This window comes from Ochotona princeps, chromosome 8 (assembly GCF_030435755.1).
Source record: "Ochotona princeps isolate mOchPri1 chromosome 8, mOchPri1.hap1, whole genome shotgun sequence".
Lineage (NCBI taxonomy): Eukaryota > Metazoa > Chordata > Mammalia > Lagomorpha > Ochotonidae > Ochotona > Ochotona princeps.
In genome coordinates this window covers 77,312,144-77,434,039 of record NC_080839.1, presented here as the reverse complement: position 1 = coordinate 77,434,039, position 121,896 = coordinate 77,312,144, and the positions used below count along the sequence as shown (strand labels likewise).

The window sequence follows — 121,896 nt, the reverse complement described above, 5'->3', positions numbered from 1 at the left end:
ACGGGCAGGCCCCTCGCAGGACATGGTGGGCCCCTCGTCGCAGGCCATGGGCAGGGACAGGCAGGCCACAGGCGGGGACATGGGCCCCACGTCTCAGAGGACGGGCAGGCCCCTCGTCGCAGGCCACCGGTGGGGACGGGCAGGGACATGGCAGGCTCTTCGCTGGCCAACGGTGGGGACGTGGTGGGCCCCTCGTCGCAGGCCACGGGCGGGGACGGGCCGGCCGGCCTCCAGCAGGGCCCACGCAGCCTGGGCCCCGTGCAAGGCGCGGTCGTCCTGGCCACACCCGCTTTGGAGCCCCAGCCGTCCACTGTCCACGGGCCCTGGTCGCTGCTGACGCCCACGTGCCGCGGACAGCGGCAGGCCTCACGTGACCGCCGCCGGCTCCGTCACGTGGCCCGGAGCCCCGCCCCGCCCCGCGGCGCCGGAAGCCCGGCCTGGGGACCATGGCGCTCCGGGAAGCGGCGTCCTCGGGGAGCTCGCTGCTGTGGCCGCGCCTGGTGCTCTTTGGGGACTCCATCACCCAGGTGCCCGGGGCGTGGCGGGGGGCGGACGGGGTCCCCGGGGGAGGGAGCGCCGGCCGCCCTGAGCGCTCCAGCCCCGCGCCTTCCTCCGCAGTTTTCCTTCCAGCCGGGCGGATGGGGAGCGGCGCTGGCTGACCGGCTGGTCAGGTGAGAGAAGTTTCTAGATGGACGCTTGAAAATGTTCCGGGGGTAGAGTTTGTCCGGGAAGCAGCTTTGCTGCAGAGGAAGTAGTGGAGGGCGTTGGGGCGCAGGCGCGGGGACCAGAGTGGCCTTGCCTTGAGGGGGGAGGGCCGCGCGGCCCTGGGCCTTGGGCGCCGGCGGTGCGTGGCCTCCCTGCCCGGTGCGCGGCCTCCCTGCCCGGTGTGTGCACCTGAGCCCGCCCCGGGGGCCTTAGGGCACAGCTGTGTCCTGCCTCCCGCTGCCCACCAGTGGGTTCCGTGTCCGCAGTGAGGTTTCATGTACCCGCCACGCAAGTGGCTGGAAAAGCTTCGTGCGGTGTTCCTGGGGCCCCCGGGTTGGGCTGAGCTGCCAGTGTGTCGGGTCTGGAGTTTTCTTTGCTTTCTCTACAGAGGTAAGAGATTTGGGACTTGGAATTCAGTGTACAGCTGGTGATATCAAGTTTTGGGCTTTAAACAAGACCTTACTATTCTCAGCTACGAAAAGCACTTTAGCAAATGTTATTTAACGTCCGTTTTTAAAAATGACTTAATTGAAAGCGTGGCAGAGGAAGAGCACTCCCCAGGTGGCCGCAGTAGCCGGGGAGTCGGCCGTGGAACCCTGGGCCGTGCTGCTGCTTCCCCAGGCCACTGCAGGGCGGCTGGGCTGCTCGTGGGTTCCTCCCCGCCGGCCCAGCTGGCTGCCTCACTACCGCCTCATCCAGGAGGCCTGTGACCATCTGCTTTTCATTGTATTTCTTGGGGACCCTTAGTGGCTGCCCGACCTTGATTTTCCACTAACTTGCGTCCTAACATTCGTCCGTGACGGCTGGGGCTAACTCTGTGCCGTCAGGGGCAGGAGAGCTCCTGCTGGCCGGCCCCGGGGGCCTGGCCTCCGCCCCGGCCCCTCTGCTGAGCTCCCTCGGACAGTGTGTCAGCTGCTGCTAAGTCTTCAACACAGCTGCTTTCCATCAGAACTCTGATTCTGATTTGGAAGTGTGGTTCCAGCTTTTCCGTGTTTTCCTTTCACACACTTAAAAGGCCGGGCAGTGGAGAGGGGCTCCCATCCCGACTGTGTCCCCAGCACCCACATCAGGAGCTGGCCAGGCGGAGGCAGAGCCGGGACCCCTCTGGGTGTCCCATGTGGATCTCGACACTCCGGCTGTCTCCTGCGGCCTTGCAGGATGCACCGACTGGCAGCTGCTGTAGCTGTCACTGACCCCGGGCACCATGGCGTGGAACAGGCCCGGGACAGTTTGCCACAGTGCTCCTGGACTTTTGAACTGCCTTAAGGGCTTTCACAGTATAGCTGTTAACAGGAGCCCCCTCTGCTGCCTGGCATGATGCCCTTACAGTTATTTCCTGGTGCCCCAGCTTCTCAGCTTAGCTGCTTAGTGGAGGGATGTGAGGGGCCAGTGCGGGGGTGGAGCACCCCCGTCGCACCAGCATCCATGGCACCTGCTCACGTCCCGGCCACTCCACTTCCAGTCCAGTTCACGGTCATGCCCCTGAGCAGGCAGGAGATGGCCCCGGGGTGTGGGGGCCCAGCCACTTGAGGAGTGAACCAAGGCATGGAACCTCTCTTACTCTGCCTTTCAAGTGAATAATAGTGAAGTGAGTCATATGTGCTAATCATAAGCTGAAACCCAGATTTTTTTTTTAATTAAAAACAATTACGGCTGATACTAGCTTTCTACAAAAAAGTCTAGTGAGCCCCTCCTCCCCCCCAACCTGGATTGCCATGAAGTAAAGCCCAGGTCCTGTCCTTGGGCCTCTCCCGAGGCTGGCCTGCAGGGTCGCCAGTGCACTGGGCCCTGGTCCTCTGCGCCGGCACACCTGTGGGCAGTTGCTCCAGCCACACGCCTTCCTGCCCACATACAGCCCTGCCTGTGCGTCTACCTTTTAAAGAAGAGTTGGAAACTGCCTGGTAACAGGCTGGGCTAAGCGGAAAGGGCTGTTTCCTCAGATCACAGAAGTAAAGTGAAAATCTGAGGAATTTTCTACCCTCCAGCCCTGCTGAGCCGTTGCTGGGTCTCAGGCGCGGGGAAGGGTCTGGGTCACGTTGCTGGCCCCACGTACAGACTGTGTGTCTGCTGTGAGGGCTGGGTGGGGGCAAGGGACAGATCGGCATGCCTGGGGGAGGATCTGGTTATTCAGGAGGAGCCAGGGCTGTACCAGCACGGTCCTGGGGACCTCGACACCCAGACACACCTGCCCAAGAGCTGACCACTGAGAGCTACCCACGGGTCTTGGCTCAGTACTCATCTGTGAATACTTTTTCATTGCAGAAAATGTGATGTCCTGAATCGTGGATTTTCAGGTTACAATACCAGATGGGCCAAAATTATCCTTCCAAGTTTACTCAGGAAGGAGAGCGGTTTCGACAGCCCAGTAGCAGTTACAATTTTCTTTGGTGCCAATGACAGTGCCCTGAAAGGTGACGTCATTTCCGTTTTCTTGGCTCGGTTTACTGTTTTGGTACAAACTCCTTTCCTGTCACATGCTCCAGCTCTTTACCTCCTAGTAGTAAGAGGTTTTTGCCACCCTTACGAGTTTTGTGTTTCTCTAAAATAGAGGCTTTTACTCCCAACCCAGGTCTGCCCACATTGGATGTAAGCAGGCCTGCAACTGAAGGCACTTGTGGAGTTTTCTAGAACATGCTGGGGCCATTTTTGAGGTTCTCAACAGCCACAGTGGGCAGCAGAGGACCCTCTGAGAGTGCAGGCCGCGGCACTGCTGAGCCGAGCCTGGGTTGGGGTTACGTCCTGGAGTAGCTGTACCGGCACGTCCCTACTGTCTTCTGGACACGTGCTGCTGGCCCTGGGCTCACACTGGCCACATGCCAGCATCTTCCTTCTCTCGCCCGCCCACTGAGCGGTCCAGGGCGAGGCAGCAGCCCTTCAGTAGGGCGAACGGTCAGCCTCAGGCCTGCCGTGTGCGGGCCCCTGCGGGGCAGTGCGTGGTGGAGAGGGCCAGGTGCAGGAGGAAGACAACGCATGCCACCGTCACAGCAGACTGAAAGCTCCGCGGGGAATTTCTGTCCAATCTGGGACCAGGAAAAATCCCTTAAAAACTGTGGAGGAAGTTGGCAAGGAAGGATCCCAAAAAGGTGTAAAAAAAGAAGCGGGAAGCACACCTGGAGCACACGGCAGCTTAGCGGGATCGTCTAACGTGGAAATCCCTCAGAGAAATGGGCAGGAAGCGCTTGTTGACACAAAGAACATTAACAGCCCACTCGTGTCTGGAAATGTGTGAAAAACCAAAACAAGGCCTTCAGCAGGAGACCAGTTTCAGACAGACTAGGAGCTGCCCGTAGCAGAGCAGGACGGGAAGCATTACTGGGGGCAACTGGGGCCAGGCGGCCTGCCGCACCGCGGGCTTAGGGGCACGGGGCTGTGATGCTGCCAGGTGGGAAGTCCTGGTCCCCCTCCTGCTCACAGAAGTGCTCAAGTGTCAGGCAGGGACAAACAACCTGAGGTGTCGACATGGGACAGCAGGAGTCCCCAGGTGCTGGCCACGGAGAGAATGGCCCACGGAGACCCCTTGCAGGGTCAGCACCCTGACCCCATGTGGGCACCAGTTTGTGCCTTGAAGGATGGCCACCTGCCTCTGGCACTGTCACAATGGCACGAGGAGGCAGACTCGGTTTCTCTCGTTCTCCTGGGCCAGTGTCCGGTCCTGTGATGGCGAAGCCACGGTTGGGACTGGGGCTGGCGCTGTGGGTGGAAGTGCTCTTCCCTCCCTCCCTGCCTCTCCCATCTCCCAACTGGGGCTGGGTTTTAATTCTGCTCCAACCTCGTGGGCCTGAGTGGGAGAGGCCAAAGTGCCAGCCGCCCCGACACAGGCTGTGGACGGGTGTCTCGGGCACCCTTGTTCTGAGGCATGGCGTGGGGCCTTGTGGGCCAGCACTGTGAGTGGGCGGGGGACACGTGGCACTTAGCAGGTGCGCATGGGGGGTGAGGTGTCTGTTCTCGCTTTGAGCAGAAGAGAACGTCAAGCAACATGTGCCCCTAGACGAGTTCGGGGCGAACCTGGAGAGCATGGTGCGGTACCTGCAGTCCGTGGGCGTCCCTGCAGAGCGGGTTGTGCTCATCACACCGCCCCCGCTCTGGGAAGCAGCCTGGGAAAGGGAGTGCCTCGCCAAAGGTAAGCAGTGCCTGCCCACGCAGGTCCCCACCAGGGGGCTCATCTTGGTGCAGGGGGGCGTCTAGAAGCCCCTGTCATACAACGTCAGTTGTGGCACACACGAGCCTTGGGGCCACATGTGGGGTCCCCCATCCCCTGGCCCTCCATTTCCCAGCTAGCTGCTGGCTCAGGGCATCCTTGCCTGCGTGGTGGGCCCTTGCCACCCTGGGAGAGACCCGATGAAATTCCGGGCGCCTGGCTTCCGCTGTTGGGAAGCAGCCAATGGGGAGGGAGAGAATCAGCAGGTGGAAGGTTGTCTCTCTCTGCCTTTCAAGTGGCTGAAAATTTTAAAAATAAAAAGGGAGCGAGTTCCGAGTAAGCTTTTGTGGTTGCCATGTCTGCCCAGAGTGCCAGGCGGAGCAGCAGGTGGCATCTGGGCATGACCCTGTGAGTGGCAGGTGCATGTCTGGGGTGCTAGCTGTTCTGCCATGGAAGGCACCGTTTCCTTCACCTGGTCCCACTTGGTGGGCGTTCCCGTCTCTGCCTGGTCTGATGTGGAGGGAATGTCATCTTGCGTTCATTCGGACACTGTTAAAAGGGACATCATGGAGCTGTCCTACTTGCCTCAAATGCAAGAACAGGTCATCCTAAGCCTGCTTTATTTTATTTTTAAAGATTCGTTCATTTTTATTGGAAAGTCAGATTTACGATCAGGAGAGACAAAGATTTTCTTTTTTTTTTCTTTTGTTAAAGATTTGTTTATTTTATTACAAAGTCAGATATACAGAGAGGAGGAGAGACAGAGAGGAAGATCTTCCATCCGATGATTCTCTCCCCAAGTGAGCCGCAACGGGCCGGTGCGTGCCGATCCAAAGCCGGGAACCTGGAACCTCTTCCAGGTCTCCCACGCGGGTGCAGTGTCCCAAAGCATTGGGCCGTCCTCGACTGCCTTCCCAGGCCACAAGCAGGGAGCTGGATGGGAAGTGGAGCTGCCGGGACCAGAACCGGTGCCCATATGGGATCCCGGGGCTTTCAAGGCGAGGACTTTAGCCGCTAGGCTACGCCCCCGGGCCCGAGACAAAGATTTTCCATCCACAGGTTCTCTCCACAGTGGCTGCATTGGCCAGAGCTGAGCCAGTCCGAAGCCAGGAGCAGCTTCTGTGTCTCCCACATGGGTGTTGGGCCCCAAGCCTTTGGGCCATCCTCTGCATTTTCCCAGGCCACAGGCAGGGAGCTGAATGGGAAGTGGAGTAGCTGGGACTTGAACCAGAGCCCATGTGGGATGCCATGGTGAGGTTTAGCATGCTGTGACACCACGCCAGCCCCCAATCTGGGTGAAGTTGATAAACAAGAAGTGATTGATCCTGTGGATGAACTGGAACCAGGGAAGAATTTCTTTCCCTCCCTCAGACATGCAGGTCGGGCTGGCATGGGCCCTTCTTTGTTCCCACATCTGTTTTATTTTTAAAAAAGTTTTATTTATTACTTGAACTTCAGAGAGGCAGAGAGATCATCCATCTCTTTGCTCACTTCCCATATGATTGCAATGGCTGAAGCTGAGCCATTCAGAAGCCAGGAGCCAGGAACTTCCCCCAGGTCTCCCACACGGGTGCAGGGTCCCAAGGCTTCAGGCCATCCCCTGCTGCTTTCCCAGGCCACAAGCAGGGAGCTGGATGGGAAGCAGAGCAGCTGGGACTCAAACCACTAACCATGTGCTGCTGACACCACACACAGAGGCTTAGACTACTACGCCACAGTGCTGGCATTGCTCTAGTAGCACTTCCAGATTTTACAGAGGGAGACAGGAGAGAAGTCCTCATCCACTGGTTCTCTCCCCAAATGGCTGCAATGGCTGGGGTTGAGCTGATCTGAAGGCAGGAGCCAGGAGCTTATCCCAGCCTCCCAGGCAAGTGCAGTGTCCCAAGGATTGGGCCATCCTCTGCTGCTTTTCCAGGCCATAACATGGAGTTAGATAGGAAGTGGAGCAGCTGAGATTAGAACCAGTGCCCATAAGGGATGCTGGCACTTACAGGCAGAGGATTAGCCTGTTGAACCATTGTGCTAGCCCCGATACATGAAAAGTTGAATTTGAACTCCCCCATTCAGCAGAACCTGCAATGGCAACCAGAGTTTGAGTCAATTGCTGCATGGATTCCTTCTCCCACAGGTTGCAGGTTAAACCGCCGGAACACAGTTGTTGGTGAATACGCCAGCGCATGTGTACGCGTGGCTCAGGACTGTGGCGCTGATGTCCTTGACCTGTGGGCGCTGATGCAAAAGGACGGACAGGTGAGCGCCTTGCTCTGTCCTGTTGGGAGCGAGACTCGGGCACACCCACGTCAGGGCCGCCACCGGCAGTTCCCTGACCCTGTGGGCACTAGTTTGCTTCCCAGCTCCTCTCCTGTTCCCGCTCCCCGCAAGGGGCCGAGTTAGGGTCACTTGCAGAGCGAACCACCAGATGCAAGGTCATCTGTCTCGTGTTTCTGCCTTTCAAACTTCACACACACACCTGCACCAAAAACAGCCAGCCAGGAAGGCGGCAGCAGAGGGCTGGTGTGGCCTGGCCCCGGTGCGCTCAGATTTAATGGCCTGCGTATCATGGATGTTTTTTCAGTGTATGGGATGGGGGAAGATTCCAACAAGAAGTTTAAGGAAAATACTGTCAGCTAACACAATTGAGACTTAGAGTTCTAATAGAGTTTTGTTTCAAAGCCTAAAAGCTGATCCCTGTGGATCTGCCAGCCTCTCAGAAAGGCAGATTTACAGAGGAGAAAGAGAAAGATCTTCCACCCCCTGGGTCACTTCCCAAGTGGCTGCAACAGCCGGAGCTGAGCCGATCCAAAACCAGGAGCCAGGAGCTGCTTCTGGGTCTCCCACATGGATGCAGGGTCCCAAGGCTTTGGGCCGTGCTCGACTGCTCTCCCAGGCCACAAGCAGGGAGCTGGATGGGAAGCGAAGCAGCCAGGACATGAACACCCGTAAGAGAGCCCAGCACCTCAAGGGGGAGATTAGTCAGTTGAGCCATTGCATGGGGCCTGCCCAGCAGGATGGCTGAGTGGCTAATTCCTTGCCTTGCGTGCATCAGGATCCCATATGGGCACCGGTTCGTATCCTGGCTACTCCACTTCCCATCCAGCTCCCGCCTGGGAAAGTAGTAGAGGCCGGCCCAAGGCCTTGGGACCCTGACCCGACGTGGGAGACCCACAGGACGCTCCTCACTGTAGACTGGCTCAGCTTTGCTGTTGCACCCACTTGTGGAATGAGCTAGCAGACAATAGATCTGTCTCCTTTCTCTGTAAAATCTGACTTTCCAATAAAAACAAATCACATACAACCTGTACGTTTATTTGAAAGGCATAGTTACAGAGGCAGAGACTGGTTCACGCACCAAATGGCCAAAATGGACAGAGCCAGTGAGAAGCCAGAGTGTGTTCCGATTTTCCCCCATGGGTGCAGGGCCCGGTACTTTAGCCCCCTTATGCTCACCCAGGCAGCTTAGCACGGAGCTGGGAGCAGGAATTCCCAGCTAACACACGTGTGGCCTTTACCCCGTGAGCTGTGGCACCGGCCCCTGGTGCTTTCTTTGGTGAGGATACTTTTAAGTGCAAAATGAAATCTCTGCATTGTGGGTCTTCAAAAAGTTCATGGAAAATCCATACTGTACACATGTGTTATGCCTGGATTTCTAAACTGTTTGACCAAAAGAAGCAAGAAGTTTTTGAAGCACCCTCATAAGAACAAGCTGATCCCGGGCCCCTGCAGCCCACGAGGAAGGCTCACAGTCCCCAGCTGGTCTTTGTCTTGGCTGTTCCAGTTCTTAAGCCACACCACTCCATCCATCAACAGTCCAGTGGTGTTGATGCACAGCTGCTGATGGAGAGGCTGACCCAGGTGGACACTCGGAGGGGCCATCTGTAGGTTCTAGCTTCGGGGCCAGTTCTGCCACGAGCTCTGCGTGAGTAAGCCTGGAGCTGCAGTCTAGAACTTCTGTAACTAGAACTTCAGGTAGTGACGAGGGCAGCTTGCTTGAGCTATGGCAGATCTATAGCCAGAATTCAGCACCCCGTCAGGATGGCACCTGAACTGGGCTGAGAAAATGCTGCTGCTCAAGGAAGGGAAATCAGGCTGGTTTTGCTCACAAACCCTTCTAAGATCCCAGAGTTCCGAGAATTTTCCTTGGGCATCAATTCTATCTAGATGAGCAAACCAAGGGCTGGGGACAGGGTCCAGTCGGAATCGCTCCCTGGCCTGCACTGGTCCCGAGTGTGTGGCCAGCCGGCACCGAGCAGCTCAGCTCGGGGAGCCACTTACCCGGGAGAGGAGTGGCGTTGCGGCGAGTGTTCTGGAGTTCAGGGCTGAACAATGCCAAGGTCTCGTGCCTATGCACTTGCACGTCCAAGTCAAACGATGTGCTCAGCTCTTTAATACAAAATTTCATTTTTGTGAATGGACCATAATCCCCGCAGAGGGCCCTGGGGAAGCTTCTCAGACTGTCCACACCTGTGACCTGTGCGCTCTCCCACGCAGGACTTCTCAGCCTACCTGTCAGATGGCCTGCATCTGTCTCCGAAGGGGAACGCCTTTGTGTTCTCCCACCTCTGGCCGCTGCTGGAGAGGAAGGTCGCCCCTCTGCCCTGGCTGCTTCCATACTGGCAGGACGTGGCTGAAGCCAAGCCAGAGCTCAGCCTGCTGGGTGCTGGCGAGCACTAGATGCTGCAGCCAGCCCAGGAAACGAGCCCAAGAGACTGCCATCTGCCTCCGAGTGCCACGCTATGGTCCCAGTCATGGCGTTCAGTGACACGGGCATCATGGGTGCCACAGGTACAGAACATTCCCTAAGCAGCTTGCTGAGTTATGAATGGGCAAGACAATGTTGTTCTTTAAAAAGTCAATTTTATACAAAAAGTTTACATTCTGCTGAGAACGGCTTCATTCATGCGTCCACCCACACACCCCACTCGCTCTGCTGCCTCTGGAAGTGGAACTACAATGTAAGGATATAGTGACTGGTTAAAGATAGCCAATACCGCAAGGCACAAGTTCAAGTATTAGTGTAACAAGTATCTGCTGTAACACACGTCCTTTGGGGACGTGCGGCTCGTCACAGGTTTGGTTAATTACCCTTAACACTCATGGCTGATGAGCACACTTTAGTTTTAATCATTTTATAGAAACTGGAATTCAGACTAATGGCTTGGAGCCTCACACAGTAAATACGGACCTTCCTGAATCCCAGCACACTCCAGGAGTAACGCAGGTGCCCACTGTGAGGCAGGCAGAAAGGAAGGGGCGTTCTGGGCTAGGCCCTCCAGGCGGGCCCATGAGCCCTGAGCCTGGGCAGAAGCACCTTCTCGAAGGGCAGGGAGCCCCTCACTGCTGCCGATGCACCGCTCTGGGAGACAGCGTGCTCCCTCAGCGCAGCGGTGCTTGCTACATACAGCATCTGCAAATTCAACTGTAACTATTTTCAGTCTAGACAGTGCCAGCCTTAATTAGGTTTATGCAAAGCCACATTAACCCAGATTATCCAGAGTTGAGATGTCTGCTGACAGCATGAAAGGAGAGACCTCATTCTGGAGGTCACATCGAGAACTTGAGGGCCTTTGTCTTGACGTGAAGGCAAAACAATAAATACCTGTTCCAGTTGTCCTCACAGATAGGCAAATGCCTCACTCAGTGGTCACTACAGTGTATAAAAAAAATCAGGTCATCTTTCTAATCAGTGCTGTTATCAATATAAAAGGTTAATTTACAAAAATGTAAATATTCAAACCTCATCCAGCTGTATTTTCTGCTTTGGTACCACAGGTCAAGGGACACTTTAAAGATCAAGAAGTTAAACCTGAAAGCCTCAAAATAAGCTAGATTTACCTTACCTCTTCAACAGGAAAAGGGCCAACCCACGCAACTGGTTAACCAAAAGGAAGTTCAAACACATGACCAGCATCTGCCATTAAGTCACTTCCTTCTTCTCCCAAATCTTCACAAAATAGAGGCTATGGTTCCAGGTCAATTCGATAAAAATCCTCTGCATACCTCAGTCCCAGCACCCACCACGTGGCCCCGCGCTAACACTCGGTTTCCTTGCTGTCAACGCGATGTTGCCGCTGCAGCTTGAAGGAGGCAGCCTTCTCGCTCCTGGTCACGGGGTGGTCCGTGAGGTCCTCAAAGGACTTGGCAGCTGCGCTGCTGTTGGGAAAGGGGTCCTTCTCAAAGCCATCCTCCTCCACGTGCGAGTCTGTGCTGGGGTCTTCCTGGATGGTGGCCATTCTCTGGTGGTCGAGCTTGGGCGCCACAGGCACGGGTGGCATCAGGGGGACAGGCTGTAGGGGGCCTGGCGTGGGGAGCGCGGGAAAGGGCTTGATGACTCGCACAGAGGCCGAGTCCATGCTGCTCAACATTTCCACATTCTGGAAAGACAGGAGGGGCACTGAGGAGGAGGAAGGGCGCAGCACCCGACTCCCGCTGTTGGCTCAGGGGCGTGACCACCCTCCACGGGGTGGGGCCATCACTGAGCATGGCCCAGCCAAGACAGCCACAGGAGAACTCAGAATCCAGGAACTGTCTAGCAGTCTGGTCTTCAAGCTAGGCAGGAAAGGCTCCACCCGGCCCCCCTCCTGTTTCAGAAGCGGGGTGCTCAATACAACTGGGAATACAACTGTCATCCAGAACCATGCGGTACTCACACTGGGGTGAAACAGCGACAGGGACTCGTACTGCTTATCCAGCTTCTTGTCCTAGAAAGAGCAAGAGAAGAGCTCACTCCTACACAGAATCCAACCTGCAAGTCCTCCCAGGGCCGTGTCGGGAGGAAGTGCAGTGGGCTTCCGGCAGGTGTCAGCCTCTGATGGCTTTGGGCACTGGCAAAGCAGCAGCTGCGTGTAAGGCTACTTGCCTAGCTACCTCTGTGCGCCCCCCCAGGCTGCGCTGCCTCAGGGGACTCCACCCAGAGCCCCAGGCACTTTTTAGCCCTTCCACAGCTCCTGTGCCACAAACTCCATTGGCACAAACGGATCTCAATCTCACGTCATTCTGGCGGAGGTACGACCCCCAGCCACCTGTCTCCCTCACTCCTGTGTGCAGCTGGAGAGGTGCAGCTTCTGCGTGGCCCTCCCTCCAGTCAGCAAGTCTACTCAGACGGGGCCCCGCCCCAGAGGAGTGGACACCACCACGACAGACGGCATCACCCCCAGTCACATGCCCTTCTGGCACAGCCTCGGTGCTCACCCACGGGGCCCACACGCATACCCACTCCCCCACCCTGGCACTGGCCCAGCACGAGCTGTTCACAGAGGGGCAGAGGGGCAGGGGTCGGAAGGAAGAAGTGCCTTGGTCATACCAGCCAGACCGGACTCCCTGGCTTTGGGGGGGCACCTAACAGCTTCTGAGAACAGCCAGGAGCCTGGCTCTGACGGCCTCCTGGGGGATTTCCAAGGTCAAATTTACAAACCACCTAGGGTTCTTCAAAGACTAATTCAACTTCCAGCTGTTAACTGAGCCTGAGTAAGAACAGGAAGTAATGTCTGCTCTCCCCTGCTGCTATAAGGAGCTGAACTCTGCTGGAGAACACCAAGAGCCCGTGAGGTATAGGGGAACGCCTTGGGTGGGTTCCCTGTGATGACCAAGCCAGTCTGAAAATGTTAAACATCCTAGGCAAATCTAGTTTGTTTAAACAGTATTTGCATAAAAGTTCCAAATTCAAGAAGTCCATGGAAACACACATTATCTTTTAATCCCATTTTCCATGAATTTTTAAATCCGAGAACTTGAAGTGCCCACAGTGGTGGGATGGGCTGGGGTTAGAGCCAGGAACTGCCCACTGCTCTCCTACAGGAGCAGCAGGGACCCCACCATTTGAGTTGTCGGTACCTCGTGGGGCAAGAAACTTAATCCACAGCCAGAGTCGGGAGCCACTTGGGGCCTCAGACACAGGACGTGGGCGTCCTGACCCTAGGCCAGATGCCAGGCCCTCTGGAGTTTATGAAGTCCCTCACAGCCACACACACACACGACAGCTTTGCTAAGAGACCCTTTGCCGAGATTTTGACTACAAATCTCTTCAGGGGCAGACAGATTTTGCTAATAAGAAACCTCATCTTTCCCACAAATTACGGCTGGAGTTTTGTAGAATTCTAATGTTTAGTTGGGCTAATGTGGATGGATGCTGAGGTGCAAGTTATATCACATCACCACACACACACACACACACACACACACACACACACACACAAGGTTTGAGTCCCATCCACTCTCACGTGTGCTCAGCTCCCTGCCACCACAGGGGAGGCCCACGTGGAGTTCTGGGCTCCCGGCTTTGGCCTGGTGCAGCCTTGGCTGTGGAGGGCATTTGGAGTGTAAACCTTCGGATGAAAGGCCTCTCTTCCCCCTCCTATTGCTCTTTCAAATGGACAAAAATAACTTTTTTTAATGATGACTTGGGCCTGGTGCAATGGCTTAGTAGTGAAATCCGTGCTTTGCTTAAACCAGGATACCACATGGGTGCTGGCTGCTCCACTTCCCATCCAGCTCCCTGCCTGTGACTTGGGAAAGCAGAAGAGAATGGCCTAAAGCCTTGGGACCCTGCACCCATGTGAGACCCCCAGAGGAAGTTCCTGGCTTCTGGGTTTGGATTGGCTCAGCTCTGGCTATCATGGCCAACTGAGCAGCGAACTAGCAGAGAGAGGATTTCCTGTATATCCTTCTCTATGCAAACCTGACTTTCAAATAAAAATCTTTTTAAAAAATGGTGACTTACCACACAATGGACAAGAATGCTGAAAGGAATCCAAAATATCAAGGAGAAGACCAGGACGGAGCCTACGATGTTGTCCGCTAAAAACTTCCCTGCAAGCAAGTGCAGACAGTGAGTGGGCACGCGTCCTGAGCAGTACATGCCACACCCAACACGCAGTGCTTAGGGCCCAGGCATCCCGCTCCAGGCACCAGGCACCTGCGGCCGGTCCCCAGTGCAGTACGGCGAGCAGTGTCTGCACACACACTCCTGAAATGCCCACCTTGTCCCACCCAGTGCTCTTGGTGAGAGGGGCACGCTGCACACTAACCACAGAGAACACCAAGACCACCAAGTGTTCAAGGTGACGTCTGTTATTTTTGCAATTAAACTCCAAATACATGTCCTTCTGCAAATTCTGAGGCCCACTGTAAATAAAAGGGCTCAACTTCATTGCAGCCAACAGTTTTCAGAGTTCTGTGTTCGCCATCCCGTCTTCTCCGGGAGTGGAGCACAGACCCTGCAGACCCACTTCTTTGCCGTCACCAGCAGTCTCGAGAGCACGTACCGAAAGTATTGATGCTCAGCTGGTCGATGAAGTCCCAGAGTCGCTCAATTACATCCTGCACGCGCTTTTCACATTTGCCCTGCAGAGAGGAGAAGATGTTATCCCCAGAAGCAGTGCGCAAGGAAGCCATGTGTCTGAGTCAGACCACAGCCCGGGCTGACGTCAGTGTAGGGGCGGGCACTGCATGGCACACTCAGGCCACACCGGAGCGCAGGTGCCAGTGCTGCCAATGCCTCTGGAAGGCAGCAGATGACGGCTCAGCCACGTCAACTGCAGCCACTAACATGAAGACCCTGACAGAGCCTGGCCCTGCTTTGGCTGTCACAGTGACCTGGGAATGAACCACATGTGCGCACACTGTGTCCCTCTGCCTTCCGAGATGTGTGTACACACAAATAATGTCAGTGTAACACCCCAAGGAGGACACACTGTTACAGACATGGTCACAACTGGGAATTCAGAATTACTTGGAGACAAAATGTAAGGAAACCAGTTGTGGTGTGGTGCGGTAAACCACTCTCTCTGACAGTAGAATCCCATTTGGGTGCCCACTGGAGGTATGGCTGCTCCACTTATGATCCAGTGGAGGGCTCCAGCACTGTACCCACGTACGAGACTCAGAAGTTTAGTCCTGGCTTTGGCCTGGTCCGTCCACGGCCACTGCAGCCAGCTGGAGAGTGAACCAGAAGATGAAAGATTTGTCTCTGATTTATTTAACTCTCCCTTTCAAATAAATGAATCTTTAAAACGTGTCTGATTGTTGGGACCCTCGCCCATCACTCCACTTTGTGGAAAAAAGGAGCTGAGTCACGAAAAATAGCCTGCAATGTCTCTCAGCTTTAGAATCACACCTTGCACAATTCCCAGTTCTGTATCTGTAAAGTAACCAAGGAAAACCATTAAGATCCACTGCTGAGGAGCCACCACTGTGGCTTTGTGGATTAAGCCACTGCCTGTTACGCTGCCATCCTGTAAGGGTGCTGTTCCCAGTCCCAGCTAGCTCTACTTCTGACTCAGCTCCCTGTAAAAGCACAGACAACCGAAAGGTTTGGGCCCCTGTCACTCATGTGGGAAACCAGAATGGCATTCCAGACTTCTGGCTTTGGCCTGGCCCAGCCCGTCACTGCAGCCATCTGGGCAGTCAACTGGCAAGAGGAAGAAACTACTTCCTCCAACTCTGCTTTCCAAGTAAATAAATCTTTTAAACTAAAAAAAAAAAAAAAGACCCACTGCTAAGACCAAGCATTCTACCACCAAGGCCTCCGGCTCCTTCTTCCATCAGTTCAGCTACCCATTTGAAGCAGGGGTGGTGTGAAACTGCTGATCTGAAAGCACTTGGCCCCTCTGGCTTCAGTGACAAACACAACTGACTAAGCCCCGCAAAATCAAGCGGACACCAGCTGAGAGCACACGGCGTCTGTGCCTAAGCAGAACAGAGCACTTCAACCTAAAGGTGCCAGTCCGCAGCACATACTCACGTTCATGTCACAGAACCCCACTGTGCAGGGCTTTCCTTTTCTCAAAAATAAGTTCTTCTGCTCAGCGTCGACGTAGGGCACGCAGCGGCCGGAAGGGTCCCTGCAGCACACTTTGCAGGAGTTGTCTGTCTCTGAAGACACAGCACAGCACGGCTACAGGTCAGTGCTCGCTCCCTCCGTCCCTGCCCACCCCCTCCCAGAGAAGCAACACACGGTGCCACGCACGCCCTGCCCCAACCAGTGCACCCACCCCTCCGTTACAGTGGGCAGCCTGAGTCCCTCCCTCACCAAGCCTCTCAACAATGCTGTGGCTACACTGCCAACTTGATCGACACCCAACATGGTATCATGCAGTGCCAAGTGGCCCACCAGGCACAGGAATCCCGCAGCCCACACTCAGGGTGAGCTCCCTCAAGAGCAGCTCCAAATGTTCCCATGGGGGGAAGAACAATAGCTGGGCACCAATGAGCCACACGGGCACACACATGGGTGATACAAGCATCAGCAGTCCACCCCACAGCATAACCAAGGGGACCTAGGGGAAAATCTATCTATACTCAGGGAAAAAGAAATTGAGCAGAACACAGAAAACAAGAAAGCAAAAACCTCTTCCTCATTCATGCAGCTGTTGTTCCTCAGGCACCGCCTGCACCTCACGCCTGCCTTCCCAGGGCACCCCAGCCTATACCATTCTCTCCCCTGGCATTTACTGCGTGTTCTCTTCCTCACCCACTCCAAGGGACAGGTGGTGAGCCCCAGCCCAGGATTTCAACTACTCGGATTCCCTGTTTTGAAATCAGCCGAGTTTTCTGCAGGACTCCATGTCCAGCCAGTCCCTGGGGCCCCTGGTCAGGCCCAGGAGCTCCAGAAATAGAGCTTGGGAAAAAAAAACACAGTCCAACAGTGCAGGGTGCCAGTGAGAGGCTCCTCTGCCCCATCAGAGAGCTGAAGGAGCAGCCCAGCCCTGGTGGACTTCTCGGAAGACCCTGGTCCACTAGCTGGGCATGTCCACAGCTGAGGACCACACAGCCCCCCGCCTCCCAGCTGCACACTCAACAGAATTCCTTCCTGCCCCACTCAAAGCCAACCAAGAGTTCTGGAAGCTGCAAAAAAGTAACTGGACAGTTCTCACTCCTCGGCTGTGCAGCTTCCAGCAATCCCTGCGGGCCTGCTCACAGCAGGCGGAGGCTAAGCTGGCTCCGCACTCACCATTGCAGGCACAGGACTCGAGCTGCTGCTCCCGCTCACAGAAAGGGATGCACTTGCCATCCTTACATTTGCCCAGATCCAGGCACACCGTGTCGTCCTCGGCATTGCCCGGAGGCGGGCACTCGCTGCTGTTCCCTGGAAGCAACGACCAACAAGTACCTCGGACAGGGAACAGAGCCGCCTGTCCTGCAGGTGCGCGCCCATGGCCACAGTGCAGCACTGCATTCATCTTTGCTGTTGAGTGGCACCAGGCACGGCCTCACCCGAGCAACACCGCAGGCCCGTACCTGTGCAGTAAGACACGCCTTTGCAGGTAGCGTTAATAGCCTCCTGGCATTTCTTCTGGGGAGTTTCAAACTGGCAGTTTTTACAGCAAGGACTGTTCCGATCACTGCAAAGAAGACAGGATGTTCAACAGAGACGGCATTTGCCCATCAAATGCGACAGTCCCATTAGAGCAGCAGGCGCTCCTGCGGCTGCAGCCACAGCAGGCCCACTGACTGCCCCTTCTTTATGTGTGTGAGCTAACATCAACACCACGCTTCAGCAGAAGAGAACTGCTTTACAGAGCCATCATCTTGAAAGGCCTCCTCAGCTTTCATCACTACATTCATTAAAGACAGCAGGAGGCCAGGGGCCCATCAGGCCCAGGACTGAGAGCAGGCAGCCAGGCTGCTCCTGTGGAAGTCTGCACCACACACAGCTCTACCTCAGTTATTCACCACAGACTGAGCTGCCCCTTCTGGCCAAGCTGATCAGTCTGTGCACGCAAATGGAAATGCTTGAAACTTCTAACTTGTCACCTGATTCTTACACCTTTAGTTTGTCATTCAACAGAATTCTGCAATACTATGATACAGATACACAGTAACAAACTGACATCCCAGGACTATCATTCTGTTTGCAGTTTGTAACCATGAATGCTTGTTAATCATCACTGTGGCACATCAATTCCTTCAGAACATCCTCTGACCCACTGTAGACCAAGAGGAAAGCATTCTTACACCATCAAAGGCAGGAGCTAAACACAAGCACACAGCACATGACCCTCTCCTCCCGCCAAGAGCCTGCACTTCAGTGGTCTTGCTGCCAACGCCCTGGGCAGCAGCTCACCTGCACTGCACGCCGGCCTTGAGGGTGCAGTCGCTGGTGCAGCACGTGTCGTTGTGCAGGTACATGATGCCAGGATCACACTCTTCGCCCTCGTCCACCCTGGAGTTCCCACACACCTTGTTGCTGCGCTCCTGAAAACACTCCTGGGCCTTACTTTCGATGGTCTTATAGATGGACTGTTTACTGCAGTTTGAAAACATCTTAAAAGAAAGAAGGCCCCAAGGACCAAAATAACATGATAAACATTCATTCTCACTTCTTCGACAGGAACACAGGGCTAATGTACACATGCCCTGCAGCTACCCTGGAGATGCGTCAAGACTGTCAAAGTCACCTCTGGTACCTCCCTCTTGAGGCTGCGAACAGCTGGCATGAGCTTGGGGGAAGACCCAAAATTCCTCACATGAAGTCAAGTGTTACAAATAAGGAAACCAGGGGCCAGTGCCATAGAGTAGTCGGTTAAGCATATGCTTGCCATTCTGGCATCCCATATGGTTCGAGTCCCAGATGGCCTGAGGAAGTGCTGGACAACGACCTGAGTGCTTGGGCCTCTGAACCCATGAGGGAGACTTGCAAGAAGTTCCTGGCTCCTGGCTTAGGATTGGCACAGCACCGGCTGTTGCGGCCACTTGGGGAGTGAATCATCGGACGGAAGATCTTTCTCTCTGTCTTTCTTCCTCTCTGTATATCTGACTTCGTAATGAAAATAAAAAATAAAACCTTAAAAAAAATTTTTAAAGTGTTTAAAAGATTTTCCATCTGCTGCTTTACTCCCCAAGTAACTGCAATGGCCAGAGCTGAGCTGATCAGAAGCCAGGAGCCAGGAGCTTCTTCCAGGTTGCCCACATGGATGCAGGGTTCCAAGGTTTTGGGTCATCCTCTAATACTTTCCCAGAACACAGGCAGGGAGATGGATGGGAAATAGGCCACCAGGACATGGATTGTTGTCCATATGGAATCGTGTCACGTGCAAGGCAAGGATTTAGCCACTGAGCAAATGCGCCAGGTCCAAAAACCAAACCTTAAAAAAATAATAATACTGAGACCAAAGGGCTACTAAAGGAATCAGACCTGCTTAGTGCACAACCTGTGGACTCCATTAGGCTTGCAGCTCCCTGTTACCCCAGCCGCATTTGCAGTCAATTTAAAAAGCTAGCTTCAAGCCTGGCGCAATAACCTAGCAGTTAAAGTCCTCACCTTCAATGTGCCAGGATCCCATATGGGCACCGGTTCTAATCTCAATGGTCCCACTTCCCATCCAGCTCCCTGCTTGTGGCCTGGGAGAGCAGTCAAGAACGGCCCAAAGCCTTGGGACCCTGCACCCATGTGGAAGACCCGGAAGAGACTCTGGACTCCTGGCTTCGGATCGGCTCAGCTATGGCAGTTGAGGCCACTTGGGGAGTGAATCAACACACAGAAGATCTTCCTCTCTGTCTCACTTCCTCTCTATATATCTGACTTTCCAATAAAAATAAATAAATAAAATAAAAGGTCCGTACCAGCAATGTCGGGGTACACTTAACTAAGAGACTGATGGAATTATGATTCCATACAAAGGACTATACCATTGTAGCAAAATGGGGAAAATCTGTCGAGGGTGGGAGTTGGGGGGAAATCCCAGTCTATACAAAATTGTAGCACGTAATTCAAACATTCAAAATAAAAAAAAATCAAAATAAATAAATAAATAAAAAGCTAGCTAGGCTCAGCACAGCAGCTTAGCAGCTGAAGTTCTCACCTTGCATGTGCCAGAATCCCATATGGGAACTGGTTCCAATCCCAGCAGCCCCATTTCCCTTCCAGCTCCCTGCTTGTGGTCTGAGAAAGCAATCAAAGACAGCCCAAAGCCTTGGGACCCTGCACCAGCATGGGAGACCTGGAAGAGGCTGCTCTGGCCGTTGCAACTCCTTGGGGAGTGAATCATCAGAAGATCTTCCTCTCTGTCTCTCCTCTCTCTATATCTGATTTTCCAATAATAAAATAAAATAAAATAAAATCTTAAATAAAAAAGATAACCTTAAAAAAAAACAAACGCTAGCTTTCATGGGCAGGCGTTACAGCACAGCCGGTTAAGTCACCAGTGCAGCTCACCTGCATTCTGTCCTGGAGTGCCTAACATGAGTGTCCCCTTATTTCCAATCCATCTTCTTGTAATTGTGCCAGGGAAGCAGCAGATGGTGGTTGCCCAGGTTCCAGCATATCTGCCTTCCAGTTCGGAGACTCCAGTGGACTTCCTGGCTCTTGCCTTTACCTTGGCACAGCCCTGGTTTTTGTGGGCACTGAGTGATGAACCACCACATGGAACATCAGTTCCCCTCTCCTAACTCTTGCAAGTAGATAAATATTTTTGAATAAAAAGTTAACTTCCCCCTGGTTACCTAAGCATTTGAGGTCTGTGGATTTTCTGTTTCTCTGTTTCCACAGTGGACCAGTGTTTCACAGGCAGCTCTGCCCAGCTTCCAGCGTGGCATGTAGAACCCCTGAAATGCCTCCTTATAAGCGGGGACTTGTACCAGGAGTTCAAAAACCCACCCAACCTTCCCAATGGCCCTGAAATGTTTAGGAACCTGGAGCACGGTCACTTCCTGCAGCAAAGGCCTTGCAGCTCTCTGGCAGTGTCCATGGGCTCATCAGTGAGCCCTGAACACCGCGGAGTCTGCAAAGGGGGCAGCAGCCACCAGATCTCACAGAAAGAGGAGACTGGTGAAGACCTTACCCTCAACACAAATGTTAACTGGCCTTCTCACTTATTTTTACCTTTTAAGAATTCTTTGATGGGAAGGTAGTGTTACACAGTCAGAGCTCATCCATCTACTGGTTCACTCCCCAAAACGGCTGCAACAGCCAGGGCTGGGCCAGGCCGAAGCCAAGCCTGGAACTCCATGTCAGTTCCCCTGTGGACACAGGGGCCCGAGCACGTGCGTTGGCTCTGCGGCTGGCCCAGGCACACTGGCAGCGAGTTGGATCAGAAGTACAGCATCCAGGACTTGAGCCATCTTACAGCAAATGTCAGCACTGCTGAGCCATGGTGCTAGGTCTCTAACTGTTTTTTTTTTTTCCCATTATTTATTTACTTTAATTGGAAAGCCAGATATACAGAGAAGAGGCAGAGAGGAAGATCTTCCATCCAAAGCAAAGCAGAAAAGCCAAACTTGAAGCATGGTTTAACCCACTACGCCGCATCACCTCTACACCTTTCTGTTTCACAGTGGAGTTGTTTGAGTGAGCTGCTTACTGCAATCTGGGGCTTAGGCAGTTAATATTTTGGTGGGCTTGTTCACAGTGTTACATATCAATGAAACTCAATTATTTCATCATTTCATTTCCTAGTGAATTAAAATTTACAATAAGCAGGGTAGGGCCAAAGCCAGGAGCTTGGTACCCCACTCAGGTCACCCACAGGGGTAGCAGGGCCTGAATACTTCGGGGCATCTGCTGCCAGCCGAGAGGGGGATGGAGGAGTGGGAACTAGGACCAGCATGCAGACAGACGATGCAGGCACCAGGAGCGGTGCTTCAACCTGTGCCCCAACACCCACTCTTCAGCTTGGCTACTTCATCAGAAACCCTCAGCAGTAATTCATCTCATGTATTCATTCAACAAGCATTTATTGTGTTCCAGGTATTCCTACTGGGAATACCAAAAGGTACACATAAACTGACCACATAGCTGGCACTGCAGACAGCTGATGAACAAGACAGAGAAGTACCATTCCCACATGAGGTCTATCTGGAAAACTGTGTTTTATTATAAACATTCATGAAAAGATATGCAAATAGTGAAGTATTATAGCATTAAAATGAGTAACAACTCATAAATGACTAGAATAGATTAAAAAATGCATGAGCATGTGTCCTGTGTGGTGGCCTAGCGGCTAAAGTCCTTGCCTTGAACGTGCTGGGATTCCAGATGGGCACCAGTTCTAATCCCGGCGGCCCCGCTTCCCATCCAGCTCCCTGCTTGCGGCCTGGGAAAGCAGTGGCGGACGGCCCAAAGCTTTGGGACCCTGCACCCATGTGGGAGACCAAGTGAAGTTCCTGGCTCCTGGCTTCGGATAGGCACAGTGCCAACCGCTGCGGCTGCTTGGGGAGTGAATCATCAAACAAAAGTTCTTCTTCTCTGTCTCTCCTTCTCTCTGTATATCTGACTTTGAAATTAAAAAAAAAAAAAGCCTAATCCACCAAACCCTAAAATCTAGAACTTGGACAACAGTTGTTATTATTCTCAAGTTTCTTGGAAAACATTAGACGGGTCATGATTTAATCCAAAACACACACAAGTTTCATGTGCAGCTCCCCCTACAGCACGACACCCACGGACACCTGCTGAACACCTGCTGAGCTCTTGGCATGATTCCAGCAAAGCTTCCCCACTGGCATACCTTATTGTTCTCATGGTCCCCACTCACAGCAATGGGGTACATCACATATTTTCCTCCCTGGTCCTCATTCGGGGCGCATTCTGCTAAGCCATCAGGATCATGTTCTGCTCCAAAATTGTGTCCCAACTCATGAGTTGTAACCAGGTCCGCTTCCTGAAGGAAGATGCAAAGAAAACATTATTTCCTACCATTCAACCAGCTACTTTGCCAGCTGGACCCACACCATCTTATTTAAAGCCCTTTTTTCACTCAAATGAAAGAATGACAAGTCAATTATGATGTCTTTTATTTAACAGAGTCTGTGGCATTCTATTTAGTTCAGCATGAGCATTCATTAACCAAAATGACTGGGACCAGAAAACTTTGGGATTTAAATTTTTTTAAAATTTTGGGATATACACATCCTATAATGAAACATCTTGGTTTAATAAATTTAAACACGGACTGATGGTGATTTTATGCAGTGTTTTAAATAATATTCTGCATGAAGTATGGTTTCATAGTGCCAATTTTTTGCTTATCAGACTCAAGTTCTAGATTTGAGAACAATTTAGAATTCAAAATTTCAGGTTAGGGATGTATAGTCTGTACCACTACAAAATATTATAAAGATCAACTTAAATCAATTTCAGATGACTGTATTCACAAGCCATACCAGAATTTTCTAAGAGAACACAGCATGGTGCTGATAAACCAAAAAGGTAAATGACGGTTTGTCAGCAAATCTGCCCTCGTGTGCGTCCTGCAGGATGTGAGAGCAGGCTGCTGCGGGACCAGCCCCTGCCGGGCGGGGCTTCCGGGCGGAGAGGCTGAGGGAACCATGAACTGGACCGCCTTCAATGAAAGCTCACAGGCCACAGGAATTTTCCTGTTTATGCTTCTCTTTATCATATTTCTCATTAAAGAAAAAAAATGCAATTTTTAGACAGAAGTAAAACTGAACCCCAATAATGTTAAGAGCAGGACCCAGCTTCCTGCCCGTCTCCCTTAGCACAAGGTGTCCTTGCCTGCCCTTTGGCAAGTCACTGAAGGGAGGAAAGGGTGCAGCTGACCCCAGAAGGCCCTCGCCAAGACGGACTGATTCTCTACAGGGAGGCATGCTGACCGCCAGGGTTCCCCAGAGGACTGCATCCAAGCGAACCCTGGGAGAAAATAGGACTGTGTCCAAGTGACCCCAGAACATCAGGAGCCCACCTGCCATCGTGAATTCCCCCGAGCGCACAGCATCACTGACCAATCACAGGAAGGTCACGAACTTTGCTGATCAACAGGAGCTCGGATACGAGCTGATCCTGCACCTCTCAGCCCCACCTCCAATGTACAAGAACCTTCACCCTAACTCCTTGGGGAGCCAGGGAATTAAGCAGTAGCTGTCTAGCTCCTTCTGCACTTTGCAATAAAGACCTACTTTTTTCTACAACCCCCAAGTCAATGATGGGCTGGCTTTCTGCACATCAGGCGAGTAGACAAACTGGGGGGGGTTCTACAACGCCTCCAACCTGTTTGGGGAGTGGCTCAGCCACCAAAGTAAAAGTACATATTACTTGTTAGAAGATATCTTATGCAAACATATAATAATGAGGTTGTAAAACAATAAACACCAAAACTATTCTTTTTTAAAAACGAAAGAACATACCTTTGTAAGGATGGTTTTTCCGTAATTTTTGGTGCTGGTCAAACCACTATTCAAATAGATATTCTTCTTTCCAACAGGACTATAATAAGCTAAAGGCAACAGGAAACAGAAACCACTTGTTTAATGCTGATGTTAATATATCAGCCAGGTAACAATTCCAGCAACATAAACAACGAAATGGAGCCTTACCTTTGGGACATACACCTCCATGACTGTTTGCTCGGGGAGAACCAACATAAGCCAGTCCTAGAGTTCCCATATCAAAATCTTGGTAAGTGAAAAGATGAGCCAGGCAGACTTTAGATGCTTCTTCAGCTATATCAAAGCTAAATTGCTTTAATTAAAAAAAATTAATTAGGTTGACAGGTACATAAGACGTTTGTTTCCTCAGGGGGTAAGCTCGGGGCTGTAGCAGGGGTCCTAGCCCAAGCGAGCTGGGGATGGGGCCTGCCAAGGGCCTCTGCTGCCAGCCAGCAGCCCAGCCTTACACGTCCCACTGGCCCCACCCAGGTCAGGAGCACCAAGCTCAGGGCCCACAGCCTGGGCTAAGTCCCGCTCTCAGCACACACTGCAAGCAAGGCCAGCTTCTTGGCTGATTCACAAAGGCAAATCTGACAACCCCTGAGCCAGCCGAATACCTCAAGCTCCTCTTGCAAATGTGGAAAGGTAAGCAAAGCCTCTGCTCTCAGCCTATCAGGCTGCTGCACCAGAACCAGACAGGTTTTCTCCTCTCTTCTGGACCTCTGGAAGCTGCTACTGTTACAACTCCACAGTGAGTTCTAACACAGTAGGAGATGGCATGCCACTTGAACATAACTGGGCCCGGCATGGTAGTCTAGTGATTGAAGTCCTTGCATTGCATCCATCGGGATCCCATGTGAGCGCCAGTTCGTATCCCAGCTGCTCCACTTCCCTTCCACTCCCTGCTTGTGGCCTGGGAAAGCAGTTGAGGACAGCCCAAAGTCTTGGGACCCTGCACCCATGTGGGAGACCTGGAAGAGTATCCTGGCTTCGGATCAGCTCAACTCTGGCCACTGTGGCCACTTGGGGAGTGAAACAGCAGACAGATCTTTCTGTCTCTCCTCTCTGACTTTCCAATAAAAATAAATAAATCTTACAAAAAAGAAAAAAGATGCCTTCTCTAGACACTGAAGAGTAGCTTTGGGAGTGACCGCTATCACACAGCAGGGCACTCCCAGGCAGGCGGACAGGGGAGAAGCCAAGGCCACCGTCTGACAGGAGACACAGCAGGCTGCATGTGGAGGCTCGGCCAGACACTTGGTCCCTGTGCCGCCCCGCCCCCTGGGGCTGCACAGCTCCACACTGGGAACGCTTCATTCCACAAGGCTGGCACAGCACCCAGCCTAAAACACAGGGCAGCCAGGCAGCTGGTCTCATAGACAATTTTATTATTTTTTTATTTATTTTTTTTAAAGATTTATTTATCTTTACTGCAAAGTCAGACATAGGAGGAGAGTCAGAGGAGGAGAGACAAAGAAATATCTTCGTCTAGTTGCTCTCCAAGTAACTGCAACAGCCGGTGCTGCGCCAATCCGAAGCCAGGAGCCAGAAACTTCTTCCAGGTCTCCCACAGGGCTGTTCTCAACTGCTTTCCCAGGCCACAAGCAGGGAGCTGGTTGGGAAGCGGGGCTGCTGGGATTAGAACCGGAGGCCATATGGGATCCCAGCACATTCAAGGCGAGGACTTAGCTGCTAGGCCACTGTGTCAGGCCTGACAATTTTATTTTTTTTTTTAAAGATTTATTCATTTTATTACAGCCAGATATACAGAGAGGAGGATAGACAGAGAGGAAGATCTTCTGTCCGATGTTTCACTCCCCAAGTGAGCCACAACAGGCTGGTGCCTGCCGATCCAAAGCCGGGAACCTGGAACCTCTTCAGGGTCTCCCACACGGGTGCAGTGTCCCAATGCATTGGGCCGTCCTCAACTGCCATCCCAGGCCACAAGCAGGGAGCTGGATGGGAAGTGGAGCTGCCGGGATAAGAACCGGCGCCCATATGGGATCCTGGGGCTTTCAAGGCGAGGACTTTAGCCGCTAGGCCACGCTGCCAGGTCCCTGACAATTTTATTTTAAAACCTGGTAATATACAGCGGCTATAAACAAACTTATGGGAAATCACATCACTTACAATACTGCAGGTTCACAAAGCCATTCTTCCCCTTCAAAGGGCTGCATATATTTTAAAATCTCATCCATAATGGTGCAGGTACTCCCACTAAAAAAGCCTTGACTGTTTTTAAGATTGACTCATTTTTATTGGAAAGGTATGGCCATAACAGCCAGACCTGAACTGTTCTGAAGCTAGGAGCTTCCTCCAGGTCTCCCATGTGGATCAGGGTCCTAAGGACTTGGGCCACGCTCCACTGCTTTCCCAGGCTGCAGCAGGGAGCTGGATGGGAAGCAGGGCAGCCGGAACACAAACCAGCGCCCAAGTGGGATACCGGTGCTTAGCGGTGGAGGATTAGCCAGTTGAGGCTCAGCTATTGTACCGGCCCCAGCCTTGATTTTTAAATGACAGAACATAAGAGGTCTGAAATTCCTGGGGAATGGCAGATGGCCACCCTCGCACACTGACAGCTGAGTGGTAAGCAGTGAGGTGTCAGGAAGAGGAGCCACAGGGACGAAAAGCGCAGAGGAGCATATAGCGGTTCTTCACTCGGTTCCTCCCACGACACAGTCACAGGAAGGCCCAGAGAGCCTGGCAGTGCTTGGGTCGGCAGCTCTGGGAGCTGGGAGACATGGCTCGACCTCAGGCACTGCTCGCTGGGTAACCAACCCCACGTTGTAGCTTAGCCCTCTTGTCAGGGGCTAACCATGACACTCCCAATTCACAGACCTCAGGGCCAGCACAGTGGACTAGCATGCTAATCCTGTGCCTGCAGCACCTGCATCCCATATGGTCGCCGGTTCATGTCCCAGTTCCTCCACTTCCCATCTGGCTCCCCGCCTGCGGCCTAGGAAAGCAGTAGAGCATGGCCCAAGTCTTGGGCGACTGTACATACTTGGGAGAACCGGAAGAACTTGCTGACTTCTACCTCAATGAACCCACCTTTGGCCGTGGCAGCCATCTGGGGAGTGAACCAGCGGATGGAAGATCTCTCTCTCAGTCTTTCAAGTAAAAATAAAAAGTCTTAAATTGAGAAAAATTCACAGACCTCTGAAGGCCACTGTGTCTAGAGTCAGGGCCTTTATACAGATAACTCAGATAAGCAGGTCACCTGAACTGGGTGGACCCAATCCACCATGACTGCCACCCATGAGCAGAGGAGTGCAGCCTGGATCCAGGGACGACCAGGTGAGGCCAGAGGGAGAGAGACCGCTCTGAGCCTAGGAGAGAAGCCAGAGAGGACACAGAGTTGGCCAACACCTGAGCCTGACTCACAGCCTCCAAGGCTGCAAGGGAAAAATGCCCAGACTGTGGCCCTGTGTCAGGGCAGCCCACGCTGCCCGCCACCCCTCCGCAGACCTCTCCGCCAGACTAACGGCATCCTCCTCAGCTTCCCTCGGGGTGGCTGGCACAGGAAATCACAGGAGGTGTGTCAGTGTCACACAGACTCACGGATAAAGACTTGAGAACCTGCTTTAATTCCACTCAGGCTTAAACTTGGCTGTGGCCTTGTGAGACCTTAAACAGAATCCAGATGAGTCATACTAAGCCTAGAGCGAGCCCTGGAAACTCAGCGGTGAGCACTACGTGTGGCTCCAAGCAGCTCAGTTTGTGCTGACTGCCAGCAGCACAGCAGAACGCAAACACACTGATCCACTGAGATCAGAGGCCACCGCTGCATCGGAGATCACTCCACAGCAAGGCAGCACTGCACACTGAGACTCCAAATTACCACCTTTTCATGAATACCAGAATAGAAACTCAAAAACTTGAAATTCCAACTTTCAGTTCTCCCAGTTATATTTCGACTCTTCAATTACTCATAGCCTGTTTGATAATTACTGCCTTAGAAGATTCACTGATGGGCCCAGCGTGGTAGCCTAGTGGTTGGAATCCTGGCCTTGCACGTGCTGGGATCCCATATGGGTGCCAGTTTGTGTCCCAGCTGCTCCACTTTCCATCCAGCCCCCTGCTTGTGGCTGGGAAAGCAGAAGAGGACGGCTCAAAGCCTTGGGACCCTGCATCAGCGTGGGACACCAGAAGAAGCTCCTGGTTCCTGGCTTCAGATTGGCTCAGCTCTGGACATTGAGGCCACTTGGGGGTTGGAGGACCTTTCTCTCTGTATCTTCTTCTTTCTGAATATCTGCCTTTCAAATAAAAATAAATAAGTCTCTAGAAAAAGAAAAAAAAAGATTTTTCTCTGATAAACCTGAGCTAACAAGCCAGTGTGTGAGGACTGCATGGACAGGGCTTTCATGCTCCCGCCCAGCAGGTGCTGAGATCCAAACCCAGCAGGACAACACTGCTGGAGGAGTGGGTGCTGGGGTACATCCCACGCCACGGTGTCTGCGGTGCAGCCTGCTCCACCGCCACTCGAGCTGCCACACACAGCCCAAGTACTAGACCCACATGGAGTTGCTCGATCTGGCTTTGGCCCAGCCCAGCTCCAGCTGCTATAGACTCTGGGGAGTTAACCAACAGACGAACCATCTCTCCCACTCTTTGTCACTCTGCCTTACTAATGAATAAATAAACAGAAAAGAGATAAAGAAACACTGTTTTATGAAATTCTTCTCCTCCCCTTACTTTTTTTTCTTTTTTTGCCAGTTGGCATCTGCTCTGCTTTGGAAGATGGGCTCAGCGCTGGATCAGAGGGCAGACACCCCTGGCTTTCTAGCATCTTTTCTAACATGTCCCTGCATCAACGCAGGTGCAATCCATGTCAAACCCAACTCCATCCCGAGTCCCAGGACCCACCTCCAGCAGCATCTTCACATCCCAAGCATCCTTCTCCTCATTCGGGTAACTTTTTGCCATGTTATAGTGCCTTTCCCCAGGTTTCACTTCTTGTGGAGACTTGAGAATGCGAATCTATACTTAAAGAGATAATACACTTAGAACACTTCCAGAAAAAAATCACACTGTTTTATCTATTTAAAAAAAAATCTGCCATTCTAGAAAAAAGAGTTTAGCACTGAAATGCCATACATTCTCAGCACTGGTACACAATGTTTAACACAAGCTAAAAAGAATATGGTATGGAAAACACGAATGTGAACAAATTATTTATAAAGGTACAAATGTACTACAGTTTCATATCTTCCACATTTACTTGGAAAACATTAGACTTGGAGTTACATGAGCCTAAAATATTTAACACTACAGTTAGAAACAAGGAGTAAAAATAGATAAATCACTCTGTACATCACAGAAATGAAAGATTACAAGAACTAGGATGTCTCCTACATGCATTTCAGGCAGGTTCGTACGACCCCTAAGCTGGCGAGGTGACAAAGGCTTCCTACAGCTGTCCCCGCTTCAGCAGTTTCGAAGTCTCTGCCTGCAGGGCCCATGCCAATCTGCCCTGCTACCCAGCAATAGGTTCAGTGGGGCAGGCACAGTAGCCTTGCTGGTGGGTGGTCCAGCCAATTCTGGAGGGAACCACTTGGAAGCCCACCATGAGTGCACGTCTGGACCACACCCTCCAATTCATCTTTGACCACATGTCAAGGACTAGATGCTTCTACCTCCCAAATTACTTCTATATTTTCAATTGGTCCCAATTTCCTAAGGCAGAAAGGAATCTGAGTGGCCCCTCTAAACCTAAACATGATTCGGGCATTTCAAAGGTAAGGCAGTCTTGTACGCATCAACAGGCAATAATCTCCAAGACGCCAAAGAGCACCGCACCAGCACTGGGTCACAGGCAGACGCGCAAACATGCCAGTGCATGCACACATCCCGCAGACACACGAAGCTCGGGGCGCGCAGGGGAAGGAGCTGCTGTGACGATGCACAGAGAATGCGCAGACTTACTTTTCCCTGGTTTTTGTACCGTGTATGTATTACCTATCAAGTGATAACTTAAAAAAAACACAAAACAGTAAAAAGGAGGGAAAAATTATTCTTAGTTTCATATGAGAACTATCAAAGTTTAATATTTCTGATGTGATTAAAAGGTTTTTCCAGCATCTCTAAATTCCATCTGATAGAACCTATCAACATGGGTTTCATACTGACCAAACAGGATTAATCTTCATATCAAAATGTCTACTTTCTGTTCAAACTGATTTCAAGTCTCTTTAATTCATCAGCAATTTGGAATCATTTTGCTTTGAGACAGAATCAAGAAAATATTAACACATCAATGCTAGACATGCTATTAACAGATTACAAGGAATTAGGAGATATTTAAGGGCAAGAAACCTAATAGTTTTGCATATATAAATGTTTTGCACAGTACATTTGAGTAAATTTTCTAAGGACTCAACAAAACTTGAGGACTGAAACTAAATTCAGATAAATGGAAAACACTTGAGAGAATAAAAGAATCACAAGCTGAAAGGGGAGAGCAGGATAAAATGATGGATAGCGAAAACTTCATCATCTAGAATCGCCTAACCTCATTGATACCCAAAGCAGTCATTTAGCACAGAATCCCTGCGGCCATCTGAGAACATGCATGCCTGATGTTAAAGGCCAGCTGAGCTCTGCACACAGGTGACGAATATTCACCAACTACATGAGCCTCATCTGTGGGTGAGTACCTGCTCTATCTGCACTCCATAACCTTTGAACCCCGCATTGTCCCACGAGGTGTTCCGGTAGATATCATCCACTCTGTCGATCAGCTCTATCTGTGTATAAAGGAAAAAGCCATTACGCAGTGCACATTCACCACTCTGTAATGTAACATGAAACAGACACAAAAAACCTCAGCTTACACAAAATGTAATTGGCCAAAGGTCCTAATTATAAAAGCTACCATTTAAAATATTAACTTTTATCACAAAGAAATTATTCCTAGTCACAAACGTAAAATGTTATTACCAGGGCCCGGCAGCATGGCCTAGCGGCTAAAGTCCTCGCCTTGAAAGCCCCAGGATCCCATATGGGCGCCGGTTCTAATCCCGGCAGCTCCACTTCCCATCCAGCTCCCTGCTTGTGGCCTGGGAAAGCAGTCGAGGACGGCCCAAGGCCTTGGGACACTGCACCCGCGTGGGAGACCCTGAAGAGGTTCCAGGTTCCCGGCTTTGGATCGGCGCACACCGGCCGTTGCGGCTCACTTGGGGAGTGAAACATCGGACGGAAGATCTTCCTCTGTCTCTCCTCCTCTCTGTATATCTGACTTTGTAATGAAAATAAACAAATCTTTCAAAAAAAATGTTATTACCAAAAGTTGCAGTCCACTCCAAATAAATTTTGGGTAATCAATTACATCTGAGACCAAAATATTCTCTAACAGACTTCTAAAACTTTTGTTATTCTTTTAAAAAATATTTATTTTTATTTATTTGAAAGAACAACAGAGAGTGTGAGCAAGTAAGATGAGAAGAACAGGGCTTCGAGCAGAATCTGGATGGGGAGGCAGCAGTTGGCCTGCTTAAAACAAGGTCCACCCAAAGGGGAATTGTGGAGAGTTACAGAGACAGGGCACGGAGGAGGCAGACAGAGCCCTCCCTCCCACCCACTGGCTCACTCATCAAATGCCCACAACAGCCTGTGCTAAGCCAGGGAAGAGCCAGGAGCCAGCAGTCAGGAAATTCCATCCGGGTCTCCCACGAGGGCGGCAGGAACTCGAATATTTTTTTTTTAAGATTTATTTATTTTTACTGGTATGACAACTTTACAGAAAGAAGATACAGAAAGAGAGATCTTCCATCTGCTGGTTCACTCCCCAAATGGCTGCAACGGCCAGAGCTGAGCCAATCCAAAGCCAGGAGCCAGGGACCAAGAGCTTCCTTCAGGTCTCCCATGTGGGTACAGTCCCAAGAACTTGGGCCATCCTCCAGCAGCAAGCTGTTTGGAAAGTAGAGCAGCTGGGACACAAACTGGCACCCATAAGGGATGCCAGCATTTGCAGGTAGAGGATTAGTCAACTGAGCCATCACGTACGTGGGCCTACCTCACTCCTTTATCTCCTGATAAGCATCTCAACTCCTTCCCCCAAAATGGGGGGCAGCAACAGCAACCACTGACTCTGCTTTCCCGCCCTCACCAGCTAAGTTCAACACAGAGGAATATGACCAAAGGGACCAAAAGGGTGAGGCCTACTTCATTAGTACTCCTCCTGCTCAACTCAGAGAGACTAGGGTGGACAATACAATCACCAGACAGGAGAAAAAAGCTACAGGCAAACTATGCATCTTTTCCTCAAAGAATACTCTACTATTCAAAAACTGTGTTGACAATTTTATTCCAGTAATTGTGAAATAAGTTAGAAGGCCAAGAAACTGTTTCGTAGGGGCCGGCACTAGAAGGTGGCCCATTAATCCTGTCTGCCCGCATGGACACCGGTTCATGTCCCAGCTGCCCCACTTCCAAACCAGCTCCTTGTGTATGGAGGATTACCCAAGTACTCAGCACCCTGTACTCCTGGGTGAGACCTAGAGAACACTTTAGCTCCCAGCTTCAGACCAGCCAAACTCTGGCCATTGCAGCCATTAAGGCAGTGAACCAGCAGATGGTAGATCTCTTTCTAATTCTTACAAGCAAAAATAAATAAAACACATGAAAAAAAGAAACCATTCCTTGCATTTATGCAACTGTAAAACATGTAATTTTAAGAAACATATAGTGAATTTTTGAAAGGCAGAGCTAGAGATAGGGATGGAGAACCATGTGCCAGGTCGCTCCCCAGGTGGCAGCAACAGCTAGGGCTGGGCCAGGAGCCGCTCCAGGTTTCCCACGGGCATACAAGGGCTCAAGCACGTGGGCCATCTTCCACTACCTTCCAGGTGCATTTGCAAGGAGCTAGATTGGACGTGGAACAGCCAGGCTTGCACAGCTGCCCATGCAGAATATGGGCATGGCAGGTGGTAGCTTTCCCTGCTAGGCCACAGCACAGGGCCCCCCAAAACTAGACCTCTTAGACAGCTGTTTGGCCTAGCATTTACACTGTCAGTTCAGGACACGCACATGCCGTATCAGAGTGTTGAACCTGAATCCTGGCCCTGCTCCTGCTTCCCTCTTCTGGACAGTTCACAGCCTGGCAGGCGGCAGGTAATGTTTCAAGCAGCAGTCCCTGTGGCTTACACGGGAAATCTAGACTGAACTGCCAGGATCCTGACATCAGCCCAACTGAACCCCAGGCGCCGTGGGTGTTTCCAGAGTGAAGCAGCCAATGGGAATTCTCTCTGCCACTATTTCTTTTTATTTGAATATATATATTTGATATAATACATATAGTATATAATACTATATATATATTATACACACACATATATGTACACATAAATTTAAAACTAGACCTGTTGGGATGGGCATGCTGGTCCTCCACCCTGTGGCACTGGCACCCAAAATAGGTGCCAGTTCATATCCTAGCTGCTTCCTACTTAAGGCCTGGGAAAGCAACAAAAGATGGCCCAAGTGCTTGGACACCTGAACCACATGGAAAGACCCAGAAGTTCCTGGCTCTCAGCTTTGTATCAGTTCAGCTCTGGTCACTGTGGTCAACTGGGGAGTGAGCCAGTAGATGCAAGATCTTTCTATCCCTTCTTCTCTCTCTGTAAATTCTGCCTTTCAAATAAAAATATTTTTAAAAGTACGTATCCCTTAAAAAAAAAAACGAACTAGATCTTTCTTTACATTCATTTTTATAGTGTCATGAACAAAAAAGTAACATATCAGGAATCCCCCAATATAAAACTCATACTAAGAAAGAAGCTTTGGCCCTGGCGCAATACCCTAGCAGCTGAAGTCCTCACCTTGTATACGCCGGGATCCCATATGAGTGCTGGTTCTAATCCCAGTGGCCCCACTTGCCATTCAGTTCCCTGATTGTGACCTAGGATGGCAGTTGAGGACGGCCCAAAGCCTTGGGAACCGCAACTGCGTGGGAGACCCAGAAGAAGCTTCTCGCTCCTGGCTTCAGACTGGCTCAGCTTTGGCCATTGAGGCCACTTGGGGAGTAAATCAACATACAGAATATCTTCCTCTCTCTCTCTCCTCCTCTCTGTATCTGACCTTCCAATAAAAATAAATAATAAAATCTTTAAAAAAGAAAAAAAAAGGCTGCCTTTTAAAAAAGAGAAGGAGAGAGACAGAGAAGCTCCGCTACAAAGAATGTCAGTTCGGGACAAGGGTTGGAGTGACCACCACAATCTTCACAGTAACACCACTGGAGCAGGAGGGAAGAAGGGCGAGCGGTGCCAATAAAAGCGGCAGAATGGGGAAACCAAGTCACTGAGACAGGCGACTGTCCTGCACCAGGCGGCGGGCATGAATAGCTCCATTTTCTTTTATTTATTCAATAACATTTTGGTCGGTGCCAAGTTATCACGACAAATGAGGCCATATTAACAAAAATCCCCCTGAAAAATTTCTTCCCTGACCTTAAAAATTGTAAATAGCACAAGCCTAAAGCTCCAGGGCCAATGCTTCCTACAAGCTCTCTGCCCCCGGTTGGGCAGTCCAACACTTAGCTCGCTAACACAGCTGACCACCACGGCCATTGTTCTCTGAAACACAAAGACAGCTTCCCACAAAGACACACTTGTCCGACTGGGGAGCAGAGTCGCACTGTGACACCACAGGGTCATGGCCACTGGAGCAGGCACATTCTTCAAGAGCTCCCTCATTTAAATAAAGGACGGCATCACAAGTCTCCCCAATTAGCATAAAAGTTATAACATGCAGAAAATACTACTTCAAATATAAAGTACATTTTTAGAAATTTGAAACTACAGTTTCCATACAGTAACGCAGGAACCAGACAACGTCTCTCAAACGCTTCATAAACAAAAGAGCACCGAACAGACTGGGTTTCATTCCATTGGTGATGGCTGTGGTCTTAGGTTTAAAAGACCCCAGCCACCTGCAGGGAGCCCCGCCCCCAGTACTCACCAGGTAGTTGGTGGTAGTGCTCTCCTCCCCTCTGCCCATGTATCTGTAAAAGCGGTGATCGGCGACCACCAGCAGTTTGCACGTGTTCTTCATGGGGTTTGGCTCAGCTCGCCTCTTCACGCGGTGAGCAAGCCCTAGGAGGAATTTGTAGGCACTAGTAACTCAAATCTCATCGCAACAAGGCAGATTTTCTTTTTCACATAACACTGCAGTATGCTTCTGAAATACACGTTATTTGAGCTTGGCACACTTAAAAGTGTCTTGAGGGGCTGTGAATGTGGCAAATCAGATAAAGCCACTTCCTGTGCTAGTGGTGCTGTTTCCTGTCCCAGCTGCTCCACTTCCGATCCATCCTAACACACTTGGGAAAGCAGCAGAAGATAGCCCAAATGCTTGGGCCCTTGCACCCATATGGCAGACCTGGAAGAAGCTCCTACATTCATGCCACACCAGTTCTAGCCATTGTAGCCATTGAGGGAGTAACCCAGCAGCACCAGCGACCCATATAGGCACTGGTTTGAGTCCCAGTTGCTCTATTTCCAATCCAGCTGGCTGTCAGCAGCCTGGAAAAGCAGCAGAGGATGGCTCAAGTGATTGGCCCTCGGCACCCACCTGGAGGCCCTGAGAACTAACTAACTCTCTCTCTCTCTCGCTCTTCTTTAATGTAAATGTTGTGTTTCAATCATTATTTAAAAATCTGAGCAGGACCAGTCACGGTATCTAGTGGCTGAGGTCCTTGCCTTGCACGCGCTAGGATCCCACGTGGGCACCAATTTGTGTCCCGGTGGCCTGCTTCCAATCCAACTCTCTCCTCGTGGTCTGGGAAAGCGGTGAATGATGGCCCAGGGTCTTGTGACCCTGCATCCGTGTAGGAAACCCAGAAACTTCTGGCTTGGATCAGCGCAGCTCCAGCCGTTGCGGCCACATGGGGAATGAATCAGCAGACGGAGGGTCTTCCTCTGTCTCTCCTCCTCTCTGTATAGCTGACTTTTCAATTAAAATAAATAAATCTTTAAGGGAAAAAAAATCTGAACAAAAAATCTTAGAGGAATGCAGACAATAAAAAATGAGAAATTAAAAAAGCAATCACCTCCGTAATTGCTAAAATCAGAAACTTTAAAAAGTGCTTAACAAAATAAAACTGCGTACTGCTGGGCCATGAAGCCAACAGGTGTGCTCCTTTAGAAGCAGCCATGAATTAAAGTAACGGCTCAAATGTCAAGGTTCTCTGTGAAAACTGGGATTATATTACAGATTGGGACTGAACCAAGCTGGGCCAGTTCAACTCACCCGCTGGCGCATCTGAGCACCAGAATGGAGGGTGGGTCAGGCTGGGTTGGGTCACAACACATACCAGTTCACAGGAGGGCTGGGACTAGGGGACAGATGGGCTGGGCTAGGCTACAGTCCCCACCAGTGTGAGTTGGAGCTGGGGGTGGGCCAGGCTACAGCACCCACTGGCAAATGCCAAGGTGATGTAGGCCATGCCAGACTGGGCCACAGCACTCAACCAGCACACGTGAGACACAGGGGAAGCAGCGAAGCTGGTAGGGGGGCTGCATGGGGCTCACCTGCTGGACCACCACTCCCACTGGTGAGCGTGAGAGTTGGGATGGGGGTAGACCAGGCCGGGCAGGGATACAACACCTGTTGTATCATGTGAGCTAGATCACATGTGAGCTACATCAGGAGAAAGCCAGACTGGGTTGACTGTTCCTACTGGTACAAGCACAAGCGAGAGTGGGTGTGGGTTGGTTGGGCTTTGCCACAGCATTAGCTGGCAGATGCTGGCACAGGGGGCCAATTCTGTCAAGTTAAACTGCAGAACCACCTTCAAAGTGCAGGATCTGGGAGTGGGAATGGGCCCGGTAGGGAAACAGTGGGCACCTCCCTCTTGGGTAACCACTCCAACCGGTAAGCATAAAAACCAGGACTGGCAAGGCATGGCTAGACAGAAAGTGGCCCCTGCTGGAACATGCGTGGGCTGGACAGGGGAGCTAGTTGGATTGAACTAGGCTTCAAGGCCCATTGACACATGTGAGAGCTGAATGGATGTGGGACAGACAGGACCAGCCAGCTGTACATACTGGTAAGCACAAGAACCAGGGCATGGGCCTGGTGCTGTGGCCTAGCGGAAAAAGTCCTCACCTTCAACACGCCAGGATCCCATATGGGTGCCGGTTCTAATCCCAGCAGCTCCACTTCCCATCCAGCTTCCTGCTTGTGGCCTGGGAAAGCAGTTGAGGACGGCCCAAAGTCTTGGGACCCTGCACCTATGTGGGAGACCCAGAAGAGCTCCTGGCTCCCGGCTTCGAATCGGCGCAGTATTGGCCATTGTAGTCACTTGGGGAGTGAATCATCGGATGGAAGATATTCCTCTGTCTCTCCTCCTCTCTGTATATCTGATTTTCCAATAAAAATAAATAAATCTTGGGCTCAGCAGCGTGGCCTAGTGGCTAAGGTCCTCGCCTTGATCCCATATGGCCGCTGGTTCTAATCCTGGCAGCTCCACTTCCTCTCTATCTCTCCTCCTCTCAGTATATCTGACTTTGTAATAAAAATAAAATTTAAATAAATAAATAAATAAATCTTAAAAAAAAAAAAAAAGAAAGAACCAGGGCATGGAGCGAGCCTGATGGGGGTTACCGCGGGTCACTCTAACTAGGCTGCAGCTCCCACTGGCGTACATGAAGGCTGAGTGTGTGGTGGGCAGACTGGGCTGGGTTACAACACCCACTGGTTTATACAGAAGTCAGGGCTGGAAGTAGAACTGACCCAGCAATTGCAACTAACAGCATATGCATAAGCTGAATGGGGCAATGGACTGTGCTGGGCCCTGTGTTAGTAAGCACACACAAGAATCAGGTATGGGATCACCTCAGATGAAGTTTCTTTGGGGATCCCCCCAGCTGAACTGCTGGACTCAGAACCCAACCATGGAGAGAATTGCAGGTTCCATGGTCTGACCGTGGAGTGCATGTGTCAGAGCTGGGCCTCCTCAGTGTCAGATGGAGCAGTGGATGGCATGTCTGGGTGAACATGGAGGATATGACAGTCCATCGGAACTGAGGACATGTGGTACCACAACAGAGGATGGAGGACAGAACAATTCACCTGCCCCAAATCAACTACCCCAGACGAGCATTGGCAGTATCTGGGCAAACGGAGACTCTAAGGTGGACTTTGTCAACCAGTGGATTCTGGAGAGATTTCATCATGCTTGGAGTGGTGAGACTGGCAGTAATTCAGAACTGTTGAACTATCAAAACCTCTTGAGCAGAACCCTCAGAGCATGCCCCACATTGGGGACCCTGGGGTGGTTGGGAGTCTGGGTGTGGCTTCTCCCCTCATCTCTCTCCTTCCGCCAGATTCAGGAAGGAAAAAAAGAGAATGTGGAAACGGTGCTCTCACCCACCTTCCTGTAGCCCTTGACCCTTATCACTCTAATCAATTATGTAAAAATCATCAAAAATAAAAATTTTTAAAAATGAACAGGAACTCTATCAGGCTGTATTTGTCTATAATAAACAGTCATATGCTCTAAGGTCTTTGAAAAAGACAGAAAGCCGCTCCACACTTGCTTTGTAAATGGCCCTAAACACATCTGTCCCAAGACCAATGACTTTGACCTCAACAGCACTGTCATTTCCAAATGCCTGCAGTACAACTTCCGCTGGTTATTCAATTTGCCTTAACAATTTCTTTTGAATTCCGTTCTACAAGTTTTTAGCTCACACGTTACAAAGAATTTCTCAAAATCAAATCATTTTCCTGTCATGTAATATATAGTTCCTAGATTACTTTTTTGGGAGGAGGGGGGAGTCAGATATACAGAGAGGAGAGACAAGGAAAGATCTTCCATCTGATGATTCACTCTCCAAGAGTTGAGCTGATCTGGAGCCAGGAGCCAGGAGCCAGGAGCCAGGAGCCAGGAGCCAAGAGCCAGGAGTTTCTTCCGTGTCTCCCATGCAGGTGCAGGGTCCCAAGGCTTTGGGCCATCCTCCACTGCTTTCCAGGCCATAAGCAGGAAGTTGGACTGGAAGTGGAGCAGCCAGGACACGAACCAGCACCCACTGGGGATCCCGGGTATGCTAGGCGAGGACTTTAGCCACCAGACTACTGCATTAGGCGCTACATTGGTTTTTTTTTTTTAATCAACTAACTACAACCTTAGCTTGATACAGTCACAATGTGCTTATTTCTTATTTCAATGCGCCACTCCAGTCTTACCTTCAGGGGGCTCCATGTCCATCAGCCCCTTCGGAAGCAACTCTTCACTATCCACTTTTATATAGCCACACACTTTTGGAGACTGCAAACGGGAAACGTTCTTAATATCTTCAGATTTATAAACTAACATTCTTTTCTCGGCAGGATCATTAACAAATCTCCAAAGTGGCTACAAAGGGAAATAAGGTTGAGATATAAAATACAACAATTCTTAAAGAGTATATTAAATTTTTGCAATAATCTTTGCTTGTTCTTAGATAGCTTTCCTTTCTTGGTTAAGTCTACTGACCAGTCATGTTATTTAAAATAAACATTTCAATGTTTACCATATGGAATCTTTATGCTGGTAAATAAATACATGGATTATTTGATCATTATTTTATCTATTAAAAAGATTTACTTTGTACATTTTGAAATTTTTTAGAATATACAGAACACTGTATATATACATATATATTAAAACATTTACTTTTTAAATTTTTTCAAGATTTATTTGTATTACAAAGTCAGATATACAGAGAGGAGAGATAGAGAGGAGGATCTTCCGTCCAATGATTCACTCCCCAAGTGAGCACAATGGTCAGAGCTGTGCCGATCCAGAGCCAGGAGCCAGGAACTTCCTCCAGGTCTCCCACACGCGGGTGCAGGGTCCCAATGCATTGGGCTGTCCTCAACTGCTTTCCCAGGCCACAAGCAGGGAGCTGGATGGGAAGTGGAGCCGCCGGGATTAGAACCAGCGCCCATATGGGATCCTGGCGTGTTGAAGGTGAGCACTTTTCCGCTAGGCCAGAGCGCCAGGCCCAAGATTTATTTATTTTTACTGGGCAGTCAGACATACAGAAAGGAGGAGAGACAGAGAGGAAGATCTCCATCTTTTGATCCACTCCCCAAGCAGCCACAACCACTAAAACTGAGCCAATCTAAAGCCAGGAGCTCGGAGTCTCTTCTGGATCTCCCACACAGGTGCAGGGTCCCAAAGGTTTGGGCCGTCCTCGACTGCCTTCCCAGGCCAAGCAGGGAGCTGGATAGGAAGTGGAACCACTGGGATTAGAAGTTTCTTGTTCAAGTGATATTTTCATTTTAGTTCATTTAATATTTAGGTGTTTGACATCTTTTTGCCATGCTGGATTTTATGCACAAGAAAGAATAAGCATTTCACAGAAGACCAAACATTTGCAATACTTTGCCTGAAATCTATTACTGGTTTCAGAAAAATCAATTTTTTGTTGTTGTTTTTGGGGAGAAGCAGAGAGACGCAGACAGACAGCCAGGCAGCATGAGCTGCCATGTGCAAAGAACCCAGGCCAAAGCAAGCATCCGGGAGTCCTTTAGCGGGGGTGGAGCAGAGACCCAACCACTCGGGCCGTCACCTGCCTCCTCCCACTGTGCACAGGGCAGCAAAGCATCTCAATATTAATGGTTAGAATTTTCTCCAATATTTTTTAAAAAGATCTTACTTATTTTAATAGAGAGGGAGAGAGAGAAATCCTCCTTCTGTGAATTCACTCCCCAAATGGCCACATGGGATGGGAGCTGGGCCAGGCTGAAGCCAGGAGCCTGGTCTCCCCGCAGATCTCCCATGTGGGTGACAGGACCCCAAATACCGAGGGATCTCCTGCTGCTTTCCCAGTTATATCAGCATGGAGCTAGACCAGAAGTAGTACAAGCAGGACTTGAACTAGAACGCACACAGAATGTCAGTACTGCAGGCAACAGCTGAACTGCAACATCAGTCTAGGATGTGGCTATCTTGTAACCTTCAAGTTAAAAAACTGCCCTAGGAAAACAAGCTGCTGTTGTTTGTTTTTCAAGATTTAATTGCGTATTTGAATTACAGAGAACAAAAGAGAGAAAGAGAGAGCTCTTGCACCTATTGGTTCACTCTTCAAACAGCTACAAGGCTTAGGATGGGGTGTAATCCAAGCTGGGATCCAGGAGCTCCTTCTGGTCTCCCATATGTGTTGCAGGGTTCCAACCTAATCAGCCATCATCTGCTGCTTTCCCAGGGGCACTAGCATGGAGCTGGAATGCAAGTGGAGCAGCCAAGACTCGAACTGGAGCCCATACAGAATGCTAATGTTTGCAGGTGTTGGCTTAATCCACTGTGCCTCAGCACCAGCCCTCAAAAGTAATTTTGAAAACCATGCATTCACACTGTTGCAAAGCCACAATAAAATACAAGTAAAGTTCTCCCAAGGTCACTCAAGTCAAAAGGACATTTCTGTCATTATAAAATAAACTTCTCTGTAGTGAACTGTCTCATCAGAGTCAGCCTTTAGGAAGACTAAAGAGTTTACGTACATAGGCTTCAAAAAATTCAGGGATAATGTACATTATGACAGAAACTATGCATGGATTTCAAAACTTTTTTTTGCACCAAAATAAACTTTAATTCTGTTTTTCAATACTGTTTTTCAAGAGTTCTGTATTACTGCTTCATGAGAGAAAGGCAAATCAAACTGAGACACTTACTCATATCTATCAGGATGACAACATCAAATTCTGGTGAGGAAGTGCAGGAATCAGAAGTCTCACATACACAGATATGAACATGAGATAGTGCCATCACGCAGAAACACATTTTACCAGTTTTTCAAAAAGTTAAACAAAATTACCAAATGAGCGGCAATTCTGTTCCAAGCATTTACCAAAGAGAAATGCAAACTTGTTCACAGCAGCATCATTAATAACATCCCAGAGGTAGAACGAAATAACCATCAGGGTCCCTCCGGAGCCCCCCTAAACACACACACACACATTAGAATAGAGAACAACAAGGAAAGCTTAGAACCAGACAGGAAACGGTCAGCGTGGACTCACACATACCTCACTAGGTAGGACACAAAGATTAGTTACTCCTCAATAAGATATTGAAGATTTCTCTGCACACCCCTCCTAAAACTATTCTTAAACCTCAATGGTTGACATATGCCTTGTTAGAGTTATAACTCAGTTTAGACTATCCTAAAATCTGCCAAGTTCAGAAAAATTATGCTTCAACACTATAAACAGCTAACTACTAAAATGAAAACAGACACAAGACAGCTGAATAGTACCCTACAGCCATTTTAAGGTGTACAGAAGCCAGCAGTATATAAACTAAAATTGAAATGTCAATGAAGTAGTCACAGGATGTGGTTAAAAACTTGCATTTTTTTTAACATATTGGTTACTCAATACCATGTCAATTAATTCCATAATGTTGTAAATTGTCGTTGATGTTATGTTGTGGCTTTAAATTGATCGGAATGATATTCTGCCAGCTCTGCTGTCAGACGAGAGATGGTCTCCCCAAGAAACCATTGAATTTACCTGGAAAATAAGATGCTGGACTCTATGCTTGGTGTATGCTTGCAATGAAAGAATCCTGACTACATTTGAAATGTAATACAGCATGGGCTCGGCAGCGTGGCCTAGTGGCTGAGGTCCTCGCCTTGATCCCGTATGGCCGCTGGTTCTAATCCTGGCAGCTCCACTTCCTCTCTGTCTCTCCTCCTCTTAGTATATCTGACTTTGTAATAAAAATAAAAAATAAATCTTAAAAAAAAAAGAAATGTAATACAGCAACAAGGTGGAGGAATCCACCATGGGGGGAGGGTACGGGGAGGAGTTGGGGGAATCCCAAAGCCTATGAAACTGTGTCACATAATGCAATGTAATTAATATAATAAAAAAAATTATATATATATATAAAAATAACATCCCAGAGGTAGAAACAACCCAAATATGTATCAATTAACGAACCAAATGTGGCATTCCATATAATGGAGTATCATTTGCAGTAAGAGGAAAGGAAGTTCTCATGTATGCTAAAACATGAATGCATGATGAATACATTCTTCTAGGTGAAAGGCGTCAAACATGAAAGCTCAAATGTTGGGGTGAGCATTGTGGTGTAGCAGGCACAACCACTGCCTGTGATGTCAACATGCCATCTGGGTGCCAGCTGGAGTCCCAGCTGATGCACTTCTAATTCAGTTCCCTGCTAACTGTCCGGAAAAAGCAGCAGAAGATGGCCCAAGAGTTTGGACCTCTACCACCCAAATGAGAGATTGGATGAAGCTCCTGGCTTTATCTTAGCCCAGCCCCGACCAGTGCAGACTTCCGGGCAGTGAACCAGCAGATGGAAGCTCTCTCTCTTTTTTCAAATGTCCATATTATATTATTCCGTTTATATGTGATGACTGAAACAAGCCAATCTAGAAAGACAGTAGGGGCAGATGTTGTGGCTCAGAGGGCTGAGCCATTGCTCAGGATACCCACCCCCTTTGAAGGTCAACTACAGCCCCAGCTCCTCTATTTCCTTTCTGTCCCTTGCAGGGTGCCAGGGAGGGAGCAGATGAAGGCCATGCCACCCACATGGGAGGCCCAGATGATCCCAACTCCTGGCCAGATTGGCCAACTCTGGCTGTTGTGGACATCTGGGGAGTGAACCAGTCAAGGTTCAAGGAAGATCACAGCATTTACCTCTGTCTGTCTCTCTCCTCCTCTTTGCTCACTCTCCCTATCTCTCTGCCTTTCAAATAAATCTAAAACAAAATAAAAATCTAACAGAAAGGTTACTGATTTCCTAGGGCTGGGAGCATTACAGAGAAACAGAGTAAGGCTGGTTAAAGGATCCAGGGTAATGAAAAGGTTCTAGAATAGACTATGGTGGTGGTAGCATGCCCCAATGAATACACTTAAAACCAAGGAACTGTACATTTAAATGGGTAAACAGTAAAGTGTATGAATTTTATCTCACAGAGCTATTACATACACATGCACACAAACACATGTGTTCCTGTGGCTGGGATCCAAAGAGCCCACACTAAGCTGAAAGCCACTCGACATGCAGCCTTGCCTCCCCTCCCGTGTGCCTGAGCACCTTCCCTTGCTGCAGTTCGGGTTGCTGCCCGCACTGAAACAGCATCTGCAGCTACACCCTGAAGTACGTTAGTACGTTTCTACAAAATACACATTCTTTTCACACTGTTATCACGTTAAAAAAAAAAAAAAAAAAAAAAAAACAACTTAAATTGGAGACTGTGTGTGTCTTGTATAATTTACAGAGGACACAGACTTGAGAATCAACAGTTAGGGTGTGACAGTGCTATCCAGTGGGTGACGCTGCTGCCTGGGAAGGTACAAAATAGGCCAGGCTCCTAACTTCCAACTAGTCTAGCCCTGGTTGTTGCAGACATTTGTCAAGCAAGTCAACGCAACTCCAACTGGGTCTCTCTTTGCGGGAAGGAACCCAAGCACTTGAGCCATTATCTGCTCCTTCCAGGACGCACAGGTAGCTGGATCAGAAGCCGAGGCAGGACCCGATTCCAGGAACTCGGAGAAGGGATGCAGGCACGAAATGGCAGCTTAGCATGCAGCACCAGCCCTACCGCCAGAGAATTTACTTCAGAAATCAGAAAACAACCAACAAGCAAGTGGTTTTAACTCAGAAGATCACAGGTGGTTACCTCTATATTATATTCTGCCCCATCTGTGTTGATTCTTATTGTAACATCATCATCTCCGATATGGGCTAGAACTCTAGAATCAGGCTCACCTTTAGAGAAAAAAAAAAATTTTTCATTAAAAAGTATTTCCATTAAGTAAGCTACGCACTATTGTCAATAAATCAACCAAAGCCAGCAGAACAGAATTTTCCTTGGTGCTCTGCAATCAGGAAACCAAAGTCCCAGAGAGAAGCTAGGCAATCCTCTCCTTACAAAGAGGAGCTGCAGGCCCAAGCATCTGAAATGGATTCATTTTCCAAACAGACCCGTACGATTTCTTCTGGATTCATTTTACCTACTTTCAGTGGGAAAGAACTAAGAGAAAGCAGAAAGCATGAGTCTAGAATACACACAATGCAGTTCTTGAACTGTATTCTTGGGGACTGCAATGCCATTTCTTTTTTCTTACTGCATAAAAACTTTAAAAAGCAAACTGCAGGTATTGCATGCATCTTCACACAGAAATACATAATAGGCTCACATGGTAAACTATTTTACCTCCAAGACTGCTTTTTAAAAATCTCTTAAGGATGGGGGAGGGTGTTGCAGCAGAGCAGGGATGCCCACTGCCCTTATCGTACTGCCAGTTCAAGCCCAGTTCCAGCCTAGCTCCTCTGCTTCCAACCCAGCTTCCCACTAAGAGGCCCCAGAAAAGGACACTCCCCTCAACCAAGGCATCAACTGAGCTCTGGGCCCGTAACTTCCATCTGCTCTGGGCCAACAGATGGACAATCCCAGTCTCTCCCTCTCTTCGATAAAAATAAAGTGAACATGTTTTTAATCTCTAAAGAAAACCTAGAAGCCCACCTGAAGACAAGAGGTTAAATTCTTACCATCTGAACAGAAATTTTAAATCATTAAATCAGCCAGCCAGTATGACCTGCTAGACAAGGTTCATTTCCTCCTTTGAGAATATCTCCTCTTCCAAATTTACATTGCTCAAATTAAACCATCAAAGAACAGCACCTACATGGAACCATTTCCCTACCACCACTAAAACAGAATATGCAATCAAGTTAGACTCAAGGACCCGACACCCAAGTAAGGCAATGAAATCAGCTCCACACTGACCAACCACGTGTCCACTGAAGAAGTCCTGCCACTTCACAGTGTACTCGCTCTCATCTTTACCATCCACCACGATGACTTTGAAATTTTGTGAAAAACGTTCAGTAGTTGATGTCAGATATAATTTAAAATGTCTGAAAAAAAACATTCATAATTTATACTCTAAGCAATAAGAACTACCTTACTTTTTCTTGTCTGAAAATGTCTTTATTTTGCCTTTTTTCTTTTTTTTTTTGCCTTTTCAATTATTATTATCATTTTATGATACAGTTCGATAGGCCCTGGGATTTTCCTTACCCCTTCCTAAATGCCCACCCCTGCCACTGAGTTCCTCTGTATTATTACTATAGTATAGTTTTTCATAAAGTCATATTTTCATCATTGCGGGCATGGACAATGGCAAAGAGTCCAGCATCCTATTGTCAAGATATAGTTAAAAGTTTCATTGGGAGTCCATCTTTGATCTGGTTTAAATTACTTTGCCCCATGCTACCCCCATTATCCAAAAACAGACATCCCCTCCACCTTCACCAACACCATGAATGGCTTCAGACAAGTAAATGCAACCTTAATATAAACTGATTGTTTCAGCTACCTCATTTTATCTCTCCCTCTTTCTTTTCTGCTTCTGCTTTTCAAAAAATATTTTAAAAGGAGAAAAAAAAAACTTTACACAATATGATAGAAAGGGAAGGCTACAGGGGCCAACACCATAGCATACCAGACTAATCCTCTGCCTGAGACATCAACATTCCATATGGGTGCCAGTTCCTGTCCTGGCTGCTCCACTTCCCATCCAGCTCCCTGTTAATACACCTGGGAAGGCAGCAGAGGATGGGCCAAGTGCTCCGGCCTCTGTGCCCAGGAAGGAGTGCGGGTTACAGCTCCTGGCTCCACATCTGCACAGCTCCAGACACTGCTGCCATTTTGGGAGTGAGTCATCAGATGGAACACCTCTCTCTCTCTCTCTCTCTCTCTCTCTCTCTGCCTCTCCACTCTCTAACTTATTCAAATAAAAATAAATATTTTTGTAAAAGAAGGAAGGAAAAGAAAAAGTGGGGCAGGGTATGGGAGTTGGAGTCTGACAAATTTTGCCCAAACACTGCACCTTTGTCTTTAGTAGACAGATTGGTTGACTGGCTGACTTAAAAGGTAGAGCTACAGAGAAAAAGGGGAAGACAAGGGTCTTCCACCCACAATACCCTCCCCAAAATGTACACAACATCCATGTTGGGCCAGGCAGAACAGGACCCTGGAACTCCACCCAGGTTTTCCACAGGACTGGCAGGGCCCAAGGACTTGTGCCATCTTCTGTTATCAGGAAGCTGCACTGGATACAGAGCATCCGTGACTGGAACCAGTGTTTACATGGGATGTTGGCTTCATAGGTGGCTGCTTAACCCGCAGCGCCACAATGCAGGCCCCTCCCACCTTGTCATAATCTCAGAACATAGTTATCCACCTACAGATATAAAACTGCCTACCTACTCAATCATTTTAAGAGTTAAATGAAGTCATCAATGCCACAAAAGTCTCACAGACTAGTAAGTGCATTTCCTATTAAACATTTCAAATGGAGGGCTGGCAATGGAATGCCACAGTTAAGCTGCCACCTGCACCAGCATCCCACATTGGAGTGCCAGTCTGAGTGTGTGATGTTCCCCACTTTGGCTTCACCACCCCTGGTGACTGCAGGAACTGGTTCCAGGACCTTCTTGGATAGCAAAAATCGGCAGTTGTTCAAACCCAGCACATAAAATGGTGTCGTCCTTGCATGTAAGTTAGGCACTTGTCCCACATACTTTGAAATGTCTCCTGACTATTTACAATACCTAGTAAAACACACTCTGTATACTGCTGCGATACCATATTGTTTATGGAATTATGAAAAAATAGTCTGACAGCATTTTTTTGCAAATACTTTCAGTCAGCTGTTGGTTGAATCCACAAATGCAGAGCTCATGAATACAGGCAGATGGCTGCAGACACATTCCTACGTCTACATGCAAAAAATACACATCAGCTTCTCCTGATGTTGACCAAGGAAACCTCTCTAGAGCTAGGAACTCGAAGTCAGTAAGGGAAACAAATAACTTACTCTCTGTATAACACTAGTTGCTGCTTTTCTTTTTTTTAAGATGGGGAAGGGCTATAACAAAGAGAATACTTCAGCCCATTCATATCCTCCTAGATTTTGTTCTTGCTATTGGATGTTTCCTAAAAAGTCTTCAGAGAATTACCGAGTAGACTGAAGTCGGCCATGCAACATGAACAGTGCTGCAATGACTGTCCAGGGGCCTCACGCCAACACCCGTGAGGGCCCAGGCCCACCTTGGTCTCCTCCCTGCTACCATCCCCAGGGAGGTAGGACATGGTCAAGTGACTGGGTCCACCGGGCTGCCCATGTGGGAGCAGAGATGAAGCCCCCTGCTCCTGTCTTCTGCATGTCCTAGCCCCAACTACCCCAGCCACTGCAGCCACTTAGACAGCAAATTAGCAGCTGGAAGATGTCTGTCTCTCCCTCGCTCTGTCACTCTGCCTTTCAATCAAATAAATCATTAAGAAATTGCTGCCCAATCAACACATCTTACCAAGGAAGGGCAATTCCAAGCACACTAAATTTTAGAGCGTCTGCCGCCATACTGGGGATCCTGAACAAAAGCCCCATCTCTAAACCTCAGCATCTCCACACACAATAAAGACACATTCAGCATAAAGTCGATGGTTCTAAAATAGCACCAAAAATGTAAGGTTTTAGAAGCACTCACGAAATTCATAAACATTGATATCACAAAAACACTGCTACCCATTTATTTTTTTAAAATACTTGTCCCTTTTATTTTTAGAAGTCTTAATATAACAATCAACTATGAAGGACTATATCAATTTTTAAAGTATTACTACCGAAGAATCCAGAGGATACCTCTATTTTTCTGCTTTTGCCATACCAAGCCCCCATCTGTCCAACATTATTCTACAAATAACCCCAATTACCTTTTCAAAGCTGAAAAAGTGAGCAGTGTTTCTAAGTGTGTCGAGGCCTGTAGACTCCTTTTCCTTACTGAGTGCTGCTGGATACTAGACAAAGAGAGGACATCGTAGTCGGAGAGCAAAGAATCCAGCTTCTCTGAAACAAAGGTGAAAAGGCCGTTAGCATGCAAACCCACTCACCAACCACACCACCACTCAGGGGAAGCCCCAGACACCAGACCCTCCTGTGGGAACGACGCAGTCTGTATGGGGCATCCCTAGAGAAAGAGAACCTGAGTCTAACGAGGACCCAAGTGCCAGTTTCTGGAACATGAACAATCAGATGTGGCCAAGCTAAATGACAGCCAGAATTTCTACAGTACCAACAACCCGTTTTCTTCAGGAAGTAGGAGGCATGGGGAAGAGGGAGGGGCAGAAACACAAGCGCAGAGTGTGAAACTCTGGGACTCCAGGACAAATAAACCAGCTCCGGGGAGACAAGGGAGACAGAACCTGAATGTGGACTACAGAGACCAGTAATTCGGAATTCTCCGAGTACATTTTATGCATTAGGATAACCTCTAAAAGACACTTATGCGTAGTTTCCTTTTTTTTTTTTTTTTTTTTTGGTATAGAATTTCTAAAATCAAAGTGGCCAACTGGGACTTTCTGTTGCCAAAATGTTGTTACAGCAACTCCTTCTCGGTTGATGTGTCACAAAGAAGGAAACAAATGCCTGAGTAACCGAATCCGAAAAACAAATCTTTTCTAGAAAAGTCACATCTTCCAAATTAAAGAACAGCAACGTAGTAGCATGCTTATCTCTGCTGCCCTCAACAGGCAGTGCATCAAGCCATCACCACCACCACCACCACCGAGAAGTGAGAAAACCAACAAACCTCTACCAGAGAAAACCCCACCAGCACCAAGCACCTGACCAGGTCAAGTCAGCACCCAGCAAAAGATGGACTTGTCTCCCAAGACAGAAAAACAGCAAGTTTTGATTTGGTGCAGACCAAGAGTAAATACGACAAAATACATGTCATACCTAAAAATCACTTTTCATCAAAGGTACACTGGTGCTGCCTCTACAGTCAGGATTTTTAGAAGAAACCTGTGTGACTTGAGTTTCTTTAAAAAGGTGCCTAAAAGGGCCCGGTGCAGTGGCCTAGCAGACAAAGTTCTCGCCTTGAACGCGCTGGGATCCCATATGGGCGCTGGTTCTAATCTTGGCGGCCCTGCTTCCCATCCAGCTCCCTGCCTGTGGCCTGGGAAGGCAGTCGAGGACGGCCCAACGCCTTGGGACCCTGCACCCACATGGGAGACCTGGAAGAACTCCTGGCTCCTGACTTCGGATCGGCTCAGGACCGGTTGTTGCGGTCACTAGGGGAGTGAATCATCGGACAGAAGATATTTCTGTCTCTCCTCTCTCTATATATCTGATTTTCCAATAAAAATAAATCTTTTTTAAAAAGGTACCTAAAAATATCTGAACAGATATCTTCCTTCTCTCTTAACAAATTTCACTGAAAAGGTATTCAAATCACGCCAAAGGAATTACCTCGTTCTCAACATATAGCAGCAGATGCTTAAAATACATGTCTATTGCTGATGTTAAATGTGCTCACGAAAACAGTTTAATAAGAAGGTATCTACCCAATACTTTTCTTCCACTTTCTGCTAAATACTCTCTCTCAGTTCATTAATACCTTCACTCTCTGCTTGGAGTTAGGCATTATTCTAAGTGCTGAAATACAGCACAGAGAATATGTAATGTGTCAACAGCATGGATGTGAAAGCAAGATAAAAACAATTAGGAGTGGGAAGGAAAAACTGCCTCAGTGTTCGTAACAAGCTGGCAAGGCTGCAGAAAACCAGGAGGGAAGCATGCCACGTGGTGTACTTATCAACGTCCAAGGTCCTAACTCAAGAAAAGATTAAATAAAAGGGCAACAGCTTCACACTTGGAAGATATTCCTTTTCTGTTGTTTAATACAAATTCCTTTTAAATTTAATCCATGGCAAAGCTGTCTCAGAAGGCATTTTTATGCCATGGGTACCAATAGAAATTTTCAGGAAGCTAACAATTTAACAATGTTTCGTTGTTCACTGCAAGGTACTGGGCTAAGTATTTTATTACAGTATCTCCACAAACTTCCCTGCTGTATTATTCCCACTTCATACAGGAAGAAACAGACCAAGGAATTTGTCCAATAGCATAAAGCTAGTAGAGTACTGAATGGGGCTTTGGTTTTGCTTTGTTTGTTTTGTTTTGTTTGAAACAATCTGAGACAGAGAGAGACTGAAACAGACATCCTACACCTTCCTTAAATGGCCACGACGATCAGAGCTGTGTCCGGGCAAAGCCAGGAGTTCCCTCCAAACCTCCTACATGAGTGCAGGGGCCCAAGAGCTTGTACCACCTCCCACTGCTTTCCCAGGCATATCAGCATTCAAAGTGGAGCAGCTAGGTCCAGGATGGGCGATTCTATGGGGTGCTGGCATCAGAGGCAGACATTTGACCTACTGTTTTACATCAGCCCTTGAATGAGGTTCTCAACTTGGACCTGTCTGGTTGAATTACCCAACCTTAAATAATGTCATGGTTTTGAATCTCTTAAAAAAAAAAGTCCTAGTTCTGTGAACTTCTACATCTTGACTTAGTACTTCGACATGTCTCCCTCTGAATTCTGAAGCACACCTTTCTGCTGTCACTCTTTAGTTATATAATCTTGCAAAATTATGAAATGGCCAACAAGGTGCTGTTGTCCTCAGCAGGTTCTTTACATTTGCGTATCCAGCTCAGATTCTTGCTCACTTCAGCACTAACCTACACGAATTCTCAGTGTACAGCTGCCAGGGCTTCCAGAAAGCTCTCCAACTTCCGCGCTGCAGGTCGGTACACGAGCTCAGTTTCAGCAAGATCCCAATCACTGCGACCGCTGACATTTAACCTCAGTACTGTAGTTTCGGTGTGGCACCAGCCAGTTCTCCGAGCAAGGTGCCCACCCCAGCGGCACGGCAACACCTGGGAACCTGTGAGAAACGCAACTCTGCAGGGCTCCCCTCAGACTTGCTCAGTCAAATCCCCAGGCTCTGGCCTGGCACTCCGCTGGCTTCCAGCTGTCTGAAAAGCACCAACCAAAGCTAACAGAAAAGGCTCAAAGTATCCAGCCTTGCATTATTTTTAAAGAAAGTTAGAAACAGGATAAATTATTAACAGAGGAATAACTAGATAAGATAGGGGAAAAATTGTAAAGATATAAAATGCAGTTTGCAACAGCTTTTTAGGAACAGGGAAATGCTATAATGCTATCTAAACAGAGGTATGTTTTAAAAACTATTTACATTGCAAGCTCTTCACCAGGTGTAAAACATGCCTACGGGGCGGGTATTTGGCAAAGTGATGACACAGTACTCTGAGCTCCTGCATCACACATTCAGTTGCCTGGACTTGAGTCCCACTTCATTTCCAATTTCAGCTTCCTGTTGCTGTGCACCTTGGGAGTCGGCAGGTGATGGATCAAAGATTTGGGTCCCTGCCACCACACGGGAAACAAATTGCATTTCTGGCTCCTGACTTCAACCTAACACAGCCTGAGCTACAGCAGGCATTTGGGGAATGAGTCAGCGGATTGGAAAATCTCTCTGTGTACCTTTTAAATAAAATAAATGTTAAATGAACAATAAAAATAGGCTCAGAAAAAATAAAAGATAGTTGGGAAACAGCTTTCTTTCCATGAAAAACACTTTAAAAAAAAAAGCAGATATAATTCAAGTCAAATAGCCAGAGTGGATGGAATACTGGTTACCTGCCCTTGGCCACCCCACCCTGCTCGTCTTACCAATAGTTCCATTTTGGTTTCCCACCTTGGCCTCTGGCCTAGTGGTCCTTACAGATCCTAGCCTACATCTTTGATGCTTTATTTATTAGTATTCTTTTTTATTACTATTGAAAAACATACAGAGGAGGAGAGACAGAGGAAGATCTTCCGTCCGATGATTAAGTCCGCAAGCGGTCTCAACAGCCAGTGCAGAGTCGATCCAAGCCACGAGCCACTTCAGAGTCTCCCATGCAGGTGCAGAGTCCCAAGACTTTGGGCCGTCCTCGACTGCCCTCCCAGGCCACAAGCAGGGAACTGGATGGGAAGTGGGGCCGCTGAGATTAGAAACAGCACCCACATGGCAGCCTGGTGCAGGCAAGGCAAGGGTGTTAGCCACAACCTACTGCGCCGGGTCCTATTCATTTTTATTTTTTGAAAGGCAAAGAAACAGTGAGATCTTCCAACTACTGCCTGCAATAGCAGAACTAGGCCAGGCAGAAGCTGGGTCGCCCACGTGGGTAGCAAAGCTCCAAGAACCAAAGCCATCACCTGTTCCCACAAGCATCTAAACAGGAAGTCGGAACCGAGTGGAGCTGAATCCAAGGGTTCCCACATGGAACCTCAAGCAGGGTTCTAAACACTGCACCAAATGCCCATTGCCCTCCCAGTACTGGTTCCATCCCCTGCCCCCTTCCTCCTCCTTTTCCTACCAGACCTCCTTACTCATTTATTTAGCAAATATTAAAGACCATCTACTTTTCAGGCAGTAGGCAGGTAACAGTGAAAAAGCAGCATCTCCCATACTGCCACACTAGGCGCGAGATCAGCACCCAGAGAATTATCTAAAGTGGGGACGAAGATCTTCTTCTCTGTCTCTCCTCCTCTCTGTACATATGACTTTGCAATTAGAAAAGATTTATTTATTTTTATTGGAAAGTCAGATTTACAGAGAGATGGAGAGACACAGAAAAATCTTCCATCCGTTGGTGTACTCCCCAAGTGGCAGCAGCGCTCAGCTAATCTGAAGCCAGGAGCCAGGAACCTCCTCTGGGTCTCCCACCCGGGTGCAGGGTCCCAACCCTTTGGGCCATCCTCTGCTGCTTTCCCAAGCCACAAGCAGTGCGAGCTGGATGGGAAGCGGAGCAGCAGGGACATGAACCAGTGCCCATATGGGATCCCAGCGCATGCAAGAAAAGGACTTTTGCCACTAGACTAATGCACCATGCCCAATAATAAATCTTTAAAAATAAAACAATTAAGAATGCTAAGGTCACAAAAGGCCATGAAAGAAAATTAAGAATTCTGACTGTATAAGCAGCAAGAGGTAAAGTTGTAACTTTCATTATAACAGCAACATGGAACAGGATATCAGCTTGTAACTTACTGAGCAAATCAGGTAAAAAAAATCACAAAAAAGAATCCCAGGTTCTGGCTTGGAGACTGGGTAGAGAGTAGTCTCATTCCATGAGAAACAAACAAAAGCTGAGGGCAGGAGCTGACAGGACAGCTGGATGCTGGATCCTAAAACGTCCTATTCCATCTCGTTGGCAGGCTCACTGATCTACAAAGCGCTTCTTCTGCACTGTGTCTTCCTTCGCCTGTCTGCAGTTTTGCTATGAATAAGCTAGAATTCAGGCAAGGAGAGCAAACTTACAGCATCAACTGGAAACAGTAGCTAATACTCTGAGCCTTCTAAATGTTCTTCCGGGGGCTGTGGGGAGCTCTTTTTATTTTTATTTGTAAGGGAGAATTACAGAGAGGAGGAGGGACACAGAAAGAGACCTCTTGCATACACAGGCTCATTACCCAAACAGCAGGATCGGCAGGAGCTTCTTCCAGGTCTCCCACGTGGGTGCTAGGACCCGAGAACTGGAGCCACCCTCTGCTGCCTTCCCAGGCCATATGTAGGGCAGTCAGGACATGGATGAGTGTCCATACGGAATGCCAGTGCCATCACTGGAGACTCAGCGTAGTGCACCACAGCACCAGCCCCTCTAAGTGTTCTTAAAGACAAAGCCTGACCTCCAAACTGCCAATCAACCTGCCTTCTGGTGTAGGATGTGGACTGCCTTCAGAAGCCCTGATAACCCTTCTACTCACCCTTACACCTGAATCGGTTTGTCTCAGATAAGCTTTTATGGCCACTAACTTTTCGGTACAATGACTTCTAGTTCCTTCACCAAACTCAGAGTCAATATTTTTAAGTTAAATCTAACTTTTAAGCTTTAAAAAAAATTATATATAGGGGCCAAGGTGGCACCTGTTAGCACTGGCAATCCCTAATAGGTTCCAGCTCACATTCCAGCTGTACCAATTCTGAATTAGCTCCTAGTTTATTGCCTAGGAAAGCAGCAGCAGATGGCCCAAGTCCTTGGGACCCAGCACCCACATGAGACAGAGAAGCAGCTCCTGGCTCCCAGATTCGGATCAGCTCAGCTCCAGCTGTTGCAGCCCTTTAGGAAGTGAACCACTGGATGGAAGACCTCTCTGTAAGAGGTTGTCAGGGCATGCGGAGCAGCGGTGAAGCCAACAGCATCCCACAGCTGCATGCCATTCACCTCCACCACTACACTTCTGATCCAGCTTCCTGTTAACACAGCTGGGGAGGCACCAGTCACAGACCCAAGTAGTTGGGTCCCTGCCACTGCCATGGGAGATGCAGAAAGTGTTCTGGGCTCCAGGCTTTGGTCTGGCCCAGCTCTAGCTATTGCAGGGGATTGAACCATTAGATACAAGACATCTCGCTCTCACTCTGTCACTCGTCTTCCAAATGAGCAAATCAAAAAGTTCCTATGGGCAGGCACGGTAGCATAACAGGCTGTCCCGACCTTCAGCACCAGCACTCCACATGGGCATCAGTCCTAGTCCCGGATGCTCCACTCATCCAGCTCCCTGTTATACGCTGGGAAGACAGCAGAGAATGGGCTAAGTCCCTGGGCCCCTGCTGCCACGTGGGAGACACTCCGGGCTCCTGGCTTCCGAGTGGCTCAACTCTTGCCTTTGTGGTGATTTGGGGAGTGAACCAGTGGATGGAAGATCTCTTTCTCCTACCTGTAATTCTACCTTTCAAATAAAAATTTCCAAAATCCCCTCAAACTTAAGGAAAAAAAAAAAGTTTCTGGACCCAACGTGGTAGCCTCCTGGCAAAGGTCCTGGCCTTGCACACACAGGGATCTCATATGTGCACCAGTCTGTATCCTGGCTGCTCCACCTCCCTCCCAACCCCCTGCTTGGGGCCTGGGAAAGTAGTTGAAGACGGCCCAAAGCCTTGGGACCCTGCACCCGCGTGGGAGACCCAGAAGAAGCTCCAGGCTCCTGGCTTTGGATCAGCGCAGCACCGCCGTTGCGGTCACTTGGGGAGTTCATCAGCGATGGAAGATCTGTCCACCTCCTCTGTAAATATGACTTTCCAATTAAAAAAAAAAATCTTCAAAAAAAGTTTCTACAAAATAACATTAAGCATAAACTCAGTAAGGGAAGACAGGCTATAAACAACTTCAAATAATTCCCTTTCTTTCTTTTTTTTTTTTTGAGAGAGGTCTTCCATCCTTTATCAAATAATTCCCTTTCAAGAGCTCCTCACCGAAGCTGGAACACATGTTCTAGCTGGCAGACAGTAAGGGAGTCCAGGCAAGTGGCAAGGTCTTGATAGAGTCTACAGCTCATGTCAGAGAAAGAAGCAAAAAGGAAGCGGAAGAATGGAAGGAGGGGTGGAGACACCACCTCCTAAGCTGACAGGAAAACTGAGATCCAGATGTGAAAAGCCATGCATGTCACCTCCCTACTCAGCGCCTACTGCACCTTGCGCCTGCCTCTATCTCCAGCTGCAGACATTCACCATCTAATATAAAACCTGGACAGCCAGAAGTCCATTACACTTGGCTGTAGCAAGGACCTGGGCTTCTGGTCTAGAAGTCCTCTAGTGACCGCCACGGGCTCTGCTGAGCTCTTCATTCAACACTGGAAACGGCTTCTTTCTCTAATACACAGAGCTCACTAAGGCACACTGAGGCTCACTCGGAACATGTGGTCAAGAGTTGGGGTTTCAAAGAAACGCAGCCTATAAGTTAATGCAATATCAAAAGCCAGATGTTGCAACACTGAGTTAAACTGGGCTCTGTAACGTGGAGAATCCCCGTGCCAGTCATCTCAAGGCACATTTCAAAATGTTTCAAATACAAACTTTAATCCATCATCTCTGGCCTATATTTTTTTCCACCCACTACATCCTCTTTTATTAAAAGCAACACAAGGGAAAACTATTTTGAAATCAGAGTGAGACTTATACGCCCCAGCTGTAACTTCCACAAGACAGCACCATGACTAAGCCGGCATGACTCACAGCTTTCCTGAACTGTGCGACAGCTGACAGCTCAACGGGAATCGCTTTTGGTGACCCACGGAGCGCTCCAAAGCCAGCATGCAAGCGCTACGTGTCACTGGCCTTCGGTAAAATGCTGCCATATGCCTAGTCAAAATGTAGTGCTGTACGATGGTAACCTCTGCAGAACCAGTAGGCTAACAAAGGATAAACCATGCTCTTTAACCAGAAACTATCAGTGGTCCTTGTCAACTCAATTAAACGTGGCAGCAGGGTTAAATAACATACATGTTCTGAGCTGTAAAACACAAAAGGCATTTTTCAAACACCTATCAAGCATGCTTCACTGCTCACTGTGTCAATCTGCCATCCTCGGAACCTTCCGGGACCCGTCACTCCTCTTAGGTCCTTCCAGACCCACTGTCCTCACCAGATGTGTTCTTACCTTCCCTCTTCGTAACCTCTTCCAGGAAGCCCTCACCACCTTCCGGAGCACTAAGCTTTCCTTCCTATGTTTAAATCTCTGTAGATATCACTACCCCACTAAGTCATAAGCATTTATTTTTATTCTTTTAAGTTTTGACACTTGTGTTTTCATTTTTGTAAAGATTTATTTATTTTTGGGTCCAGTGTGATAGCCTAGCAGCTTAAGTCCTTGCCTTGCAATGCACTGGCATCCTGTATGGGTACTGGTTCTAATCCTGGTAGCCCCGCTTCCCATCCAGCTCCCTACTTGTGACCTGGGAAAGCAGTTGAGGACGGCCCAAAGCCTCGGGACCCTGCACCCACGTGGGAGACCTGGAAGAAGCTCCTGGCTCCTGGCTTGGATCAGTGCAGCTCCAGCCATTGTGGCCGCTGGGGAAGTGAATCAACAGACAGAAGATTTTCTTGTCTCTCTTCCTCTCTGTATATCTAACTTTCCAATAAAAATCCATCTTTTATTGGAAAGTCAAATTTAGAGTGAAGGAGAGACAGGAAGTGGAGCAGCCAGGACATGAAATGGCACCCATATGGAATCCTGATGCATGCAAGGTGAGGACTTTAACCACTAGGCTACCGCACCAGGCCCAAGCCATAAGCATTTAAAGATGCACAATTGGCAGACAGTGTGTGAACCTCAAATATTTGATGACTAAACAGGCAAGTCTGCAAATTTTCCTGCACAAATGAACTCTACAAACAAAGGTGGGGGGGGGGGGGTCCTGGTAGTACTCAGCATGTTAAGCCACCACCTGTAACAGCAGCATTCCACATCGGTGCCAGAATCCCGGCGGCTCCACTTCCAACACAGCTCCTACTCACGGCCTGGGAACGCAGCAGAGGCCGGCCCAAGTGCTTGGGCCTCTGTAGCCACGAGATCTGGACAGAATTCCAGCCTTCTACCTTTGGCCTGGTCCTGCTCTGGTCATTTGGGAAGTGAAGCAGCAGGTGAGAGATCTCCGGGCTCCTTCCTCTCTGTTAACACTTCTTTCAAGTAAATAAATCTCTAAAAAGAGCAGCAGCAGCCCAGTGTGCTCAGCACAAGTGCAGCTGCTGCCTGGGGAGGCCTGAAACCCACATGCAAGTGCCAGCTCACTGCTCCACTTCCCACCCAGCTCCTGGCAAGGCAGCAAGCACCCAATGGTTCAAGTCCTTGGCTTTCTGCCACCCACATGGGAGACTCGGTTCCAGGCTCCTGGCTTCAGCTTGGTCCACCTCTGGCTATTGTAGACATTTGTAGAATGAATCAGTGGCTGGAAGATCTTTTGTTCGTTGTCACTCTGTCTTTCAAATTAATAAATCTACTTAAAAAAAAAAAGAGGTCATAAATGGGGCCCAGCACGGTAGCCTAGCGGCTGAGGTCCTTGCCCTTCATGCGCCAGGAAACCTAGGAGCACTGGTTCGTGTGCTGGCTGCTCCACTTCCCATCCAGCTCCCTGCTAGTGCGCCTGAGAAGGCAGCAGAGGAGGGCCCAAGTGCGTGGGCAGCCGCACCCGCGTGGGAGACCCAGAGGAAGCTCCTGGCTCCAGGCTCTGGCCAGCGGAACCAAACCAGCAAACCCAAGATCTCCATCTCTCTCTGTCTCTCTCTGTAACTCTGCCTTTCAAATAACTAAACAAACCTTTAAGAAAAGGGGACTTCAGTGTCTCAAAACATGGGCAGGTGCTTCTCACCAACATTCCTCCCTCCAGAGCAGCCCTGCTTCAAGACCCTCAGGCCCCACGGACTCAGCCCTCGCCGTTCACCACGCCAGCTGCCTGTCACCCACTTCAACTCAAGACCAGCACCAGGGGCACCTCTGCCACCCTCGTCAGCCAAGCACGGATCTGTCCACTGAGCAAGAAAACAAAAGGCAAAGTATGAAGGAAACGTCTTAAAGTACACACCACTGCGCTGCATGTCCCTGAGGGCGCGAAGGGAGCCAGGGACCAAGGCCACCTCGGCACAGGGCAAGGCCGCCGCTCGGCATACTGCAGAGTCCACTGTTGGGCGCTCTGCTCCCGATTAACCAAACTGTGGCACCTGGCAGCTCTCGGAAGCCCGTACCGCCGAGCGGCAGCCTCGGTCCGGTCCCCAGCACCCTACGAGGCCGCCGGCGCGCCCCGCCAGCCCACACCCACCTGCCGGCCCCACGTCCACGCGGGGCGCGTGCACAAAGCCGCCCCGGGCGCCGCCTCCCGAGTCCCTCCTACAGCCGAAATTCGAGCTCGCTCCTCGCAGCAACACACACGCCACGGGAGCAGCTGTGCGGAGCCGGGCAGCCCCCAGACCTCGCGTCTTCCGAACCCCAGAACGACGAACTCGGGGGGCAGACAGACGCCCCGCTCCCCGGCTCGGCGAGGCTCCCTCGGACACCCCCTTTCCCTTCCAGAGACAAGCCGCCCCCGGTCTCCCCCATTCCTTCCCCAAACGCAGAGCGCCACACCCCCTTCCAACAGGGAAAACTTGGGGACCCCGCCCCCAAGAAACCCGACTGCCAGCCCGCTCCCCGTCCCAGCCCGGCCCGCAGCGGCGCGTCCCCGGCGTCCGGCGCCCGGGCTTTACCGAGTCGCGGGTGGGAGTCGTCCGGAGGTCGCGGCGCCAACACCAAAGGAACCAAGCCGGTGAGGAAGAGGAGCCGCTGCCTCATGGTCCCTCTGCGGGCAGACCTCGCCTGACCGGGCTGCGGAGAACTGTTCACATGGAGGGGACTAGGTGGTCCCCGCCGGCCAGACCCCTCAGACCCCGGCTCGCGCCCGTGCCGCCTCCCGGGAAGGCTCCCTCTCCGGCCAGACTTGAGGCCCCCGGAAGTGCAGGCGGCGCCCGGAGAGGCCGGCTCAGGCGGCGGAAGGCAGGCGCCGCGCGGCACGCCGGGAGCTCGGGGTGGCCGCGCCCCGGCCCCGGCTCCGGGCCCGCCGCCATCTTGCGCTTGCCCCCGCCCGTTCCGCCTGTTCCGCCCGTGGGGCTCCGGCCGGCGCCTGCCTGGACGCGGCCCGCCACGTCCTCGCTTGACCCGGTCAGGTCTGGCCGCGCCTCTGTCCCGAGATGACCGCAGGGAGCGAACGCCGCAGGGCCCCGCCTGGTCGGCCTGGGGCCACAAGGAGGGCCCTTGAGGGGTGGCCTGGGGCGGACGCCACCTTCTCCCAGCCCGTGTTTCTGGTGGGAGAGCTAGGGCTGCCCGAGAGTCGTGTCCCCACGCCGCCGCAGCGGGCTGAATGTCCACACGGCCGTTGTCCGCGGAAAAGGCGCTCCCCAAATGCCCGTTTGCTGCTTGGTCCCGCTGTGGGGCAGGTCAGCCGAGAATCCAAAAACCAGATTTCAGTCATCTTGGTCCATTCCGCTAGAAATTTACATTTCACTAGAAACTTCTCAAGGCAGTTTGTGTTTTTTTGCAATGCTTTGTATGAATTTAGCTCGGTGTGGCTTTACCGTGTGTGGTGCTAAATAAAACGTAACGACTTTGGATGCAAGCTGTTATTTTTATTGCAATAAGGTTTATGCGGGGGCCGTGTGGTGGCGCCTCCGGGATGGTTGGTTTGGGCAGGTTCTGGTAGATTCCAGCCCCTCCCATCAAGCGTTCTGCTAATGCTGCTGGCAAGACGACCTGTCTCAAGTTCTAAGCAGACGCTTGTGGTCCACTCAGGGGAACAGGACACAGCCCCTGCTCCCGACTTCAGCCACCCACTCTGCCTTTCACATAAGTAATCATGTTAATTAAAACACACACACACACACAACAGTTCCTAGGAGCAGTGGGACAGCCATACGGTGTAAAATGAGAATACATCACTGTTTCAGGCCAGGCTTTAGTTCTCAGCATTTTTTCCCTCACAGTTATACTAATCACTGGCTGGGTGTTTTTGTCTTGTATCAGCTGAACATGGCATGCATTTTAAAGATGCGTCCATAGTATAACTAATTAGAAAGTACATACATTGTATATAGTTTTCTTAAGCATGTGGGGGCTGGCCTTGGGCAATGAGATAAGCCTCTGTGATGGCGGCATCCCATCGAGCGCCAAGTTGTATCCTGGCTGCTTTGTCAGATCTGGCTCCCTGCTAACGCACCTGGGAAATGAGCGGACCGTGGCGTGAGTGCTTGGGCCCCTGCACTCCTCTGGGAGATAGGGAAGAAGCTCCTGGCTTTGGCCTAGTGCAGCATCATCTGTTTGGACCACTTGGAGAGTAGCAGTAGAAGGCCTCTAACTCTGCCTTTCAAACAAGTAAATCTGCAAAACATGGCGATGTGTACAATTTTTCTGATAGACAGCTGATGGACATTTCTTCTCTGAATTTGTAAATAATAAATTATAGATTATCTAATTAAAGAATACATTCTTGGGACCACAGCTGTGCATATTGCAGTAAAGTCATGACCTGGGACACAGCATTCCACAGAGATGCCGGTTGGAGTCCAGGCTGTTCCACATCCCATCCAGCACCCTGACACCTGGGGAAGCAGCTCAGGATGGTCCAAGGCCTCTGGGCCCCGGAGGAAGTGCCTGGCTCCTGGCTTCACACTATTTTTGTTAAGATTCATTTTTATTGAAAAAGTACGTTTACAGAGAGGAGAGGCAGAGAGAAAGCTCTGGTGTCTGCTGGTTCACACAGGTGCAGGGTCCCAAGGCTTTGGGCCATCCTATACTACTTTCCCAGGCCACGAGCGGAGAGCTGGATGGGAAGTGGGGCAGTCAGGCCACGAAACGGTGCTCATATGGATCCTGGCATGTGTAAGGCAAGGATTTAGCCACTGAGCCATCACACCAGGCCCATTTATTCGCTTTTAGTACCTCTAACAGCAATAAAGGCATCAGGGACCCACGTAGCACAGCCGTCTCCTGCTGCCTCCAGGGCTACATGTAAGTCTAAAGGTAAACTGGAAACACAGGTGGGACTTGACCTCAGCAGTGGATGTCCCAGTGGCACCTTGATGCCAACCACCCAAAGCAGCCTGTCCCTTTTCCTAAGCAAAAGCCAGGGAATTTGGCAGTTTCCTATTCCAAGCCCAATACACAGAGCCCCTCCTGCAGATTCTGCCTTCTGTTCAGTATTTTACCCAGTTTCTGCCAAATACTCTGCCGTTCCCCACAGCAGGGAGACCTCCTAGCAATGGAGGGGTTGGTGAGGGAATGGCAAGGGAGCTGCCATTATCTGGCCCAGGTCCTGGGCCTTGTCCTTGTGGCACAGCGCCCAGTTCTGCTTTCTGTTTTCCGCGGGTGCCCTACGATTCAGAAACCAGAGTGTAGGTATGGGGGCCTGACAGGCAGAGACTTGGGACCATCACTTCACCTCTCCAGCAGGCAGAGATGTGGGGAAGTAGTGGTGGCATTGTAAAGCAAGTTAACTTTGGGACCCTGCACCTACATGGGAGACACAGAAGAAGCTCCTGGCTTCAGATCAGCTCAGCTCCAGCTGTTGCAGCCACTTGGGGGGGTGAACCAGCAGATGGAAGATTTTTCTGTCTCTCCTTGCTGTAAATCTGCCTTTCCAATAAAAAATAAATACATCTTTTAAAAAACAAAAATAAAGGCCTGGCATGATAGTATAGCAGTTAAAAAGTCCTTGCCTTGAACACACCAGGATCCCATAAGGGCGCCAGTTCTAATCCCAGCAGCCCCACTTCCCATCCAGCTCCCTGCTTGTGGCCTGGGAAAGCAGTCGGAGGACAGCCCAAAAAGGCTCCTGGCTTCAGATTGGCTCAGCACCAGCCATTGCGGCTGCTTGGGGGTGAACCAGCAGACAGAAGATCTTCCTCTCTGTCTCTTCTCCTCTCTGTATATCTGACTTTGTAATAAAAATAAATAAATCTTAAAAAAAATAATAATAATAAACTATTTGTTGGGGCCACAGAACACTCGGAGGCAGAGCAGCCAATGGGAAGGAATGTTCACGTTTTCCCTTCTCTTCCGTGTCTACATCTGAATACCCCTGTTCGATCTGTGGCTATCTGATCACTATTCCACAACTGTGACCCCTGAAGTCAGGGCACAGTGGGGGTGGACCCAGTTGAGCATCTTTCATTTTCTCCCGTGTTCTCCGCCTGTGTTCAGAGCTTAGGGGAAGGCTGGCCCTGTCCTGGGCCAGTCAGCAGTCGGACGGCTTGGGGCTGGCATGGAAGTGACTCCATTTGAGGAAGGTTATTTCTAGAGTCTGTCCCAGGGAAACAAAATCTCTAATAGTCTGGACTGATTTGCTCTTTGCCTTTGGCCATGAGGGAGAACAGTAAAACTCACAAGCAATTCCCAGTTGTCCCTTGAGCCAGGCAAGCTGACCTCCTTGTTGGCTCACTTTGTTGAGACGGACAAGAGCTGTGTGCCCAGCTCTGTCCTACTCTCTCCCTGGGCCTGCTCAGCAGCATGCCACGCTATCAGGTAGCAGCCACGCCTGGGGACTCAGGGTCTTCAAAGGGCAGGATCTTGGGGCAGTGGTCTGTTTTAGACCTGCAGAGATGCTGATCTGGGGCAACAAGGGTGGTGTTCCACCTAGACGGAACGTGCTCAGTAGTGATCTGAACTAGGAGGTACACAGTCCCTGGGCTTGGACATCCTTCTTACGTAAGAACGGATCATTTGCCCCAGCAGACACCATGGCCCCAGCTGAGGCGAGAGGGGTCCCCAGTGAGCCAAGAGGCCTGCTCAGAACAGCTTCCACCACAGGAACCACAGGAAGCATGCTCCGCACTCCACACTGCTAGAGGGAGGCATGCAGACACCTGTGCCTGTCTCCGCAGCAAGGTACAGAGTGGGGTTCAGATGTCCCCAAATGCTCATCTGCTTTGCTTCTTCTGAAGGACTGCTTGCCCCAAAAAGCCAGAACCTTAAGCAGCTGCCTAGTGGCTTCCTCAGCAAGAGTGCACATCAAACAAGGCAGCTGATCCAGGAGCAGGATTTGGCAGGCCCTTGGCACTGAATCACCATGGTAATGGATTTACTGTTATCTTGTGCCTTGTTCCAGAAATCATTTCAAAGCAGACACCCTTTTGTCATCCACCTGGTGGCAGGTGTGAAGCAGAAATATACATGAATGTGACTGCCATTTAGTCCCATGAGGCTTTCCAGCCCCGTTTTGGGTTTTGGTTTGACCTGTATGTAGTACCCCATTTCCACAAGATTTCGCAGAGTATCATTCATAAAATCTATCCATGCCAATCCATGGGGTATGAAGCATGCCAGTAAGGCCCTTGCATCTCCCTGGAGTTTATACAAAAAAGCTTCAGGAACTGTCCTGATGCCACAGTGAGTGGCAGGAGGGCAGACAACCCAGGGCTCCTCCATCTATAAGTCTGGCTCCTCTTCTCACCAATCCTGAACTTGAGCCAGGGTGGAGGCAGGCTAGTTTCTGGTTGCCACCTGACAGGCACAGCAGGCGGAAAGGGACAGCTGGAGGGCCCCCTGCAGAGCTTCCACGACATGGCTTTCAAGCTGAGCATGTACAGTAACATTCAAAGGAGACTCGAGGGCATTGCCCTACACAGTTGCTCTGAGCAAGAACGACACACTTGCCCTTGAGACTGATTTACTTCAGGCGCTGGTGCCGTGGGTGCCAGTTCGAATCCAGCTCCCTGTTAATAAAGCAGCAGATGACCCACGTGCCTGAGCTCCTGGAGCCACGTGGGTGACACACAAGAAGCTCTTGTCTTTGGGATAGCCCAGCTCCAGCCATTGCAGTCATTTGGGGAGTGAGCCAGCTACCTTTCAAATACAAACAAATAAATCTCAGGGGAAAAAATGACTTGAATGGCAGAGCCACAAAGAGGAAGACAGATGTCCTCCCCTCACTGGTTCACCCCCCAATGGTCTCAAGAGCCCAGGTTGGGACGGGCTTAAGCTGGGAGCCAGGAATTGCATCTGGATTTCACAACCCATTCTCTGCAGGTTTCCTGGATGCCTCAGCAGGAAGCTGGATGAGAACTGTAGCATCCAGGATTCAAATCAGCAGTCCAGGATGGGAAAACTTGCAGCTCCAATGCCAGACCCAGCCTTGGAAAAGTACTAGGTGGTTAACAACAAACACCCTAACATCTCTTTCACCCATTCTATCTGTTCTGTTAGAAATTTAAGCAATACTTAGGGCCGGAGTAGCCTAGTGACTAAAGTCCTCACCTTGCACACACCGGGATCCCTTAAGGGTACTGGTTCATGTCCCAGCTGCTCCACTTCCCATCCAGCTCCCTGCTTGTGGCCTGGGAAAGCAGTCAAGGATGGCCCAAAGCTTTGGGACCCAGAAAAAGATCCTGGCTCCTGGCTTCAGATCAGCTCAGCTCAGTTCCAGCCATTCCAGCCACTTGGGGAGTGAACCAGTGGGTGGAAGATTTTCTCTCTGTATCTCCTCTCTGAATATCTGCCTGTTCAATAAAAATATATTTTTTAAGATTTATTCAGTTTATTACAAAGTCAGATATACAGAGAGGAGGAGAGACAGAGAGGAAGATCTTCCGTCCGATGTTTCACTCCCCAAGTGAGCCGCAACGGCTGGTGCGCGCCGATCCAAAGCCGGGAACCTGGAACCTCTTCCGGGTCTCCCACGTGGGTGCAGGGTCCCAAAGCATTGGGCCGTCCTCAACTGCTTTCCCAGGCCACAAGCAGGGAGCTGGATGGGAAGTGGAGCTGCCGGGATTAGAACCGGCGCCCATATGGGATCCCGGGGCGTTCAAGGCGAGGACTTTAGCCACTAGGCCACGCTGCCGGGCCCCAATAAAAATATTTTTTAAAAGAAATTTAAGCAATACTTGCAGAGATAAACCAGTTTACCTATTACTTGGGGGTTGGCCTTAAGTAACTCCTGGAAAATCCTTCCATGGCCCTGAACCCTAAGAGCAAACAAAGTTATGTCAATTCAACACAAAACAGCTACGTGCTACTTTTATTACATTTTTAAAAAATGCTTGCTTCTGTTCAACAATTCAGGAACTGAAGGGATTGGCAGAAAGTCATGGAGTGATAACGTCACATGGCCTAACTCACACCAGGACTCCTGGGGCTCTGGCTCCATCCACATGACCTCCAAGGCCATTGTTCAGTTCTCAGGATGCTCCAACCTCAAACCCTTGGGCCTCCTGCCCATTGTCAGGGTACACCCCTGGCCTCCTGCCCCAAGCTCTGGTCTCCCAGCAACACGTGGTCCCCAGCATCAATACTGGCTGAAGGCAGATCTTGGACCACATATACATGTGCCAGCAACATCTACAGCCTCCTTACCAGGTCTTACAGATCAATATGAACTCAAGCCATCTTCTCAGTCCTTGGCATACAATGCAACCTGCCCGGTCAGGACTGCAATAAAGCTTCCTAGCTTCAGTGCAAAATAATGAGTATGGAAAACGACTAAGAGAAGCCTAGACAGGCAGTTTTAATGTGACCCTCCTGGTGTTGCTTTGCTATGAAACTCATCAGCTGGTGTGTTATAAATTTACTATATTTGAGAGGCGCAGAGAAGGAGAGACAGAGCTCTTTCCATCTGCTGCCTTATTCCCCAAGTGGCCAAGAGCAGGAGCTGGTTTAGGCCTAAGCAGAAGCCACAAACTCCACTTACACTTCCCATAGGGTGGCAGGGGTTCAAGCACTGGCACCATCTTGCACCTTTTTTCCGGAAGCTTTGGTGGGGAGCTAGGTCAGAAGTGGAGCAGCTGGGACTTGAATCAGTGGCTCCTGTGGAATGCTGGCATCATTGGCTCCACTCAGTAGATCCACTCAGAAAGATCTTGCATCCATCCACTGGTCCACTCTGCAAGCTGCTGCAATGGCTGAAGCTGCGCCGATCAGAAGCCAGAAGCCAGGAGCCTCTTCCCGGTGTCCTACGTGGGTGCAGGGTCCCAAGGCCTTGGGCCGTCCTTGACTGCACTCCCAGGCACAAGCGGGAAGCTAAATGGAAAGTGGAGCGGCTGGGACATGAACCGACACCCATATGAGATTCCAGGCTGCAAGGCAAGGATCACTAGACTACTGTGCTGGGCCCCACTCCGTAGGTCTTTTCTCTGGCCTTCACTATCCAGGTCTCCTTTTTTTTTTTTTTAAGATTTATTTATTTCCATTACAAAGTCAGATATACAAAGAGGAGAGACAGAGAGAAAGATCTCTCATCCAATGATTCACTCCCCAAGTGACCACAACAGCCAGTTCTGCGCCAATCCGAAGCAGGGAACCTGGACCCTCTTCCAGGTCTCCCATGTGGGTGCAGGGTCCCAAAGCTTTGGGCTGTCCTCGATTGCTTTCCCAGGCCACAAGCAGGGAGCTGGATGGGAAGTGGAGCTGCTGGGATTAGAACCGGCGCCCACGTGGGATCCCGGGGCATTCAAGGAGAGGACTTTAGCCGCTAGGCCACGCCACCGGGCCCATCCAGGTCTCCTTAAAGTGGCAGTTCTTGGTGGGACAGGTCCAGGGACTTGGGAGAAATGCACACAGGCAGGCCCACCCAGCCCTGTTCAATCAGAAACTTGGGGTGCACTGCAGCAGCTCCTCTAAGTGCCTCTGATGTATGCTCAAGCCTGAGAATTACAGCCCCCAGGATAACTCCTGACCAACTAGAAACAAAGGCATATCCTTCTTGGCTTGCTTTCTCTGGGTCTAATTTTTCTTATTTCAACAGAGTGATCTTTCCCCAATGGATTCCATCTGAGGATGCTAATTAGAAGAAAAGTCATTGCTTAATAGTTTTTTAAACTCTGCATTCCCAAGTCACACTGTCATTTTCTTTTTGTGTCCATGTCCTTGAAAATCTAGGGCAATAGGTCTGCTCTAGGGTGGTTGGATTTCTTACCCACAAGACTGGTCTCCTAAGTACAACTTTCTAGTTCCACAATTGGGTTGTCCTGCTCTTCTACAACTGTTTATGCCTGGAAACATGTTCACCCCGACTCACACTAAGAGGCCGTGTACCCGTCACAGAACTAGATGAGTAACTAGCACGAGGGTGGCAGCTGAGGCACAGCAGGTTAAGCCACCGGTTGTGATATCCTCATCCCCTTACTGGATGCAGGTTTGAGACCCAGCGACACCACTGCCGATCTAACTCCCTGCTCACATCTGGTAGGCGCCAGATGATGTGGACTCAACTACTAGGCCCCTGTAACCATTTGGAAGACCAGACTGGGGTTCCAGTCTTGGCTTCAGCCTGGTCTAGATTGGGCTGTTTCAAGATCTCCCTGTCTCTATCTCTGCCTTTCAAACAAGTGAATAGATTTTTCAAAGGTGTTGCAACCTAGTGTGACCCGACTTACAATCAATGCATATGGAAGGCAGACCTGCCATCTACCCCAATCGTCTTCCTGCCACTCGGTCACACTCATGTTCGCTCACTGCAGACAAAACTAGCTTCAAGGGCCACTAACTGTATTCTGTTAGTTTCCTAGTTCCCAAGTTGTGGTGTGCTTTTGCTGTGGCTTCTCTGAAGTTGCTAACTCAAAGAATGGTCACAATGGCTGCAACCCAGGACCTGGTCTCTTCGCATCCCCATCCCCACCCACAGGCCTGCTAAGAGCACTTGGTACTTGCCTAACTCCACACATCTGTAATGTAGCCAAAAATGAAAAGCAAGCAATCTGGTCCCTTTTAAAGACCCAAGAAGCTATTCAAGCAAGCTGGTTGGAGGCTGGCTCTCCGAGGCGAAAGGCAGGTATTTGTGGCACTGTGGTGCATACTGAAAGGGAAGGTTGGTCGTGCAGGTGTGGCATAGCGGTCAAGATGCCGCTCTGCATGGACATCTGGCCAGTCCCAGTGCCTACTGTGTTTTTGGCTTCCTGACAATGCACACCCCGGAGGCACAACCAATACTTGGGTCCCTGTCACCCTCAGGGGAGACCCGAATTAAGTCCCTGGTTTCGAGCTTGGCCTGGCCCAGCCCCAAATGTTACATACGTTTGGATAATGAATCAGCAGATGGAAAATCCATCACTCTTACTTTTCAAATAAATATAAATAATTAGGGCCCAGCACCGTGGCCTAGTGGCTAAAGCCCTCACCTTGAACGTGCCCCGGGATCCCACGTGGGCACCGGTTCTAATCCCGGCAGCTCCACTTCCCATCCAGCTTCCTGCCTGTGGCCTGGGAAAGCAATCGAGGACAGCCCAAAAGCTTTGGGACCCTGCACCCGCGTGGGAGATCCGGAAGAGGTTCCAGGTTCCCGGCTTCAGATTGGCGCAGAACCGGCCATTGTGGTCACTTGGGGAGTGAATCATTGGATGAAAGATCTTCCTCTCTGTCTCTCCTCTCTGTATATCTGACTTTGTAATGGAAATAAATAATGTAATGGAAATTTAAAAAAAATAAATACAAATAATTTGACTTAAGAACAATGGAAAGGTTAAACCAGACTTTATTATGTGGCTCAACTCCTCTATACCTCTATGGAATGAAGAAAAAGACTTTCCTAGTTTTCAATGTAAGCTGTCAAGGAAAAAAATGGTGTTACCCATGGGCAAGTTTCTACTGCTAAAAATGAGTAACTCGGGGCAGCTACTATCCTCTGTAGCACGCGCAGGGAATGAGAACAGAGCCAACGCCGACGGAAATGGACTGTCAGCTCACCACAGCCAGCACTGCAACCACCCACCACCCAAGCAGCACAAACCTCACTCCCTTAAGTACAACACAGTGCTTTAGTTCACACCAGTCACCAGCAGCTCTCTTGATGAGCACCAGGAGGAAACCCCACTGCTCCCAGAAACAATTCAGCACTCTGGAACTTCAAGCTGAAATCCAGTCACAGCCCCACTTACCAATTTGCATCTTGCAAAAGTCCTTCATTAGACACCTCCTCACTAGCAGTCTCAGGTAGCAAGTCACAGCATTGTTCAGAGGAGGAGACCCAACACCACCTGACAGGCCGAGAACACGGCAGACTAAAAACACGGCAGGCCGAGAACACGGCAGGCTGAGAACACGGCAGACTAAAAACACGGCAGGCCGAGAACACGGCAGGCCGAGAACACGTCAGGCTGAGAACACGGCAGGCCGAGAACACAGCAGGCCGAGAACACGGCAGACTGAGAACACGGCAGGCCGAGAACACAGCAGGCTGAAAACACGGCAGGCTAAAAACACGGCAGGCCGAGAACATGGCAGGCACACAGAAACCCTCACAAGACCACTCAACAGGAAACAACTCTCAGGCTCACCCAAAACCAGCTCCACGTCACAACCCACCATTCATATACAGCAGAACTGTTTAAACAAAATACAGTCCTTGTACACATACTTCCCCTTCCATTAAAATGTTAAAAGCTAGTTGTAACCCATTAAGTTTCCACTGAGAATGACCTAGAATTTTTCAAGTACCCATCTAGCATTACTACTTGAAGCTAAATAATAATAATAATAATAATAAAACAAAGGGTCAGCACACATAGCTAAGAGTTAACAGCTTTAAAGCAGGAAGGACTAGGTGCAAATTCTAGTACTGTCCTTGACTCCTGAAGCCCAGGACACAAGCAGTAACTTCTGTACCCATTTCCTCACCCACAGACCAGGAGAAACGTACATGGAACTGACTTCTATCTACAAAGATATTCAAAAACCAATGCCTGCTAACACAGCTGTTGACTCAGTGCCTGATCATGGAAGCATGGCCTGGAGCCCAAGACACTGTATTAAAGTAGCAAGCACACAATACTGGTCCATTAAAAAAAAGCTTATGTCCATTTTATTTTGAAAGAGTACAATCTTCCATGTGCTAGTTCATGCCTCAAATTATGCGCGATCAGTCACAAAGCATAAATTCAATTTAGATCTCCCATTTTTGTGACAGGGACCCAGGTATTTGGCCCACCAGCTGCTAACCAGGCACCATTAGTAGGAAGCTGGATTGAAAGCTGGGTGGGGGCGGGGATCAGACAGGAACTTGTCAGCACTTTTATGGGATGTAGGTGTCCCAAGCAGTGGCTTAATCCACTGCGCCAAACATGTGCTCCTGTTTAAGGCAGAGGGTTTTTGTTTGTTTGTTCTTTTAAGATTTATTTTTTTTTATTGGAAACACAGATATACAGAGAGGAGGAGAGACAGAGAGGAAGATCCTCCGTCAGATGATTCACTCCCCAAGTGACCGCAGGATCCAGGAAACTTCTCCAGGTCTCCCATGAAGGTACAAGATCCCAAGGCTTTGGGCCGTCCTTGACTGCCTTCCCAGGCCACAGGCAGGGAGCTGGATGGGAAGTGGGGCTGCTGGGACTAGAATTGGTGCCCATATGGGATCCCGGGGCACGTTCAAGGTGATGACTTCAGCCGATAGGCCACGGCGCAGGGCCCTAAGGCCTAGTTCTTAATCTTCTTGTTTGCGCTCCAAGGATCCAGAGCTCAGCCAAACCGAAGCCAGGAGCCTGGAGCTGCCTCAAGGTCTCCTGTGGGAGACAGGACCCGAGAACTTCAGCCATCATGTGCTGTCTCCCAGGGTACTCCTTAGTAAGCTGGAATCAGAGTGCAGCCAGATCTTGAACCTAGCAGCTCCCATTACAGAACAGAGATGTCCCAAACAGTAGCTTGGGCTGGCCTGTCCGACCTTGGCAGGGATTTGGAGAGCAAAGTAGTGGCTGTAAGATCGGTACGAGTCTCTCATAAACAGAACTCCAATGTGGTTTTAAATCGTGTCTTCACCACCAATTCTTTGACTTACTCTTCCCCTGAGGAAAGGCACCGACTCCTACTGAACTCTGGGCTGTGCTCTACCGAAGTCCTTGTGCTGGTGCAGGGAGGCCCAAGAAGTGTCAAAAGGAGACGACACAGGGTGCCCCCACAGCTAGAGGTACAGCGGGAGGGTGCGCTGCAGCAGTTATACTGCCTAGGTGTCCTGCATCCCATGTTGGAGTGCCTGGTTTGGAGTTCTAGTTTCACCTTTGATTCTGGGTTCCTAATGTGAACCCTGGGAAGAGGCAATACGCCTGTCACCAGATGAAAAATCTGCCTTTCAAAAAAAAGTGGCTACCTGAGTAGCTAATAACTCAGTACTGACCAATGTATCCTTCTTGTAGAACAATCTTCTAGCTTCCACTTCTCAAATGCATATTTTTTCCATTTGAAGCACTCACAATCACATAATTACCTTTTCTAGTTTTAAAATGCACTTGATCCCTAACACTGAATCGGATATCATTTACATCTGAGCAACAGATGGCTCAGAAAACTGACCTATGGGAAAACATTCTGTACACATTTCCAGGCGTCCCTAGCCAAGTGTATCAAAATGCAAAAATATGGATATCACTACATTTTACATAAGAGGGAAGTATCAATAAACTTCAGAAAGTTGTAAATTTACCTGTCTCTTAAAACACAGGTATGCAATTGTTACAAAGCCATAGTAAATGGTTTTTATTTGGGCCCGGCGGCATGGCCTAGTGGCTAAAGTCCTCGTCTTGAGCACCCTGGAATCCCATATGGGCGCCGGTTCTAATCCCGGCAGCTCCACCTCCCATTCAGCTCCCTGCTTGTGGCCTGAGAAAGCAGTTGAGGACGGCCCAATGCATTGGGATCCTGCACCCGCGTGGGAGACCCGGAGGAGGAGGTTCCTGGTTCCCGGCTTCGGATTGGCATGTACCGGCCGTTGCGGCTCTCTTGGGGAGTGAATCATCGGACGGAAGATCTTCCTCTCTGTCTCTCCTCCTCTGTATATCTGACTTTGTAATAAAATAAATCTTTAAAAAAAATGTAATTTCATTTTACATTTCTCTGCTGTTATACAGAATGTAACATTTTCACAAGGCTTCTTTTTTGGCCTAGAGTCAACAATTAGCCACACACTAGTGGTCCAACTCTAAGCTGCAATCACTAGGACCAACTGGACACCTCCTCCCATGTGCAAGCATCTGCATGGAAAAGTACTAAAGGTGGACTTCGCTTCTCCTTTCTAGCGTGTCTGAGATGTCATGCACTTCAATTTGTCAAAGCAATGCAGGTCATGTAAGTTCTTTTTTTTTTTTTAAAGATTTACTCATTTTATTACAGCCAGATATACACAGAGGAGGAGAGAGAGAGAGGAAGATCCTCCGTCCGATGATTCACTCCCCATGTGAGCCGCAACGGGCCGGTGCGCGCCGATCCAAAGCCGGGAACCAGGAACCTCTTCCAGGTCTCCCACGCGGGTGCAGGGTCCCAAATCATTGGGCCGTCCTCAACTGCTTTCCCAGGCCACAAGCAGGAAGCTGGATGGGAAGTGGAGCTGCCGGGATTAGAACCGGCGCCCATATGGGATCCTGGCGCGTTCAAGGCGAGGACTTTAGCCACTAGGCCACACCGCCAGGCCCGACATGCTACTTCTAAAACACAGTAAGTAAATACCAGGACTACAAAGGCAGGAGGTGTAAGTGAATTTTTATTGGGAGAGAATTTGTCAACTTAAACAGCAGCAAACAAAGAGTGAATAAGGAAACTCCCTGTTGTCACCTATTCGTGACCTCTGTGATATGATACAGGAGACATTCCAATTTGTGGACCCCCCCACCCCATCCCACAACTGTCAAGTGCTTTTCCATTCAACCTAATACTTCTGGATTCCTACTAAAAAGGAATACATTAAGAACATGGAAAAGTTGCTTACTGAAAGGAAACCCCTGAAAAAGAGTAAGAGAGGGAATGTAGAAACTAAGAATTATGTAGAACATTCTTTCAATTGCAATTAACTACACTTTCATGTCTTCACAGTAATACAAAACACAGTCACTTGCAACTGGTTCAGATTACTTAAATACCAGATACATTTTCAGTCCTCTACATAAGTGTGGAAGTTACTTGTGTTTACATAAAATGAAGCTATTAATACTTTTCTACAGCAGTAACTGCACACCGAGAAGGCCAAGACAAACACAAACCAAGGGATGGAGTTTTCCCGAAGCTGCGGTGTGAAGAGACTATAAACAGTTGATCCCATACACATGAACGGGCTTCTTTGCTCTAGGAAATCCAAGTGGAGGAAGGAATGGAGATGTGTAAAAAGGTTTCGTGAAGGGAACGATGACACCCTGTATCCGTTTAGTTTTCAGCCCCTTCCGCTGCGTCACATTCTTCTCCTGCACTGTCTGACGTCCATAACTAGGAAGAGAATCGCATCGAGTCAGACAATCACAACTAATTCTGAAAGCAGTAAGTTCTTTACAGGTGTGATCAAGGCCTCTCCAAAACAGCCTTCCACTACACTACATACACACATACACTATGAGCATCCATACAGCTTAAAAACAGTGATATCCTTAGAACTTCAATCTTTCTCCATTCCTAGCACTAGGATGCTCTTCTTGAAAACACCATGAAAGAGAATTCAGGAGATTATTAGGGAATACATATACACACACTCAAAAACCGTACAGTGCAGGGGTGTGTCTTTACACCTTTTCCACCATGCCTATGCAGGCAGGCTGCTGTGGCTGATGTGCTCGTTGGGCCCAGACATCAGGGCTTCTCCCAGCCAAGCAGGCTGGTGCTCTAGACGACTCTGGAACCTTTCTTTCTGCTTCCTTTCCTGGTCATCTTCCTTCACTGCCTCAGGAAGCTGTCACAGCTCTTGGCTGCTTACTATGCTCCACACACACATTCATTCTCCTGGCAGGACTCGCCCTGGTTTGTCTGCATCAGTACCAGCGGCATGCTGGGTAACACAACAGACTCCTCCAGTGTTGCCATGGTGACACTGATGGGGAATTCGGTGGTGACCAGCAGAACAGCTCCCTGGTTCTCTGAAAGGCCTGGAGAACATGCATTGGGGTGGGGGGGGGGGCTCTCTTCTTTGCCTCTGTGTTCCTCATTTTGGAAAATGACTGGAAGAGGGTGGTTCCAACTGAAAGGCCAAATATTATTCAGAAGAAAATTCATGGTCATGGTAGTCGTTTCCAAGTATGTAAAAGACTACCACACAGAAAAAGAAAACTTATTTTATGTTACTGAAAGTCTTTAAAAAAATTGAGTGACAGAAGCTACAGAACAAAATGTGTATTCATGTGAATACACATGTGTATGCAAAAGGTTCTTAAATTATGAGGTTAAAACTAATCGCTCGATATTAGCATGGTGGCTCAACAAGCAAATCCTCTGCCCACTGCGCCAGCATCCCATGTGGGCGCTGGTTTGTGTCCTGGCTGCTCTACTTTTAGTTAGCGCCTTGCTATGGACTGGGAAAGCAGTGGTGGAACCTTGGGTTCCTTTACCCATGTAGGAGATGTTCCTGGTTCTGTATTAGCATTTCACGCAATTTTATGAGTCTAAAAGCTTACACAGTCCTTAATTCGCTGTAGCTTATTTGTCCAAAGAAAGAAAATACAGAAATCACATAAATTGATTGCAAAACAGCTAACTTACACAAAATATCAAGATACTTAATACTTCCATTAACTTATTTACTCAATCATTTCTAAGATAGTGTAGTTATTATGTAACTATCCCTAAAAGACAGAAAAAGAAAAAAGATGAGCAACTCACTGTTAAATTGTCTCTAAGCAACTGCATGATGAGGGTGCTGTCTTTGTAGGAGTCTTCATTCAGTGTATCAAGTTCTGCAATGGCCTCATCAAAAGCCTGATGAATAACAAAATTCAGCAATGACAACAGCACAGAAACTCCAGTCCAGTTAGAAAGCACGCTTGTGAGACAGGCGAGCGTTCACTTTGTTCTTCTATCAGTCAACACTGAACTCCTTAGAGCCACTCTTCCAGATCACCAGTTTAAGAATTTACGCGACCTGGGCCCGGCGGCGTGGCCCAGCAGCTAAAGTCCTCGCCTTGAACGCCCCGGGATCCCATATGGGCGCCGGTTCTAGTCCCGGCAGCCCTGCTTCCCATCCAGCTCCCTGCCTGTGGCCTGGGAAAGCAGTCGAGGACGGCCCAATGCACTGGGACACTGCACCCATGTGGGAGACCTGGAAGAGGTTCCAGGTTCCCGGCTTCGGATCTGTGCAGCACCGGCCGTTACGGCTCACTTGGGGAGTGAATCATCGGATGGAAGATCTTCCTCTCTGTCTCTCCTCCTCTCTGTATATCTGACTTTGTAATAAAATAAATAAATCTTTAAAAAAAAAAAAAGAACTTACGTGACCTGAAATTTATAAAGCTGCACAAACTTAAAAAGCAAGGATTTATTGGTTCTCTTCCTTATACCAGGAGTAGAGAAAACTTTTTCCTGCCAAGGGCTATTTGGTTACTTACGATGTAGCTCCTGGTTATACAAAATTATCAATCTAAAAAAAAATTTGAGTTATTACAAATTGAAAGAATTTCACGTTCTGCCTGAGGTTGCCATGTCAGGGCTGGACCAAATGGTTTCCTAGGCCAGACAGTCCCCAGCCATACAGCAATTATGGGCAACATACATGTAACCACTAAGAGCTAGGAGGTATTTGCAGAACCCTCCACAACACTCCTGCTTGAGGGACACAACTAAAACAGCCACAGCTGTGACCAAAGCTGGCCGCTATAACTTACTAATCTTAGACTTCCTTCTTAAAGTTATTCATATTTCTACAATTACTCTGCCCATCTGCTCCTTAAACAGACACTGCTGCTTACTGGAATCATAGAAGTGTGAGGTGTTGAGATAAATACAGAAAACAATCATCCTTGGGTATCCAACCAACAAAATCAAGACACAAACACACTTACCGTTTTAGCCAGCGTGCAGGCAAGCTCTGGGTTATTAAGGATCTCATAGTAGAATACGGAGAAGTTGAGAGCCAGGCCCAGGCGGATTGGGTGTGTGGGCTGCATCTCTTTCTTGCTTATATCAAATGCCTCCTGGTAAGCTCCTTGGGAATTATCTATCGTTTCTGTGAAATTAAATAGAGTACGAGACTCAATCCTTTCAACAACCTTGCCCCATGACCCAGACCAGCTCTTTTCTAACTTCTTCCAAAATAGTAGCAAACTAAAACCATTTACTCTGCTTTGGACTTACAATTTGTTTGTAACCGGTGATTGCTTATAGGTTAAAGAAAGTATACTGCATTTTCCCACCAATTATGCTAAACTATTTTCTTTTTTCATATCTTTCATTATTTGGAAATGCAGTGTTTAGAAAAAAAATCTGCCTGGAACGCTCCCTAACTGAAAAATCTTACAAAGACCACAATCACAAAACTTTCTCTATATTTGTTATTTACTGTTTCTGAAAAAAATTATCCATAATTGGTATTAAGATGTTTGCTGTTGTGTGTTAGATAATATAAAGTATCAAGAACATAAACACACAATTTGCCCCGAGCAATACTGACTTACTATATTTAGGGGCATGAACAGCATCCTTCTGATTATAAGTGCTTTGAAAAGGGCTGTCCTCTGATCAAAGTGCAATGATTTTTAAATTTGCTTAATTTACTGAATAAAAGCAGTAAAGAGGGCCCTGGCACCGCGGCCTAGAGGCTAAAGTCCTCGCCTTGAACGTGCCAGGATCCTATATGGTTGCCCGTTCTAATCCCAGCAGTTCCACTTCCCATCCCAGCTCCCTGTTTGTGGCCTGGGAAAGCAGTCGAGGATGGCCAAAGCCTTGGGATCCTGCACCCGCGTGGGCGAACTGGAAGAAACTCCTGGCTCCAGATTGGCTCAGCACCGGCTGTTGCGCTCACTTGGGGATTGAATCATTGGACGGAAGATCTTCCTCTCTTCTCTGTCTTTCCTCCTCTCTGTATATCTGACTTTCCAATAAAAATAAATAAATCTTAAAAAAAAAAAAAAGTAGGGCCCGGCAGCGTGGCCTAGTGGCTAAAGTCCTCGCCTTGAAAGCCCCGGGATCCCATATGGGCGCCGGTTCTAATCCCGGCAGCTCCACTTCCCATCCAGCTCCCTGCTTGTGGCCTGGGAAAGCAGTCGAGGACGGCCCAAAGCTTTGGGACCCTGCACCCGCGTGGGAGACCCGGAAGAGGTTCCTGGTTCCCGGCTTCGGATCGGCGCGTACCGGCCCGTTGCGGCTCACTTGGGGAGTGAAACATCGGATGGAAGATCTTCCTGTCTGTCTCTCCTCCTCTCTGTATATCCGGCTTTCCAATAATAATAAAATCTTAAAAAAAAAAAAAAAAAAAAAAAAAGTAAAGAAAAAAAGGAGTTTTTTTTATTTATAGTCATTGATTCAACGTTTTTTCTTTTTAAACTTGTACTGAAACAAACATCAAACACCTGTTTTTAAAAAGATTCATTTTACACGTAAGACAAGAGCCTGGAGTGGGGCCGGGGGAAGAGAGGCCCTCCATTGGCTCATTTACTCGCCAAAGGGTGGCAATAGGCTGAGCTGAAGCCAGGAGCTTCTTCTAGATCTCCCACACCTAGGTGCAGGGGCCCAAGCACTCCGCCCAATTCCACTGTTTTCCCAGCACATTACCAAGGAACTAGTGCTCGCTTCCGCAGCACATATACTAAAATTGGAACAAAAAAGGAATTGGATTCCACATGGTAGGCAGGCACCACAGTAAATTTACTCATTATGCCACGCCAGCCCCTATTTTATATAAATTATAAATAAAAGCATTTTAATCTCCCAGGTACGTCATCAAGGGCGCTGGATGGGAAGCAGAGCAGCTGAGACCAGAGCAGATGCCCATCTGCTACTCCACAGCACTGGTCCTACAATACAGCTTTAAAGATACTGACAGCAAGGCCCGGTGGCGTGGCCTAGTGGCTCAAGTCCTCACCTTGAATGCGACCGGGATCCCATATGGGCGCCGGTTCTATCCCGGCAGCTCCACTTCCCATCCCAGCTCCCTGCCTGTGACCTGGGAAAAGCAGTCGAGGACGGCCCAAATCCTTGAGACCCTGCACCCACATGGAAGGTCTGGAAACAAGTTCCTGGTTCCCGGATTCGAATCAGCGCAGCTCCAGCCGTTGCGGTCACTTGGGGAATGAATCATCGGATGGAAGATCTTCCTCTCTGTCTCTCCTCCTCTCTGTATATCTGACTTTGTAATAAGAATAAAATAAATCTTAAAAAAAAAAAGATAATGACAGCAGAAATCCAGCTTACTGGTTTGAACACACATTTCCCTCCTCTGAAATGGACATTTAATCTAATCACAGCTCTTACAGTAGGGTGCTCTTGTTGTTTGACACTTAAGGAGGGTCACAGCATGCGCTGTGAAAACAACTCGTCCACAACTAGCTCCTGCAACAGACTGAAGGACTGACAACAGGATTTCAACCAACTGCCAATGAGACACGAAGCAGTAAGAGCAGAACAAAGCCAGAGCTTGCTCCAGTTTCCCCAAACAGTCCTCAGATTCGCTGACATTTAAATGTTTGCTTCTGGGCAAGTATTTTCCCATTTAAGGTAAAACAGTTTTAGGGTGCAAACATACCAATATTCAGGATGCTAAATATTTATCTGTCCCTTCTTATAACTCAGTATTCAAGTTGGAGTATCTATTTTTTAGTTGGAGCAAAACTGAAAACTTAGAAAATAATACGGGGGGCGGGGGGAGGGTTAAAGTTCAGCAGTACTTGCACCTAGAACTTGACAAGTCTGATAAAAGGCACACACAAAGTTATTAGGATCTGTACAATGTTACTATACTCTAGGAGATTTAAGTTCACTACAAATAAACTTTTAGTAATTTTCAATAACCAAGTTAGATGATTTGATTGTCTCCTGTTATATTTTCTATGATAGTTTAAAGTATTTTTGCTTACTGAAATCTACTTAGATGATTATTATTTCATCCATTTTATCCTGGGTATTCCATGTAATTAGCAGGGAATGCTGTGACTCTTAAAAACATGCAACAATGAATCAACACAACAAATGGGGAAAGCAACAACTTCTTCTATGTGGCATACAGAATACCTCAAACACTAAGCCCTAAATCTTTAATAAACTCATATGTATTTATTTTTGGGGGGGGCAATTTATTTACAAAGATAGGAGAGACAGTGAGATCTTCCATCTGCCAGCTCACTCCCCATTTGGCTGCGATGGCCAGTGTTGAGCCAGTTAAAGCCAGGAGCTTCTCCTGGGTATCCCACGTGGGTGCAGGGGCACACGCACACGGTCCAGCCTCCATTGCTTTCCCAGGCACAGCAGCAGGGCACTGGATGGGAAGTGCAGCTGGATCTCAAAGCAGCACTCATCCAGGATGTCAGCACTGCAGGTGGAGGTCCAACCTACAGCGACAGTACCAGCCCAAACAAACTAGGTATGTATCTTTATTTCATATTCAGATTTTATATTTTGGGTGAATTTTTACTTAACTGAATTGCAAAGTGACAGAGGGAGATCTTTTACCCTCTGGTACACTTCCCAAATGACCACCACAGCCAGGGCTGGTCTAGGTTGAAGATAGCAGCATGGAATTCAATGCAGGTTTCACAGTTTCCCAATACTAGGCCATCAACACTCTCTCTCAGGATATGCAAAAGCAGGAAGCTGGAATTGGAAGTAGAATAAGAACTTGAACCCAGAGGTTCGTGTTGTGGCATGGTGGGAAAAGCTGCCACTTGTGACTCTGGCATCCCATATGGGCCCCGATTTGTCTCCTCATTATGCCACTTCGGATACAGCTTCTTGTTGAAGCCTAGGAAAAGTGAAATACTTGGGCCACTGATTGTGTGGGAGACCCAAATTAAGTTCCTAGTTCCTGGTGTTGGCCTGGTGCAGCCCTGGCTGTTGTCATCTGGGGAGTGAACCAGCAGATGGGCCGTCCTCAACTGCTTTCCCAGGCCATAAGCAGGGAGCTGAATGGGAAGCAGGGCCATATGGGATCCCAGCATGTGCAAGGCGAGGATTTTAGCCACTAGGCTGCCGTGCTGGGCCCTCTGTGCCAAAATGTATGCTTATTTTGATTTGAGAATGTTAAGGACACTGTTTTTATGATGCACAGATTACAGGTTTTTTTCCTTAAATAACAACCAATCTGGGGACTATAGAACAGTTGCTGTATTCCATCTTCTCAGTTGCCATCCGTTTATTCTTACTCCACCAGAAACCAAACATACTTACGTTTTCGATCATCACCACATGCAACTTCAGCCAAGTACCGGAAATAATCTCCCTTCATTTTCAGATAGAAGACCTTACTCTCTGGATTAGTTGCATTGGCTATCAAATACTTATCCAACAATTCCTGAAATGAGATAAAAAAAAAAAATTGGGTACTAGCGAAAGCTATGTAATTATGAACAAGAATTGAAAATGATAAGCTTCTGCCTATCACGTAATTGAACCGCAGTCAACACTGTATGTACCGTGTCAACCTGGACTTGAAGCATATTCTTAAGCAGCAGGGTCAGACTGCTGCCACTAGTTTCCCTGCCAACCTTGACATGGTGTAACCCATCGTTTCTAATTTCAAGGTCACACTACACGAACATCATCATCTCAAAGGACTCTCATGCTCACCCAACAAACGTGTGCTGACCCCTGCTAGCGTCAGGTATTTGGCTAGAGCAGGTCTGAAGAGGCCTTCAAGAACTCACCCACCACTGATTATACCCTAACATCAGGAACAAGATGCCACGGAAGCACAGAGAGTGGGCATCTGGCTTTGCTGGAGGGGGCCTCTGGCTCAGACATCCAGCGAAAGGCTATTTGAGTTGTCAAAGATCACAGCAGAATGCACAGGGAAAAAAAACAAGGATATCCAGCCATATCCCAAGGTGTGAAGACATCAGCTGAAGAACAGCAGCAGGCCCAGGCGATGGTCCAGGGGCTTAGTCCTGGCCTTGCATGCGCTGGGATCCCATACGGGCGCTGCTTCGTGTCCTGGTTGCTCCATTTCTCATCCAGCTCCCTGTCTGTGACCTGGGAAAGCAGTCGAGGACAGCCCAGAGCCTTGGGACCCTGCACCCGCGTGGGAGAACCAGAAGAAGCTCCTGGCTTGAGATTGGCTTGGCTCCAGCTGTTGCAGCCACTTGGGGAGTGAACCAGCAGATGGAAGATCTTTCTCTGTAAATCTGACTTTCCAGTAAAAATGAGTAAATTCAGCAGAAAGAATAACTCAGCATGGCCTAAAGCAGCCAGCAGTGTCCTCTGCACTCAGATGCCCAACTGAATGAAGGCCAAAGAGACAGAGGGTACAGAAACCAACAGCATCGTTTGTCAGAAAAATTTTGCGTCTACTGAATGTACTCAGAAGACTCAGTTACTGCGTCTTCTATTCCTGATGCCACACAAAATGTGCACTTGGGAGGCCAGTGCTGTGGCACAGTGGCATCCTTCCTATTATATACATGCAAGGCTAAAACTTTTCACTTAATTCTATACCAAATTCCAAACTTGCACAAATAGATCAATTTAAACAATTAGGTATGCTGAAGAAGTTGATTCCGTGTCCTCCCCAGGACTGTCCTAGTTTAAGCTTGTCCCAGTATAATTATTAGGGTCATTTTTTATTTTTAGAACCACCTCTTTGGAAGATAACATATGATCACCTTGCAGATGAGGACAGTTCATATAATTCAAAGTATTATTTCAATATTTAGAAGACAAGCAACTAAAACTTGTCACATTACCTAGTGTTCACACAAAGGTCACTATAATTTCTGTGACGATATTGTCTCACTAAGGACAGCTCCTTTGAGTCCTCTGTCTGTCAAAGGGGGTGCCCCTTTGGCACAGTGCTTACGACAGCACCTCCGATGTCTGCTCTCTGTACTGAAGCACTCCCAATCCCAACTAACAGAGGACGGCTCAGGCATCTGAGTCCCTGCCACCAACATGAGAAACCTAGACTGAGTCTCCTGGCTCCTAAATCTAGCCTGTCTCAGCACGGGCTGCTGCAGGCAGTTAGGCAAGATTTATATGTCTTCATTTGCCTTTCAAATAAAATGAAAATGAATCTTTAAGTAAAATGTAAATTTAATTTAATGTCCTATTAGGAGTCAAAAGAATTTACAGAAAAGCAATATGTATTTCAATATATAATCATTTATGTGTTTAAAGGGTAAATACAATATAGTTACATGTTTGCCTCTAAGAATCACCAGGAAGGCAAAAACAAGTTTGCACAGTCTTACACAGTCTGTTCAAACATTAAAAATGACACATCTAGACAATATTCCCTTGATACATATCAGTCATTTGTACACTTTAGTTGCATTCCTGGTTTTTTCTCTGTGTTATTAAAACCATGAGATAAAAGTTTTTGTTTAAAATCAAATTGGGATTTGACCTCATAAATATAAATTTTTGCTTAAATGAAGGATCATTTGGAGACTACACCAATTTGTACATCTATCTGCATTAAATACCCAGGGAAACATACAGACTAGCAGTTTAGAGGCTAGCTGAGGCACTGTTACCATCACAGGAGTTCAAGTCCCAGCTCTATGCCAACTCCAGTACTTGGGTCCCTGCCACCCAGGTGTATCTGGGTCAGCCTTAGTTGTCAGAACCCTGTAGGAAGTGAACAGGTGGAAGGGAGCTCTCGGCCATAACATTCAATGTCACTAACTTGAGGCCACTCAGTATCAATGTCACCCTCTTCTCGGAGCATTCCATGTCAGAGTGGTTGCTCTGCACACAGTCCACTTTCCTGCCAATATATGCAGTGAGGCAGAAGCAGGCCCTACTGCTTGGGCCTCTGCTTATCAAATAAATAAATAAATATTTTTTAAATTCATTCTGAATTACATCTGAATATTTCAGTGGAATGGGCACTGGCTGGTAATCTGGTTCTACAGTCTACATTAAGTTCCCTCACTTAATTTCCTCATCTAGAAAATAACAAAAATACATTCCAGCTTAGGAATTCATACTAATTGTACCTTAACTGAAAAGGATAGCCCGATAGCCTGTTACGCAGACCAACTTCTAGATAAGAACCTTTCCTTAACAGAATGAGGCACTGGAGGCTGGGGTGAAGTTCCCATTTGGGACAATCACAATTCCCTCTGAGAGAAGATGGTCTGAATTCAGGTATCACTGCGTTAGAGCCACCTGCTTGCAAAGGTACATGCTGGGAGGAAACAGTGACGCTGGTCAGGTACTTCGGGGACACATTTAGACACAGAGGGATACAGTTTTGGGCTCCTAGCTTTGGCCTGACACAGCCCTGACTACTGTAGGTAGTTCAGAGAGTGAAGGAGCGGATGAGAGATCTCTCTCTGCATTTCAAATAAAATGAAAATAAATTTCTTAAAAATTAAAAGCTTCCTTAGTATTTTCTATTCATAAAATGTAGCACACATTGGGTGGCCATTCCCCATCCTGAGGTACTGCGATGGCGGGGAGGAGTCTCCCCCAACTTCCCCCCTTTCCTCCTTCCGGCAGACTCGGGAGGAAAAAGGGAAATATTTGGAAACCATGGTCCCACCCTGGTCAACTATGTAAGCATGTTTAAAAAAAAGGAAAGAAAAGAAAATGCAGTGGGGGGGGGGTGGCATGGCCCATGCACGGTGGCATCAGGCTGGTCCTCCACCTTTGGTGCTTACATACATATGGATATGTGGGCACTGGTTCTAGTCTCTGGACACCTGCACTCACGTGGGAGACCAGAAAGAACCTACCTGGTTCCAGGTTCAGACGTGCCCAGCTCTGGCCACAGAGGCCGTTTGAAGAACCAGTGGATGAAGATAAGCAGATCAGACGTACGAGAGAAGGAAAGACAAACAGCCAAGGCTGAGCCGATCCAACGCCAGAAGCTTCTCTGGGTGCCTAGGCCCTAGCTCATCCTCCAATGCCTTCCCATGTATGTCTCCCTTTTCCTTAGTGTGCCACATCACTCTTCATTCGGATGTTGCCATATAATAACCTTTCTGAGACCATATATTCAAAGTGTCAGCCTGATGGGGTCCGTGCAGGAGGTGTGAATAACACGAAGGTGTGAAGAGAACAGCTCCCTGCTCAACAGGGCCTGGGGAGCTTCCAGCTGCTTGGCAGGGCCCAGTGGATTCATCTCTGACCACCTTGACGCAGTTTTCACCCCCTTTCGCATGGGCACTCAACCACCCCACTAAGAATTTTGTAATCTATTGAGGCATTGTCTGCCGCTGTGAGATGGCTTTTACAACCAACATGAGCTTAAGAGTTAATGTTACTGAGGATGTCTTGGTGAGTGGGCCTTTAACTACACACAGGAGTATAATTAAGTCTGTGCTGTTTACCCGTTGCCATAAAATCTGGCCCAGATATTTAGCATGCTTTCTGGGAAATGGCTTGGTAAGAGAGACCCTAAAAGTTATCCTGTTACTGTGACCCTAAAGGCCATCCTGCTATGACAAAGAATATAGCTATTGTGACCCTAAAGGCCATCCTGCTATGACAAAGAATATAGCTACTGTGACCCTAAAGGCTATCCTGCTAAGGCAAAAAATATAGTTACTGTGATCTTATAGGTTAGCCTGTCCTTGCAATTCTTAGTTAGAAAATGTAGTTGTTTTAGTTGTTTTTATAAATTTTTAGCTAGAGGAAATACAGGGTGATTTCACTAGCATCATAAAGATATACTTTTGATTATTGTTTGATCACTTATGAAGTTGTAGAACCTGCGGTTGTAGAGGAATGTAATGTTTAAAACTTCTTGTCTTAGATCTTCATGTTTTTTCTCTCTTGATGTATTTCTCCCATTTAGTGATAGATAAGTTGTAGAATAAGAATTGTAGTAGGAGTATATTACTGCATAAGATGTGTTGTCTACTGAGAAATTCTTGGCTACAACGTTGGAATGGATAATGCCTTGTCTAATAGTGAAACAATTTGTAGAATTGTCTTTGGAAACACTCACTTATCCATTGTAGAGTTGAAACTTAAATAGAGTAACTTAGCTCATTGCTAACTGCAATTCTTTCCGCCGTTACAACCCTTGCTTTACTTGTTTGGTTAATGAACTGTGTGAGCTTATAGACCTAATAGCCAACTAATGTCAATAACCCCAGTCCCCATAAACTAAGGCCCCAGATCTTTTATTCAATGTAGGGGTCTGGTTGACACAGGCGGCACCTAGGTTATAGTCCAGACCTGAGGAGAGCAGATGAAGACTGGCAAGCCAAGATAAGCAAGGAATGTGGAATCGTTCTTCAATCATTTCTCAAGAAGTTGTAAATTGTGCCCCCCTGAAGCTATGTCAAAATGCCCCTAAGAAAAACTTTGTACTGCTTCTGTAAAAATAAAGCGGACAGCTTTCTCACTTTGTACACTACGATCAAGGAATCCTGGTGGTCCGTCTCCTTTCTTCCTCTCTTCGCGCCTCATCCACGCACCCTTCCCGAGTTCTGAACCTCGGCCGGAGCTGGACTCTGGCATCAGCCTAAACGCCGAATGGTGCACAGCAGTCCACTGCATGAGCAGTCCAACTATTTGGTCTCCTCTGCTAAATATGTACTTAAGTTGCTTCCATTTTTTGGTTATTTCTAATGATGCATAAAGTATACATTTACTCCTTAGGACAAAGTGTTAAACTGTCATCCCTGGAGGCAAGGTCAGTCTACATTCCCACTAGCAATGTGTGTCTTACTATTTCTGAATCCCAGGAAGTTTAAACTTTGAACCAAATGGCCACCAGCAGAGTCAGAAGTGGAGTAGCTGGGACTCACACCAACACCCATATGGAATGCAGGCATTGCAAGTAGCGGTTTAACATGTTAATCTGCAATGCTGTCTGCATGTCCTTTCCTTTTAAAGTGCCTCTGTGGGGCCCGGTGCGATGGCCCAGTGGCACATGCCAGATCTCATAACAGTTTGTGTCCTGGCAGCTCCACTTTCCATCCAGCCCCTGGCTGTGCCCAGGTACAGCAGTCGAGGACGGTCCAAAGCCTTGGGACGCTGCACCCGCGTGGCAGACCCAGAAACTCAGCTCAACTCTGGCTGTTGCACCCATGTGGGGAGTGAACCAATGGACGGAAGATCTTTCTGTCTTTCCTTCTCTGTAAATTTGCCTTTCCAATAAAAATAATTTTTTAAAAAAGCGTTTTTATGTATTTTCCATTTTCCTAATTTTTCCCCCTACTGATTTCTAAGAATTCTACATTTTAAAACATTAGTTCTTTTTCTAGATACATGATGTATAACACTTCATCCAAAGATTCTTTCTGGCAATAAAATTGCATTTATTAATATTTTATGCTGTGGTAAATCTGAAAAACTATTACCAACATTTCTGATTACTAAGAAAAGTAATCAGAAAAGCACACGCCAGAATCCCATATGGTTGCCGGTTCTAATCCCGCGGCCCCACTTCCCATCCAGCTCCCTGCTTGTGACCTGGGAAAGCAGTCGAGGACAGCCCAAAGCCTTGGGATCCTGCACCCGCGTGGGAGACCTAGAAGAGGCTCCTGGCTCCTGGCTTTGGAATAGCTCAGCTCCAGCCATTGTGGTCACTTGGGGAGTGAACCATCGGATGGAAGATCTTCCTCTCTGTCTCTCCTCCTCTCTGTATATCTGACTTTCCAGTAGAAATAAATAAATCTTCAAAAATAAATAAATAAATAAATTTGTGTGTAGTGTACTGCCCATCTGGCCACTGCAAATGCTTAGGACATTTAAATGTCATTTTCAGAACACCAACTAGTTCACGTTAAAATACCCCCAACTCCTGGGGTATTTACGAGATCTACAACTCGCAATCATTAAACAGATTTGTATAAACGTGAATTTTTACTTCTGCAATACAGTGAGAATGAAAGAAAGCATAATATCTCTTCCACAAAACACACACTCTAAATGCTAACAGAAACAGACAGAAAACCTGATCTGGGGTGACCAACAAGTCACCTACTTCTTGAATTTTTGGGGGGAGAGACAGTTTAGTTCCCAGGAAAAACTGACATCCAAATCCATGCTCAGTGCAGGTGCTATTAAAACTTTCAGTTCATGTTGGATACACTACGAATCCATATAAACAAAAATATATGCTTTTTAGTGTTTAGTGAAAGCAAATAAAACAAGTATGCAGGCCATTTATTTGGCTTTGTGGTTAAAAGGGAACAATACAGACATTAGCATGGCCCCTGTGCCAGGATCACCACCAAATTCATGACAGTCACATTAACACAGTAATAATAACGAAGCTGGCTGCAGGCATTTGGGTAGTGAACCCCAACAGATAGGGATTTGCTTCAAATAATACAAACCAAAGAAAGTTGGGGTTAGGTAGATAGATACTGCCACAATTCATAGAAAAACTATCTCCATCCTATTAAAAATCACAAAGTTGCTCAGGTTCTGATTATTCTTATTTTCTAAAGATTTATTTTTTTAATTGCAAAGTCAGATATACAGAGGAGGAGAGAGAGAAAGATCTTCCGTCCAATGATTCACTCCCCAAGTGACCGCAATGGCCGGAGCTGCACCGATCCAAAGCCAGGAGCCAGGAACTTCTTCCAGGTCTCCCACGCAGGTGCAGGGTCCCAAGGCTTTGGGCCATCTTCAACTGCTTTCCCAGGTCACAAGCAGGGAGCTAGATGGGAAGTGGAGCTGCCGGGATTAGAACCGGTACCCATATGGGACCCTGGCGGGTTTAAGGTGAGGACTTTAGCTGCTAGGTCATCGTGCCAGACCCAGGTGTGCCATCAGCAAAGAATCATTTGTTCCCAAGAATTTGAAAACTGCCATGTAGGCAGATGCTGAAGTAGTTAACATGACACTTGCATCCCATACAGCGCGCTAGACTGGTGCAAGTCCAGGTTCCACTCTGACCTTCCAGCTTTCTGCTTATCTGCATCCTGGAAGGCACTTTAAATTCAGTCCTGGATTCCTAATGTGGATTTAGGGAGTGAAGCCCTAGATGGAAGATCTTTCTCTGTTTCTCCTTTTCTTCTTCCAAGCAAATAATAAAATAAGGGTCAGCACTCTGGCTCTGCAGGTTAGGCCACTGCTTAAGATGCCACAAGCATCCGGGCCCTGCACGTAATGGCACAGTGGCTAAATCCTCACTTTGCACACGTTGGGCTCCCATATGGGCACCAGTTTTGGGCCCCAGCTGCTCCACTTCCCCTCCAGCTCCCTGCTTGTGACCTGGGAAAGCAGTCCGCACCCACATGAGAGACCCAGAAGAAGCTCCTAGCTCCTGACTTCAAATCAGTTCAGTTCCTGCTGTTGCGGCCACTTGGGGAGTGAATAAGTGGAAGGAATATTTTTTCTCTGTTTCTTCTCTCTTTCAATAATAAAAAAAAAAAACAAACAAACAAATAAACAAAACAAAACAAAAAAAACCCAATAAAAATAAAAAGACAGCAGCATCCCGTATCTGGATGCCCGTCTCAGAGCTGTACTCTGCCTCTGGCCCAGGTCCCTGTTTACCTTCCCGGGAAGACAGCAAGGATGGCTCAAGTGGTTGGGTCCCTGCCACCCATGCAGGACAGCAGGAGTTCCTGGCTCCTGGTTTCAGTCTGGCCAAGCGCAGACTGTAAGGGTCATTTGGGGGAAGTTAACCAGATTCTTCCTCCATGCTCTACATTTCAAAAAACCAGGTAAATCCAAAAACAAACTAACAACAAAAAATTGTTTGAAGTGTGTAGTAAAACGCGAAACAAGCATGCTGGGAAATATAAAGGAGGCTGATTACTGGGTATACAGGATTTTTCTTAATTAAAATAAGTAAGAATATTTTTTAAAAAGCCCAGAAGGCAAGAGAAAATAAATTTAACAATTTAAGAAAAGGTAACTTTAGGCGGCAGGGTGAAGAACTTTTAGAATAAGAAAACAAAAACAATTTAAAAATTATGGATAGGGTTCAGCGCGGTAGCCTAGCTTCAGCTGGGATCATATTCAAAGTGAGATTCAGCTATTCATGTCCTCACTTCTGGATAACTGAGCAATGTGTCAGGTTGCAAGCTCAAGAAATGAAATGGGGCCTGGCACGGTAGCCTAGTGGCTAAAGTCCTCGCCTTAAATGCACTGGGATCCCACACAGATACCGGTTCCAATCCTGGTGGTCCCGCTTCCCATCCCAGCTCCCTGCTTGTGGCCTGGGAAGGCAGTCGGGGACGGCCCAAAGCCTTGGGACCCTGCACCCACTTGGGAGATCCAGAAGAGGCTCCAGGATCCTGGCTTCGAATTGGATCGGCTCAGCTCTGGCTGTTGGGGCCTCTTGGGGAGTGAATCTACGGAAGGAAGATCTTCCTCTTTGTCTCTCTTCCTCTCTGCATATCTCACTTAAAAAAAAAATTATAGATAGATGAAGAGAAAATTAATGCACATCAGAAGAAGTTCCTAAGAATGCAGGCCAATGTAGGTGAAAAGAGTGGGGGCAAATTACAATACACAAACAGAAAATATCCAATAAGAACTCGACAAGAGAATAAAAATGAAGAAACGTTTGAGAAAATGGTTCAGAATCTCCCTGAAATGATATAAAGATAATAATCTTGATTTGAGAAGCACACTAAAACTCAAACAAAATGAAAGAAAAAAATAAATCCATACCTAGACCATCATGGTAAAATTGCAGAATGCCAAAGACAAGAAAATTCTTAAAAGCAACCAGAGAAATGACACGTTACCTATAAAGGAAGAAACAACAATATGACTGACAGTGGATTTTTCATCAGAAAACAAACAAGTATCTTCAAAGTATTGAAAAAAAACACCGGCCAGCTACAGTTCCACAACCAGTTAAAGTGCCACAATAAACCAGGACAGGGACTGGCCTGTGGTATGCGGGGAAAGCTGTCACCTGCCAAGGCACCGTCTCCTCCGGGAGTCACTGGGTGATTCAGCTTAAAGCCTGGGAAAGCCGCAGAAGGCGGCCCGGCACTGGTCAAGGCAGCAGCTTCGGGCATGAAGCAGCGGGCAGCAGACCCGCTCCCCACCCTCCGTAACTGCCTTTCAAACAAAGGGAAAAAAACCAGACATTTCCAGATACAGACAAAAGTTCCCACTCACAGATCCTTACCGACAGAACCTTGTCAGACTTGAAAGAAAGAGGAAAAGGAAGCCACCAATTGCAATATTAACAGTCACTAAAATACCAAGTTACCGAGACTGTCCTGGTCACAATCTGTGAAGAGTTGCCACTGTCCCAAAAAAGTCGTAACTTGGTATTATTTCAGGTTCTATTTCATGTTTGTAAAAGGCATTACCTGAGATGGTTAAAAAGTATAAAAGTCCTTATGTGGAAAGACTGAGCTGTCCGAACCAACCATCTCTGGAGCCTCAGCGTGCGAGGATTATCTATATGACACAGTTCCTTCTCTTGCACACCGGACCAGAGCAGTGCCTCCCACAATAACTGCATAAAGCTAGACATTAAGCTTCACTCATTAAAAAAAAATTTTAAATTTGTTCTTCTAACAACCTACTATTGTTTCTCCTCCTCCCCTACGAGTGTCTCAGGACAAGAATCCAGTTGCCCATACAGAAACCAGTTGTCAGGGCTGGCGCAATAGCCTAGCGGCTAAAGTCCTGGCCTTCCATGTACCACGATCCCATATGGGCACCAGTTCTAATCCTGGCAGCTCCACTTCCCATCCAGCTCCCTGCTTGTGGCTTGGGAAAGCAGTCGAAGACGGCCCAAAGCCTTGGGACCCTGCACCCGCGTGGGAGACCTGGAAGAAGTTCCTGGTTCCTGGCTTCAAATAGGTGCAGCTCTGGCCACTGTAGTCACGTGGGGGAGTGAATCACTGGTGCGATGGCCTAGTGGCTTAAGTCCTCATCTTAGACACACTGGGATCCCATATGGGCACCGGTTCTAATCCCAGCAGCTCCATTCCCATCCAGCTCCCTGTCACTGGGCCATCACACCAGGCCCAGTAACAAACATCTTCTGTCCTTTGTTTCATTTCCCAAACGGCCGTGGCTGGGTCTCTCCAAGTGGTTTGCAGCGGCAGAGGTTCAAGCATTTGGACCATCTTCTGCTACCTTCCGAAGGACAGGACTTGAACCAGCACTTCATCCACTGAGCCACAACACAAGTCCCAAGTATCCTCTTGCATTTTACAACACAGTGGATATGCTTATCTCAATATGCCCTAAACAGAAATTAATTTACTTGCAAACCTGTTTTTCAAGTCTATGACTTGTTTCTACCAGTTACCGTATTCTTTCTTCAAGAACTCCTGGTCCTCGAGGTTCCCCCTGCAATACTCTTGACTCCTCCTCACTCACCCCCTGTCCCATGTTTGCTGTCAATTTCTACTGAGTGGGGCCAGTGCTGTGGTACAGCCAGGAAAACTACCCCCTGCAGTGCTGGTATCCCAAATGGGCACTAGGTCAATGTCAAGCCACTCCATTTCTAATCCAACTCCCTGAACCCATGTGGGAGATCCCGAAGAAGTTCCTGGTTGCAGACTGGACCAGCAGCAGTTTGGGGAGTGAAGTAGAGGATGGAAGACATTCATTTCTGTCTCTCTCACCCTCTAGTTTTACTGATTTGAAAGGCAGAGGTTGGACCCGGTCTGGTGGCCTAGCATAGTGGCTAACATCCCCGCCTTGAATGCACCGGGATCCCATATGGGCACCGGTTCTAATCCCGGCAGCCCCACTTCCCATCCAGTTCCCTGCTTGTGACCTGGGAAAGCAGTCGAGGACGGCCCAAAGCCTTGGGACCCTGCACCTGCATGGGAGACCCAGAAGAGCTCCTGGCTCCTGGCTTCGAATCGGCGCAGCACCAGCCACTGTGGTCACTTGGAGAGTGAACCATCAAACGGAAGATCCTGTCTCTCCTCCTCTCTGTATATCTGACTTTGCAATAAAAATAAATAAATCTTTAAAAAAAAAAAAAAAAGAAAAGAAAGGCAGAGGTTGACAAGCACCATGCTCACCTCTATCAGGAGTGTCACCCAATAGTAAGGTGCCTCTCACACATGTAAGTGGTACTCCAAGCACCCAACACACAGAGCATTGTGTAACATACCAGGACTACAGGCAATAGCTAGGAGAAAGGTGAGTAAAGTGAACACTGGCAGGATGTGCAGCCCCATTCAGAGCAGTGGGAGGGGTCCACACCAGTCCCTAACGCTGGGCCAGCTGCACTGAGCCTGCAGAAGCAGGGCTGGGGGGCGGCCCAAGTCCAGCCTCTTGTCGACTGCTGTGTTGACCAGGTGAGTTCTGTGAATGCCCAAGGTAACAGATATGGCCACATCGTGACTAGCTCATCGTTCTCACAGTCCGCCAGCTAGGGCCATAACTTACACTACCGTACAAATAAAGTACCCACAAATGCTTATTTGTAGCTTATTCATTCTGACTGAAATTCCAGAATAAGTATTAACACAAACTTCACAGAGTCAATGGGATATGTACCACTACAGTTACAGCAAAAATAAAAATAAGCGATCGAGGGGCTCGGCGTGACGGCACAAAGATGAAATCTTCACCTTACAAGTCTTGGGAACCGCTTATACCCCGGCAGCTCCACTTCCCATCCAGCTCCCTGCTTGTGGCCTGGGAAAGCAGTCGAGGACGGCCCAAAGTCTTGGGACCCTGCACCCGCGTGGGAACCCAGAAGAGGCTCCTGGCTTTGGATCAGTGAGTAAACTAGCAGATGGAACATCTTTCTGTCTCTCCTCTCCATAAATCAATCTGCCTTTCCAATAAAAAAAAAAAATCTAAAAAAAATAATAATAAGCTAAAGAGTGCTCTAAGCAATTATTATTATTTTTAAAGATTTACTTATTAGGACCAGTGCTGTGGCGTAACATGCTCATCTTCCACCCTGTGGCATCAGCATCCCACACGGGCGCTGGTTCGTGTCCCAGCTGCTCCACTTTCGATCCAGCTCCCCGCTTGTAGAGGATGGTCCAAGTCCTTGGGACCTTGCACCAAAGTAAGAGACTTGGAGGAAGCTCCTGGCTTCACAGCAGCTCAAGTCGGGCTGTTGCAGGCATCTGAAGAGTGAATCAGCAGACTTAAGACCTCTGCCTCTCCTTTCCTCCGCATCTGCCTTTCCGACACAGTGACATCTTCAAATAAATCTATCTTTAAAAAGAAATAAAAGTAAACAAAAGTAATCAAAAAAAGAAATAAAAGTAAACAAAAGTAACAAAAAAAGTAAACAAAAGTAATATCCGATCTCTGACTTCTGTCTGCAATTATATTTTTGCAGCTGGGTACCGAGTGACCACAACCACAATATAAAAAGGTCACACCTTTTGTCAAAGGTTGCTAAGCGTAAGCAAGTTTGACGAGACAGTTTAATATGTCAACTGGTGACACTATATGCAAAATCTGCCGACCTGTATTTAAAATTGCTACACCACACAACTACCTTTCATCTTCATTTCTTGAACAAGGTTATTAAAGGAGCCAAAATAAAGATCAGAACTCTTTCCTCAAAACTTGCAGTTAGTTTATCAGAGCAAGAAGTTAACTCAGTCACTGATCTGTGAAGGAAAGGTAAAGGGTGTTAAGCAAGTATTTTCTGGAAAAAGGGAGAACAGAAAGCTAAACCCTGGTTTGAACATTAAGAATTAAATCATGGGCCCAGCGGCGTAACCTAGCGGCTAAAGTCCTTGCCTTGAACATGCCGGAATCCCATATGGGCACCGGTTCTAATCCCAGCAGCTCCACTTCCCATCCAGCTCCCTGCTTGTGGCCTGGGAAAGCAGTTGAGGACGGCCCAAATGCTTTGGGATCCTGCACCCGTGTGGGAGACCTGGAAGAAGTTCCTGGTACCCGGCTTCGAATCAGCGCAGCTCCAGCCGTTGCGCTCACTTGGGGAGTGAATCATCGGATGGAAGATCTTCCTCTCTATCTCTCCTCCTCTCTGTATATCTGACTTTGTAATAAAAATAAATCTTTAAAAAAAAAACAATCAAATCATACAGGCTTAAGAACTGATCTATAACTGAAGAATATTCTATTAATTAAAAATAGGTCAAAACTGCATTGCTAGCTTACACATATGGATCAAATCTTGTTCTATCCTGATAAAACTACTAGACAGAATATGGTTTGGGCTGGCACAGTAGGTTAAGCCACCACTTGTGACCCCGAGCATCCCATACTGGAGCCAGTTTTTGAATCCTGGAAGTTTTGGTTCATGTCCAGTTCCCTTTAGCATGCCCGGGAAGGCAGCAAAAGGTGGTCCAAGTACTGGGCTTCTGCCCTCCACATGGGAGGCCAGGATGTAGTTCTTGGGAGCCTACTGTTGTGCCCGTTTGGGATGTGAATCATAACTCTGGTATTCAAATAAGTAAATGGGGGGGGGAGGGGAGAAAGCAACTATTTTTTTGCAAATCATGTATTGTCAGAGGTCTAGTATACACAATGTTAAAACCATTACAGGGGCTGGCATGGAAGCATAATGGGCTAATCCTGTCTGTAGCACTGGCATCTCATATGGGAACAGGTTCATTTCCTGGATGTTCCACTTCCGTTCCAGCTTCCTGCTAGTGGCCTAGGAAAGTGGGGAGGGTGGCCCAAGTCCTTGGGACCTGCACCTACATGGGAAATAGAGAAGCCCCTGGCTCCCAACTGTGATCTGGGCCAGCTGGCCCAGCTGCAGCTATCTGGAGAGTGAACCAGTAGATGGAAGATCTCTCTCCTGTTTCTCCCCCCTCTGTAACTCTGATTTTGCACATTCAATAAATAAAGGCTTTTAAAAAAGAAACAAAGGGAAGGAAGGAAAAAGAACCATTACAAGCAAACAAAAAAAGACCCGGATGAAGTGTCTTACTCAGGACTGGAGCCCAGCCAGGCCATCGCAGCTGTGTGGGAGTGAGCCAGTGGACAGAGGGCTCTTCCTAGTTCTGTGGATCTGACCCTCTTCTCTGTAACTCTGCTTCCTTATCAAATAAATCTTTAAAGATCTAGATAACAAAGAAATAATGGAATACTATTCATTTGGATAAAAAATATATATGTAAATGAGGAATCAAGATTTGTGGGGGTCTGCAGAAACAGAAGAACAGTAAACTTCCTTCGGGACTAGGGAGAGGAGCTTTCTCTGGTCCTTGTCTGCTTCCAATTTTGGGTCCCCACCCCCTCTCATAATAACCATCAGGAGCGCTCCAGAAACCCCTCAAAACAAACAAACAAAACTAGAATAGATAGACAGAGAACAAGGAAAGCTTAAAAGCAGACAGGAAATGGTCAGCGGGGAAGCACTTATACCTCACTGGGTGGGACACAAAGATTAGTTACTCCTCACTGGGGTATGGAAGATTTCTCTGCACACCCCTCCTAAACATGCTCACCTAAACTGTTGACATATATCCTGTTAGAATTATAGAGTTAGACCACCTGAAAAACAGCCAGGTTCAGCGAAAACGTGCTTCAATGCTATAAACTGCTAAAGACTAAAATTAAAATAGGCATGAGACAGCTGAATAGCAATCTAAGCCATTTTAAGGTGTATAGAACACGGCTGAATATAAACCAAAATTGAAATGTCTATGAAGAAGTCACAGGTTGTGGTTGAGAAACTGCATTTTCCTATTAACATATTGGTTAATCAATACCATGTCAATTAATGCCACAATGTTGTAAATGGTTGGAAATATTATGTTGGGGCTTTTAATTGATTGGGATGATACTCTGCCGGCTCTGCCTTCAGACCAGAGATGGTCTCAGCAAGAAACCATTGAACTTACCAGGACAATAAGATGCTGGACTTTATGCTTGGTAAATGCCTCCAATGAAAGAATGTCAACTGAATTTGAACTATGGAAATGCAACAAGGTGGAGCAATCCGCCGTGGGGGGAGGGTGTGGAGAGGGGCGGGGGGAATCCCAGTGCATAAAAAATGTATCACATAATGCAATGTAATTAATTAAAAAAAATGAAATGCAATAAAAATATGTTTAAAAAAAAAAGATTTGTGGGAAAGTGAGATTCACAGACAGTTCTTGAACCACTTCTTGCCATCAGCTAATTAGACCTACTGTCTCCGAGAGCTGTCTGCTTTTCAAACCTGAAAGGCCATGATGCAAGCATTCCACACATAACAACTCAGCTTTCTGCCTTGGTACTAGGAAGGGATGAAAATACTAACCTTGGATCCAGTGCGGTAACCTAGTGTCTAAAGTCCTCGAACTGAATATGCCAGGATCCCACTTCCCATTCAGATCCCTGCCTGTGGCTTGGGAAAGCAGTCAAGGAAGGCCCAAGCAAGCCTGGCAGCAGACCTTCAGTTCCTTTTGAGCCATTATGCTGGGGTCCCTTCCCCCAGCTCCTCATCAGGAGGCAGCCCTCACATGCCGGGGAGGGGACACTGCTGGGCAAGTGGGGGGCTTACACTGTGGTTGTAGAACCAGACTTGTATTTCTTTTTCTTGTTAAGACTTTTTTTTTTTATTGGAGAGTCAGATATACAGAGAGAAGGAGAGACAGACAGCAAGATCTTCCATTCGATTAGTCACTCCCCAATTGGCCACAACAACCGGAGCTGAGCTGATCTGGAGTCAGGAGCCTGTAGCCTTTTCCGGGTCTCCCACATGGGTGCAGGGTCCCAAGCAGGGAGCTGGGTGGGAAGCGGAGGAGCCAGGACACAAACAGGTGCCCATATGGGATCCCAGAAGATGCAAGTCAAGGATTTTAGCCACCAGGACATCATGCCAGGCCCTGAAGTGCTTTTCGTTAAGATCACACATGACTTTTACATCACTTCACTCCACTAATATCACTAATTTTTCAACAATTTATTTATTGCTTGACAACACATTCCTCAACCTGAAAAGGTGCAGAAATTTTCAGTACAACTTCTGGCTTTACAATTGATACTGAGGAACAGACAACTAACTTCTCCCAGAAATCACTAACTTCTCCCAGATTTCCACCGAGTTGGTGGTTTGGGCCATTACTGTGCTCTCAATTCCCTTTTCCATGTAAAAAGTATTCACTGAGAGTGAAACTTTCTTCACGTCTATAGTTCAATAACATCACCCTGGTGCTTATGAAAAGGGTCTGAGAGTTGACCAATCAGTCACTTTGATTAAATGATACAAATATTTATATCCCCAATTTACTGCATGAAAAGAGTTGAGAACCTCTTGCCATCTTTGGTGAAATTTGACTGTCCTTTAAAGCTATTCTTCAGTCTCCTACAAAGTCAGTTATACCCACTTCCTTTACCAAATCCTCTTTCCTGTTCAAAAAAAAAACCTGCTTTAAGCATGCATGCTTAGAACTCGAAGAGTACTTATTCGTTCTTGATTTCAACAGACCCTTTGCTAAGCTGCCAAAATGCCAATTACTACTCGTGTTCACAAGTCTGACCCATCAGTCCATTGTTTGAAAGGTCCAACAGGCTACTTAAATTAGCACTCTAACTGCAAATCCTAGCTGCTGCCACACACCGTCTAAACCCTGCTGTCCCGGCCAGGAGCCCCTCAGCAGCCACTCCTCACCCTGAGCATTCTCCCCCACACACTCCACCCCTGCATATTTCAGCCGCCCCCTGCCTCTGCCCACAGGGTTTCACCCCCAAAACCACTATTCTCAGGAAGCCTTCCCAGAGATCTGTGTTGTTTCCAACACTAAGCATTTCATTCAGAACATCTGACGGGAATCACCTTGTATTATGTTCACTGGGAAATTTCTACACGTACTCAAAATCCTAAGTTACCGGAGCGCGAAGGCCCGTGCTCAGCTCCGCGCAGCCACACCGCCCTCCCCACACAGGAGGTTCTCCCACGCGGGTGCCGGGACAGCGCATGTTAGCTCCAGAGGTATCTCTTACCAAGAAACCAGCTTTTTGAAACAAACTCTCCTCTTATCAAAAGAAAGCTGCCAATGCAAGAGCTGTGTTTTCCTAGAATATTTTTTCTGGACACCGTAAGAACCTTCTTCACGCGTTGGTGTCCTGGAGGAATCCCCTGCGGGTGTTCTGATGCCAGCACCCACACCCGGGCGCTCAAGGACTCACCGACCAAGCCTCCACGCCGGCCAGCACCACAACCCGAAGCTAGAGGAGCCGGGAAACAAACGCTGCTCCGGCTCAAAGCTAACTTGCTCAAACAGGAAAAACAGAGGGCTAACTGAACTGTGGCAGGGCAACGAACAAACAGCAAACTAATAACTGAACAGTTTTAAACATGCTGTGAGTGCCCAAAACTAACGAATACAGAAAATACGGTTAACCGGTGGAATTCTTCTTTTAATAAGCATTATAGCAAGTTGATGAAGTCTACCAACTCTCCTACGCAAATGTCTGGCTATTGAGCATTCCCCTGAAAGTGTCCCTTCTCTGGCCAGCAGGGACAGAGCAGACAGCCCTCAGTCTGCACGCCGTGTCCCCTTAGGTCACTACTGCCAGCAGGTTCAGAACTCACAAGGCGGGAAGCAGGCACAGTGGCGGTCTCTCCAGGCGGCCCGGACGGAGAGGTCAGTGGGCAGAGAAGTGTTCCTCCTCGATTCCCTTTTGCAACAAATCCCCAGTCTAGCATGCTTGTCTTTCAGAGCCCACCTAAGCACGATGTGGAACCAACACGTGAGACCCCAACAAGCCCCTTGTCCGGTGGCACTGAAAGGGGCACACTGCATCACAGACGCGTTTTACTGAGGCCCGTGGAAACACTCGGGGAGGTCATTTTTGAGGCTCACGTCGCCGACCAAGCTGCAGACCAACGCCGTCTCACCCGTCGGGGTGATCACCAGCCGCCACCCCAACCGAGCCCACCTGCAGCCCACGCTGTGCCCGCGGGAGGGCACTCCGCAGAGGGAGCCCTCGCCAGGTCGGGGCACTCACCAGCACCGTGGTGCAGATGGAGCGCAGCTCCGACTCCACCTTCTCCCGGTAGTCCTTGATCAGCTGCAGCTTCTTGTCCGACGTGTCCGTCTTCTGCTCGATGCTCGAGATGACCCTCCAGGCCGAGCGGCGGCCGCCCACCACGTTCTTGTAGGCCACCGAGAGCAGGTTGCGCTCCTCGTTGGACAGCTCGGCGCCCTGCTCCGTCACGGCCTTCATGCAGGTGGCCATGTCGTCGTAGCGCTCGGCCTGCTCGGCCAGCTTGGCCTTCTGGATCAGCTCCGTCTTCTCCATGGCGGGCGCCGCGCGGACGGGTCGGCAGGGAGGCCTAGGGCGAGAGCTGCGCGCGGCGGGCGCCGGGGACAGAGCAGCGAGGCCGGCGCGTCAGACAATGCCGCCACCCGAGCCCCCGGCCCCCCGGCCCGCTCCCGCCGCCCCGACAGGGAAGCGGCCGTTGGCCCCGCGCCTTCCCGCCGGGAGCGTCCCCGCCGAGAACGGCGTCGCCCGGCGGCCGCTCCCGCGTGCCCCGGCCCCCGCCCGGCCGGCCGTCGGGCCCCGCGCGGCCTGGAACCCCCGGGGCCCCGCAGCAGGCCGTCGCCCCGCCACCACGGCTCCTCACCTTCACGTCTCCACGGCCGCGACGCGAGTCCCACCTCTTGGATCGGCTTGGGGCTTTAGCCGAGGACCCTCCCGGCTCAGCCTACTCCGGAGCCGAGGGGCGGGTAGCCGCCCAATAGCGCGCCGGGCTTCCTCAGACGGTCCCGCCTCCGGCCCCGCGGCTGGCCAATGAGAGCTGAGCGCGCGGAAGGGGGCGAGAGGGGCGGGGCGACAAGGGAAGCGGAGGCTTTGGAGGGTGGGTCGGCTTGGCCAAGCTCGGTTGGCCGGCAGGCTGCGGCTCCGGCCACGGGGTTTCCTCCAATTAGATCCAGGGTAAAAGGACGTCACTGTTGCCATGGCGATGCTGTTACCAACCCGCCTCTCCTCCCCGCCGGACCCGGCACTGCTGGGCGCGGCACGCGAGAGGCGCGGCGTCAGGTCCGGGCTCCGGGAAGAGGCTAGAGCGAGGAGGGGCGACCCCTCACCGGCCCTGTCTGCCCTTCCTCCATCTTCTATTCGTGACAACGGAGTGGAGCTGGAGAGGCTAACCACAGCCTTTACTAGTGACGTGGCGGTTAGGGAGAATCCCATCCCCATTCAAGAGGGATCAGTGCGTGGAGAAAGTGGCCTTGCCTGGCTGTTCCCACGCAGACTCCTTCGGACCGGCGCCTGAAGCCCGGAAGGTGGAGCCGGGAACTCCTGGCCGGTGTCCCGCCAGGCCAGGTGCCGAGGTCGTCTGTAGGATGGGTCAGTGACCGCCGGCAGTTGGTGGTGAATAACGCTTGCACAGCTAGAAAGGCCCTCTTGCATGTTGCTTTCTGTTTCTTTCCAAGCAGTGAGCAAGCCAGGTAGCTTTCCCCAATGCAGGGTCCTCTCCAGCGCTTTCCTGTGCCTGTCCCCTCCTGCCATCATCCCCACTTCCCCGTGCTGCGCAGAAGGTGACTGTGTGGCTGGCTTGGGCGGGGAGTGTTTAATGCCCTCCCCCACCCCAGGCTCTGTGACCCCATTCCAGGATGTGCAAGGACCCAGAACACCACAGGGAACGGGAGATGGGAGGGGGTGCAGACTTTCCAGAAAGTCTCGCGGCGGCCCCTCCCTGCCTCACTGGTGAAGGTGGCTTTGTGCTTTGAGAGCTGGGAGCGCCCCATTTGGAAGAGGCTCACGTCTCTGCGCAGAAATGCCTCACTGTGTCCAGGCGTTCCACCGGAGGGCCCTGCTGTTATTTCTGGAATCCCCGGGGCCGCACTGCAGACACATGAGTGTTTATGGCCCTGTGGGCTGGGCTGCAGCCAGATGCTGAGAAATCCCAGTGGAAGGAATTTGCATGGGAGACGTTCAGATAAAACGCCTTCTGTATGACCTGTGGATTTGGAGCTTGTCAAAATTAGACAGTCCCAAGCAAAGTGGAGGTGGAGGGGTCGTTGGGGTGTAAAGACCCTCAGGGTGAAGTGCCTTATGTGGTGGGATTGAATCCTTGTGGGAGGGAGGAGGGGGCTCACACAGGCCACTGCTTGTCAGGAATACTGGGTTGAACTCGCCGGTTGTGGTGGCATTTCAGGCTCTGGGTGCTGTGGCAGTGCTGGGCTCCTGTCTGCTGCTGTCTGGCCCAGAGTCCCTGAACTCTGCTTTCATTTCATCAAATGACTGAATGTTACTCCCACCACTGTGACAGTCCAGAAGTGTCATGGATGGAAGACGCTACCTTGAGATGAGGGTGCAGACCCACATTTTAGAAAGTTCCAGAAGGACCTTTTTTTTTAAGATTTATTTATTTTATTACAAACTCAGATATACAGAGAGGAGGAGAGACAGAGAGGAAGATCTTCCGTCCGATGATTGACTCCCCAAGTGAGCCGCAACGGCCGGTGCTGCGCCAATCCGAAGCCAGGAGCCAGGAACCTCTTCCAGATCTCCCACAAGGGTGCAGGATCCCAATGCATTGGGTCGTCCTCAACTGCTTTCCCAGGCCACAAGTAGGGAGCTGGATGGGAAGTAGAGCTGCCGGGATTAGAACCGGCACCCATATGGGATCCCGGGGCGTTCAAGGCGAGGACTTTAGCCACTAGGCCACGCCGCCGGACCCAGTTCCAGAAGGACCTTATGACTATTGAGAGGCACCTGCATCCCAAAGGACTCTGGGAACTTGAGGTCACTGGGTGCAGAAGGAGTTCATGCTGGTGGACGTGTCCAGAACGGTTGAAGTCTTCAGCCAGGATGGCCGTGTTTGAAGTGCAGAATGCCACCTTCTCCCTTGAGCAAATGAGGATGTGGAGGCATGGGTGGCCAACCATGGCATACTCGTCCACACAGCCAGCCAGCAGCTGTGCTACGAATGTGGCTACGGGGCTAGTGGACAGCATGCCGACACTTCTCTCTGGGCCACCGCTTTGGCTGCCTCCCTTAGCCTCCCACTAGCTCTCGCTGTCTGTCCTCCAGGAGTTGCAGCCTAGTAAAGATGTTCAAGGTCACAGCCAAGAGCTCCAGGGAGCAGGCAGCTAACAAAGGAGCCGCTGAGAAGTCCTCACCGTATTTATTGGAAGTTCTGTTCATGTTTTCTACCTCACCTGAGAAAACGGCTGCTGAAGCCGGAGAGAACACATTGCTCTTGTATGTGACTGTGCATGCCTGGTGTCCTTGGGACCTCAAACAGATCTCCTGGCGGCTGTTTAGGGAGCTGCCATGTGGGCAAACCCTGGGTGTCAGTAGGCAGTCTTTGCCTTTACTGGGGAATGGGTGAGCACAACTTTGAGAGCCTCATTAAATGCACCTCATCAGTTGTTACCATGGAGTTACAAAGAGGCACACATGATGAGAATGTATTTGGGGTCCCTGCCAGAGGCAGTGCTGGGTGAACGAGCACCGGGTTGTGGCGTTTGCAAGAAAGGCCAGGTAGAACAAGGGGGCCTGAGGAGCCGGATGTGCCTGGAGGGGGCTCAGCTCTGTGCTGTTTAGGAGTCAGGAACAGAAGTCACATCCTCACTGCACCTGTTGTCTGTTGCCTCATTTCTGGGAGCTGTGATGAGAAAGTCAGAGTCCAGACAGGGTCTCAAGTGGGACAACTGTGAGCAGGGTGGGCTCGCAGAGATTTCTCTAATCGGGACCATTCCCTTCAGGCCAGGCTGCCCGCCGCTGGACATGATGGGCGCTGCTCCTGGCTTGGTGACGGGAACACACCTGTTGTCATTCCCATCACCATCTGGCTCTCACCCCTTCTGGAGCCAAACAGCCTGAGTTCCAACGTGAGCTTCAGCGCTTGGCGGCTGTGAACCTGGACTGCTCAGTGTGCTTCTTGGATCCTTGCTGTGATGAGTGGAGTTAATGGTCGGTCTGTACCCCCAATATGACCCCTACCCACTTCCACCAAAAGGCAGTGGGACTTTCCCCCCAGAAAGTCCCATGGACTTTACAGCTGTGCCGGGGGTGGGCAGTGGCAGGTGCTGAAGCCGGAAGCGGTCTGTGGAATTGGGGATCTTGCTCAGTTCAAGCAGCCTGAGCAGGGACATCACCCCATTAACCACCCCCCCCCAAGTTTTGAAATCGAATTCCTTTCATTCCATGCAATGGTTCACTTCACTTGCTGTGTCCCCTCAGCTGGGTCACCTGGTCATGTGGCCAGATGTAACGCTGCCTTTTCCTGGGAGGTGTTGTGGATGAGATCGATATTGAAGTCAGGAGGACTTTGAGTAAAGCCAATAGCCCACCCTAGCAAGAGTGGGCCCTATCCAGTCGGTCAAAGGCCCAGCTAGAACATGAAAGCTGGACTCCACTGAGCGAGAAATGGTTCGCTATCAGATGGCTGTCCACTTCGGCTGCAGCACCCACAGCTAATACACTCCCTCCACAAGAGAGAGGAAGATCTTGGGTTGGCCTAAAATATTCGTCTGTGTGGTGGTCTCTTCTCTCTCCCTTAGCTGACCGCAGCTTTCTCAATGATGAGGGTTTGTTGATCTTGTCTGCCCAGACTTCTCAACAGCTGGCTGAGACGAACTGCCATCACCAATAACCAATTGGGCTGAGGCTTAGAGGTGAAGTGGGAGAGTTTTGGATTTCAGGCTCACAACCAGTCTGCCTGATTGGCATCCTCTACTAGCACGAATGAGACACGGTGCTACCTGCCATGGGAGAGAGGCACTCTGAGGTCTGTGGGCCTGGGAGCAGCGTCGAGTTATTGGAGCTGGTGGGCGGCAGCTTGCATCTCCCAGTGAGTCAGCGGCTGATGTTTTCCTGTGGAAGGCTCGAGCCTTTGACAACGAAAGAGGCTCTGGGTCTGGCCCGCGTTCCTCTGCCAACCTCTCATGGGCAGGGAGTGCTGTGAAGAACCTAGGTGTTTTCTGCGTTTGTGATTTCTGCCTTGCTTGCTTGGCTGGGGGCTGAGTGGACTCTAAGCCTGACAGTCTACGTGACACCGGCAGGACACCGGCAGGTCATGCACGCAGAGCACTCCTCAGGAAGGAGACCCCAGGTGTCCTTGTTAGATAAGTTGCTCACTGCCCTCTAACCCACCAATTTGTACTATTTGAAAGTCGCTTGTTTCAAACCCACCAATAGAAGCCTGCCAACTTGTTCTTTTTAAAAGTTAGCAGATAAACTGACCAATCATGGCTGAATAATTATATGGAATTGGCCTGAAATGTATAAAAACCCAATGCTGTTCGAACCCAGGTCCTGCTTCTGCCGTTATGTCGCTAATGCTGATTCGGCTGTCACTGCTCCTCCGTCCCACTGGGCAGAGGTGGCAGCTGGGAGCCTAGGTTAGCCTGGATAAACCTTATGAACTCCTGGTGATTTTCTGGGGATCGCAACATCTGGGCACAGCACAGGTTGCAGCTCATCCCATGACCCTGGGGACCGTGCCGACGGCAGCAGGCATGCAGGCAAGGTTGAGTCCGTGAATGAGCCAAGTGCTGTCAGGATGCATTTCCCACAACAAGGTTGTTGGCATGTTCTCCTACGGAGAGTCCCAGGCCAGTGGCAAACCCGCCGAGAGGTGTCCAGAACAAAGCAGGGGACAGACGCTCCGTAAAGACAGCCTGGGACTGCTCACAAGAGCATGCCCAGATCCTCAAAGTCGAGCAGAAGGCTCCAGAACCATCAGGAAAGCACCTCAAAGTTCACACACAGCAGACTTTGGGGAATACTGTCCAAGCCCTAACCGAGACCCCACTTCCTGTTCATTCATTCAGCATAGTGCTTGACGATCCGCCATGTGCCCAAGACCATCTCAGGGGCTGAGGTTCCCAGAGTGACCAAGATCCAGTCCACCCACCACAAGCCTGGCAGAGTGTAGAGGGAGGGATGTGGCCTGGATGCCAGGAAAGGCCGAGGAGGTCCCTCTCTTTGTAGTCCATGATGCTCGGTGACATGGTTTCAAAAAGTTACGTGGAAGATAGACTCATCCCTGGGCTGTGCTCTGAAACCAGTCACCTTCGCCAACAGATTTTCCTAAGGAGAGGAAGAGCTGGGGTTTGGACCCAGCCCAGGCGGGTTGCTGCAGGCTGACCTGAGATGCAGACACTTCTGTAGCCAATGTAGGGCCATCACGTGACTGGGCAGAGCCAGCAAACCTACAGGGAGCTGAGGCAAAGAGAAGGGGCAGGCGCCCATTCATGTAGAGGTAATGGCCTGTGTGTCTCCACGTAGCCACGGGCATTTGTCATTACGTGAAGTACTCATTATACTCTCATTTTATTTTGGTTGTTATTGAAAAAAATCCAGCATATGCATGCATATGCTTAATATACAGAGTGTTCGAATTTTTGTTTGTTTGTTTGTTTGTTTCAGCACATAAACTATAAACCTTCCACCATCTCCCAAGCTATGAGTCATCTCCAGACAATTCAGGGTGGTTGAATGGGTGAATGAACACAAAACAGCCTGAGAACAATGCACACTGGAGCAGATTGTGTGCCACTCAGCATCAGCACCACGGGAGGCAAGGGAAAGACGGGAGCCGTGGGTGTGGGCTGCTGCTGCGGGGTGGGTTTCAGGCATTAGAAGCCGCACAGTGGAAGGGCCATGGATGTAGAAGACCTGGGGCCAAAGGGGTGGGGGCTGCTGGCCTGATAGGGCTGTACTGGCACCCTGCTGGCCACTCCTGGCAGTCATGGGTTCAAGCAGAGGAAGCCATGGGTGCTCCTTCAGGGCCTGGAGTTGGTTGGGGTCACAGCTGAGCCCCGGGGTAAGATGTGGGAGTGAGCACCCCATAGGAGTGGGTGGCTTTTGTTCTCCCTCTTTGCCCACCCAGGGCCCTTAGGCCACCAAGTGCCCGAAGCCATGCTGGAGAGACTGACCATGCCCTGCCCTTGACAGGCAGGGGCCATCTTGTGAAAAATGGCAGATGGTCACATGACTTTACTACTTAAAACCCTCCCCCATCAGTGAGCAGTAACCTAGCTCTGTTAGATTCAGGAGCCAGGGAGGACCTGAGTTCAAGTGCTGGCTGCACCACTCACTAGAAGCAGCTTAGTTGGCTGCCCTGTGCCTCAGCTGCCCTACGGCCATGAGGGCTACCTCCTGGGGTCCTTCTGGCCACCCTTGTCCTGGACACATCCCTTCAAGCACTGTCCTCTGTGGGTCCGCCTGCTCTGGGCTCTGCTCCTGCTGCCTACCTTGGTCAAATCCTCCCCTGGCTACTTTTCATCTTGCAAATCCTACCTGGGCCAGCACTGTCTCTTCCAGGAAGCCAGGTGAGCTCCCTGTGTCCCATGCTCCCCTAGCAAGTAGGATACCTGTCCCCAGTTTTCCTGATCTGTCTACCCACCAGGGTGAAGACACAACAAACCGGGGGCTCTGTCTCCACCACTGGCCTGTGTGGCCCCAGTGCCTGGCAGATACGCCAGATGCCAACAAAAGGATGGCTGAAAGATACATTCATCCAGGCTGGACAGAGGAGTCCCAGCCAGTGTGTAGGGCCGCAAGGCCAGGGTGAGCTAAGGCTGCTGGCCGGAGGGTTCCAGGGTCTGTCCTGGGGCCCACCTCACAGCTGGAACACCCGTGACTGTCGCTGGGAGGGGCTGGAAGACCTAAGTGGTCCCTAACGGCCCTCCTTCCCTCAGTCATGGCCAATTTTGCAAACAAAATGGGAACCCAGCAGAGTTTTGCAAAAGAAAGAACTGTCAACGTGAATGATTCCCTAGATTTAGCTGGGCAATTTCTCTCCTGGACTTCCTTGAATCACGATTAGCCCAGGTAAGAAATTCAGGGGTTTCAAATACCTAAACAGAATACATAAAAGCTTGTTCCATCTGAAGCCGTGTGGGGAAAGGAACTGTCTCTACCCTGCTCAGCTACTAGTATACGATGAGGTGCTCTCCGCCCAGCCTGTGACTGTTGTAACCAGTGTTGATGAGGTGCTCTCCGCCCAGCCTGTGACGGTTGTAACCAGTGTTAGTGAGCGGGTAGTCTCCAGCCAAGGTGCAGCCCAGAGACTGAAAGGCAGAGTCAGAAATGGAAAGGTAGAGACACACACAGAGATAGATTTTCTGTCCATTGGCTCGCTCTCTAAACCCATACTAACCAGGGCTGGTCTAGACTGAAGCTAGGAATCAGAACTTGAACTTGGGTACTCTGACACGAGTGTCCCAGAGGGTGCCTGGCCTGCCCCCATTGTAGCCACTGCCAGATGTAGAAGCATTAGGGCAGGTGCACTGTGGTGCCTGACCACAACCACACATCTTCCCACACAGAAACTCTGAACCCTTAAACATCCTCCCTGCTCCATTTTCCTCTTTCCCTGGTCCCTGTCAACCACCAGCCTATGTTCTATTCTCATCAGAGACTTTTAATAAGGCAAGAGGGTGATAAAGTTTTAGAAGACTCTTTCTGGCTGCACGGGGGAGGAGAGGTGGGAGGACATGGAGTGGACAGTGGCTGCTGAGAACTCCAGAAGGGCCGAGTGGAGGCTGTGCCCGAGGCGGCGGGTGAGGGCAAGTGCAGTGATACTGATTATGGGTGGATTGGAGAGCCTTTCGATACGACTCCAGGGAATCTTGTCCTGTTTTACACCCGTCTTGTGTGAGGAAGAGAAAGAATTGTTATCTTGCCAAATTGATTTTTAAATAATCCTCTGTTCTTACTTGCTCACAAATTTCTCAGAATTATAGCTTACTGAGATGGAAACAAACATCCCCACATCGTTAGGGTGTGTTGTTGAGACAATCGGAGGGCAGATTTGATCACTACACATTTTGATCCATTTCATAAAGGAGTTATTGACAAGAGTTTATGGTCATGGGCCTGGCGGCGTGGCCTAGTGGCTAAAGTCCTTGTCTTGCACGCGCCAGGATCCCATATGGGCGCCGGTTCTAATCCCAGCTGCTCCACTTCCCATCCAGCTCCCTGCTTGTGGCCTGGGAAAGCAGTCGAGGACAGCCCAAAGCCTTGGGATCCTGCACCCATGTGGCAGACCTGGAGGAATTTCCTGGCTCTTGGCTTCAGATTGGCTCAGCACCAACCACTGCACTCACTTGAGGAGTGAATCATCTGATGGAAGATCTTCCTCTCTGTCTCTCCTCCTCTCTGTATATCTGACTTTCCAATAAAAATAAAATTTTAAAAGAGTTTATGGTTGTTAGATGTGTAATGGCCATTCAGAACTGTATCTGTACTAAGGAAAGTACTTGTAGTTGTGTTCCAAGGAGAGCTGGCTTTCAGCCCAATTCTGCTGCATACCAGCGTGTGACCCCAGGGAGAGACCCCACCTTGCTGCACCTGTTTCCTCTTTAGCGAAGTGACCAATGAGGGTGAAGCAAGATGCTTCTGTGAAGCACAGAGTGTTAGGTCTAACCCGAGCTCATGTCAGCTGCTGTGCTGTGTTGACATGCCAGGCCTCGGCCAGTGCTGACACCTGCACCTTGCAGTGTGCCTGAGGGGTCGGGGGATCATGCATTCCTGTGTTTGAAAGAAAGCGTCCCACCCTTCCTGCTGCTTTGGCCTCCCCCTGGATCCCCAAAGCCTTGGCCCTGATTTTTCTACAGCCTTAATCTCTTCCCTTTTCCCCTCTCCCAGCTTTCTCTGGCCTCACATCAGACTTCCTCAGGAGCTGTGTGCTTTGCTTCCCACTTACACTGCCAGACTCTCTTGCTGCGTCTGGCAGTGCAGAAGGACTGAACCCCATCTCTCCTTGCGACTACAGCACCCCCTCTCTGCAGCTCCCGTGTCTGCTCTCCCCGAGTCTCACTAGAGCTCCCCTTTGGTGGTGGACAGGTCTTCTGGGTAAAATATCTTGCCCAGGGGCCAGGACAATGTCTCAGTTGGCTAATCAATTGGCGCCAGCATCCGTGTGGTTCATGTCCTGACTGCTTTGTTTCCCATCCAGCTCCCTGCTAAGGGCCTGGAAAAGCCAAGGAAGATGGTTCAAGTCCTTGGGACCCTGCACCCATGTGGGAAACCAGGAAGAAGCTTCTGGTCTTGGATCAGCTCAGCTATGGCCACTGCACTAGTTCACTCCCCAAGTGGCTGAAATCCAGGAAACAGGAGCTTCTTCCGGGTCTCCCACATGGGAGCAGGGGCCCAAGGTTTCGGGCCGTTCTCAACTACTTTCCTAGGCCACAAGCAGGGAGCTGGATGGGAAGTGGAGCTGCCGGGATAGGAACCAGTGTCCATATGGGATCCCGGCACATGCAAAGTGAGGACTTTCGCCTCTAGGCTGCCGTGACAGGCCCCTCAGGTGGATTTTGAGTGGGTTATTCTGAGAAGCTGCAGAGAAGCAGCTCTAAAAATCTGTCCCTTTGTAAGAGAAATTTGCCTCTGTGTAGGTGACCTGCATTAACCAAAGATTCTCCAACAACAAGAGGCTGCTCTGAAATATGTTCTATTAACCAAGAGACTTCACATGACCATATTAAAATTTATTTTCATTTTATTTGAAATAGACATAAAAGAGACTGAGACCTCCTATCCACTGATTGATACAACAGCCAGGGCAGAGACAGACCAAAGCCAGGAGTCTGGGGCCATGCACACACCTGCTGCGTCCCAGGGTGTGTGTTAGCGGCAGAAGGTGGCCCCCACATTCTTGGGCCTCTACATCCACATAAGAGACAGAAGAAGCTCCTGGCTCCTGGCTTTGGACTGGACAAATCCTAGCTGTTGCGACCATTTGTGGAGTGAACCAGCAGATGGAAGTGTTCTTGACTCCCAACTAGGTCTGGCCCTGCCGTAGCTATTGTGGACATTTAGAGAGTGAACCAGCAGACAGAAGATCTCTCTGTGTCTGCCTCTGTATCTCTCTGCATTTGAAATAAAATGAAAATAAATTTAAAAAGTTAAATTCTTACAAATGGAATTAAAAGATCATTTTTTAAAATCAGTTTGATTAAAAAAAAACATAGACTTCCATTCACATGAAGAATCTTCAAGAAAAAGCTCATGAAAATTCACATGGAAAAGTTAGGCAGAGAACCCAAGCCCTTTATCCTCCCCGGCATTTCTGCAGGGTGCTGGATCAGAAGGGATCTGAACTTGTATCCAAACAGGATGCCGGCATTACGGGTGTCAACATTACCCACTCCACCACAACACCAGCCCCTTGGTTCTGCTGCTAACTCAAAAGCAAGTCGTGGATACCACACATGGTTGGAGTCATTTTCTAGGAGAATAAAGTGGATCAACTAGTGATACGGTTTCAGAGAGCTCCGGGTTAGTTAGTGACAACACCGAGACTGGAATGCAGATCTCTAGGCCTCATCCAGTGTCTACAAAGTGAACCTTCCAGGGGCAGAATTGAACTGCAGTTGAATTAGAACTAAAGTGGGCCAGGAAAGCATACTCAGGACTCCCTTGCGAATTCAGAAATTAGGGGAGCTGTGGACTTCCTTTACACGTGCACGAACAGAATTCAGCCACGAGGCTTCCTTTTGTGTCCCCATGGAAGCCTCCCGCCCCCGTCTGAGGCTGGCCAGGCAGGTGCTCAGTGGTTCCTGTCGGTGACAAACATCCACCTGCAGGCCATGGGACCCTCTCCAGACTCCCCCCCCTGCTGTCACTGTCATTACATAAGCTGCTCCGGGATCATTCCTGCTCTTGAGAGTCACCTTCAGAGGCCACTGAGCCCATCAGTATTCCATTCAGGCTGCAGGCTGCAGAGCCGGCAAATATCGTCAGGCTGGAAACTGTGTGCTTCTGCTTTCCTGGGAAATTCTGAAAGCTGAGTGAAGGCAGAAAGACAAACATACACACACACACACACACACACACACACACACACACACAGAGGATCTTTTAGCTCATATACCTGCAACAGTCAGGACCAGTCCAGACTGAAGCCAAGAGCCAGAAACTCCAACTGGGTCTCCTCCACGAGTGGCAGGAAGCTGAGTATTTGAACCATCATTTGCTGCCAGGTGCAGTGGCAGGAAGCTGGGTTGCGAGCAGAGTGGCTGGGACTTGAACCAGGCACTGATATGGATATGGAGGCTTAATTTGCTGCACCACAACATCCCCCATCCTCTGTATGGAGGAATTTGCAAAGACAGAAGAGAAGAGCAGAAATCGCCAAACAGGTCTGCCTCCTGGGGCCCTAGTGGTAGGAGCTGGTGGGCAATGCCAGGTTCCCTCTACCAATCAGCAGTTAAGGGATCTTAAAAAGGGCTCCTTTCTCGGAAGCCTTTGTTTTTGAAATGATTGCAGGTCTGCATGAACCAGTATGGTGGCCCCTCCCAGCCAGTCACACTCACAGTGCTGCAGGTGCATGCCATGGGGGCTTGGGCTGTGCCATCAGGAGTGTCTAGCTCTGGCTTTGCTAGAACTGTGCCCACATCCATGGGAGACCTCATCAGCCACCCCTTCCACACCTAAACTTTCCCATCTGAAAACCAACTTGCCTCCCGGGGTGCCTGCCAGGAGGGAGTGAGCTAGCACCTTTGAGGTGTTCAGCATTAGCCAGAAACCTGGCAATCCCAAGAGGAAGGTTAGCGACTGTTTGTCCAGGCTCTGGAAAGTTTTGCTGCCCCACCCCTCCTCCATGCCCAGCGGGCGCAATGACAGAGCCCTCCCTATGTGTCCTTGATGATTCTTTTCCTGTACTTGGACCTCCTTTTTCAGACACATGTTGACCTTATTCAAAAAGCATTTATTTGAGAGGGAAGACAGAGAGAATCTGATATCCACTGGCTCACACATTTCCCGAGTAGCTGATGCTGAGCCAGGCTGAAGCCAGGAACCAGGAACTGCATTTGGGTCTCCTAGGCGGTGGGCACGGATTGAAGCACTTGAGTCATCATTTGCCTTCTCCCAGGGTGTGTATTAGCAGGAAGCTGGATTGAAATCAGCGCTGGGACTTGAACCCAGGCAGTCTAAATGTCCCAGGTGACAGCTTAAAGTGCTGTGCCACAACACTTGCCCAGACACTGCACTTTTAAAGAAAATGTGCCAAATGTGGCCATATTTTGGAGGGTGAGGAGGTTGGGTCTTTTTTTGGTAAATATTTATTTTTTATCTGAAACAGAATTACAGAGAAAGAAGAAGGGAGGGGAAGGAGAGTAAAGAGCAGGGTAAATAAAGCAACATGTCCCCCTGGAGAGGGTTCCCTCTGGCCACCTCCCACCTGCCCAGGTGCGCAGAGGTAGGGTCCCTCTGTGCCATCGCCAGTGAGGCGAGGCCTGAGAGCAACACGGGACCAGGTGGAGGGGGACAAACCAAGGTAGTGCGGACTCAAGGCACAGGCTGGCCATCCTCCTGATGAGCACCTGGCCCGAGGCTGGGTAAAGCGCTTCCACTCTGCACCCAGGGAGAGGGGTGCTCAGGCTTTCCACGGAGCCTTGGGAACAGCAGGGCACATGCCAAAGGAAGGACAGTAGCCCCCCCGGCAGCTTCTCCCTGAAGCTGCTGGAGAGTGGTGCAGGTTCCAGGCCAAGGGGTAAGAGGCACAGGACACTTGCGGGAGTTACAATGATCAGTGGCAGGTAGCTGTTACTGTCTCAGAAAATGTCTTTCTGATGTGTTTGCTGTGAGCCTGGCACTGCCTCACTGGGTGAAGGCACAGTGGATAAGGTGCTGCTGGAGGGACTGTCACTTGGGGGTCCTGCCCTGTGAAGGGGAGAGGGGCATGCTGTGGGAGGAGAGACCCTCTGACCAGCACAGGTCTTCCAGGCTCCAAAAGCTTCCAGGATCAGAACCCAAACGGGTATCGTCACCAGGCAACGACCTAAGCTGCTCTGTTCCCCAGCACACAGCAGGCATCCAGTGAACTGGCTGGAATTTTATAGCCTCTGATTTACAGACAAACAAACAAAAAGGAGATGTTGGGAACAACCCACCTTCAAAATGTTACAGTAACCACCCTCGCCTCTCTCTTCCTGTCAATCTCTATGGTGACCATTAGCAGGACTCGGTCAAGGTCAGCGGTGGTCAACCAAGTAGCAATCCTCCAGGGATGGTGGCAGCTGCCTTGCAGTTTGCACCACTGCACGAAGAGCTCTCGTATTCCAGGTTATAAATCCCTACACACGTTCTTTGCTTTTGCACACGTGTGCCATTACATGCATTTTTTAAACAGGGAAAGCAGTCATGGCTGTGGTGGAGACGGGTTGAGCTGCTGCATTTCCCTTGCAGCCTTTGTCTACGGCACATATGCGCATTTTGCTCGGGAGTAATCACAGCGAAGTATTCTGCCTACCATGCCCCCCCTTTTTTCCTAATGCATTTGTTCTTTCACGAAGATTCTGTGCTGGGGCCAGTCTGTGTTGATATATCAGCCCTCCTCTAAGGAGCTTGTCACAGAAGACAATGAGAGCTGTTTTCAACCTTTCTATTGGACGTGTGAAACCCTTTGTTTCTCGGAGTCCTACAGACTAGGAGAGTTTTCTTCAGAACACAACAGAACAGACTTGCCACACAGATTTCTTTGTTTGGTTATCCCAAGTGGGCTATTTCCCTTGTGTGGGAGGGATCGGGCCCCCAGTCATCAAGGCTTTGGAGCAGCAGTTGTGCTGTGCCTGGGCAGCTAGGATTTTCATCCTGAGATCATGGCTTCCCCATGACCTTGGGCCACTTTCTCTGGTCCTCCATCTCTCCGGCTGTAAGGACAACGACCTCCTCTCCTGGCTGAGGGGAGAGGTGCGGATTGTGTGAGATAGCCTGGGATTTGACCCTTAGAGCTCATAGTCTGTGTATATGACTCTATTCAGTTGCTCCCCCGGGGGAGCTTGTGCACCTGTGTGAAATGGGGAAGGGGCGGGTCCCAGGGAGAGTCTGAACGTGACACAGCAGGCAGTTAGGATGCATCTGTTGGTCCATCTGCTCATTGTTCCTCCCTTTTTCCTGTCAGAGCTTCCCCTTGGACCTAGGATGTGGTGTGGAGGTTGGTGGTATGTCCCAAGTCTGTGTCACCATGGGAACCACAGCAGCACCCTCTGTGTGGGGCCCAGCCTGGGCTTGGCACCCCTTCCTGGGCCTGGAAGCCCCTTGTCCCAGCTACTGTGCCAAGAGGGCCTGCAAAGCTTCAGGCTCTCCCTGCCTCCTCTGTGAGCTGCCCTCTGGCCAGAGCCAGTGTCTGGAGCACCGCATTGGGGGTCGTGGGGGCAGGTGCAGGAAGCCCTGTCGAGCCCGGCCCAGTGCGGGGAGGCACAGACAGGGACAGCAGCAGTGCTGACACCGGCTGATTGACCTTAGCTGTGGCCAAAGTCATCTCCCCTTTCTTTTGTTTTCTTTCCTCCCTTTCTCTGCATGCGTGCTATCGCTTGTGTGCCCCCTGCTCAGGCTCAGAGATTCAAGCTGAGAATCGGAGGAGTTCCTCAGACCCCAGTGGTCCTGACAGAGAAGAGGCATCCCTGGCGGGTGCTGGAGCATCTTATCACCAAAGGCGCTCAGAAGCAGCAGAGGCCACTCAGCAGCCAGGAGGGACCTTAAGTGCGTGTGTGTGTATGTGCGCGTGTGTATGTGTGTGTGTATATGTGCATGTGTGTATGTGTGTGATCAACAGGGCTGTGTGTGGTGTGTGTGTGGTCAGCAGGGCTGCATGTGTATGTGTGTGTACATGTGTGTATGTGTGCATGTGTATGTACATGTGCGTGTGTGTATTATGTGTATGTACCTGTGTACATGTGTGTGTGCGTGTGTAGTCAGCAGGGCTTTGTATATATATGTGTGTGCATGTGTGTGCATGTGTGTGTGTGGTCAACAGGGCTGTGTGTGTATGTGTGTGTGTGGTCAGCAGGGCTGTGTGTGTATGTGTGTGTGTGGTCAGCAGGGCTGTGTGTGTATGTGTGTGTGTGGTCAGCAGGGCTGTGTGTATATATGTGTGTGTATGTGTGTGCATGTGTGTGTATGTGTGTATGTGTGTGCATGTGTGTATATGTGTGTGTGGTCAACAGGGCTCTGTGTGTGCGTGTGTGTGTGCGTGTGTGTGCATGTGTGTGTATGTGTGTGCATGTGTGTATATGTGTGTGTGTGGTCAACAGGGCTGTGTGTGTGTGTGTGGTCAACAGGGCTGTGTGTGTGTGTGTGTGTGGTCAGCAGGGCTGTGTGTATATGTGTGTGTGTGCGTGTGTGTGTGTGTGTGTGTGTGTTGGGAGAGGGCCATTGCAGGGTGGTCTGGCTGAGTTTCACATACTGTGCTTTCCTAGAGGAAGTGTGGCTCAGCTACTCAAACAACCTTGACCGCAAGTGAATCTCATTTCAACCTGATTTTTAAAAAACTGTACTTTTTAAAGGTTTCTTTACTTTTATTGGAGAAGCAGATTTACAGAGAGAAGATCTTTTGTTTGCTGGTTCATTCTCGAAGTGACCGCAATGGCCCAGCTGAGCTGGGGCAGTGGGTCTCTCAGTAAGGCCACTTCAGCTGGGGAAGGTGACCTCAGGGAGGTGACACCCTCATCAGCAGGCAGCGGAGGGATGGCCAGGGCTCACAGAGGCCCATGAAGGCAGCATGCACAGACATGGCCACACGTACTCGCTGTGGGTGATGGGTCAGACCTGAGGCTTCCACATGGACATGTGCTGCTGGTGTGCTGTGTCAGGCACTGGGATCACGGTGAGGGGCTACGTGGCCCTTCGGCTCTGAACTGCAACAATGGACTGTACAAGGCTGTTACTCACCAACTCCATGCAGATGGGTGGGGGGCAAGGCTCTTGCTGTGTTCATGCAAACAAGAGAGCCCCAACTGGCATGTACCCTTGGGTACAAGGAGATAGAACAAGTATGAACGAGAAAGTCCAATGTAGTGCTGCAAATGGCTGTTTGGGGTTAGGAAGAGACAGCCTGGGTGATTTTGAGGTTTTAAAAAAGCATTAGGGCCCAGCGTGATAGTGTAGCGGTTAATAGTCCTTGCCTTGAACGCACCAGGATCCCATATGGGTGCCGATTCTAATCCCAGCTGCTCTACTTCCCATCCAGCTCTCTGCTTGTGGCCTGGGAAAGCAGTCAAGGAAAGCAGTTGTCTGTTGTGGCCACTTGGGTAGTGAATCATCAGACAGAAGATCTTCTTCTCTGTCTCTCCTCCTATCAGTGTATCTGCCTTTCCAATAAAAATGAATAAATCTTTAAAAAAAAAAAGGCTTATGTATTTACCTTCATTTTATTGGAAAGGCAAGAGACAGACTTCTCTCCATAACTGTTTCACATCCAGGATGCCTGCCACAGTCAGGACCGGACCAAGCTGTAACCAGGAGCCTCCATCCAGGTCATCCACATGCGTGCAGGGGCCCCAGCACCTGAGCCAGGGTGTGCAGAGCATGGCGCTAGAACCATGAGCCAAAATCAGCCTGAAAATCAGGCCCCCTAGAACGGGATGAGGCAGCCCCCAGGACGTTGTCCTGCTGGGCCAAACGCTTGTCCCTGCTTTGGACTGTTCAGCACCCTTTTCCTTTAAGGCTACTGTCACATAACTCTTCAACTGAAAAGAAAAGTCACAAGCATTCCAATGGAGAGGGCTTCAGAAATTTTGTGGACAAAGAAAACTAAATGGGGCCTAGCACGATAAGCTTATTGGCTAAACTCCTCGGCTTGCACGTGCCACTGGGATCCCATATGAGCGCTGGTTCTAATCCCAGTGGCCTCGCTTCCCATCCAGCTCCCTGCTTGTGGTCTGGAAAGCAGTCAAGGATGACCCAAAGCCTTGGACCCTGCACCTGCATGGGAAACTAGGAAGAAGTTCCTGAATCCTGGCTTCCGATTGGCTCAGCATCAGTCGTTGCTGCCACTTGGGGAGTGAATAATCAGACAGAGGATCTTTCTCTCTAAATATCTGATTTTCCAATAAAAATAAATAAGCCTTTTAAAAAGAGAGAGAGAGAACTAAATGGTAGAACAGGTAGGTTGCATTGTGAGTGAAGATTTCAAAACCTTGAATTGAAACCTTGAATTGAATTTTTTTTTTTGTAGATGATGTTTACAACATTGCAAACTGCCTTGATATCTCTGGCTTAAACTCAGAATAAACTCTCAGATGGCATGGGGCTTGAGCAAATGCAGAGCGGGCCATACAGGATCTGCGTCTCTCTAGGCTCAGGGAAACCAGAGCAATGGCCTGTCTCACATCACGTCAACCCACGGCAGCACCTCTTTGCAGCGATGCAGCTCCTCTGCCCTGTGCTGTGTCGTTTTCATGGCATGCATCCCAAGCCGCATGGGGAGGAGTCATCCTCACTCTCACAGGAGGCGGCCGTACACAGGGAGTAGCTCCACCTTGGCCAGGTGACCTTGGCCTGCAACTGTCAGATCCTAACAGCCAAGGAAGCTTGACCTCAGCTGGGAGAGAAGCCTTTCTGACACAAGAACTGCCAATTGCCAAGTGGTGCCTAAGGACCAAGGTATGCGACAGAGCTGATGAGTCCCGGGGGAGAAAGCTGATTACTGCCCAGGGCTGCTCACGGAAGGAGAGAGATCCGGCTGGTGCAGCCCTGTTCCGCTAAGAGGGAGCAGCAGGCGTCTACATTTACAGCGGCTTTAGCAACAGCACGGGCTCTGCACAGACTCCCCAGCTGGGCAAGGTGATGGGGGTACAGACGGAGAGCATGTCTAAATGCTGTCCTCAGCCTTAAAGCTCTCATTACCACACACCACTCACCCACACCACTCACCCCAAGGACTCTCCCCCATGCATTCTCTTTGGGAAACACCGTAAATTGAGCACGGAAAAAATTTAACTTCCCATCACTCAAAGTATGTACAGAGGAAAATGAGGAGTTTTTTAAAAACTTAATTTAGAGACACAGATATCTTTCATTTGCTGGTTTATTCTCTAAACACCTGCCAACAGCCAGGACCAAGCACACCTGCAGCCTGGAGCCAGGGTCTTTTATTTATTTATTTATTTTTTAACAAGTATTTGGAAAGGCAGATTTACAGAGAGAAAGATCTTAAATGTCCTGGCTCACTCCCCAATTGGATGCAAAGGCCGAAGCTGAGCTAATCCAAAGATGGCAGCCAGGAGTTTCTTCTTGAGTTTCCCACATGGGTGTAGGATCCCAAGGCTTTGGGCCGTCTTCTACTGCTCTCCCAGGCCACAAGCGGAGAGCTGGATGGGAAGAGGAGCAGCCAGGACATAAATTAGTGCGCATATGGGATCCTGGTGCTTGCAAGGCCAAGATTTAGTTGCTGGGCCATCATGCTGGACAGGAGCCAGGATCTCAATCCAGGCTTTCCCCACCAGAGTCAGGACCACCAAATACAGGAGCTATCTGTTGCCTCCCACGGTGCACATTAGCAGGAAGCTGGATTGGGAGTGCAACTGTGACTCAAATCCAGGCACCTGATACACCCAAGCTTTGATTTTCACTTCTTCAATCTGACCCTTCTGATGTTGCCACCCAGTGATTAATAGGGGTGTGTGGGGGGAAGTAGCGATAAAATAATGAATGTTACCTTATTCTTATTTAAACACTAGTTGCTCATTGAGATGGCCCCATTTGGAAACTTCTTGGTCTGTTGAGTTCTCTAAGCCAGAGGAATTTAGAGAATCCCTAATTTAGACCACCACCCAGCTTACCAAGCCGCTTTCTATGCCCAGTCGCCACCTTGGGCTGCAGCAGCACAGCACTGCGCTCTTGGCCTGCCCTTGGCATCCTGTGGATAGCGAAGGCTAACTCCCCTCCTTGACAGTTGCCTGGAGAACTAGGGCAAAGGTTTCTGTACTTGAGAAAACACTTCCTCCTTCTATTTTGGGAATTGTTTCTTGGCTCCCAGTTGTTCTAAAATCAGCCTGTCCCTCCCCCACTGCCAGGGGACTCCTTAGGAAGAGACTGAAAGATCTGAGGTTCTGCGGGCTCCATCCTACTTTCTGGCTGTCAGTTCGGGACCCACGGTGGGTGTTTGCTGAGCTGAACCTGGGATCTGCTTCCTGAGAAAAAAGGGGAACCTGGAGACATTCTCGTACAGCAGCGACACAGAGGGTCCACCAGCCGATGGGCGCACAGGCAAGACCCTTCCCGTGAGAGAGTGGGAGGTGGAAGAGAGAAGCTGGCTGCTCCCGGGTGTGCAGGAGCTTATGACAGCAAACTTGCTGGGTGCTGTGCCCACAGCATGCCGACATGAATGGCGTAAGTCTCTAGAGAGGGGCTGTGACAGTTCGCAGGGTTAGTGCCAGGGAACTGCAAGGCTGTCGTCCCATGGTATAGGACAGGCCCCCCGCAGAGGACTGGTTCCCCCCGGGAACAGACAGCTGCCTTCTGGATGCCTGTGTCAGCTGTAACAAGGCTGATGACAGGCCCCACAGATTAGGGCCTGGCCTCGCAGACGGGGGTGCAGCCTGGAGCTTGTCCCTCTCCTCTCCTGCGAACATGGGCCCAGCTCTTACCTCTTGCCCTCAGCTGCATTTACCCGCAGAGCATGGCCTGGCTTGTACTAGATGCTAACGGGCTTGCCCCTAGAAGTCGTTTCCTCTTTAAAGTCATACACTAGAGGGCTGGCACAGTGGCATACTAGGCTAACTATCTCCTGCAGCACTTCCTCCCATATGGGTTCCAGTCATGTTCTGGATGCTCCACTTCTGGCCTGGTTCCCTGCTGATGCACCTAGGAAAGCAGCAGAGGATGGCCCAAGTGCTTGGACCCCCTGCACCCATGAGGGAGACCTGGAGGAAGTGCCTCGCTCCTGGCTTAGGCTTTGGTAGTGAACCAGCAGATGAAAGATCTTTCTCTGTGTGTCTCTTTCTCTTGTTCTAAAACTCTGACTTTCAAATAAATAAATAATAAATCTTTCTAAAAAGATAGAGGTGTTCGCTTAGCAGCACATATACTAAAATTGGAACAACACCGAAAAGATTAGCATGGCTCCTGCGCAAGAATGACACGCAAACTTGTAAAGCATTCCTTATTAAAAAGAGAGAGACAGGGGCCCAGCACCGTGGCCTAGCAGCTAAAGTCCTCGCTTTGAATGCACCAGGATCCGATATGGGCGCCGGTTCTGATCCCAGAAGCTCCACTTCCCATCCAGCTCCCTGCTTGTGGCCTGGGAAAGGCAGTCGAGGACAGCCCAGAGCATCGGGACCCTGCACCCGTGTGGAAGACTCGGAAAGAAGTTTCTGGCTCCTGGCTTCAGATCGGTGCAGCACCGACTGTTGCAGCCACTTGGGGAGTGAATCATCGGACGAAAGATCTTTCTCTCTGTCTCTCTTCCTCTCTGTATATCTGACTTTGCAATAAAACTAAATAAATATTTTAAAAAGAGAGAGAGAGAAGAGAGACACACACAGAGAGAAAGAGAATGATGAGAAGAGCCAAGCTGGATTAGAACCAGAGATATCAAGGTCAGACATCCTGAGCTAGGGGTTCCAGGAACACGCACAGCACCTAGGAGAAGCAGGGTTCACGCTAAAACTTGCAGGGGGGTGAGTTCTTTGTATCCAGTGATGTTTGTATTTCACGCGTGTGCTTCTATCAGGATGGTCTTTTTGTTTCCTCGGTGTGTTTCTGAGCCTGGAGACACCCGATGGGTTGCTTGTCTCAGTTTCCAGGGCAAAGCTCCATGTGCAGCAACCTCTGGGTTCCTGGAGCTCTCCTGGCTACTGCATCCCTGCCTGTAAAGGAGCTGGCAGGGGGTGAAATGTGCAGGCCCAGGCCGGGCCTTGACTTGGCTGGTGACCAAACATACAGCCTTCCCTTGGGCCAGGGGACAGAGAATCAAGGGTCCCTTAACCTGGCAGACCCTTCCTGAGGGCAGAGGCTGGCGCCTGCTGCGCCCCCGCTGGGCGGCCTCAGTTGGACAGCCTACTTGCCGGTGGCCCTGGAGTTGGAGCATGTGGATGGCATCCTGCAACCAGCAAACGTGTGCCCCGTGCCATGCCGGCTGCAGCTTCCTCAGCTTGTGTTTACTCAGGAGTCTAAAAAGGAGATATTTACCCAAGGAGTCAACAGCTCCACGCAGCTGAGTCAACATGGGGAGAACATCTCACAGACTCTGTGTGCTCCACAAGAGAGCCAGGATGGCGGGTCCTTGGTTTCCAGGAGGAAGCACCAGGGTCAGGATGGGAGTCAGAGGCATCTCTCAAGCCTGGACTTAACTCCCCAGACTCCTGGACCTCAGCAGGCAGCCTGGGCTGCTTCCTCCTCCGTGCAGCCCCACCTGCCTGCCTGCCACCACAGACCCCCTGGCCCTTGTGAGCTTCCTGCTACAAGTACCCTTGGTGCCTGGCAGAGCCTCCTGCCAGCAGCCCCTAGATGCA

At 49.4% G+C, this 121,896-nt stretch overlaps 3 protein-coding genes, 1 non-coding gene and 1 pseudogene across 10 annotated transcripts; 3 read left to right on the top strand and 2 right to left on the bottom strand.

The window, feature by feature from the left end:
* Positions 1-446: 446 nt before the first annotated feature.
* On the top strand, positions 447-10,770 carry IAH1 (isoamyl acetate hydrolyzing esterase 1 (putative)). Of its 3 annotated transcripts, none has more exons than XM_058668294.1 (7): positions 447-527; positions 619-671; positions 2,968-2,999; positions 4,664-4,825; positions 6,972-7,093; positions 9,332-9,625; positions 10,613-10,715. In XM_058668294.1, exons 1-6 carry the CDS (start codon positions 447-449, stop codon positions 9,512-9,514), a joined length of 633 nt encoding a protein of 210 aa, XP_058524277.1. In that variant the 3' UTR covers positions 9,515-9,625; positions 10,613-10,715. The 3 variants fall into 3 exon arrangements, with proteins under 3 accessions (XP_058524277.1, XP_004582650.2, XP_058524278.1); XM_004582593.4 differs by having other exon boundaries at positions 2,968-3,116; XM_058668295.1 differs by lacking the exons at positions 619-671; positions 2,968-2,999 and having other exon boundaries at positions 10,613-10,770.
* On the bottom strand, positions 10,565-60,084 carry ADAM17 (ADAM metallopeptidase domain 17). Of its 5 annotated transcripts, none has more exons than XM_058668289.1 (19): positions 59,824-60,084; positions 48,679-48,811; positions 45,688-45,818; positions 44,578-44,666; positions 39,125-39,293; positions 34,895-35,028; positions 30,598-30,687; positions 28,808-28,921; positions 24,110-24,254; positions 23,921-24,009; positions 22,285-22,437; positions 17,904-18,103; positions 17,078-17,181; positions 16,791-16,925; positions 15,582-15,712; positions 14,104-14,182; positions 13,560-13,648; positions 11,491-11,541; positions 10,565-11,214 (listed from the first exon to the last, which is right to left on the bottom strand). In XM_058668289.1, the coding sequence occupies exons 1-19, from the start codon at positions 59,906-59,908 to the stop codon at positions 10,873-10,875; spliced, it is 2,463 nt and encodes an 820-aa protein (XP_058524272.1). In that variant the 5' UTR covers positions 59,909-60,084; the 3' UTR covers positions 10,565-10,872. The 5 variants fall into 5 exon arrangements, with proteins under 5 accessions (XP_058524272.1, XP_058524273.1, XP_058524274.1 ...); XM_058668290.1 differs by having other exon boundaries at positions 10,872-11,214; positions 48,747-48,762; XM_058668291.1 differs by having other exon boundaries at positions 10,872-11,214; positions 48,747-48,811; positions 59,824-60,083.
* A 13,451-nt stretch (positions 60,085-73,535) lies between these two features.
* YWHAQ (tyrosine 3-monooxygenase/tryptophan 5-monooxygenase activation protein theta) lies at positions 73,536-100,475 on the bottom strand. Its single transcript, XM_004582594.3, has 6 exons — positions 100,320-100,475; positions 99,701-100,040; positions 81,140-81,263; positions 76,825-76,988; positions 75,650-75,745; positions 73,536-74,269 (listed from the first exon to the last, which is right to left on the bottom strand). The coding sequence occupies exons 2-6, from the start codon at positions 99,992-99,994 to the stop codon at positions 74,210-74,212; spliced, it is 738 nt and encodes a 245-aa protein (XP_004582651.1). The 5' UTR covers positions 99,995-100,040; positions 100,320-100,475; the 3' UTR covers positions 73,536-74,209.
* LOC131481070 (U6 spliceosomal RNA) lies at positions 88,028-88,128 on the top strand (annotated as a pseudogene).
* Positions 100,476-120,447: 19,972 nt separating the features above from the next.
* LOC118760722 (U6 spliceosomal RNA) lies at positions 120,448-120,553 on the top strand. Its single transcript, XR_004996950.2, has one exon. It is a non-coding gene; the product is annotated as a U6 spliceosomal RNA (small nuclear RNA).
* Positions 120,554-121,896: the final 1,343 nt, after the last annotated feature.

Bases quoted from the DNA above. Each gene is read 5' to 3' on its own strand.
- IAH1 (XM_004582593.4), top strand. From the start codon at position 447: ATGGCGCTCCGGGAAGCGGCGTCCTCGGGGAGCTCGCTGCTGTGGCCG. The intron at 672-2,967 runs GTGAGAGAAGTT...TTTTCATTGCAG, and splicing joins CTGGCTGACCGGCTGGTCAG to AAAATGTGATGTCCTGAATC. The intron at 3,117-4,663 runs GTGACGTCATTT...CGCTTTGAGCAG, and splicing joins CAATGACAGTGCCCTGAAAG to AAGAGAACGTCAAGCAACAT.
- ADAM17 (XM_058668289.1), bottom strand. From the start codon at position 59,908: ATGAGGCAGCGGCTCCTCTTCCTCACCGGCTTGGTTCCTTTGGTGTTG. The intron at 35,029-39,124 runs GTAAGACTGGAG...AATTCCTCCTAG, and splicing joins GGACATGGAGCCCCCTGAAG to GGCTTGCTCACCGCGTGAAG. The intron at 14,183-15,581 runs GTGAGTATGTGC...TCCTCTCTGCAG, and splicing joins TGGGGTTCTGTGACATGAAC to GGCAAATGTGAAAAGCGCGT.
- YWHAQ (XM_004582594.3), bottom strand. From the start codon at position 99,994: ATGGAGAAGACGGAGCTGATCCAGAAGGCCAAGCTGGCCGAGCAGGCC. The intron at 76,989-81,139 runs GTAAGTATGTTT...TTAATTTCACAG, and splicing joins ATGTGGTGATGATCGAAAAC to AAACGATAGATAATTCCCAA. The intron at 74,270-75,649 runs GTGAGTTGCTCA...TTCTCTTCCTAG, and splicing joins TGCTTAGAGACAATTTAACA to TTATGGACGTCAGACAGTGC.